The sequence below is a fragment of the Ursus americanus genome, chromosome 9 (assembly GCF_024610735.1).
Source record: "Ursus americanus isolate L20-20 chromosome 9, mUrsAme1.1.p, whole genome shotgun sequence".
Taxonomy (NCBI): Eukaryota; Metazoa; Chordata; class Mammalia; order Carnivora; family Ursidae; genus Ursus; species Ursus americanus.
The window spans coordinates 1,282,794-1,419,019 of NC_142135.1; the positions used below are offsets into that span (position 1 = coordinate 1,282,794).

A 136,226-nucleotide genomic window follows, 5' to 3' on the forward strand; every position below is an offset into this window, starting at 1 on the left:
TGCCACTACCGCTATCCTTCTGAGCTGTTTTGTAGTTCTCCATTAAGGAAATAATAATAATAATAATAATAATGCAGGAAAACAAAATCCTAGGGAAAGGAGACAAAATTATCTTTATATTCAGGTGATGTGATTGCATAATTTGAAATCCCAAGAATATCAGCCAAAAGAACTATCCGAACTGATTGGAGAATCTGGTGAGGTGGCTGGTTCTAAGCTAACTACGTGAGGGATGGAACTGCGCCCCCCCCCCCCATACGTTGAGGCCCTGCCCGCAATGTGACGGTGTTTGGAAGGAGGGCTGGGGGGTGGTTAGGCTTAGACGAGGCTGTGGGGGGTGGGGCCCTCGTAAGCAGACCCATCAGAGCTTGCAGCCCCCAGCAGGCAGCCCCCCCCCCCCGGCCGCGAGAAGGCAGCCGTCTGCAGAGCAGGGGGAGGACCGTCACCGGGAACTGAAGCCGTTGGCGTCTCGGTCTTGGACTTAGCCTCCAGACTGTGAGCAGACCAGTTTCTGTTGTAAGCTGCCCACCAGTTTCTGTTGTAAGCTGCCCAGCCCGTGGTATTGTGGCGGCAGCCTGAGCAGATTAGGGCACTGTATAAAGAACACTTGCTTAAAACATACATGCAGGACTAGAAATAGAAACATAGAAATCCGGAATATTTTCAGTCACAAGTGTGACAAGACCATCTGATGTCGAGGAGGAAATGTAATAAGAAGCGAACACGATCTATGAGGTGCATACAATTCTACTCAGCAACTTAAACCAGACCTGAACTGTGGCTGGACGTCCCTGCACCTTCATGAAATATGGACCTACTGTAAAAAACGTCAGCTCGCCCTGAGGGGGCTTAGAGATTTCCGTGTAAACAAGCAGACTGACAACCGCGTGAGAGGAAAAAGGAGATAATTTGAATAACCTCGGGATTGGAGGAAGATTTTATATCAAAACAGAAAATCCAGATACCATAGAGGAAAATTTGTACAAGATCAAGATTTAACATTTCTGCCTAACAAAAGACATCCGGAAAAAGTCAAAAGACAAAGAAGAGAGAGGGAAAAAGTGCAACCCATGTGATAAAGGAGGAGCGAGCCCCTCAAGTAACAGAGCCCTAAAACTGATTCCAAAATAGTCCAAGGTGAGCACAGACAAAGTGAGGGAAGGTTAGGTGTCAGTCTGCGTCCGGCCAGGAGAGCAGACACCAAACAGAGGAGACAGAACACAGCACCGGTGTGAGGGTATGGGACAGCGTGGAGGAGCGGAGGGGGCGGGGGGGCACCCCGGAGCCCCAGCCCCGGCCACGAAGTCCAGGACCCCACGGCCCGTGGCCTCCCTTCCCCCACCCTGAGCCTCACCCGACCTGCGGGGTGCAGTAGAGGTGGGTGGGGGATGGAGGTGTTGGGCCAGGGACCAAGAGGTGACATCCCACCCAGGATACAAACACGAAATAGACATGAAAATACGCTCTCCTGCACTGGCGGTCAGGGCAAGGCAAAGCTGGCAACAGTGGGACCGTCGGCTTTTGGGAGGCACAGCTCGCCAAACACTGGAGAGGGGTGGTCACGTGCCCAGGGGCGCAGGGTGAAGAGACAGCGCCTTCTCGGTAAGTCGTCTGGAGGGAGCTATGCAGATCTAAAATGTGCACGCTCTGGTTCCGTGAACCCGCTTTTAGAAACCACACCTTCTGAAGTAAAAATGTCAGAATTAATACAAAAATAAAGGTAAAAACCTGCCTACAACCCCAGGGCCTCCTGCCAAAGGTCCGGCAAAATCTAGCATGACTTCGAAGCAAGCCCACGTCGCATCAGCAAGTAAACAGAACGAACTGCAAAATAACATGTATGTGGGGAAAACCCACGTCAGTTTTTTAAACAGAAAGGAGGGAGACTCCAAACACGCCTGTTTGCGTAACCGGCAGCACCGCCAGCCGGGCTTGGCCACGCACGCTTCCGTTATTGGACTTGTCGCAGCAAGAATGCACTACTGTACTTTTCAGGTAAAAAAAAAAATGAGGGGAAAACGAGAGAATGGGAAATGTGGATGTGGAGAATTTGGAGTAGAAAAGACACACGGATGGCTGGTCGGTGCTGGAGGGGACGCAGGCCTCCCGGGGGTTTCCACAGACGGAGCTGGTGCGTGCTGGCGAGTCGGCCTCACACCTGCGTACACATCCACACTTTGCAAGTCCGAGCCCAACGGCTCTTGAGGTGGACACGAGCGTGCGGGCGGTCAAGCCGGGTGGAAACTCAGGTTCCTTTCCGAGCCTCCACATGTCCCACATGAGGACCTGGCTGGCCAGGAGTCCAGAGACGTGCCCACAGCCTTGCCCATAGCCCGGCGGTCACGCTGTCCAGCACCTTCTGACCACACCAGCCCATCTCCTGGCCGTGCCAGACGCCGTAGGAGAACTGTCATCATGCGGTACCGGTCTAGGGAGAGAAATAGGGTGAAAGCAGCCGACTCTAGAAAATCCTCCCTGAGTCTGGATTGGGCCACTTCGAGGTCTGTCCCCAGGAAGTGCTGAAAAATTCAATCTTAAATGTCAAGCAAGTGGTGGCACTTTGGTGACTTTCTTTCCCGTCCCAAGTCTCAGTTAGGTGCTGACCCTGTTTATTTACACGTGTGCTTCTTCAGACAGGGAGGCAGGGGGGTCAGGGTGTGAGGCGGAGGGTCGGGCGCCAGACCGTCTAACGACGCACGCATTTGCCCACAGTCGTGGCGTGCTAGGACGCTGGGGTTCCGGTACGCACCTGTGCTTAGAGGGTACACGACATCAATTGGAAAACAAATAACAGTGAAGCAGGGAGAGAACATGATGTACCGCGGCGTGCGAGCCACTTGTCTGTGACAAATGGAGAAGCGGGCTCCGCGGGACCACAGGAAGCCTTAATCAATGGCAGTAATCGCCCCCAATGCATCAGCGGTGGGGCTGTCACCCGGGGACGCGGAGGAGAGTCAACGGAACGTGAAAAATGAATTGTTTGTAAATACGATCAACAATTTTGTGTTTGTGAGAAAGCCATTCATCACTTGGAGATGCCTTTGGTGAAAGATGCACCTGGCTTCCTGGCGAAACCGCGCCATCAATCCCGCCCAAGTCAGGGGCCAGCGCGGCTGTCAAAGGCCCCAGAGGACAGACACACATATTTATTCTTATTTGAAGACAAGGTGAGAGTCATTAGGAGGAACGGCTTGCAGGGGCACAATATAAAACGCCATCTGGGAACAGCGAGAACTCCTTAGAGCTCCCTTCTTCAGGGGGCCTTGCGCAGGGGCCCTGGCAGGAGCGGGCGCCGCGGGCACTGAATGTCCACCGCACTCTAGACTCTTCCCAGGCCACGTTTATGCTCCTTCCCTCCTGGATATAAAGGTGCTGGGTGTGCACGTGGGGAGGGAGGGAGACGTCTTGCTCTGAGCGAGGCAGCTGGCCTGCCTGCTGGCTTCTGGGGAAATGATATTTTTCAGGAATGAGGTCCAAGGAAACAGGGGTGGGGCAAATCATCGTCTTTGTAAATATGATCGACTGGCCTGACCCCACAGGCTCTTTCCCGGCCACTGTGGGGAACTGGTTCTATCCTTGGAAGGGCCCTGGGGTGTCTCTGAGCATGGCCGTCAGGCACGTGTTCCACCACGGAGGCCGCCCCCAAACCCGCTGGCGTGCCTCCTCCTGTGGGGGGGTGTTCTGCGTCCTGGGGCTGAGGTCGGCAGGGAGCTCTGGTGGGGCAGCGGATGGGTGGGGGGCAGCCTGCTGAGCGGGAGCCTGGGCGAGGCTGCAGGCAGAGCCACGTGTGGGTGTCTGTGCTGTGCAGCCACAAGAGAACCCTCATGGACAGAGGGCCGGCTAGCTCACCATAGTGGTCTGGAAGAGGAGGGGCAGCCTGAAGCAGCAGGGACAGAACCAGACGGCACCCAGAAACCTGGGGAAAGAACAGCTGGTGACTGGTGACCGATGCCTTGTGTCATGCTGCCGACGGCTAGAGGGATGAGACCAGGGATGTGGTACGGACCGGTGCAGACCTTGCCAGGAGACTTCTCAGGGGGGTGTGGACAAAAGGCTGCTTGGATCCGAATCAAAAGTGAGCTGGAGAGGAAGTGGACGTATGAAGTGAACACATGTCTGGGGAGTTCTGCTCTGGATGGGGCACAGAACTGGTGTGACCCCTGGCCGTGGGGTCAGGGGAGGGCCACAGGGCCGGCTGGCCTTTGGCAAAAGTACTAACAGTCCAACCACAGAACAGAAGGGAGTGGAAAGGAGGACATCGGCACGGTGCCCGTGGGGCTGGGAAGCGGCAGAGGCTCCCCGTGGACTGTTTCTGTGTGTTGGTGACCGAGGAAGCAAGGTCCCCCACTGACCGTGGGTTGCCGAGGGACAGAGGTGGTGGCAGGGGGGTGGGGCTCCATGGGGGGGGATTGGTGGTTTGTAGGGGTGAGAGGGCACGGGCCAGCCAGATGAGACCTTGGATAATGATTGTGCCATCCTGATAGCTCGTGGTATGTGGGGGGAAAAAAACCCTTAATTCCAAAAACTATCATTCGTCACCTAAGCCAGAAAGATTCAGATTCTAGATGGAGGTAACTCTGACATGACCACCGAATAGCTTATTGTCAGACAGTTTGGGATATGATTTATAAAATGTTTTTGACATCTGCCCTGCCAGTCCCCTGAGAACAAGGCTTTTACCCCAAATCCGGAACCACCTAGACAGAGCTGCCCTCAAAAATATGGATCATCAGAAAATACGCATCATTCATATACCAAGCAAAAAAGGGGGCATTATTCAGTGGAACCACAGCTTCCTTCTCCCTGAAAACCTGTTTCTATTTTCCACGTATGACTAATTTTTAATCTTAGTGACTGAGCGGTAATGCCATCGTCACTGGCGCTGACAAGGGGTTTTTAAGAAGCATATGATGGATGTTGCCTTCATGGTTCCCCTTTTTGGTTATTGTTCCTGTGGCGTTCTGAATAGAATGAGCACAGCCTCCGTGGGGCTCGAGCAAATCCAGGCACCATTGTAGATTAGCTGCCATCTTCACGCAAAGCTCGGGCGGCACGCGCTCGCTGGCAGCGTGAGGCCCCGGCCCCGCAGAAGGCTGCCGTCGGGCCATGACTCACCGAGGCAGGAACACACCTATTTACTTACCGTCCGTTTGTTCAGAAGGCAGGAAAGCGGCATCTTTAATCATCTCACACAAAGGCACTCGAACTTATAAAATGATCAAACTGTAACGCCCCCTCTGCAGGTTTTCGGGTGGTTTTCCTGCGCCCGGGCCGGAGGAGAAGAGCCGACGCCGCAGGCAGCCGCGCGGACTGGAACCCTGCAGGCTCCTAGTTTCCACCTCCCTCCAGCCTCGATTCTGTCTCCCGTTGGCTGGAGGCGTTCGGCGTCCTGCAGGCCTCCCTGCCCCATGGCCGTCTGCCCACCAAGGCCCAGTCATCTCTACAGTGCCAGGGGAAGGATGTGGTTGCGTTAGCTGAGCCGGCGGTGCCCCCCGTCCCTGGCAGCTGCATCCGTGCCCCAACAGGCACACACTCTCGCTCACACTCTCACGCACGCTCAAACAGTTCGGCCAACAGGCTCCGCGGCCTGGCCAGGTGTCCTCTGCACTCCGATTCCTTCCACAGGCACCTGTGACCCTCAGGAGGGCCCTTCTCAGCCAGTGAGGCAGTGCTCCGGTCCCCCTCAGCTGGAGGAGCCCCACCTCACTCTGGAGGCGTCGTCTACCTTCTCCCAGCGGCCCCCAGCACGACGGAGCCACAGCGCGAGCTTGCGCTCCAGCACCCGTGGGCCTGGCCTCTCCCGCTTTTGGCCTTCGTCCGGCTCCCTTACCGGTGCTGCCCCGGCCGCCTTCCCAAATAAAGTATTTGCACAGAGGGTGTGCTGCTGGGGGAACCCAGCGTCGGACACTTGCATCCACAGTGCACCCACAACAGCTGTCGTGCCATTTGCAGCCACTGGCTGTGGCCTCGTCCACACGGCCCCCTGGCTGCCTGGAGTCCACTGTCCACGTTCCCGACTCAGCTCAGGCGTCTCCTGCCCCGACTGTCTCTGCAGACTCGGTCAGCCCTGCTGTGCTTTCAGGGTGACTGAAGAACACGGTCGTCTGCCCCACACCCCACACGCAGCCCAGCGCCCAGCACGCAGGGCTCCCCCGCACACCCGCGGCGCCCTGGCCATCCACCATGGTTCTGTGAGCTTCTCTCCAACAGTAACCCGTTCAGCGTTCAGACAGCAAAAGCAGCGTGATGTCTGCACTCCTCCAGGGCCCAAGTCCCAGCACAGCGTGCGAGGGTCCAGGAGGGACCGTGGTCAGCCTTGGCCTGGCCCTGGCCGCTCCTGTGCGGCCCGCCCCGCCCCTGCCCCGCCCCATCAGCTGCGCATGCGCCAGCCAGCTTTCCCAGAGGCCCCCGCGGCAGCCAGCAGCACGTGGGGGCAGCGACTGTGCGTCTGGGACTGCGGACCCTGGCCGGGGGCGCAGGTGCTCTGGGTTTGGGGGTTCCGGGGAGCCTGGCACACCCGCAGAGGGGATGAGACCCGGCCTGAGGGCGCAGGGGCTAGCGTGGGGCCCAGAGGAGGCCGTGCCCTGGGTGACTTGTTCCCGCCGCTGAGCTCATTCCTCTCGGTAACCTGGGCTGTGCCCTTGGTGACCCCTGCTATGCCTCGGTGCCCCCCTCGGGGTGCCTCCTGCTCATGTCCCCTTGCCCTCTCTGCAAGGCTGTCCCTGCTCCCTGCCCCCTGTTCCTGCGGAACGGAGTCAGGGGTGGGGGTGGGGTGGCCGGGACCACACCTGCTGCACAGGGAGAGCGCCTGCGCCAGTCCCAGGGCCCCAGGGTTTCCAGTCCTCAGGGGAGCTGACCCACCCCACGTCCCCTTCCTCTGCCCTAAAGGGCTTCCTGCCCTGGAGCCTGCCTGTCCAACTCCGGCTAAGCTTAGGGAGCCGGTCTTCCAGCTCCTCGCTCCTGACTCCGTGCAGCCCTCCTCCTTGTCACCTTGCTAGTAACGCCCTGTAATCTTGTAACACCTTGAGTTTACAGGGTTTTTTCCTTTTTCTTCTCGTCTGACACTTCTAAAGCCGTAAGTACTCAGCTAGAGTTGGCAAACGGGCTCTTTTCAGTGGAGTCTATGTGTGCATTCCCAATACTTGGTTGTAGTACTTAAAAGTATAGGCATGATGACGTATAAAACCCAGGAAAATGCTCAGGACCTGTTAGCGGAAGCTGTTTCTGGAGAGACTAATAAAAGAGTGACAACGGGGGTCAAGAACGAATACATCTGTGGACTGTCAGATCCAACACAGACCTCATGGACAGTGTGCCTTTGCTCTTCTCTTGGCTGCGGGCTGGGTTAGCTGTTGCTGTGTTTTAGGTGTGGACTCAGCTGGCTGCACCATCAGCTCCCGGCTCGACAGGTCATAGCACACGGGTGCCACGTGGGACGAGGCTCACCTTCAGAGCTGACCTGTTGCTTGCCCTGGGGTCTTCCACGATGCTTCCCCGGCCCCTGTGTTTTCTTACAGTCGGGGATATGCAGTTACAGATAAAGGAGGGGCCAGGGGAGGTGGTCAAGTGTCTGATTTGAAGCCATTCTTGGTGAAGGATAAAGTTGCCCTCATGAGATAATAGGATAGTTTTGGGAAGAAGTGGCCTTTGCTAGGTGGGTTGTGATTTTGTTCACCAGCTGGCTGGGCTCTTGTAATCGCTTAGTCTAATTGAGCCCTGCCTGCAGCTTGGAGAACCGGTTGGGAGGAGTGTGCGTCTGCAGACAGATACAGGTGTTGCGGAGCAAGGGCCTGGCTATCAGACTGGAGAAGGAGAGGGAGGCGGATACAGGTGGTGCGGAGCAAGGGCCTGGCTATCACACTGGAGAAGGAGAGGGAGGGGGTGATCTTATCACTTCTCTGTGCAGTTCCTGTTTCTTCCCATCAAAGACATTGTTTCAGTGTTGGCTTTGCGTTTTTCCCCTTGGGAGTCACGTTGAAACATTTCTTTGATTAAAGGAAGAAGAGAATACTGAACAGATGAAGCTAGAAACTCAAAGAAATACAAAGGGAAGGAACCAGACCAAAAGCAAATCAGGGAAGATGTGGGGAACACCAGGTTTGAGTCTTTTATTTGCTGTCAGTGTTTCACTTTTAAAGCCACAGCCTTCAGTATGTTGCATTCTTCATTTTTTTAGCCCCTGAGCCTTTCTTAATTTGCATGTCATCTTGTCAATTTGAAAATATGTACTTTGGGTTCACGTAAAGTACATTTATTTCAAATTTCAGAGGGAGTGCTGCTTTCTGTGTGGCGTGCGGGGACTGGAGTGGCCCTCAGGGGTGGGTGTGGTTGGTCACTAGTCAGAGCCCTTTTGGTGAGTTCCGCCAGCGGCAGCCACTAGCAGGTGTCAGAGTAACCTGGACCCCGTCTCACATCCCAGGGGCCCCGGTGGTGGTGGTCTTTTTAGTGCTTTAACAGAAGTTCTAACCGTCTATCATGACACCGAAATGCTCTCAGTGAAGGAAGGCTCCGTTGCTTGTGACTTGTAGCCGAGCTTGAAAGAAAGTATATTCTCCATTTCCAAAGAAAATCCAGGCCAGGATAATCTTGTTATCAGTAGGGTTTATTCTCAGTCCCTGTTCTCTGTGGAGGAGGGGAGGTAAGGGATGGGGAGGGAGTGAGGTGAGTGCCGTGCAAGGGGTCCTCAGTCTGGCCTTGGCCGTGGAGTTGGGGCCCTCATGTCTATGTTTAGCCAGTCTTTGCTTTGACGCAGGGAGAAGTAAGAATCCCGTCGAACTGGAACGGAGACAGAGGCTAACGGCCTGAGCGCGCCCTCTCTCAGCCACCATGGGTCTTTTTTTTTTTTTTTGGCTTTGTTTTTGTTTTAAATAAATGATTCTTGCGAGGAATAATTGTGAGCTTGGTAACAATCAACGTAACCACATGTCTTTCAAAGACTAAAAGCAAACATGGTTAACAAGGCATGAGGTAGGGGTGCCTGGGGGGCTCAGTCGGTGAAGCGTCTGCCTTCAGCTCAGGTCAGGATCCCAGGGTCCTGGGATGGAGCCCCACGTTGGGCTCCCTGCTCAGCAGGGAGCCTGCTTCTCCCTCTCCCTCCCCCTGCTCATGCTCTCTCTCTCGTTCAGTCTCTCTCTCAAATAAATAATAAGCAATATCTTTAAAAACAACAACAAAAGAACAAGGCATGAGGTACAGGGTTGTCGCTGGCCTGTCTTTCCCTCTCCCGTTCTCTACCCCGTTCCTGTATCAGATGATGTGTGAATAGCTCCCTTTGTCCCCGGCAACAAAGAAGACACCTGCTGGAAAAGATTGCGGTGGGGTCTGCTTCTGAGACGGTTGGCGCTGAGAGCAACCTGTGGCTCGACCATGGGATTCGCGTATCCCTTCCCGGTGAATGAGACGTGAGTTTTAGAATCAGGTAGTGTGACTTCTGTTCCGAATATATTTCCACTTTTCAATGACATGCCTGGCCCTGGAATATGTGCCTTGTAGCATTTGCTGTTTTCTCTGGGCAACACCCAGTGGTGTTTACTAGTTTTTTGTAGTCTTAGGGGAGACACTGGGGGGCTGGGCTGCTCCCTTCTGTGGCCAGCCGGGTGGCTTCCATGTCCCCGCTGTCCCTGCCGTGAGGTGTGTGCTCACGTCTAGGTGGGTATGTGCAGACCGAGGCCCACACGTTCCGGGTGGCTGATCCGTTCAGGTCGCAGAAATTGGGACTGTTAAGGATGACGTGACCCAAACGTTAGACGTTGCCCGCGGTGTGCAGAGCTGCTGGCCGGCCGGCTGGAAGCATGTGTGGCGCGGATTCAGCTCGCAGGCAACCGTGTTTGGCCACGTGCTCTGGGCCAGCAGGGTTTCTCTCTGTGCCTGACGTCCCGTTCCAAATCCTCTTTTTCTCTCCTGGAAAACATCAGAAAGTTACAGAAGCTTTTATTTTGTGTTTCTTTTAATTGTGATAAAACTTATATAATAGAAAAGCCAAGCCGTGACCTCTTCAAAGTGTGCAGTTCGGTGGCAAGAAGTACGTTTGCAGCCTTGTGCCACCACCACCTGTACCGGCTTCCAGAGCCCCGAACCACCCTAAAGGGAACCCCGTACTCCTCTTTCCCTCTCCCCCAGCTCCTGACCACCTCTGACCAGCCTTCTGTTTCTATAGGTGGGCCCGTTCTGGGTATTTCATGTGAGGGGATCGTGCGATATGTGTCCCTTTGTGTCCCTGGAGCCCGTGTCGGTACGTTTGGTTCGTTTTCATGGCTGAGAACATTCCACCGGGTGAATATTCGTCCTTCCGCTTGTCCGTGCACGTGCTGATGGACGTCTGGCTTGTTCCTGCTACTGCTGTGAACGGCGTCTTTACGCGAACGCTGGTGAGCGGGACCGTGGGCCGGGTGGGGACCGTCCGCGCTGTGGGGGACGGGCCCGCGCGTGGCCGGAGCGGGAATTCGTTTCTCGGCATCCTTGACGGCGCCGGCTGTTTTCGGCCTTCCTCACAGTCCTGGTGCGTGTGACGGGCGTCCTTGCGGGTGTGCAGTGAGCTGGGCGGCCAGCTGACCAGCCGGTTGCCTGGCTCTGCTCGCCCCGATCCTCGCGCCCGGGCCCAACCGCCAGAGCTGCGAGGGCCGCTCAGGTGCCACGACGTTGGGTCCTCTCTGTTCAGTTTGCGTTTTGTGTCTGTTTTCTCGCCCTGGTTATTTCTTCGGAAGCCGACGGGGGTGGTGAGCGAGCTGGCCGTGCCGCCCTGTCTTTCCGGGGGCAGCAGGGCGGCTGTGGGGCCACACCTGCTCCTGCGCCTGGCCGGAGCCGGGCCCCTTCGCCCCTGCTCGCAGTTCGCGGTCTCTCTACCAAGCACAGGCCTAAAAATGGGAAAAGGTCCCTCGGAAAGATCGGAGACTTGTACAGGATTTCGAATCTTTCCCTCCGTGTTCAGAGCGGCAGGCTCGTGAGTGGGCGGAGATTCACATGTTCCGTATGAATGTGTGGTTTGGACCTGCAGAGATGGCCAGGCCGCCAGGACGAGTGACCGCGGAAAGCCGTCGGAGAAAAAAGGCAGGAGAGCATCTTGGAAGCGTGGTTCTCAGGACGGACGCCCTCAGCGCCCTGGGGTTTATTCTTTCTTTTTTTTTTTTTTTTAAATTTTATTAGACAGAGATAGAGACAGCCAGCGAGAGAGGGAACACAAGCAGGGGGAGTGGGAGAGGAAGAAGCAGGCTCCTAGCGGAGGAGCCCGATGTGGGACTCAATCCCGTAACGCCGGATCACGCCCTGAACGCCGGGATCACGCCCTGAGCCGAAGGCAGACGTTTAACCGCTGTGCCACCCAGGCGCCCCCCTGGGGTTTATTCTTGCAGACAGACGGCAGCGCCTGAACCCAGGGCCTAACTTCCTAGCAGGGATTTTTTGTGAAGTGAACGGTGGGGCCCGGGTGGGGAAACCGGTGTTCGGGGCGGGGGCACGGAAGCCGGAGGTGGTCTGGCCCCGCGAGCGCGCCCGGTTCCGCTCCGAGAGCCGCACCCGACGGCTCGGACACAAGCCATTGCAGACGCCGCGGAGACCCCGGGCGTGGGGCGCGGCGGCAGGTGCTGCGGGGAGCGCGCGCTCGGGACCCTCGCCCGTCCCCGGGGGCTCCAGCGGGTGGCCCGCCGCCGCATCGTGCCCGCTCGCGGTGTGTTCGCTGTGTTCTGGGGACGAGGTGGAGACGGCCCTTGGTGGACGGGAGGTGGTCCCTGAGGACGCAGCCCGGCGCCCGCGGAGGGGAGACGCCAGCAAGTAGACGCTAGGCAGGGAAGAGACGCGGTGAAAATGAAAAGCAAGAGAGAAATAAAGGCAAAACTTCGGAAAGGAAAAGGCCGGAGGGCTCGAGGAGGAGGGCCGCGAGCCGCCGGCGCGGAGGGCGGCGTGGAGGAGGCGCGGCCCGGTCGGGGAGCCAGGAGCTGGCTGCCCCAGGGGCGGGAAGCGTTCGCGGACGGAGGCCGAGGCCGCACGGTCGGGAGGAGGGCGGAGGCGCGCGGATGGAAGGCACTAAGGAGAAGCTGCGGGCTTAGGAGCTGACGCCGAAGTCGGGGGGAAGGCACAGGGTAACGTGCCCCGATGGGAGACCGCGGTTTCCCCGAAAGCCCAGGAAAGGAGGGCGGACGCAGCAGGCGGGAAGGGGCCCTGGAGCCGGGGAGCCCAGACGCGCAGGGGGCCGCGCAGCGTGGGCACCAGGAGGCTCGGAACCTGGACTCGGGGGGGAGGTGAGGCAGGGCGGAGACGGGGGCGGAGGAGAAGCAGGGTGGGGAGGAGCGGAGGCAGGTCGGAGGTGGGGCGGTGGGAGGGGCGGAGAAGAGGAGGGGCGAAGCGGAGGCCGGGAAGGTCCGAGGGGCTGGGAAGGGGCAAGGCGGGTGGAGATGGGGGGGGGGGTGTCGCCCCCTCTCCGCCGTCTAGCCCCCCACCTCCAGTGTGTGGGTGCGGAGGGCTGGGTGCATTCAGTACAGGGAGTGCTACCTGCCCGCTGTAGGGCTGAGGGGAGGCCTGGGGGATAACTCCAGAAGGTTCTGGTGCAGGGGCAGCTTTTGAAATGTGGGTGTTTTGTTTTTTTTTTAAGATTGATTTATTTATTTTAGAGAGAAGGGGAGGGGCAGAGGAAGAGATAGAGCCTGAAGCCGACTCCGCGCTGAGCATGGAGCCCGGCAAGACTTGACGCCCCCAACCCTGAGATCACAACCTGAGCAGAAACCAAAAAGCAGACCCTCAACCGACTGAGTCACCCAGGTGCCCCAAATGTGGGTTTTGTGGGTACAGTGGGCCGTCAGTGTGGATGCGTGTGTTCTGTGGCTGCACGGCTTCTGGCCCGTCCTCGGTGAGGTGGGTGCTGTTAGCGTCTCTCAGATGAGCAGTCCAGGGTACGGAGAAGTTTAGTGACTTGCTAAAGATTTAGTTATTTTTTAGGGAGCGTGCTTGTGAGCGACTGGGGGTGGGGGGGAAGGGAGGCAGAGGGAGAGAGAATCGTAAGCAGGCTCCACGCTCAGCACAGAGTCCGAAGCCGGGCCACATCTTACCACTGAGATCTTGACCTGAGCTGAAATCAAGAGTTGGTTACTTAACCCACTGAGCCTGGCAGGCGCCCCGAGATGTTGATCTTTGCATGTGCTTGCTGACCATGTGTTCATCTTCTTCGGAGAAATGCCTGTGCAGGGTCTTTGCCCATTTTTCATTAGGTCATTTGTCATCATTGTTGATGTGGGATAGTATTTTATAGGTTCTGGACACTGGATTAATGCCAGATATATGATTTGCAAAGATTTTCTTCCTTCCTATGGGTTGTTTTCTCGTTTTCTTGATGGTATTCTGTGAAGCACCAAGTTTTCACGTTTTGACGAGTCTAATTTAGCTGTTAGATCTTTGGTTGCTCATACTTTCAATGCCATATTTGAAAACCATTCATGAAGACGTACAGCTGCATTTTCTTTTGCGAGTGTTCTTGTTTTCGATTTAGGACGTTGATCCCTTTTGAGTAAGTTTTATGAAGGGTGTGCTGCTGCTTTCTGCACACAGACAGTCCAGTAGCATGTGTTGAAGATGCCTTTTCCCTGTGGAGTGGCCCCACCGCCCTCGTGGGGAGCCAGCCTGCCGTAGCTGCGTGAGTTTATTTCTGGACGGTGAGCTTCGTTCCGTCCATCTGTACGCGTGCATTCTGGTGCCAGCAGCACGCCGTCTCGGTGACTAAAGCTTTACGATGCGTTTTTTAATCGGAATGTGGGATTCCTCCAACTTTGCTTTTCTCTTTCAAGACTCTTTTGGCTATCCTGGGTATCTTGTATTTTTGTGAGAATTTTAGAATTGGGTTGTCCATTTCCGCAAACATTTGGGGATCTGGGTGGGGACTGGGTTATATCTGCAGGTCACTTTGGGGAATATGTCCATCTTAGCGCACAAACACGGGATGAATTTCCATTTATGTAGCCTTCTTTCATTTCTTGCAGCTGCGTTTTGTCGCTGTCCTTGGCTAAATTCATTCCTAGATATTTTCCTTTTTGGTGGTTTTGCAAATGGAGCCGGCTCCTGACTTTCTGCTCGGACCTTGTACCCGCAGCCGGGTTGCGTTCTCTTACTAGCTCTAGATATCCTGTAGATGTTTTGGGGTTCTCGAGCTGCACAATCATGCCGTCTGCAAGGAGAGGCCGTTTGCTTCTCCCTCTCCAGTTCGGATGCCTCTTATGTCATCCCCTCGCGCCTGAGCTCTTGGGTTTGCTGATCGTGAGAGGTATGGGATTTTGTCAGGTGCCTTTTCTGCATCCGTGTAAAGATCCTACAGCTTTTACCTGCTACGCTGTCATTTATAAACCTGCGTAGTCTGAACTTGAAAACAGTGGCCTCGGGATTCTGGTGACAGAACGGGGGCCTGAGCTAGAAGGCACTTCCTGGTTTTAGAAGGACGTCGGGAGAGTCTGTGCAAACCGTAAACACAGCTGGCACTAGGTCATGTCTCGTGTACGTCCAGCCAGCGACGGCATGGCTCACCCTGGAGTGGTGACCCCCCACCCCCCGCGTGGGTGCCTGGGTGCTGGGATCCAGCCCCTGCAGCCACACCGCTGTGTGCCGGGCTTCCGGCTGCCAGGTGTCAGTGGGAGCTGGAGAACTAGTAGCAGGGGTGAGGGCTGTTGGGAGCGTGCAGGGGGGCTTCCTGTCCACGAGCCTGGGTGTGCTCTGTGCTCTCAGGGTGGACGCCGCACAGGCCCCCTGAGGTGTGCTGCTGCGGGGGCTGCCACATTTTATGGGAAATCACCAGGTCATGAATACACAACAAAAGAAGTTGTCGTGGGAAGCTTGGGGGGCTCCGTCAGTTGAGCGTCTGCCTTCGGCTCAGGTCATAACCTCAAGGTCTTGGGATGGAGTCCAGGTCGGTCAGGCTCCCAGCTCAGAGGGCAGTCTGCTGCTCCTTCTCCCTCTGCCCCTCCCCTGTTCATGCTCTCTCTCTCAAATAAATTTTAAAAATCTTTAAAAAAAAAAAAAAGTTTTCCAAAATAACTCTCCAGCGACTGGTGCAAGTAGGTGCCACGGGCGGCCGTGGCCTCCAGCTTGGACGCGCCACGCCAGGGCTGAGCTGCCGTCGGCTGGTTGCTGCCTCTCCTGGCCTTGTTGGGCCCTCAGAGGCTACACCGTTTGGTCAGGACGGCCAAATGCTCTGCAGACGTTTCCCTGCCTGGTCACTCGTGTCCAGGAGCGCCGGAGAGGCGGGCACAGGGTGTGGAGCCAGAGCTGCCCGGACCGTGCCTCGTGCACCCGTGAGGACCGTGTGGCTGCGGGGAGGGGTGCGGGAGGCCGGGAGGGGCCAGCGAAGGAGACAGCAACGCTTGGTGGGAAGGTCTTTGAAGATAAAGTGCTACTTTTTCATGTTGAACACTGAGTTCTGCGTGAGTCCGCGCTCACCTTGGCGGACAGCTCAGACCTTCCGTATGTGTACGTGCAGCCATGGCCTCTGCCCGAGAAGGAGCATCCCCAGGCCTCTTCCCCGGCCTTCTTCGGCGTGACACCGGTCGGTCTGTCCCCGGGTTGCTGGTCACTGCTGGTGTCCTGCGCTCTGGGGACACATGTTTGCTTCCCTGTCGGCTGGTGTTCAGATGGTCAGCCTCACCGAGCGCCCTCAGCACTTGATGGACGGCCTGGCCACCAAAGGGCTGTGCACGCGCCAGGCCAGCCTCACTCTGCGGGAGCAGACGAGAGCTGAGCGCGTCCCCACTTGTCAGATGGAGAAGATGCCCTGGTTATGCACTGGCTCACAGCTGCTTGGTTGGGGGAAGGATGCCGTGTGGCCAGTGTGCAGGGAAGGGGTGGAGCCTGCTGGCCCAAGGGGACCGTCAGGAAGAGGGTCCGGGGTCTCCACTGAGTGGCCTGAGGGACCCCAGGCATGGTCGCCGTGGCTTCCCTGCAGGGCCCGCTGCTCCTGGCTGTGGCCTGGGGCATCCTGGGCGCCTCTGCTCAGCACCCCTTTCCCGACGGTGTCAGCCTCGTGGCCACACAACCCCACCTCATGGCTCGTCCACCCCTGCCTCTCAGCACAGTTGGTCCACCTGCTGTATTTAAAGAAAAGAGCAGGGGCCGGGGGGCAATAAGTGAGGTGCCGGAGAGACGAGGAGCGCTAGCCTCGTGGGCGTGAGGCGCTATTTCACTGTGGGCTTGATTTGCATTTCCCCAACGGCTAACGGGCATCTTTTCTGTGCTTGTGTGTTTGTGTGTGTGTATGTGGTGTGAGGTAGGGGTCCGGCCTCCTTCTTCTGCGTGTGGACATGCAGCTGTCCCGCCCCATTTGCTGGAAAGCCCCTCCGCTCCCCATGGGGGGCCGTGGCCCCCATCGAAGGCCCCGTGGCTGCGGGTGGCTGGGTTACTTCTAGACTCCGCGTTCTGCTTGTGTTTATCTGTGTGTCTGTCCTTGTGCCAACGCTGCTCAGTCTTGATTCTTGCAAGTTTCGGAATCGGGAAGTGTGCGTTCTCCAGCTTTGCTTTTCTCTTTGAGGATTCTTGTGGCTCTTCAGGGTCCCTTGAAATTTGACCTGACGTTGAGGGTTCGGCCAGCGGGGATTCTGACCGGGCTTGCACTGAGTCTGTAGATCAGTTTGGGAAGCATTGTCTTCTTAACAAAGTCAAGCCTTCTATTTCTTCTTTAATTTCTTTCAACAAAGTTTTGGAGTACAAGTTTTGTACCTTTTTTGGGTTAGATTTATTTGTAAGTGTTTTATTTTTTGCTGCTGTTGTAAATGGAATTTTCTTGATTCATTTTTTGGGTTGTTCACTGCTTGCTCAGCTGGGGTCCCCAAAACCACCCCGGTTCAGTGATTCACTAGGAGGCCCCCCAGGACCTGGCACCGCTAAGGTTGGTTCCGGGGAAAGGGAAAAGGCCCGAAGCTCAGAGAAGCCAGGTGTGAACTTCAGAGGCCTCTCCTGGAGCGCCGGGGTCACAGGCCAGTGCAGATAACTCCGGTGCGACCGTGTGGTTTCAGAGCTCACTCCGCACCCCCCGCGCTCCGCCCCCTCCCACGGCCGGATCTCAGGGTTTTCTTCATTGTTAGAGATTTGGAGCTCACATTCGGCCATCATGACCTCACACTTCTTCACGTGTCCTCTTTCTCCCCCAGACCTTTCGTCTGGGTTTTGTGCCCTGGGGACGAAAGCATCTCCCCAGACATTTCCAGGGATGGGGCAGGACAGAGGGCCGCATCTCCACGAAGTTCTGAATGGCTTTATGTCTGAGTGTGTGGGTCTCCTTTCTCCTGAAGACCCAGCGAGTGGCGGAGACAGCTCGACAGTCACCTGCCCCCTGAGGGCTGCAGAGACGCGAGGCCGGTGCTCCCTCTACCCCTGCAGACAGCGCTGACCTGGGAAGTGTCAGGTCGAGGGCTGAGCCACGCGTGCACGCGTGGGGGAGGGGGTGATGCGCCCACCTGCAGACGTGCAAGGCTCACGCAGGAGTGCGCTCAGTGTCACACACACACACACACACACACACACACACACACACACACACACTTGGTTTCTGTCGGCCCCTCTGGAACGCGGCCTCTCCCCGTGGGCACCTGCAGGCACACTCGCTGGTCCAGCCGGCAGCCCTGACGGGGCTGTCCTAAAGCTGCGGCGTCCCAGGTCTGGGCCCGCCGGGGCCTCCATCAGCCCTGCTCTGCTGAGCAGACACCCCACAGCAGACGCGTCTGCTCTCTGCTCAGGGCCTGGTCCAGGATCTGTGCCTTCAGGGTTCCACACAGACCCGCGGCTTTCCTTCCGCAGCCGCACAGCGTCCCCGGCCCTGACCAGCGCCTCTGTGTGGAGGTCAGAACCCCACCGGCTCAGAGTCCCACGGAGGGCTCAGGAGCGGCTGCGGCAGCTTGTCGGACTCCAGAGCGCGTCTCTATCCGGGGGCAGGGCCTGCTTCCCCAGAGACTCTGGTAGGTGACATCACGGTAAAAAGCCATCACTTAGGGACTCTGGTGTTTCCAGGACTCAGTATAAATTCTGACCTCCCCGCGGGCTGCACAGAGCAAGGCCGTGTTGTCCCGCCGATGCGTTTTCCTGGCACCTTCCTGACTGGGACGACCCCTCTAGCGTTTATGGAATCATAAGCATTTAACATTCTGATTCCATGTTTTTTACTATACACGTGGATGCAGTAGACACAAAATAAATCATTTCAAAAACTCCGTGTTTTCTTGCCGCAAGTTTACTCTCAGCCCCGACAGTTACAGTCCTCCCAGGGCTAACGTTCCGGCTTCTGGGAAGATCCAGCTGCAATAGGAGGTGCGGGGTGCGGGTCAGCTGCCGAATCTGCCGCTTTGTTCCAGGCCGGGGAACTGCTCTGACAATCTTCTCTCCCACTGGGAGGGGAGAGCAATGCAAACACATCGCATTTTTGACCCATCCAAAGCTCACCCTTGGGAATTTGGGGAACTGCTTCTCCCACCTGGAGAAGAGAAGCCCAAAGCATCCTCTGTGCTGCGCTTCTCCGTCCCATGAGGCGGTGTGGCCAAAAGCAGCGCGAGGATCCAAGCCCACTCTCTTGGGATTGGATCTACCATTTCCAGATCCCCCAGGTAACTCTTGCCCCTCACAACGGACAGCACTTCCGCTGGTCTCACACCATGGACGACTCGGTGCCTGCCTCCACCCCCGGCACCAACGGTGTCACGCCCCACCCCACATCCTTCCTTTTCAGAGTAACGCTCTGGCCACCAGCCGGTGAGTCTGAGTGCAGGGGAATCCCGCTGTTACAGCAACCCCGTCAAAGGGCCCCAGGACCACCTCTAAGTTTGGTGATTCTGTGGGATCCCAGACTTGGCGCAGAATCACAGCTCTGACTTCGTACAGCGAAAGGGTACAGAGCAAAATTAGCGAAGGGAAAAGATGCACGGGCTTGCGGAGCCTTACAGGACATGCTGAATCCCCTCCCCAGCGATGTGTGACAGCCTGCGTGGAATGCCGTCCACAGGACGCTCCCTGGAGACTCGGGGTGGGGCGGTCACGGGGCTGGGCACCGTGGCGCTGTCTGGCACACACCCACCTTCTGGACGCCCAGAAGGAAAGCAGGTGTTCAGCACACACTCTGTGCTTTTTCCTCTTCTCTTGAGATGATTGTGTGCTTCTTTTTCCTGTTGATAGGGTGTGTTCCGTTAATTGTCGGGTGGGCCACCCTTGCGTCCCCAGGAAGCGTCCTCGGATCCCGGTGTGGGGTCTCTGCATATCGTGGGATTGTTTCACCAGCCGTGTGGGGGATTCCGGCTTCTGTGTTTGCAGTGGAGGCCAGCCTGTGGTTTTCTTGGATGCCTTTGGTTGTAGTATTGGTTGTAGTATCAGGGCAATGCTGCTCTCAGAGTTGGGGAGTGTTTCCTCCTTTTCTGTTTTGTGAAAACTTGTGAAGAATTGTTCATTCTTCTTTAAGCGTTTGTCGCGATTCTCCAGTGAAGTCCTTTGGGCTTTTCTTGTGGGGAGTTTTGAAGTTACTGGTTCATGTACCTTACTTGTTACAGGCCTATCCAGATTTTCCATTTTCCTGAGTCAGGGTGCTTGTCCATGTCACCTGGGTCACCTGACCTGCCGGCGCAGTCTCCCCGCCCTCCCGCCTCACCCTTCCTGCTTCTGCACTGGGGAGGGCCCTTACTCTTCGTTGCTGCGGCTGTGGGCCTGGAGACTTCCTCACCGTGACAGACGTCCGCGTCACCGTGACGGGTGTCCACAGGTGCAGAGGACAGTGGTTTTTTTTTTTCCCCAAGGTTTATTTGTTTATTTTGGGGGGGGCAGAGGGAGAGAATCTCAAGCAGATTCCCCGCTGAGTGTGGAGCCCCATGCGGGCTCGATCTCACACCCCTGAGATCACGACCTGAGCTGGAACCAAGAGTTGGAGCCTAACTGACGGAGCCCTCCGGCGGCCCCAGAGGGTAGTTTTTAGTAGTGGGGTGCCTGTGTGAGGAATGTCAAGCAATTAGATCAACGAATGTTCCTACTCAGTGAAGCTCAAGCCTGCACACCCGCCCCCCAATCTCTGGATCCCCAGAAGCAGCTGCTGGGAAGCTTCTGGTGTGTGCCCCCCCCCCCCGCCACGTTCCCCTCCCTCTTCTCCACGTAAGCACCGGCCCAGTGTCTTCTGTCCTCCCTTTGCCCTCAGGCCCCTGGAGTGTTCACTGCAGTCGTTCTGGAGCGGCCCCTGGACGTGGAGCCCACACCTCTTGACCGCTCGGGAGACTTGCCACCTTTCCGGCCGCGCTGCGGTGGCGGCTCTTGGGGCTGCTCTGGGCCTTGCGGCAGCACGTCCACTCGTACCCATGTCTGGGCGGAGGGGAGCGTGGGCTCCTGGAGGAGGCCTGGCGCCGGGGCCCATGTGCGCTGCTGTCATCTGCCCCATGCTGTCCCAGGGCCTCGGCCTGTCCAGCATCACCAAGGCCTGTGGAGCCAGGAAAGGAGGCCTCGGTTTGGATACATTTGATTTCCTTTGAAAGGTGAACAGAGGGCAACCTCTCGGTCCCTTCCCCCTTCGGGAGCTGTATATCCCTGTACCGTTGCTCAACAAACCTTGCTTTGCTGCCCACCAAAACAAAACCCAAACCAGACACGGTGGAACAGGGCTGAGCATCTGCTCGGGCACGGGAAGGCTCCTCTGCCTGCTCCCTTCCTCTCTGGCTAAGGCCTTTGCCTGTCACGTGTCAGACGTCCACACTTTCCCTCTCTGGGATGTCTGGGCCATGATGACTGCCCCCATCCTCTGAGAGCTCTTCGGTGGTGCAGGCACGGTCCCTGCCCCCCAGGGCTTCCCCTCTCCTCTCTGGGCAGTGGGCAGGCCAGGGGCCCGTTCGGGAAGTGTGGCCCCCCCATTTTTGCCAGACTGCTGGAGAAGCTGCTGGAGCGGCCATAAGACTGAGCGTGCAGGCTGCAGACAGGGCGGAGAGCAAGTCTGGGGCCCTGGCCACTCCCAGGCTCAGCTGCCGGGATCCCCAGATCAGTGTCACCTGCTTCATGGGCCCCAGCTTGGCCCCCTGTGCCCCTGTGGTCAGCATGGGTCCTTCCTAGGATGGTCACCCCCCTGACTGCCATGCGTCTGATGCCAAGTTCCCTGTCATGTGTCCTCCCTCCTGAGAGCTCTGGGACGCGGGCCCAGTTAGATATGGTGGCCCTGAGCGTCAGGCTGCCTGCATCGCCCCACCCAGGAGGCACTCAGCCCACTTGCTGGGTGTGAGCTTGGCCGGGTCTCCTGTGAGTGCCACATGGTGGCGGCCTGGGCTGCGCAGGGGAAGCTGGCCCCGGCAGGTCCCTCTGCAGCCCTGGCGGGGTGGCTGTGCTGAGGGGCAGGAGGAGGTGGTCCTGACGGCCCTGGTGGCCTGACCTGTGTCCTGGGCACTTCCCGAGAACCCTGGTCTTCTCTGCAGGTCTGAGAGGCTCTGCTGTCTGTGGAGAAGATCTATGAGGTGCGGAGGGAGAAGTTTGCGTGGGCTCCTGACCCAGCAAGCAAAGACCTTGAATTCTGAGTGCACGTCTCTGCCCTATTTCAACTTTGCGGTTTTTTCACTGTTAAAGCAATATTGGGGATTTTGTACAATGAAATGTTCGTGTGTTTGTTGCCGTTATACAGAAGGTGGCCGACACCCGCGGCCCGTCTTTCCAAGTGCGTCCCCCCTTTCCAAGTGCGTCCCCCCACCAGCTGGTGAGTCTTTGTTTTTTTTTTTAAGATTTTATTTATTTATTTGACAGAGACAGCCAGCGAGAGAGGGAACACAGCAGGGGGAGTGGGAGAGGAAGAAGCAGGCTCCCAGTCGAGGAGCCTAATGTGGGGCTCGATCCCAGGACTCCAGGATCACGACCTGAGCTGAAGGCAGACGCTTAACAGCTGGGCCATCCAGGCGCCCCTTCAGCTGGTGAGTCTTGAGCTGCCTCTCAGGCTTTCTTCACAGAGGGACGGACGGGAGGCGGTGGCCACTTGGCTGCCTGGCCAGGAGCCGTGTTCCCACCTGTGCCCACTGTGGAACCCGCGAAGGCTGTGCGGGGTGCTGGCACCGGCAGAGGGGCCCTAAAGAGGATGGACCCCAAGCCCTGACTCAGGGAAGAGTCTGATCGTCCCGTGAGAGGCCTGTGTGCCACCCCCACGCCCACACTCTGTCCCCGCTCTGGGCAGGGGCCCCGCAGACGTGCTGCATATCCTTCCCTGAACAGACAGGACAGCAGGGCCCCGACAGCCTGCCCGAGCCTGTCCGCTGGGGCGGGGCTGCCTAGTGCCCGTGGCCAGGCTCTCCTTCCAGGCTCTTCAGCTCAAGGGGGCCCTGGGATGGGAGGTGTCTTAAAATTCCGTTGCAGAGGGTGGGGTAATTTTTGTTTTTCGTTGCTAGGTCTCTGGCTCCAGAGGCATCTCCTCCACTTCCCGATCTGACGAAAAGGTGTTGCTCCCCCTTCGTGCTGGCCGTGGCGGCTGGACGAGACTCTGGGAGCCTTAAACGGGGCAAGTGTATTTCGCACGTGGAAGGGTAGTAAATGTTCGTGCCCGCAGGGTGCGCTGTGGGAAACCAGGCTGGCCGCGGAGCTCTGCCGTTCCTCCCGGACAGTCTGTCGGCCCATCCTGGGCGGGCCTTGGCTGCGCTGCTGTGGACCCGTCTACTGGAGCCTTCTTAGTCCTCTGTCTCACTACGCCCTTGTTTTGGAGACCTCCGCTTAGTGTCTCGTGAAGAACACTTTCACAAAAGTCAGGAAACAGTTTTGCTGAATTTGCGCATCTGAAAATGCTGTTCTACTACCATCACACTGGATGATTCGACTGCGTGCCAACTTTTAGGCTGCAAATTATTTTCTCGTGTAATTGTTAAAGCCTCACTCCGCTGTCTTCTATCTGTGACACGGCTGTGAAGGAGTTTCCCCCAAGCCTCCTCATCCCTTGTGGGGTCCGCCACGTGGGCGCTTGCCAGGCCTTCACGCGCGGCCGCCGGTGCCACACCGTGTTGTGCGCGCTGTCACCGGGGGAGCTGGCAGGGGCTTCCACTGCGGTGACGTGCGTCTGTCGGTCCTGGGGAAACTCAGAGGAGGTCTCCGGCCACCCCACTCCCAGCTCGTTCTGGTTTTTCCTGGAATTCCTGCTGGTCCTCATCTGTCTGCCTCCTCACCCGCCTCTTCGCCTTTTCCTTTTTGAAAAAGATCTCTTCACTTCACCTCTCAGCCGACTTACTAATTTGTTTTTAATTTTGGCTATCACATTTAACTTCTAAGGATTGTTTTGAATTTTTCCTTTTAAGATACTATTTGTTAGGGACGTCTGGGTGGCTCAGTGGGTTAAGCGTCTTCCTTCAGCTACGGTCATGATCAGGGTCCTGGGTTCGAGTCCCACATCGGGTTCCCTGCTCGGTGGGGAGCCTGCTTCTCCCTCTCCCTCTGCCGCTCCCCCTGCTGCGCTCTCGCTCTCTCTGAAGAATAAATAAAATCTTTAAAAAGAATTAGAATACTATTTATTCTTTTTTAATGGACGCAGTTCCTTTCCCATCTCAGGTCACTAGTCATCATTTTGTTCACCGTTTCTGCATTTCCTGCACCATCTCTTTTTCCTTTGGTTTGATTGCTCACTTGCACATCAGAAACATTCCTCAGATGCCTGGCGACGACCGGCTTCCCACCATGTAGGAGTGAAGAAGGCGGCCAGGAGTCCTGTGGGCACCGGCGAGGCTCACTGGTGCTCGAGCCCTTGAGCACTGGCTTTGGGGTTTGTAGAGCACATCAGCCCGTCCTGTCTCTGGGACAGCTCACTAGCCCGTGACGTCCCCTTGGCGGGCTCTCGCCTCCGTCTATCTCCGTCTTCATCTATGTTGTGGTTCTGAGTAACAGACCCCTCTTACCCATCTTAATTTTTTAACTGGAAGTTTCCTCCAGTTAGACCTACTGTGATTATGGACCTGTTCTGCCATCTTGCTCTGTGATTATCTGCCCAGTCCTTTTCTTATCTTTCTCTTTTCCAACTTATGTTTTTAACTGATAGTTGTTCACTTTAAATCATTGCATTTTTTTCTATCAGACTGGAAATATATACAGTTCATATTTACTAATTAACATTAAATTATACTACACGTATTCATCGAAGTCTAAACTTAAAGAGTCTTCTGCCCCTTCCCAGCTGTAGGAGGATCTTAGATCATTTACACCCCCTTCTAGCAGACATGCTATTGTCTGGTATTTCAGTCGACATTCTTCTTTTATACGGACAGTGTTTGGGCCTCACTATCATATTGGTCATTTTGTTTGCTCACCACTCCGTGTCATATCTAAGACCATCATTCTGCGATCATTTTCCTCCTCTTTGCAGTATAAACTTCAGAGGTCGTTTCAGTGAAAGTTCCTTACTGATAAATGATCTTATATTTTATATATCTATAAATGTTTACAACTTCTTTATGAAAAATAATTTTGCTGGGCATGCAATTCTAGGTTGACAGGTGTTTCCTCCCAGCACATCGAAGAGGCTAAGCCAACTGCCACCTGTGTTGCTTTGAGAAGTCTGCTGATAGGTGTGACGGTGGCTCTTTTTTGTGGGTGATCAAGCCTTTCAGATGTGAAGATCTCTCTTGCTGGTCTGTGCTTTTACTGTGTTGTGTCGAGGTGTGGATTTCTCTTTATTTATGCTGCTTCATATACATTATGCTTCCCAGATGTGTGAATTAAAGTTTTTTTATTAAATGAAGAAAAGCTTTTAGGAACACCATAAATGGAGGGGTCCAAAAAAATCCAGTCCTGTAAAGTGCAGAATCTCATCCTTCTGAAGAGTGAAATGAGCCTGCACCAATGCCAGGCCCCTCCACGCAGTCTCAGCTGTCAATTGGCACGACTTGTTAACAGTTGTCCTTTGTGGCTTACATGTTGAATGTGACGGTTCTGGGTCTTGAGGATGGCTGGAATTGCCAGTGTATTGGTAACAAGTTCAGTGTCCTCTCCTTTCATTGATTATTTTGTTGGCCTGATTATGGGGAGACTGGGCCAGTTAAAATTGGGGATGCAAACACTCATCTTCCCCAGGTGGGGTTGGCTGCTGTCTCCCTGCCTGACTTCACCTTCACCTCCATTCTGAACCCTGCACAATACGGAGCTTGAGCCTGGCTGGAGAATAGGGACTGGGTGGGCTGTGGCAGCCAGCTGCTGATAAAGTTGGAAATTGTGTAATCGTGGCGCATGTCATTGCGGGGCCTCACTGGGTGTCCTCTCCTTCACTCTCTCTTCTCCTGGGGCTTCTATCAGGTCCATGCCAGACCTTCTTATTCTGCTTTATAAATCCTTTCACATTTCCTGTAGATTTTTTATCTTGTCTCTGTGGTATCCGAGTTCCTTGGATGCATCTTCCACTACACTAATGCTCTCTTCAGCAGTGTCTAATCTGCTATTTAACCTACCCACTGAGTTCTATTTCAACAATTATATTTTTCATTTATAGAAGTTCTTTAAAAACCCTGCCTGTCCATGCCTGATAGTCCTTTATTGCTTTCTCCTTGCTGTGATTGCCCTCTTTATTTCTGTGCATACTTCATACATAACCATTCCCTTGCCTGCATTATCTGGCAATTTCATTATCTGCAGTTCTTTGAGGTTTATGACTACTGTTTGGTGTTTTTGTTGACCCCCATTCAGTGAGATCTTCAGTGTGGTTGGTGATCTCTAAGCTCATTGCTTGACCTCATAAACAGCAATACTATAGGTCTAAGTAGCAGAAGCTTTCCTCTAAAGAGTGATTGCTTTGGCTTCTACTGGTATCTGAGAGGGACCATGAGCCTGGACCCCTCAGCCTATCTGAGGATTTGGGCTCAGCATGGGAATCCCGGGCTCAGTTTTCCACCTCACCACTGGCCCAAGAGTCAGCAGCCCAGTAGCTGTGGTGCCACTGAATCCACTCTGAGGGCAACTGTATCCTACAGGCTGCACAACCCTTGGCCTAAGCTCACATTTGCAAAGAAATAGGTGCCCACAAGAGCCCTAGACTGGTACTGCTATTTTGGAGGTCCCAGCCAGTTACAGGACCCAAAATAACTCACAATCAGCAGTTAAGCTAGAGCAGATGATAACCATGAAGTGACATCAAAGCAGAGCCTGACCAGGACAGATTTGGATCATGAATGGACGTTAGGACTCATGGCCAGGGGGCTGCTTAGATTTATCTTAGTCATCACAGTAAACTTCCAACAAGATGACCTCACTCAGTTCATTATGGCAGAGTTCTAGGACATGCAACAAAGATACTTGGCCACTCCTACCTGGCAAATAACACGTATCTGTATCCATGGCGCTGCCATGGTGTGATGTAAAATGTTGAGTTATGAATAGTGAGTTCACTTAAATTTTACTGTCTGCCTTCTCTGACTGCAGATTCCAAGGTTCCGTGAGTGAGCACATTTCTCATCCCCTTTCACGCCCCCTCGTGCACCCTGGCCCCTGCTTTGTACACAACATTTAGCCCATCTGTTGATTAAATCTTTTGAAGAACTAGCTCAGGAACCCCCATTCCTGGGAGCTCCTCCCAGTTTCTTCCCTCGCCCCGATCATCTGTGTGCACCTCTCTCCTGGGCTTAGTTCCTTGGAGGTACTTCTGTTACCAGGCTTTGTATTGGGCACTACACAAATGACTTTCCTTGTCTGTCTCGCTCTCTAACCTGTGAAGTCCCTGAGTGCTCATGTCATGCTGGTTTTGTCTCCCAGAACAGTGGCAGGGAGCCTGGACAAGTAAGTGCTTAGGAAACATTTGTTGAAAGTACTTTTTGTTTGTTTGTTTGAGAGAAAGCACCCTAGTGGGGCAGGGGCAGAGGGAGAGAATCCCAAGCAGACTCCATGCTAAGCATGGAGCCCAACACGGGGCTCAATCTCATGACCCTGAGATTATGACCTGAGCCCAATCAGGAGTCAGATGCTCAACCGAGCCAGCCAGGTGCCCCGAAAGTACAAATATCTTGAATCACTGAATTCTACTCCAGAAACCAATACTGCACTGTATGTTAACTAAAACTTAAATTAAAAAAAAAGAAAGTACAAATATCTTAAACTTCCTTTTCTTGTACTGCCGTTATGAGGCTGAGCAGAGTTCTGCAAGCTGCATACTCTGAAATGGTGTGAAAACACAGCAGATCTGTGTTCTCTTCTCCTCTGGCCGAGCCTGTGGTCTCCTCTGTAAGCCATCTGTCACACACTCCCTACATATTTCACACTCTTTGGTGGAGTATATTCTGCTTTTCCATACTCTGTATGGAGGGCTGTGTTAAAACAATTCTGGCTCCAGGAGCTCCTACTTTGATGGAGAGATACAAACAAACACAGAGCTTTGATACAAAATAGAAAGTGACTCCTGCCTTTGAAAAAGTGCTATGGAACTAAGAAAACAACAACAACAACAAAAACCCAAAACAAAGTATGACTGATAGATAAACCTCAAAAACATGAAGCAGAAGGAAAGAAGTCAGACATAAAAAGTATATGTTAAATCAGTCTATTTGCATAAAGTTCTAGAATGAGCAAAACTCTAGTGACAGAAACGAGATCACTGGTTGCCTCTGAGGCTAAGGGGTTTGGCTTGAAGGGGTGATGGAGATAGTTTATTATCTTGATAGCATGGTGGTTCTAAAGGTCAAAACAGGTTATATCTGTCAAATCTCATAAAACCCAGCCCTTAGGATCTGTGCACTTCACCATATGTGAATTATAGGTCAGCAAAGTGTCACGAATGTGAAATTAGTTTCAGTGGACACACGTGTCCTCATCAGATCTCCACCATAAAGCCAGCCTTCCCTCAGACTCCTCCTTCTCTTCTGACTGGTGGGCAGGGGAGCAGCAGACACACCGGGGATTTCCCCATGGGCAAGAACTTAAAGCACCGGCAGCTCCCTCATCCTCCTCATGCAGGTGGGATGAAGTACATGGCCCTGCAGGTGCAGCCAGAGTTTCACGGGCGCTGCGCCCACCACATCCAGGTCAGTTCACCCACGGGAGGCTCAGTCTGCGCCATGGATGCGCTGGTGCTGGATCAGGTGTGAGCTCAGGCGGAAGGCGCGGCCACACTCGGTGCAGCGGAAAGGCTTTTCCCCGGTATGGACCCGCCGGTGCCGGAAGAAGCCCGACAGGGCCCTGAAGGCTCGGCCGCACTCCCCGCACGCGTAGGGCTTCTCCCCAGTGTGGATGCGCCGGTGTTCACTGAGGAAGGAGCTTCGGCTGAAGGCCCGGCCGCACTCTGGACAGGCATATGGCTTCTCGCCTGTGTGCACTCGCCGGTGCTGGAGGAGGTTGGAGCTCTGGCTGAAGGCCTGGCCGCACTCTTGACATTCGTAGGGGCTCTCCCCGTGGTGGGTGCGCTGGTGCCGGGCCACATTGGAGCTGTGGAGGAAGGCCTTCCCACACTCGCTGCACACGTACGGCCTCTCGCCCGTGTGCGTCCTCTGGTGCTTGGCGGCGTCTGACCGCTGACCAAAGGACTTGCCGCACTCAGCACATCCGTACGGCTTCTCCCCCGTGTGAATTCGCTGGTGCCTGACAAGGTTGAAGCTCTGGCTGAAGGCTCTCCCGCACTCCTTGCAGACGTAGGGCTTCTCCCCGTGGTGGATGCGCTGGTGCCGGACCACGTGCGAGCTGTGGATGAAAGCCTTCCCGCAGTCGCTGCACGCGTACGGCTTCTCCCCAGAGTGAATGCTCTGATGCTTCGCCATGTCCGAATAGCATTTGAAGCTCCGGTCACAGGTGCCACACTGATAAGGCCGCCCTTTTCGGGGGCCTCTTCCGCCCACGGCAGAGCGAGCATTCAGGGTGGCATCCAACTGGGACACACTGCTCTCTAGGCTGTTCTGCCCTCTAGGTTTCTCAGAAACAACTGGTACCCGAGGGGCATCTCTGGGCCTGTCTCCAGCCTCCTCATTCCTGCAGCTGTCCAGAAGCCCCAGTGCCCAGGGAGGCCCCTGTAACGGGCCCAGCACTCTCTCCCCATGGTGTGCCCCTTCTTCTTCCAAAGCCTCCTGCTTTGGCGTTGGCTCCGTGCTCTGAGCCCCTCGCTCTGCCACTGAAGCAGCACAGCCAGAAGTCTGGCCGCCGCCTGATGCCTGTGCCAGGGAAGCTGGAAAAGAGGGTCAGAGACGTGTGACCGGAAGCCTAAGGAAGCTCTGACAGCACACAGCTGCACGGGACTGGACGGGCTGGCCGTCTGGGTAACAGCAGAGCTGTGGTACCAGCGTGCAGCACACAGCTGTGCCATTGCTGCCCAGCCCGTTGCTGCCCAGCTCTCCCCAGCGCCTGGCCCCTGCGGTCCCTCAGCTGGGACTCCAGGGTATTCTGAGCCTCCACCCTCAGGCTCAGGAGGGCAGGAGACAGAAGCCCAGGCTCTGGGTGATCCTGGTTCTGCTGTACGGCCTGGAAGGCAAAGAACACTGGCAGCAAGCCAGCAGAGGTACCAGGAGGCACAGGGTAAGAGTGCCCCGGCGGCACACGTCCTGGTCCCAGCTCACTTCTCCAACCCTGGACTCTCCAAGACAACTCTGTCCTTGACGCCTCCCGACAACCCACCAAACGCAAAGGGCCTCTGGTCCAGGCAAGCAAGAGAATCCTTCCTCAGACAGAAATCAGTGCCAAGAGTAAGCAACAGCCAGCGACCAGCGCCAGCCGGCTGGACTGAGGGGCCTCCCAGGCCTGGCTGCTCGGTGGTGATGCTGCTGGTGGCCCCGGCCCTGCTGGCTCCTGGGCACAGGCACACAGCCATTTAGACAAATGGCTTCAGGGATGTGGTTGCAAAACAGATGCCAGGCAGTTCTTGCCACGTTCACAGGGCCTATGGGGGCACCTGGGAGGTGAGACAAGGACACTTCCTTGCAGGTGGCTTGGTAGGAGGGCAGCCCCAGGGCAAGCCCATCAGCCTCCAGAGTAGCTTTCCAAGGGGTCCATCCCTGCCTCGCTGCACTGGAACACCTCTCAAGAACTGAGCCAGCCCAGGTGATAAAGGCCCCTGTATGGTGGCGGAGGGCGGGAGGGGGGGGGGGAGGCGGGACAAGGCCAGTATTCCCTGGGGCGGGTTAGAGCAGGCAGGCATCCACAGCCACTTTCCATCAATTCCCTAACAAGGCGGCTGTTCAATTGAGCAACTGGAGATGGGGAGAGGCCCCAGGCACAGGGCTAAGAAACAGGAAGCCCTCTAGGGAGGCCCAGTCTGGTCTTGTGGTTTGGCAGACTTAGAGGTTCAAGAAAGCAACTCATAGGCACTGGTTTTGAAGCAAGAATTATTCAGAATTAAAATGGGGGGGGGCACATACACCCTTTCCAGTTCCAGTGGGTCAGGCTTTGGGTCCTGTGAACTGCTTGCTTCCCGAGGCCATCCCAGGCACCAGCAGGCAGCCCTGTGTGTGTGTGTTTGGAGGGGGGGTCCTCTCAGTGATCAGCTCCCAGGGCGCCCTGAGGAGCCCTAAACATGGAGCCCTTATTCTCGACTGGGCACATTTGGCTATGTGGGAAAACATCTTTGCCTGTCACAACTGGGAAGGGTGGTACTGGCATCCTGTGGGTAGAGTCCTGGGATGCTGAATATTCTAGAATGCCCAGGACACTCTTACAATGAGAACTCTTCCATCCCAGAATGTCCAGTGCCAAGGCTGAGAAACCCTGATGGAGGGAAGTCTTCCCAAAAGGTTAGAACTTGGTTTCTAACCAAGAAACTCAGTCTGTGGCAAAGATGCCGGTCTCCCGACTGACATACATGAGACCCATGAGACCCACCACTGGTCTCACGCTCGCCTGCATCCCGCTTTCAGGCCACAGATCCCATGGCATGTGCTCAGGACCAGCAACCAAGGGATGGTGCCCCTTAGTCCCTTTAAAAATGTGTGTTTTGTCGTGACCTGTTTCTCTTCCACCACTCTGTGTGTGTTGACATTTGCTAAAATCATTATTTAGCCCAAAACTGCGGGACTGTGAAGAACCCCAACTGGACCAGATCTGGCCAGGATTAAGGTCAGATGAGGGAGGGAGAGGCAAGTCCGGGACTTGAAGGGTGGCTTCATGGCAGGGCCCTAAGAAGGGATGAGTGTTTGTTCGTGGACTTGGAGTAGCTGAATCACCTGACACGGGTTCTCTGACTTCAAGGGAGAACAGGTACAGGTGGGGGGCGGGGGCACGCAGTATGTTCTAGCAGCCACGGCCATACTCCACCCGGGCTCCTGCTGCCGAACATGCCACTCAGAGTATGACGGTGGAAGAGCCTGAGGCAGTGCGTGCGTCCGTGCTGGGGGGAAGGCGGCGTTGTCCTGAGCACTGCTTGTCTCTCACTGTAGCAACAGCAACCATAGTAAGCTGGATGGGAGTCCTCAGCTTCGATAGCCTGCAAGCACGGCCTTAAATCTTCAGAATAGAGTGGGGCCCGGAGCCTGGGAGGGCAGTGGGCGGGAGGCTAGCCAGATTTTCACTCCTCATACTCTTCTGGGTCACCTAGTCTGAGCCCAGGCTAGCCGGGGTTCTGAGAAATAGGGCCAGAATTAATAGTCTCATTCTCAGGAGTCTCCAGGCAGGGGCGGGGGCAGAGAAAGAGACAGGGGTGCAGAGTTTGGCCATGAGAGCAAAGGGATGGAACAGGGAGTGGTGAGGACAGCAGGCAGTAGGGGTGGGAGCCGTGTTAGGCAAAGAAAGGGCAGGGCAGTGCTGCCTGAGCCCAGCGACATCCCCTAGTAGCCAGGCAGGTGGGCTCTGAGAGCCCTCCTAAGCTGTCCCCTCCTCCCTAACCCCACCTGGCTGTCCACCCCTCACCTGTGTGTGTGTCCATCAGGGTAGCCCTCTCCGTGGTGTTCTGGAGACCCAAGCCTGGGGGATCTCCTTGCTGTGCCTTGCAGAAGCACCAGGAGTGGGAACACCTGCTTGAGTAAGAAAGAAGACAAGGGGAGAAAGTGACAGGGAGAGTGGGGGTGAGCTCAGAGCCACTCCTGGGGACTCCACGGGCCTGTGTCTGCCGCTAGAAATCAAAGTCATGACTAAACAGACACCCCAGTAACTAGTGTTCCATAAGGTACCCTCTGGGAATGCTGTCTGGACCATGCTGGCCTCCCTGAGCCCCGCCGCCCCCACAGGCTGAGAGCACAGCTGGGGGTGGCAGCACCTGCTAGCTGCCTGCAGTGGTCTTGCTCCAGGATGAACAAGCCCAGCATCATTGGTCAGTCCTCAAATCTCTGGAGACACATCTAGGGAACCAAAATTTTTCTTGATAATGATAAAGATTTGAATATAAAAATATGAAACCAAAAAAATTAAAAAATTATTTGAGTGGTGCAGTTTTGGATTGAGGAATGATTTTGCTATGCTTAACACCAAAGGTAAAGTCTGACAGATTTAACTACACAAGGAAATTTAGAGTAAAAGAGAAGGAAATGAAAAGAAGAAGAAGCACCACCACCACCACCTGGGGGGGCGGGGTGGTGGTATCGTTATAACATAGATTCACATCCTTAATACATAAAGACCACTATATGTTAACGAGAAAACATGACAAACGTAACAGTCACCAAGTAACCCACAAAAGAACGCTGACGAGTAGCCAGTGTATTTTTTAATAAAAGTTCCTCATTTGTCCCACCTCATTTGCAATTAAGGAAGGTAAAGTAAAAGATCAGTTTTTACTCTTCAGGATGGTAACACCTTCGGGGCAAGGGACCCATCAGCCCGGGCAGCGGGACAACCCGCAGCCTCCAGGCACACCGCGGTCGCACCGGTGGGGGGCCACCCTGACACCGAGCTCGTGGTGCTGGCGGAGAGCCACCTGCACGGACACTGCATCCCCAGCTTGTTGAAGAGCAAGCCTTGGTAACCACGTCATCTCAACTAAAAAACAGGGCCGGTTAAAGTGTGCGAGCCGCGGGGAATGAAGTGACCCCGGCGACCGTCACAGTGACCAGGGGAGGCTGTCCCGAGGCCGTCACACCAGGGTCGGAGGGGGAGGACTGTCCCCAAGGCCATCTCACTGGTCAGGGGTCCCCAGAGCCGTCGCACGGGCTTGGGTGGGAGGCAGGGCTGTCCCGGGGCCGTCACAGCGGTCAGGAGGGCTGTTCCTGGGCTGTCACACCGGGGTCGGGGGAACTGCCCCCATGCCGTCACACTGGTCAGGGGGACACTACCCTGAGGCTGTCACTCCCCACGGCGCACGTGCAGCTCTTTCGAAGCGAGAGCCTCGCATAAGCACGTACCCGCGTCCGGGCCCCAGGTTCCCGCTCCCGCACGGCCCGCAGCAGATCACCACTCACCTGCAGCCCGCCGTTCGCCCGAGGCGCCGCGGTTCCCAGGGCTGCAGGGCGCCACTTCCGGTGACGCTCTAGGCTGCAGGAGGGCTATGCACCTGCTGCCTGGGCGGCCGCCGCGCGGGCACTTCCGGTGGCGCTCTAGGCCGCGGCAGGGCTGTGCACTCCGCTGCTCCCCGGGTCCTCAACCCCAGCTGGGCGCTCCAGCCGCTCGCTCCGGTCGTGGCATCCTCACGGACCACTCCCGCTCCGGCCCGCCAACCTCCCAGAGCCGCCACCCTCCCAAGTCTTAACTCCCTCGCCTCCAGCCAGGCCCGGGTGGGGTCAGGGGCGGCGGGATGAACGAACGAGTGGACGAAGGCCGTGCAGGTGGAGAAAGGTGGGGGCGCCCTGGGGGAGGAGGTGGGCCGAATCCGGGGGGGCGGGGGGAGGGATGTGGGGAAACCTCCTTCAGGGACAGGGGCCGCTAGCGTCCGCGGCGGGGAGGGAGCCCCGCAGCTGCCCGCTTCGCGCCTTCCTGGCCGGCCCTGCTGCCGCGCGCACCTCGCGGCTCTCCCTCCTGGCGCGCGGCCCCGGCTCGGCTGCACAGACGCTCCTGCGCCCGGTCTCCCTCACCGCTGGTTTTCAGTGCCCGCCCACCTAGGGGCGCGAGGACCCGGGGGAGGCCCCGCAGGACCAGCCGTGCGGGCTCTAGGCTTCGTGCAGGACCGAAATCACATGCGAGCCGGAGAAGGTGGGAACGGTTTACTGAGTGGTGTAAGTGACGGAGAATAGCAGGCCTAGCATCTGGGAGACTCCGGGGGGAAGTGAGCCCCCTCGTCGCTTGGGGTCCGGGTACTGCTCCTTCGTGAATCCAGGGTAAGGCCCTATCAAAGGCGAGTGTGGGGTGAACAACAGGTGCTATCCCATAAGTCATCAAAGGCAGGGGTTTGATGCCAGCGTCAGCCTAGGTTGGTTTGAAGCTCATTTCCTGGGTCATGGCTGGGATCTGGCTCTTCTCAGGTGTTACCAGATGTTTGGGGCCTGGGACAGAACTCAGAGAATGATTAACTTGCTTCTGGCTTGGAGTGGGAACTGAGCTTTGACTTACTCACAGGCAAAGATGGGTCATGGGCCTGGCAGCAAAACAGCAGAGTAGCCTTTCAAAAATGATGTCCCTTTAGCTTCCCTGCCTTTGTGATCTGTTTGCTTGGCTCAGGAGTCTGGGCACAGCCTAGCCACGTCTGTGTTTGGGTCTCTCCCAGGGTACCAGGAAGGCGTGGGTGGGAGCTGGGGTCTCTCCCCAGGCTCCAAGGGGGAGCATGTGCTCCCAGACTCGCTTGGTTGTTGGCAGGATTCAGTGCCTGAGGGTGGGAGGTGGGAGTTCTCTGGCGTCTCCAGACACATTAGCTGGGGATGCAGGCTTTCCCACAGGCCCTGCATTCTTGGGTTTCTCGATGGAATGGGTGCTCTCGTGTTTCATCGCTGCTGAGAAATCTTTACAGCGTCTGCCACAGGTCTGTGTCGTGGGGCTTGAACGGCATGTCCCCGAGGCACCATACAGTTGTCTTTCCGTGCCCCGGGTGCTTTCCTGTCAATGACTTCTTCTGTGGCTTCTCGTCAGCCTCATTCAGACATGCTTACAGAAACCCCAGAACTCGGAGGGCCCCTTGAAACGTTCACCTGCTCCCTGGCAATGATTCTTTCTACAAGATTCTCCTACAAAAGCCTCTTGCTCTGGTGTCTGCCGTGTGTCCTTAACCCCACACACCAAACAGAAGCACCGGTGATGAGTGACCCCTGATGCTGGGCAGGAAGAGGGGCATCATCACAGCTGGGCTGGGCCATCTGTGGTGGACATGGAGGACGCCGGCAATCCAGAAGCTAGGTAATCCATGCCATCTGCTGTGCCCAGTGCACCCTGACCTTGATCAGCCTGGCGCTGGCCTGCACCCCACCACCTCCAGCACCACCTCTCCAGCTCCCAACTGTGGGACCAGGCCTGCACCCCACCACCTCCAGCACCACCTCTCCAGCTCCCAACTGTGGGACCAGGCGTCATGCCCTGAACATGCCAGGCCTGCTTCAGCCTCCCTCTCAGCCTTCGCTCCTTCTGCTGCCCAGCCTGGAAAGCTCCCCCTGTGCTGTCCACAGCCTTGTTCCCTTTCCTCGTCACTGGACACGGGTCCTACATCTCCAGAGGGAATACTGCAGTGAGGTGTTCACTGTGTCCATCGGCTCGTCACTGGCTACGGATAATTCTGATCACGTAGTCAGAATGTCTGGGTTTTCCACGGTGTGGTTGCTCTTTTCCCTTTGCAACTAGTAAGCCGTCCTTGAGGAGAAAGGCACAGGAACTGATCACACTAAGGAACCGTGAGGACACATGGCAGCTGGAAGCAGGACATGGCTGCTGGAGGGGAGGGAAAGCCCTGCAATGACAGCAGTGGACACAGGCAGAGCTGGGGGCGGTGCTGTGTGCGGTGTTGCACCAGCGTGCCCGAATTTGGTGACTGTCCTGTGGCTTCGTAAGAGAACACCGAGTGTAGGAAGCACACACCAAAGCATCAGGAGACCAAGGGACTTGGTGTTTGCAAACCACCTAAAAAGGGTTGGAAGAAAAGATTTGTATAGATGTAAATAAATTTGAAGAGTACACTTCTGCCACGTGGTGAGAACTGTGACGTCTTTCTATTTGTCTCGTTTCCCAAATTTTCTACAAAATACTTTGCTTATGTAATAGAAAAAATGCGTCTGAGTCCCCTGTCTTGCATGAACTGCTCTGACAACCAGGAGCCAGAAGAGGGCTTTTTCATTGCCAGCTAGAGCGGTGACTCCATCCTGGGCTGCACATTATTTTTCTTTTCCAGCAGGTTCCAGGGCCTGTTGTTTGCTTCTGCTCAGGACCTCTCCCCTTATGCATTCTGGCAAGAGCACACCTTTACTTCTGGGGAGTGTTCCTCTCCCTGTGTTCCCCTAGATCATTTTGGAGCCCAAGGCCACACAGGGCCTTGCAGAGATGAGAGGTGGAAAGGTGACAGGGAGAGCTGGTCACAGCAAGGTTCCGGTCTCCACCAGGACACCTGGATTCCCTGGGTTGCTGAAGCAGCGCTTGACTCTCGGGGCTGCCCCTGGGCCTTCCAAGCCTGTGGGGCCCCAGATGGTGCCGAGCAGTTCCTGTCGCTCACACTGTTGCTTTGGCAGTGGTCCGCCTGCCTTCAAGGGTCCAGGCCCTGGGCCCCCAAGACCTGCCAGGTGCCTGCAGGAGCAGAGGGGCGTCATTTGGGCCAGGCAGGTGCTGAAGGGCTGAGGGCCAAAGTCACACGGACTGGCCTGCAGCCCCAACCGTGCATGTGGTCCGTCCCTCTACTGATGCAGCCTGTCTGTAGCCCCTCACTGTGTCTGTCGCCTCTTCTAGTAGTAAGGACCCTGAGAGAGAAAGAGACTACTTTGCAGAGGAGGAAGTGAGGATTTCCTGAGGAAGGAGCTGGCACCCGGAAAAAGGAAGTGACATACCTCACTGTTTCCGGAGAGTCCTGGCTACTTCTGTGCTGACAGACCAGCACCCAGTCTCTGCGGCCGGAAACCACAGAGCTCCAGTCATTGCCAGTTGGCCAGCTCTGCGTCCACGGATACCGAGTGGCCCCTCCAGCTGGGGTCACAGCTCCGGCGTCTCCTGCCTGTCCAGTCTAACTGGTGGATCACCAGGCTCACGGGGAGGCTGCTCTTGCCTCTGGGCTCGTGTTCGTGGTTCCTGTCCTCCCCGTGGGCAGCCCCACCAGCCCCTGGGCACCCCCACGGCTTCTGCAGGACCCAGCAGGTCCTTGGCCCGGTGGCCCCAGCCTTGGGAGCTCTGCCCCCCGCCAACACCTGGGGCTCTGTCTCCTCCAGGTTTCCTGCAGGAGTCTCTGCTCCTCGTTCTGGGGTGCGTGCAAATGTCACCAGACTGTGAGCCACCGCGTGGAGAGACTTTGGGCAGCAACATTGTCTCCTTAGAGCCAGTGGTGAGGGAAAAAGGAAGCAAGGACAGATGCCGGAGTAGGAAGGGGTGTGCATTGGGGGGTGTTAGGCAGGGGTTGCGGGGACACGGGAAAGGGCTGGCGATGGGCCCTGGGACCGTCCTCACCCCCATGTGTACATCAGTGCGGCTTTAGCACCAGGAGTCTGGTCTCCTGTTGGTCACGCCTCACCTGGGAGGCTTGGGAGCTGCAGGTGTGGGTCCCTGCGGGGCTGTGGTGAGGAGCACCCGCAAGGTGCAAGTTAGCACGTGTGGCGTTCTGGCGCCCAAACGGCTTCGCGAAGCACGACAGGGAACCGGCCCCCCCGACTGCGCGGCGCCCGCTCTGGGCGCTGGCGGGGCGCCGGGCTCCCTGCACAGGGGCAGCCTGTGTGGGACTGAAAACATGCACCTTGCCCCGCGTGTTTGCTCTGCCTCTTGCCGTCTCGGCGCTGGTGTGCCGCTGCAGAGTCACTGAGAACTCTAAGCTCTGCTTACTTTTCCGCAAAGGAAACCAGGCCTTCTGATCAAAGGTAACTGCGTAGAGGCCTTTACTTCTTTGCCTCAGGCTGCTGTGAATGGAACGGGAGCGGGGGAGGTGAGATGTGCGGCCCCCCGGGAGGCCCTGGCTGACAGGTCTGGCCGGACCACCGGAGCTGCGGGCCTCAGGGCAGGGGCCAGTGGGAGGGCGCATGGCCGCACCGCATGCTCAACCGAGGGGCCAAGGCCCCGTGCAGGACCGAGCTGAGGTCAGCAGGTCTGGCCCCGCCGCCTGCTTTCCCCCAGGGCAGTGCTAGCGCAGCCAGAGGCCCAGATGGCTCCTCCCAGGGCAGTGAAATTGCACGTGGCGCGACCGACCGACAAACACGAGGAGCTCGGACCAAGGGAACGAGTTGACGTCACGATAGAGGTCGAATCAGCAAAACGCAGAAAAGACACGGAAGGAAAGGCATTACGTGGAGGAAGACGCAGGAGAGCAGACGCTGAGGGATCACCCCACAGCCACGAGGACCCGATTCTTCCAGGGGCCGGGGGAGCTTGCAGCGGGGCTGCAGGTGAGGACGCGCCTAGCCAGCATGGGGACCGCTGCCAGTGAGGGGCCCCAGGCATGCCCACCCGGGCCTCCGCCCCCCGCAATCGGAGATGGCATGTGGGCTGAGAGAGGGCTTGAGGGGAGACACCCCGGTGGCCCTCCAGTGGAAAATGCCAGTTCAGCGGGTGTGGGGTGCGGAGTCGCAGCACAGTGAGACCCAGAGGCTGCCCAGGCTGGTCTCAACCCGCAGCGTGCGGTGGAATCTAGCAGAACCGGCCGAGGGCCTGCTCCTGCTGAGCTGGACGATGGGGATGCACACGCGGACCCCGCATCATAGTGCCTGCCCCTGGGGTGCTCCCAGAGGAGAAGGGAGACACTCAGAGGCTCGGCGGTGCGGGATGGCAGGTGCCCAGAGTGCCGACGGCTGCCTCAGCATCCGAGGCAGGAGCCGCCGACTCTGTTGGGACAGCGGCCGCGGGCACTGCCCGAGCGGCTTCTGAAGTGTGAGCAGGAGGGTGGGAGGGGCTCTGCGGCCAAAGACAGCGGGGAACCAGGGGGCCAGGAGCCCGGCTGCACTGACCACCCTGGAGCTGCCAGTGGTTCTAGCTAAGAAACAACCTCGAGAAGCAAAAATGGGGTCACACAAGTGTTCATGTTGAGAAGCTATTTAGAATTTTTAAAGTCCTCTTCGAAGCACAAGTTAGAACAGTTTACTAGGATTTCATTGTACATTGTTAATTTCTTGGTAATTCTTGTGAAAAAGGAAAATGCACTGGATTACTTAATGTTTATTCCCGTAAGACAAAAAGGTATTATCAGAAGTAAAAACGTTAGAAGCAACAGGAAGTTGAATTCACACAACAGAAAGCCAAGTCAGGGAGGTGGAAGGTGGGTCTACGGGAGCCTCACAGAGTGAAGTGGAAGACAACAGTTGGAAGAAGACGAGAAGATGTGAAAGGCAGAGGAAGACAAGCAGGATGCTTCCCGATGGCTCTTCTGCAGAAGATGACCGGTCCTTCGATTATGGAAAGGAGTAAAGCTGTCCGTCAGGAGCACAGAAGGGCGGGCCGCGGCACACAGGGCCATACGGGTGAGCCTCAGAAACACTCTGCTGAACGCAGAAGTCAGGCACAAAGCACTGCATAGGTCACGGTTCCACGTATCTGAAGTTAAGGCTCCAACAGTGGTCACCTTGGAAGTACTGACTGGGGGGGGGGAGGTTCTGGAAAGTTCTATGTCTTGAACTGGGTGGCTTTACAGGAGAGGAAACATATGTAAAAAGTCAAGCAGGACACTTAAGATGTGGGAGTTTTAAATATGTTAAATTATAACCGAATAAAAAAATTAAAAATATTAACCACTCCATCCCAGGAAAAATCAATATACAGTGTCCCACAGCAGCCATGTATAGTGGTGAAGCTATTCAAGTTCAGGGGCAAGAAAAGAGTGATGAGGCCCCACAGTGCCAACATGGGACAGACTCAGGAGAGACCTGCAAGGGAAAACCCCAAACCACAAACACACACCCCAAGAATTTTAGATACCTGAGCTGCTCTTCAAGTGTAAGGACCATGGAGAGTGTTCTAGAGCTTTCAGAGACGGAAGAAATGCAGCCCGCTCCATCACGGTGGTGCCCTCTCCCAGGCAGGAGCTGGTAGAGGGGTGCTGCTTGGGTGGACAAGTGGATTGGGGTCCCGGGAAGCAATCTGCCTTGTGCCTGCAGGTCACTAAATCTGTTCCCAGGTTTGGCTCACTGTCCACCATTCTCTGGCAGGTTGCTGCCCTGTGAACCAGGGGGTGCTCATCCCATGGGGCAGCCTGAGGGTCAGGTGCACTGAGAAGGACAGTGGCCTTGCAGTGGTGCTGCATACAGAATGCAGGGTGGCTGGACAGGAAGCCCTGAACCTGGGGTCAGGAACACCGTCAGATGCTGTCACTGGGAGGTACTAGCTGCATAATTTGGACAAATGAGTTCACCTGCTTGAGACCTAAGAAAGGGCTGCAAGTCCACCGGCACATGTGGACACCTGTCCCCTCCTAGCTCCCCTGGGCTGTGTAGCTCGTCCACGGGAGAGACCACAGCTTTCCATCTGGGCACCTGGGGCCTGGCACACAGTGCCGAGCAAGTGGATGGTGCGTCCACCAGTGGTTACAGCAAACTGTGTGTGGGTGGGGGGATCGGTCTGAGGGTCCCAAGTCTGCGTTCACACTGAGGCTGTGGTTAAGTCTTCTCCGCCTTGGTTTCCTGCCTCTAAGTCAGGGGTGCTGGGGCGCCGCTCCCGGCAAGCCTGAGCCCTGCGGGACAGGAATGTTATTTTAGGGCGCGGTTAAGCACGGAGTCCACTGTTTAAACAGCGGCAACAGTCAGCCCCAGAGCGTGGACGGTGGCTGAGAATGCCAACACCCCCTGCAGCCGCCGAGTGAGTTCTTTCGGGGCGGGGGCGTGCTCCATTCTCCCCCCACTTTCCAAACTGTCTTTAAAGAGCGCGACTGCCTCTCCCCGTGAAACTAAGAGTCTGTTAAAATCTGTTCTCCTTCAAGACCGGGCTTCAGTTTCTGCTCAGATGCGGGGTCCGAGGGACGACGACTGGGGCGGGAGAGGGCAGCGCGCCGTCCTCGGAGCCCAGGCTGCGCAGCGAGGGCCTGGCCCCTCAGAGGGCGCCGCGGACGCTGCGGACCGGGGCCCACGGGCGGCTCTGCGCCGACACCCGCCGGGCGGGCGCTCTCCCAGGGGCCGCCGCCTGCGGAGTTTCGAGACCGGGAACCGGCCCGCGCTGCAGCTGCGCCGGCTCCCTCCGCGGCTCCCTCCCGCAGCTCCAGCCGGGCGGACTCCGGCCGTACCGGGCGGGGCGGCGACGGCAGGTCGGAAGGCCCGAAGAGGTCGCGGAACCTGTCTTCGCGGAGCCGTAGGCGCGCGGCCCGCCCACAGGAAGTCCCGCCCCGCAGCGCCGGCACTTCCGGGCGCTCTAGGAAGCTCGGAGGACTCGCCCCAGGGGCCCACGCGGGGGCGCGGGAGAGTCTGAGAGCGGGTCCTGGAGCTGTCCGAGGTGCGGGGTTGCGCGGGCGGTGGGCATGAGATCTTTGGGGGCATGAGATCTGAGAAGTGCATGTAGGGCCCTGAAGGCCGTAGGAAGGGCTTTGGGAAGCAAGCGAGGGACCTACCCAGTGTCTGACTCGAGAAGACCCCCTGGTCTGTGGGTGGTTGGAGTGGTCCAGGGGAGGAATGGCGGAGGGCAGCGGGAAGGCCCGCGGAGGCTGCGCATCGCTGCAGCCTGGACTCGGACTGGGGCGAGGGCATCGCCGTCCACCGCTACGGCAAGTCCAAGAACGCTGCGGCCGGCCGAAGGCGCCGAGTGCTTAGGAAAGAGCCCGAGCCTGGGACAGCTGGGCGCGCCAGAGCTGTCCGTCCGGCAGTTCCAGGGCCTGGCCAGGTGGTGGCTGAGTTGAACCTGCCTGCGCAGGTGCTCCTCCTTTGAGGGCGGGTGAGACCAGAGGTTCCCATCCTGGAGCGCTGTCACTGTCACTGGGGGTGTTGGAAATAAACCAGAGCCCCTGCTTTAGCCCGGGCCTACTTCATCTGTCTCCCCGGGATGGGGCCTGGGAAGCTGTGTTGTCCAGCAGGCTCCCCAGGTGATGTGACCATGTGGCCCCTCAGTGGGTGCTCACACCCCGCGAAATAAGATCCTAGAAAATGCAAGGTAAGGGGACTTACAGGAGGCCAGAGCCTCCTACGAATTCGGTGAGCCCAGCATGAGACCTCCCACGCCAAGACAGGGGTGTATGGAGCCTCTCCAAGGAGGTCCAGCTTGACCAACAGGGAGGGCAAGGCTGGGAAAAATGGTTGAAATGTATCCACTGTCTGAAAAGACTGCGTAGAGAAGCCGCCTCTCTTGGACTTCTTGGTGGGGCCTGTAGCAGCGACAGGAGACGCTCTCTGCCTGTTGCAAGGGAGGGTAGCTGGGCTCAGCGTGTGGGGGAGGCACACAGGCCTCTGGAGGGAGCGCCCTGGCTGTGGCGTTGGCGGAACAGGAGGGAAGGAGAGCTTCACCTCCTGCTGCTTCCCTGGTGGCAGTGCTGGTGTCTGGGGGCACGAGATCCTTGCCTGAAGGCTTTGCTGTGGCCCCCTGCGGGGTGGGTGCGGGCTGTCTGGCTGGTATTCCTCAGATGCTGAAAGTGTTCAGCGATGGTTCCATCCTGCATGAGGACAGCGACGAGGCTCTCTAGTGCAGACTACGGATGCCCATCCGCGAGCCCTGCGTCCACGGTCCCGTCTCTGACTCCGCTGTGAGCCAGCACGCTTCTCCACATTCACTACATTCAGAGGCTCTCTCTCCTTGTGAACTCTGATCCCCGACAGCCGGACCCTCTGCCAAAGGCCTCGCCGTGTCTCGTCCACTCATTGGCTTCTTTCCGGTGTGAACTCTCTGATGTGGAACGTAGCCTGAGCTAGCGCTGAACGCCTCGCGCGTTCCCGACGTTCCTGAGGTCTTCGCCCCCCAAACTCTCCGGCGCGTTGTTGCATCTGACGGTCCGTCCCCTTCGGGTGCGTGTACAGGTGTCTCTGTACTGAGAAGTCTCTGGTGCTTCCTAACACCTGAGCTCCAGCCCGTGCCCCGCCCCGGCCACCACATCCACCTTGTCTCTCGAGCGCACTACGTTTCCAGCTCTGACTGGGGGCCGGTCCGCACCTGTGGCCCCATGTCTGAGGCTCTCGGACGCTGGCTGCATGTGGGTGAGGACTTCCTGCAAAATCTCGCTTGAGGCCATCTGTCTGAGCACTGACTAAATTCTGGCCTTTAGCATTTATCTTCTGAATAACACTCAAATGCAAGTGGCACCAGACATCAAATTTTGTCCCTCACCACCCGCGCTCCCGGGGCCGGCCTCCCTCCCGCCTGGCTCTGCAGACCCCGCTTCCCAGGCCGGTGCCGCCATGCGAGGCTCCGCCGCTAGGGGCGCCAGACGGAGCGGGCGGCGCAGCGGGGAGGGAGGGACGTGCTCCTTCCTCTGCGCTTCCAGCCTGGCGGCCCCGCGGGACTCTCCTCTCCGCCGCTGTCCACCCCGCTGCCGGTTTTTTCAGTGCAAAGCTTCGTCGCGCAGGGTGTGTGTCCAGCCTGTCCCTCCCCCAGCCCCGAGAACCCCCGCCCGGATTCACCCCTCCTCAGGGTCCGGGTCCAGCCCGTCCCTCCCCCAGCCCCGAGACCCCCTCCCGGATTCACCCCTCCGCAGGGTCCGGGTCCAGCTCAGAGAACCCAGTCAGAGACATTCCTACACAGGCATCTCTGGGAAGAGCAGTTTGCCTGGTTTTCACTAGCGTTGGAGAAACGCTGCCAGATCTGGTTTAGACGACGACCTTGGGTTTACAAGATAAAGCCGAGGGGATCCGATCACTGATGCACTTGGGTGACTCCTAGTGACTGTTGAGTCGTGCAGCAGACGCACAGACCCACACCCAGCTGCACCAAGGGCGCGGCTGGATGAGACTTGGTGCGCGGACCGCCATCTCCGAGGTGGGGACCGCCAGCACAGCGCAGGTGCCCAAGCAAGGTTTACTGCGGGCGCCTGGGTGGCTCAGTCTGTTAAGCATCTGACTTCCGCTCAGGTCATGATCTGGGGGTCCTGGGATGGAGTCCCGCAGCAGGCTTCCTGCTCAGTGGGGAGTCTGCTTCTCCCTCTGCCTCTGTCCTTCCCCCTGCTTGTGCGTTCTCTCTCTCTTCTCTGAAATAAATAAACAAAATTTTAAAAAGAGAGAGAGGGAGGTTTACTGGAGTGAATGCATAAATGTTATGAATTTTCATGGCAAAGGATGTAATTATTTTCCAGATGGTGGCTGTGTGGGTTAGGGCTCCTACTTGTTACCTTCTGACTCTGGCCCGTGCTGTGCTTGTTCCCCACACGATCTCAGCGCTCACACGAACCTTGTGGTACGGAGTCACATGCAGGATACCAGTGCAGCTCAAAGACCGGGTGTACCTTGCCCAAGATGGCACAGAAGGCCTCCCGAGTAGCCTGGGTGTCCTTAGAAGCTGGATGCTGGGAGCTAGCTACCCACCTGCTTAGGGGCACAGGGCGCACAGCAGGTGCTCCCCCCTCTGGGCTCGCTATTGTTCATCTAGGGTCTCGAAGCCTGAAACCCTGGGGTAGTGCAATACGGAATGTTGCGTATCAACGGAAAAAGACGTGTGTGAACACTTACAGTTCAGTCTGCGCACCCGGGCAAGCTGCCCGGGGAAGGTGGTGTGATTGAGAGGCTGAGAGCCATCTCTGAGCCCAGCTTCTTGGTCCCAGCCCCTGGCCCAGGGATGGATGGTGAATGGCTCGAGCCCCCCACAGAACCCAGCAGAGCCCTTCCCGGGGATGTGTCCAAGCTGCTGGGGCCCGAGAAGAGCCCTTGCCCCTCTTGTGGCTAAGAGAAGGAGGTGGACCTGCGGCTGCTTTGCGCTCTGCTCTGTCACGGTGAGAGCCTATCTGTAGCGGCAGGAATTAGGCCAACCCTATGGCATTAAGTACAGTTCTTATCTTTGCTGTGGTGGTTGGCTGTATGTGTCAACTTGACTAAGCCATGGGTGCTTAGATATTTGGTCAAACGTTATTCTGGGTTTGTCTGTAAAGCTGTTTCTGGATGAGATGAACATTTCAATTAGCAGAGTGAGTGAAACGGGCCGCTCTCTCCTCTGTGGGTGGGCCCCATTCAATCAGTTAAGGGGCTCAATAGAACAATAGAACAAAAGGGCCCAGTCGGCCCACCCAGTCCTTGTAGACAGGTGCATGGGGCACTGGCGTCTGTGGGACAGTCTAGGGCGGTGTGCAGGACCTCCAGTCTCTGCTCTTGGTGGCCGCCTACCAGGTCTAGTTGTGATGCTGGCATCCCAGGGCAGCCTCTGCACAGAGGTGGCAGGATGACCCTTCCAGAGCATGGGCTGCTGCCTCCGACCCCCGTGAAGCCCTAGGGGCTGTGCGTGCGGGCTCCTGGAGCACCAAGGCCCCACATTACCCTCGCGGTATTAGGGGGAGCAAAGAGTGGGCAGAAGGCAGCTTTCCCTCCTCTTTCAGGCTACAGCGCACCAGCAAAGGTGACTAAGGAGGTGCCTTGAGCCCTGAAGCTGATGCAGAGACTGCCTGACTTCTCCTTTCCCTTACAGCTGCTCTCACCGAGTGGGGGCACATGGCAAGGGAGTCTAAAGTGCTCGGTGGCCACGAGGCCGTGGGAGTGTGGCCCAGAGAGGTGAGGCAGCCCAGCTACAGGGCCCTCGGGCTTGGAACTGGGGAGGTAAGGCTCTGAGTTGCAGCCAGGGGACGGGCTGGGCAGCTGCTCAATGTGGGTAGGGGTTGGTCCGAAGTATTCAGGAGGGAGCAGGTGGGACAGGGGAAGTGCACACTCCCCCACCCAGCTGAGCTCTCCTGTCCCTCGGGCTGGAAGCCTGACAGCTACAGGAAAGGTCTGAGGAGGGCCAAAGCCAAGGCCTGGCCACAGCCGCAGAGGTCTCTGCCTATCAGGAGGTGAACACCCTGCGCCCCCCTCTCCTGGGGGCTGGAGGCAGCTGTGAAGCCTGGGACACTTGGCGTATGGCTCAGGGTAATGGACAGGAGGCACTCGCCTCGGGCAGCCACCACCGGACCTCGCCCGCCCCACTGCGGCTCTCTGCCCCCAGAAACACCTGGCTATGGGTCCAGGTTAAGTCAGGAGGCCTCCGGACCGCAGGCCCTGGGGGGACCACACGCCAGCCACTCCTCTCCAGAGACAGGCAGGAGTGACTCCCATTTCCATCAGTTAAAAAGAATTTATTTGGGCCACTGGGCGTGCGGGGCTGGCTGTGCGGCTCAGGAAGAGGGGGAAGCAGGAGCCCTCCCTCTGCAACCTCCCCCTGGTCCCCCGCTACTCCCGGTAGTGGACCCTCTGGTGCTGGATGAGCTGGGAGCTCTGGCCGAAGGCCTTGCCGCAGGCGCCGCAGGCAAAGGGCTTCTCGCCCGTGTGGGTCCGCAGGTGGCGGAAGAAGTGCGAGCGGCCGCGGAAGGCCTTCCCGCACTCGCCGCACTCGTAAGGCTTCTCGCCGGTGTGGATGCGCTGGTGCTCGATGAGCACTGAGCTCCAGATGAAGGCCTTGCCGCACTGGCTGCAGGCGTACGGCTTCTCGCCGGTGTGCAGCCGCTGGTGCCGCACCAGGTTGGAGCTCTGGCTGAACGCCTGGCCGCACTCGCCGCACTTGTAGGGCTTCTCGCCGTTGTGGGTGCGCAGGTGCTGCGTGAAGTGCGAGCTGTGGCTGAAGGCGCGGCCGCACTGGCCGCACTCGTACGGCTTCTCGCCCGTGTGCACGCGGTGGTGCTGGATGAAGCCCGACCAGCCGCGGAAGCGCTTCCCGCACTCGTGGCACGCGTACGGCTTCTCGCCCGTGTGGATGCGCTGGTGCTTCAGCAGCAGGGACTTGTACTTGAAGCTCTTGCCGCACGCCTCACAGCGGTGCGGCTTCCCGCCCCGCTGGCCCCCCGGCCCCGCCCCTCGGCCGCCCTCCGGCTCGCCGGCCCGCCCGGGCTCCCCCGCCGTCCCCGAGGCTCCCTGGGGCAGCAGCGTCATGCGCCAGGGGCCCCTCTTCTGGGAGCAGCGCGCGGTCCCCGGCGGCTGGCCCGTGGGCCGCTCCAAGCTGGACTCCTGCCCGAACCGGTCCGCACACTTGGGTCTACGGGGAAGGCTCCTCAGAAGGGTCCTCAGTGCCCCCCCGGCCTGGTCCACCTCGTCCTCGGGATGGCGCGGGCGGGGAGATGACGGAGGCTGCTCCGGCTCTGCCTCCGAGTCTGAAACGAGACAGGGAGGGCAGGTGGCACCCGCGCGGGCATCGGCCTCCCCCTCCGTGCCAGCGGAGGGGACCAGCAGGGGGCGCCGCGGTGAGGGCGGACCGAGGTGGACAACCCCCCCCCCCCAGACTTAGCCCCAGAGGCGAGCGGCAAAGCACCCTGCTCCAAAGGGTGCTGCCCAGGCTCCCCGCAGGGGTGCGGCCCCTCCCCTGACGCTCTGCAGGCCCGGGCCACTCCAGGAACTCCACAACCGTCTCCTGGTCTGGTCCCCCTGCTGCCCCGGGGATCTCCTGGCACTGTGGCAGGGAGGGTCTGCTCCAGGGAGGACCTCCTGGGGGGCGCAGAGACCCCAAAGGGGGCATCCCGAGGGCTTCCACGGGGGGGGGTGTGTGTGTGGCAAGGGGCTGAGGACCTGAATTAGTGCAGCCCAGCCAGGCTGTGGGGAGAAGGGGATGGGGACCAGAGCTTAATTTAAGGGACTCGTGGAGGCCCAGGGCACTACGTGGGGAAGGGGGACCCAGGATGACCCCCTGGCTGCTGGCCTGGGCGGGGAGTGCTGCTGTGCGGGAGATGCCGACTGGCGACAGCCCTGGGCTCGGGAAAGAGGTGTGGGCTGCACTCACAGCTTGGGGAAATGTCAGTGACAGACGGGAACTGAACGGGGCAGGGCCATCGAGGACAGAAGCCAGCACTAAGGCAGGGCCGGTGCCCGAGGCGGTGGGGTGCTGCAGAGCGCCTGGCACGTGGCAGCCATGGTGAGTGCCCTCGGCAGGGACGGGATGAAGGTTCTGCTCGCTCACCTGGCCGGCGGGTGTCTCTGCCAATCTGGGCCTCCTCCACATCTCGGAGATCCAGGCCGGACAGCTCCTCCTCCTGCAGTGGCTGGGAGAGCGCCTCAGGGCCGCCGCCAGTGGAGTCTGGGGGCACAGGGGGTGGGGGCTCATCTCCCCCTCCTCTCCAACCTAGCCCAGGCCTCGCTTGGCTGCTCCTCACGCAACACGCCTCCTTGCCCTCCTGGTGGCCCCGTGACAGTCCTTCCCTGAGAGGGACGGGCCCCAAGGCACTGCTTGGCTGCTCCGGAGGTGGGGGGCGGTCCTGGGAACATGGGCCTTTCTGGGCTGCAACCTCCACACATTCCCTTCCCCCATCACTCCCCACCACCTCTGAAGGCCCTGCCCGGGGCCCCAACACTGGGCACTCCTGGGGAGGCTGTGACCCTGAACCTGCCATGCCGGCGTGGAGGCCCCCAGGCCTGGGGCTCTCATGGACACCACACTGTGGGGGCCGGCCTTCCAGAGGAGGGAGAGCTGGGGCCAGAAGGGCGGGGGGCTTTTCTGGCTGGAAGGGGCGCTCCTTGTTTGTAAAATGGCACAGAGTCCATGCTTGGATGTGGACACGGGGAGGAGTGAGTTGGGGTGGGGTCAGAGTTCAGGTCTTGGGTGCCGAAGCCAGGCACCCTATCTGGAAGGCCTGCTCCTGGCTGGGGGATGGCGCTGCCCTGGCCCCACGGCTCCTCCCCACCTCCGGGCAGCTGGTACCTGCCCACCCTGGGGCTGCTCGTCCTTCTCTGTCACCTGCTCCTGCCCACAGGCTGCCCCTCCTACCACAGGGCTCCAGACCACACCTTCCAGAACGAGTTCTGGAAGCACAAGTCCTGGCAGGCACAGCCTTGTGCCGGGCCCCTTGGCCAGCCCAGCACAGTCCTGGCTCCCAATGTCTGTCCTGTTCCAGACCCCACCTGCCTAACTCCCTGCTCTGGAGGCTCGGGGAGGAGTGGATGCCAGCTCTTTGCTGCATGACCTCACCAGCTTCCCCCCCACCCCCAGGGACCAGGCCGAGTGCGTGGTGCCCATGCTGCTCCCCTTGCCCGCTAGAGCTGACAAATACCCCCCCCCCCAGCATTGTGCCCAGTCACAGAGATTTAAAAACTGGCTCTTTGCGTGAGGTGATGTGGGAGACTGGTGGGATCCAGCCCTGGGGTGGTCATGAGGGACCCCAGGTTTCGCAGGGCAGACCACACCCCTAACACTCTCTGTGGCCCACCTCACCCACTCTTGTCTGGGAGTTGGGAGGCTAGGGCTCCAGAAGTCCTGGCCTCACTGGCTGGAGGACCCTGGGCAGATTCCTGAGATGCTGGGGTATTTCCTCTGAGGGCACGTGTGGACCCCAGGGCACAGAGGAACTCACCAGCAAAGGCGATGAGGTCCAGAGACTGCGAGGAGCAGCTTCTGCCCTGGACAGCACCTTGGTCACGGGGCCCAGCTCTCCCTGCTGGGCTGGTCTCCATGAGGAGGGGTGGAAGGCATCCCCTGTCCTCCCTCTGGCCCCTTGGACCTCCCTGGGCTCCGTCACCCTCCAGCCACACCTCCTCCTTCAGAGCCTGCCAGAGGCCCCACCCCCTCTTCTTTAAGGTCCATCTTGGTTGTTTTCCTTGCGGGCAGCCCCCCCCCACACACTCTGTTTCTGAAAAGTACAGAGAGTGCCGAAGCTGTTGGCGGCAGCCCACGCTGTCCCTCACTGGGCAGGGCCCCTGGGCACTTGAGGGCACATGGCTGCAACTCGGGGGACCGAGCCCGGCCTTCAGGCTCTTGCTGGATCAGGGGCAGCCCCACTCTGCGTGGGCTGGAGGACCCGCACCCTGGGGGCCAGTCTTCTCGTCCAGCAGACCTGGCTGGGTCAGCATGTCTTCCAGGACAGCCCCTCCCCGGTCCTATGTCCTGCCAGTTAAGAACCACAAGCCACGGCTTGCTGGGCCGGGTGGGGGGAGGCGGGGTTGATGGCCCCGGGCTTGAGTCAGACTGATGTGTTCTGAATCCTACTGGCCTCCACTGGCTCACGTCTGGGCTTCCACATCCCTGTCAGAAACATGGGGACAGGAGGTCCTACCTTGCCAGGCTGTTGTGAAGGGTGGCATGAGAAACTGGAGGTGAAGAGTGGGCCCCAGAATCCTGACTGCATGGGGTCAGGGGGCACAGCCATGGGGAGGGTCTGGGAGAGGCCCTGAAACCTGCAGGGAGAGGCAGCTGTGCCGCAGAGTGTGTGCTCCTTCCCGGCAGCACCCAGCAACACCCCTCCCACCCCCAGCCTGGCCACCGCAGGGACGGGCAGGAGGCCGGGAGCAACCCCTGAGCCAGGTGCAGCCCAGGGCATGGCTACGAGCTGCTCCCGTTCTGAGCTGAACTGAGCTGGGAGAGAATCCCATGTTCCCTAGCTCCGTGTGACCTCTGTGGGCCTCACCGTCCTCATCTGTTCATGCCCCCAAGGGTGGTCACTGGGCTTTAAGACAGCCCGCGCGGCGCCCTCAGCACGGAGCTGGCACCTCTCCACCGTCATCACGTCACTCCCTGTATTGCCAGACTCGCCAGAGAGCCCCGGATGCAGAGCAAGGCCCTCCCCGACCCCAGGCTCAGGGCCAGCTCTTCAGGACACAGGTGGGATGAAGCATGCCCAGGCCCTCAACCTGGCAGTCATCAGCTCATTTGGGTCCTCAACTGCGAGGAGTGAGGCCAGGCCTCCTGTGGCACGTGGGGCACGGACAAAGCCCCTGGGACTTCCTGATGGCTGAGTGTGAGCAGGACCCAGGGGCACCCCATGTCATGGGGCTTGGACATCTTCTCCGCCCCCAATGCCCCGTCAGTCACTGGCTACTTCTATCCTTTGACAGCCTGAGACCCTGCCAGGAAGGTGGGACAGGCTGGCAGCTCCATCCCTGCAGGTCCCGGGGGGACCCCAACCCAAACCAGCCTGCCCAGAACTCCAGATGCTGTTTTCTTGGGGTGGCAGCAAAGGCCCATAAAAGTAGATGGGAGGACACAGGGACCTACCACTGAGGCTGCTCTTCCCCAATCCCCCAAAACACAGTCCCAGGGGACTATGGGGGCCATCGCTCACAAGGCCCAGTCTCCGGCCTTAACCACTGCTGCCCATCCCGACCCAAGTGTGAAGGTGCGGGAGCCCCAGCACCCAGTGAGCACCCAGTGAGCTGCCTTGTTTCCAGCCTGCAATGCCAGTGGTGTGGGGTGGGCAAATGGTGCAGGGAGGCGGAGGGAGCACAGCGCAGGGTGAGTACCGTGTTGATGACCTTGGAGGTGAAGCCGGGCCTCGCGGTGGTGGGTTCCAGGTGTCCCTGGTGATGCAAGATTGACAGGGGACGGGACACGAGGGGGCTCCTGACCATACCCCAGGGTCGCCATCTTCCCCAAGGCCTGCTGAAGGTATGCACACCTGGGACCTGGGGAAATGAAAACCATGGCAGGATGAGGGGGGTCAAAGGGAAGAGTGGAGGGCGGGGTCAATGCCAGCTGCCCGTCAGCCACAGGGAAGCTGGGGGCTCCACAGAGGGAGAGGAACAGGGATGCCAGGACGTGCCATGTGGGGCCTGGGGTGAGAGCAACTGGGCTCCTGGGATGTTTATCCTGCCATGTGAACAGCACCAGCATTCCCGCAGGGACCAGGCCCAAGCACCGGTCTGGATGGTTCTCCCCACCCAGAACCTAAAGCACGCACGGTCTCCCTGAAAAACTGCCCACAGCACAGCCGGGGGCTGCTGGCCTGCCGGAGCATGAACGCTCTAGCTCGAACCTTAACGCGACAATTCCTGAGAGGAACACTGCCTTCCTCAGACCCTGCGGAGCCCCGAGGGCTGCAGGCTGGAAACCACAGGGTGGCCCACAGTGCTCTGAGCCTCCTCTGGGATCGAAGGTACTTGGCTTTAATTCGGTTTGCAATAACGGTTTGGTCCAGTGTGAGAAGGGTTTTTCTTTGGTACTGTGGTGAAGCAGGATTCCTTATGAGGGTGTGAAGAGGGCGCAGGAAGGACAGAAGTTCATTAAGCAATGGCTGCTTCAAGGAGGTGGGGAGGCAGCCCCCACACGGCTCCTCGCCAGCGCCTGGGCCCTCTCAGCAGACCGCATTCCCTAATGATGGAAGGGTCACGGGCACTCAGAGAAGTGGACACAGGGGGACACGGGTAGGGCGACAGTCATGACATCTGGGTGCGGGCCCTCAGCCTCCTAAGTCTCAGCTCAAGTCACTGAGTTGGCTTCCTGGACTTAGCAGGGAAGGGGCACGCCCCCCACCCTGGCTGTCCGCGCGGGGGTGGCGCTCGCACAGGGCCGCCTGCACGAGCTCCAAGCGCAGGTTCCACGCCCACACTGCTGCGAACGGCGGCAGGAGGAGGGGACACTGACGCCACGGCCAGGAGCAGACCTTCCCGCCCCCTCTGCTCCCGGCCTGGAGCCTGAGCCCCGCGGGGAAGGGCCCGATCTCGGGGCGCTGGGCGGCAGGGCGGAGCCTGCCCGGCCGAGTCCGGCGCTCACGCCCCCGGCCGCGGACTTTTCTGAGCCTCCGCGTCCCACCTGCAAAGTGGGCACAGCGCCGGCTCCGTCCCCGCGGTTCCGGGGGCGTGGGGAGGCGCCCCGCACACGGACCCCCGCGCTCGTCGGGGGCCGGTGCGCCCTCTGCGGCCCGCCACCCCGCGGAGGCCTCCTCTGCGCCCCGGAGCGGCGGGGCGCTCACCCGCGCCCCCCGGGCGGGCCGGGGCCGAGGTCACGGCGACGCGGGGTGCGGCCGGGGCGGGGCCCGCGGGGACGACGCGCGAGCACGGGCGGGCCGAGCATCCCCGCAGCCGCCGCCGCCGCCCGGCGCCCACTCACCTTCCGAGCGGGAGGCGGCCGCCCGCGCGCCGGCCGGAAGTGCGCCCGCGCCCCGCCCCGGCCCGCCCGCGCGCACTTCCGGGACGCTCTGGGCGCCGGAGGACCGCCGCCTCCGTGGCGCGGGCGGGGCGGGGCGGGGCGGGGCTGGCGGTCCGCTGGAGTCCTCGGCAGGCGGCTGTGGCTTCAGTGCAAACGTCGCAGCCAGAGCGCTGTCAGTACCGCCGTGCTTCCCTCGCGGTGCTTCTGCTGGACGGCCACGTCGCTGGCCAGCTTGCTGAGAACAAATCTCTTCTTTTTGGGGTGTCTCAAACGCCCCTGCAAACTGTCCACCACCAAAATGTTCCCAAAGCCTAGGGCCTGAGAAGTGGCTGTTACAAAATTTCCCAGAGCCTCACCACGGAAATCCTCCGATGCGCACCCTGAGTCTCTTTTCCAGTCCTGCCCGCACGACCCCAGAGAGAGGAAAGTACGCGTCACTCCCGGTCCGGAAAGCAGACCGCCGAGCAGGCTTCTGCGAACCAGCCCAGCAGGGTGCACGCGCAGGGGCTTGCTCGCCCACATGGCCCTGAGCCCAGGCCGGCGGACGGCGCGAGGACAACCAGGGAGCCCCAGGCTGCAGGGATGCCCGGGGCCGGTGCCAGGCAGGAGGGAAGCTGGACGGTCAGGGGCAAGTGCAGGACTCCGCGACTGTGTGGGGAGGTGCGGTCCTCAGCTGGCGGCGAGACAGGATGAGAGCTGGGAACGGGCAGCCTGGAACCGCTGAGTGCAGAGTGCAGCCCCCCCACCGCAGGCTTCAGCCCTGCAGGCTCTGTAAGAATCGCCCGCTGCTCCCCTCTGCCGGACCTAATGCCAGGCCCTGGGCCAGTAGCTGGGGTATAGGGGGAAGAGGGCAGCTCGCTGACTCGATGGAGCTCCCATTCTAGTGTGTGGGAGAGAGCACCAACAAACTGGCAACACACCAGTATCACAGCGGGGTAAGAGCTTGGAGGGTGCACACGAGCGCCTACTGGTGCACGGAGGGCTCGCTAGGGCAGTGACATCAGAGGAGAGGGAGGAAGAGAGTAGGGCAAGCTAGTTGCACAAAGGCTAGAGGGAAGAGTCTTCAAAGCAGAAGGAAGAGCATGCGCCAAGGTCCTGAGGCATGAGCGTTGCCAAGGGTTTGGAAGAGACTAGGCAAGCTGGGAGTGTGGTGGGCCAAGAGCGAATGCAACTAGGTGGGCAAGCCGTCTCGCAGGTGTGATTAGGAGCCTGGATTTTAAGTGCACCAGGAGCCACCGAAGGTCCTGCGCAGGGCACTGAGATCTGATGTGCATTTTAAGATCAGTGTGGGACAGCAGGGAGGCAGGAGACAGGTGGTCTAGATAGAGAGTGGGCTGGGTAGGGCCCGTGTTGGGGACCAAACTGACAGCACCTGCCATTTGCGGGGATGTGGGGCACAAGGACTTGGGGTTCAGGCTGAAACATGACTGGCAGCCCACAATGCAGAGAGGTGGCTGGGGGCTGCCAGTCCCCTTCTCTGCCTGTCCCTCACCCTCTCCTTGCTGGCCTGTGTGTGGCCCCGCTGGCTTAGCTTCAGTGGCGTGGGGAGATGGGGGCGTATTTACTGCTGCGCAGACTTATAGCCCATCACGCGTCCCGCCTGCCTCTGCCCCACTTTCAGGGGATGCGGCCCCGCCCCGCGGTGCCGCCAGGCTCCTCAGCCTCCACAGGCCTCCTGTCAAGTGTTTGGGTTTCTGCTGAGAGCTGCCTGGCCTCCCCCTTGCTGACAGCTCTTCTCTTCTTTGTCCTCCCCGCCACCTGACTCCGGGGCTCAGCTGGAGTTCATCCTTGGCCGGGTCCTTTGCCACCAGGCATCCTGTGCTCTGCAGGGTGCCGAGCGGCTTCCCCGCTCCCACCCACCAGATGCCGGTGGCGCCTCCCCTCAGTTGGGACAAGCAAAATGTCTCCAGATATGATCATGCCCCCTTCTGGGGGTCAGGACTGCCCTCGGGAGAGCAGCTCTTCTGTGGAACGCAAAGTGAGCAAGGGCATGGGAGGGCAGCCCGAGCTGGGCTCCTCAGAACTCAGGGAAGCAGCCCCTCCAGGATTATGACTACGTAACACGAAGCAACCAAGGAACCCCTAGTTTCCCAGAATCTGGGGCCAGAAAGGCCATGTCTCTAGAGGGACATAGTATTTTGTCCCCTGAGGGCTCACTCTCACACTAAGACAGCAGATTCCTTTCTGGTTTATGTCCGTCTCTTACAAGTTTGGTTAATGTGAGGCAGCCCCCAAGAGATGCGTCTGGAGGCAGGGACCAGCTGGGTCTCTGGCTCCGCAGGCCTGAGCCAGACCCAGCACCTCTCTGGGGAGTCCCGACTGCACCCCCAGACTGCAGGGACATGAGCGGGACCCAGTGAACGGGTCAGAACAGATGTTTATTACGGGAGAAAACAGATTATCCACAAGCAGCAGGACAAGGACATGTTCCGGGGTGAATGCTGGGGAGGCGGCTGGAAAGTCCCGCGGACCCAGTGGGACATCCGTCGGGATGGAGACAGCCCCACGTGGAAGAAACCACAGAACCAGGATAAAACAAAACAGAATGTGTGCCCCACATGCAGAGCAGACTCGCTTTCTGAGGACGGAGGGAAGTGAAGAGACTAGAGTCCAAGTTCATCAGATGGACCTGTGCGGAAAGTCCCACTTCCCGCGCCCACGACCAGCAGCTGCGGAGAGCGCAGGTAGCCCGGGGACGTGCACTCCACCGGGGGCGTGAGGACAATCCCGTACGCGGAGTGCTCGAGCTCACCAGGAAACATGCACGTGTTAAAACCGGGATGCCGCGGGGTGGCTGCTGACACCGGGGGCACATGTGGAGTGATGGGGAGCTCGTGTGGACCCCGGTGCCGGCATCCATGTGTGCACCAGGGCCGAGGACCCCGGGTGCTCATGCTGCAGGCCTGGGGAGCCCATGTCTATGAGGACTGCAGATGACCACGGGCAGCAGCGTCCACGGGCCGCCATGGCCCCATCTGGGTCCTGGCAGGACGCTGGTCAAGGGGAGGACCCTGTGGTTCGTGGCACAGGCAGCTGGAGTTGGTAAGGAGGACACCAGGAGACCAGCAACTCTCCGCGCAGCGCGCACAGGTCGCTGGAGGCGTGGGCCACCGCTCGGAGCCCCGAGCTGTGTCCTTGGGCAGGAGACACGGAGTCTGCCCCATCATCTTTGCCGCCGCTCCCACCCTGAACTGGCCCTCAGCCCATTCCCTCTCTGGTCCCAACACTGCTTCCGTGGGCCTTGGGGATACCTCTTTACCCCTCTGTCCTGCTGAACACCCTGCCCTAGCCGGTCCTGCTCCAGAGCAAATGTCCAAGTGTCCCCCGTGCCACAGGCTTCTGCCTCGAACACCAGGACTTGGGAGCCCAGGCTTCGCGCCTGGAGCCACGGCTGCGGGGCACCTGCGGACCTGCATACTCTTCAGCCTGTCTCGGGGCCTTGCTCAATTTCAGGGGAAAGGAACGATCACAGCTTGGTGTCCGGATTGGGGAGGGACACAAGAGGTCACTGGAAATCAAGCCCAGGTAACACCCCGGTGCCTATAGCCTCCCCGGGGATGCAGTGGACCCGGTCACAAGTGAGCCCCCCAATCCGTGTGGGAGGAGGAAGCAGAGCCCCGCCTGCTGTGTGGCCCTCACGGCCCACTCCCCCACAGCGCTGGCTCCCACCTTCCCTCAGATCAAGGCCAGCGTGAGCCCCCTAGGGACAGATGCTGGCCGGGCTCCCAGGACGCCAAAGTGAAGGATGATCGAGGTCACCTCCTTGGGACATCGCAGGTGTCCTCCGTGCCCCCACCCAAGAGAACCGTGCTCAGCAGGGGGCACCCTGAAGGGTTCCCACTTGGAAAAGGCATTTCCCAGAGACATTCCCAGGACGCTGGGCTGGGAAAGTTGTTGGGTTGCCTGCGGGGTTTCCTCTGCCTGCAGTGCATTCCTAGAAGGCTGGGTGGCGTCAGCATTGCCCTCCTGGGGGGGGCGGGGCCAGAGGTGTGAATTTTATGGCTTTGGGAGAGGTTGGGGAACCAGCAAAGGCCCCACAGGGAGTCCGCAGCCTTCATGGGGCTCGGCAAGGGGACTGGAGACAAGCCGCTGCTCACCTGTGGCATCACTCAGCCCTGCCCCCCCAGCGTGGATTTCCTGCCTGGGCCCCGCGCCCCCACCGTCCCTCAGACGGTTCCTCGGGGCTCAGGACTGGGGCAATTTCATTAGTTGGGAGGTCCACGTTTATGCACAGTTCATCAGGAGCTTCTTGACTGGGGTGATCTGCTCTCACACCAGAAAAGGACAAGAATTACCTTTTGAACAAAGAAACGCAATTATTACCTGGCTGCTGGGAAGCAACGAGCACACAAGTGAGGCCGTGCTCCCTTCCCTCCCACGCTGTGGGAGCCGGACTGGCCAGCGCTGGCGGTCGGGGCTCCACCCACGCACCCCAGACCTGGACGGCAACAGAACCGGGAGGAAAGTGCTCATGTCTCAAAAAAGTTCAGAAAGTTAGCAAATGTAACATTTCAAACAAAGGTAAGCCTCAGGGGAATACGGTGTAATGCACAGCTGCTCACAGCTCTGCTCCCGGCCCACGCGGTTTAGGACCCAGTCTCCCCACCGACGCCGCGCCGGAGGGGGCCGGGCTCCTCTCTCCCTACCCCCACTTCACTGTTGATGCACATTTGGGTTATTTCCAATTTTTCTGACATTCCACATGCGCTATAAATATTACTGGGCATGTAGGAAAGTTCTCTACGGTGTTTTAATGAGTGAAATTCCTGGGCCGGCACCGTGTGGCACATCTGTAACTTGCTAGGAAATGCTATTTTTGTTGCTAAAGTGGATTGATAACTTTTTAAAACTGCATTTTGTTAATAGCACAGCAAATTCAATTGACTTTTTTTCACTGTGGGGAAATATACACGGTGTTTATTATTTTGTTTGTGTACAATCCGTGGCATTAAGTACACCCTTATCTTTCCCCAGCCTTCTTATCGCTCCCAACAGAAACCCTGCCCCCACCAGACTCCCCTGTGCTGGCCTCGGGGAACCTCCACCCTGCAGCTGTGTGTGGGGGACGCCGCCTCGGCCCCTCCGGAGAGCAGGCCACACCGCGGTGTCCCGGGCCGGCTTCCGAGGCTCAGGCTGGGGCAGGTCGCAGCCTGGGTCTGCGCTTCATTCCCGCACGGCTGACGGCTGTGCCTGGGTCTAGCACCACGTGTCGTGTGTCCGTTCGTCTGGTGAGGGACACTCGAGCTGCGTCCACTGACGGCCACCATGAGTGCCTGCTGCAAACCTTCCCGAGCCCGTCCCTGACGAGCCTGCTTCCCCTTCTGCCTCTGGGCCTCCGGGAATCCTGCTCCTGACCAACTTGCGACAAGCTTGCTGGGCCCTTAGTTTCAGTCCGTGGTGACGGTGTTCAGACTCCACGTAGACGGCAGGCTCACCTGCTGATAAACCCACTCAGGGTTTCCCACTGTAATCTGATGTGTGTCTTTTCCTCCTAGTCTGGCTCCGGGCACAGGGGGAGCCGTGAGGCCGGCCCTCGTGTGTTCTGTGCTCACAGGGGACGCCGGCTACACGGGACGAGGCTGCAGTGGGGCTCCAGGGGCTGGGAGACGCTCCGTACCAGGCTTAGATAATGCTGTTATATTCCTTATTTATGAAGGTAGATTATCATAAGGGATGGTGCATTTTGGCACATAGTTAACTATTAAGATGATAATATGCCCCTCCCCCAACGTGTTGATGGGAGAAATCACATCAGTTTTAAGCCAAACTGACCTTCCTGGAAGAGACCTCATCTGGCCGCGCTCCGCGCTCGCTGCTGGCCGGCTGGGCGTAGTCTGCCAGCACCGTGCTTGGGCCCCTGCGCCCGCGAGCACGCACGTCGTGGCTGTCCCAGCTCATAAAATAAGGTGACGTGTTTCCTCTTTTCAATCTTCGAGTCCGCAGAGGACTGGAATGGGTTCTTGAACTCACTTGTGTGCCTTCTGGACTTGCGTTCTTTGGGGAAGACTCTAGACTCCAGACACGCTCTGCGTGGCAGGCACGGGGTCTTTGGGCCGCTTGTCTTGGGCCGGCTTCCCTACCTCACCTGTGCTCACGTTCCCTGGCTCCGAGTTTGTCTTTTCTGATCTCTGACATACCCGCTGTCACGTCCCCTTTGCATTCGCGATGCTTCGTTGGCTCCTGCTCTCTTCCTGGGCCCTGCTGCGGGACCATGCCAGCCTGAACGGTCCTTGCAGACAAGCAGCGTCCACCGGCTTCCTGCCCACGACAGCCTCCGTTCCCACTGGTTGTGTGGTTCTGCTCTTTGTGGTTCCCTCTCTGCCACTTTGCATTTGTTCCGCGGTTCTTTTTATCGTTTTCAAAGTCAAAGGCTCAGCCTCTGATTTCTAGCTCGGGCCGCTGATGGAAGCGCTTAGGGCTATACGTCCGTGTGTGGCTTCAGTGGCTCCCAGAGAAGCTCTGGCGAGTCCTAGTCTCAGTGTCAGTGAGGTCTGAGTATTTTATAGGTTTCATGTTTTTTTAACTTGAGTCAGATTATTGAGAAAGCTTTCTTTTTCCTAGGACAGGAGTTTCATTTGAACAACAGAAAAATCCTCAAAACTCCCAGAACGACAGGAGGCAGAAAAGGCCACTCACTGAATGGAATTTGATTTTGTGATTTTTCTCCTGACTGTAAACTGTATTCAAAAAAAAAAAATTTCTAAGCCTTGCTTTTTAAAAAGTATTCTTCTGTTGCTCTTTTCCAGGCTGAAGCAGTTGAAGCTGCCGTCTTCCCGGGAGAGGCACTGAGGGCCATCGGCGTGCACGGCCACTCCCGTGCGCACGAGCAAATGTCCACCTCGCTAAAAACACAAACACATGGGGCGCCTGGGGGGCTCAGTCGTTAAGCGTCTGCCTTCGGCTCAGGACGTGATCCCAGGGTCCTGGGATCGAGCCCCACATCAGGCTCCTCCGCTGGGAGCCTGCTTCTTTCCTCTCCCACTCCCCCTGCTTGTGTTCCCTCTCTCGCTGGCTGTCTTTCTCTGTCAAATAAATAAATAAAATCTTAAAAAAAAATAAAAATAAAAACACAAACACAGAGCAAGAAGGCCCACACCCAACGCGGGGCTCGAACTCCCAACCTGGAGATCAAGAGTTGCAAGCTCCATCCCTGGAGTCGGCCAGGCGCCCTCAGAGCTGACATTCTTAGATCAGACTTGCACTTAAGACTTCACACGTCGACTCACTGAGTCAGGTTAAGCTCCGTCAGCGTCCCCATGTCACGACTGAGGAAACTGAGGCAGCATGAGGAGGTTAAGTACATGCCCCCGGTCCCACATCGCCAGACACAGCTCAAGTAGCTAACCCCTGGTGAGAGCCTGTGCCCTTCACCACCTACTTCCTCTCTAGAAATCAAAGCCTCAGGTCAGAGTACATTTCTTTCTCTTCTAACAAACTGGCAATGACGAAACCCACCTGCCTGCTGCTGGGGACGCCAGGGCAAGCCTGCTGTCTGTGTGCCGCCGGGGTGCCCACCCCGCACAGCCTGGATGGGGGTACTTGCCGCCACGATCTCCACCTGTTTCCGTGCCTGGGGACCCATCCTGTTGGCCCTAAATGCAGAAAAGTATTTATCTCAGCATTATTTCTAATGCCCGAAACCAGAAACAACCCACGTGCCCATTAGGAGACGGCCAACCCCTCTGTTCAGCGCCCCTCTAGGCAGCAGTCCAGACCATGGCCGCGGCCGTCCGCACAGGGAAATGCCACACAGCCCCACATTACACAGTAACACACGTGTCCTGCTATGTCATCAGGCCTAGTAAATACAGACCAAACCACTCTGAAGAGGACGCGGACACCCTGGATGTGCGCGCCGTGGCCGCCCACGCTCCGGCACCAGGGCTCACTGCTCTGAGCCCCTCCGTGGCCCTCGCAGGGTCTCCTGCCGCCTCCTGCGCCCGGCTTCCCCCCCAGCAGCCAGTCCTGCGGATGCCAGCGCACACGGGATGGTGTGACTCACATGCCCTTCACCCACGACAGGCCCAACCTGGCCGCCGCCTGTCTCTGTAAATAAAACACGGCACACTCACTCCCTTGTGTGTTGTCTGACTGCTGTCACATGTCACAGCACAGTTGAGCGGTGACAGAGGCCTTAGGGCCCCAAGGCCAAGAAGAGTTACTATCTGGCCCTTTGCAGAAAATGTCTGCCAGCCTCGCTCCAGGTTCAGGAATGACTGACACGCAAGCCATCTGCTTTGTCACTCTCAGAGCGTATACAGGTCTTGTTACTGTTTCTTTGCTGAACGTTTGAGAGTAAATTGCAGACATCATGACCCTGTGCCCCTGAAAACCTTAGTGAGTATCTTTCACAAGGATGAGGTCAGGACGGCCGCAGTCCAAGCAGGAACTTGGAAACTGGTGCAGCCCTGCCACCCAGTGGACAGTGTGGACACAAGGTTTGCCAAATGTCCCAGGAAGGTCCCTTACAGTTACCTTTCCAGTCCAGGACTATACCCTGTGTGTGTCCCCCCGGAACTCCTGCCACACCGGAGGCGAGCTGCGTCAGGTGTGGGAGGGCCCGCTGCGCCGGCGGGGGCGGGGTAGGTGCCCAGCTCAGGTGTCATAACATCACAGCTTCTAGAAAGAACAAGAACAACCTGGGGAAGCATTTCCACTGGGCGCATCTGTGACCTCCTAATGGGGAAATGGGTCTCCCCCTGATTCAGGACCTTCCTGCAGGACAGAATCCTCAAAGAGTAAGGCCATTTTGGGGGTCCGAATAGCTGAAAGTGTGGGCATCATTTTCCCAGTTACCCATTACCTCCTGGTTGACGGTCACCTCAGTCCGCTTACACTGTCAGAAATTCTGGGACACACTGCACCACCCCGAGAGCGTGGAGCCCCATCCAGACCACTCCAGGGGGAAACCAAGGATGGGAACAGCACATGGCTTTGCCCGGGGGATAAGATGGAACTTGGGGGCCAGGCATGAGGAAGTGGCACTAACCTGGAGAGCCGATCCTGGGGGGCAGGGTGCACCGCCTCATGTCTGAAGACCCCACGGCAGACGCAGGCTGGCTCACAGTTGCCCTCACATTCCTGGGGCCTCCACCGTGTGTCCAGGGCAGGGATCTCCCACGGCGGCAGCAGGTAGGTCCTAAGTGATCCACCTGGGTGAGTCAGGCCGCTCCCCTGGGACGGGGGCCAGGCCAGGGGGGCACACAAGGGGTCCAGTTCCTGGGGATGGGGTGGGGGATGGTGGTAATGGTGAGTTCCAGGACTGGCGCTGCAGCCCGAGGAGGGAAGTCAGAGCACAAACCGCTGTCACCATGGCCAGCTGAGTGGGGATAGCAGGCATCTGGTGCAGCGCCGTGGGCACCACCACAGAACATGGCTCTCAGCTCAGGGCCACAGGCCTACTGCCGGGCTGCACAGGGATGGCCCGGCAGGTCGAGTCTGCAGACTCAAGTCTTCAAAGGAGCAGGTGAGAGGGCTGAGACCACAGGGGATGCCACAGGCAGAGGGCGCCGTGGGAGGTGCTGGGCTGCCGGCAAGCAGCCGCTGACTCCCGCGCCCCACGGACAGCTGCTGATAGCCCCAGGGTCTCTGGTGCCGCTTCCGCGAGCCCTGCCCACGTTACCATGGGGTCTCGATCCGGAGATGCTCTGGACCAGGAAGGTGTCTCCCGCGCTCGAGCACTTGCTTACTCCACTGGCTTGATTTTCCTGATGATGAGGGGGACGCCTGGGCACAGGTGTGCTGAGCTCACGGACCCCCGGCACCGATCAGATGCTGCAGGAGGGACGGCTCCCATCAGCACAAGCACCGCATCTCGGCAGACAGCCTCCCCGCACTCAGTGCTTCTTCCGTGGGTGACGCTTCCGATGGCGAATGAGACATGAGCTGTAGGCAAAGGTTTTCCCACATTCCTTACACTCGTACGGCTTCTCTCCAGTGTGCGTTTTCTGATGTTTTAGGAGATTGGAGCCGCAGTTAAAGGCCTTCCCGCACTCGGTGCATTTAAAGGGCTTCTCTCCAGTGTGGATTCTCTGGTGTTTGGTGACATCGGAGCTGTGCCTGAATGTCTTCCCACACTGCTCACACTTGAAGGGCTTCTCTCCCGTGTGAACCCTCTGGTGGCGAAGGTGGTCTGTCTTGTGCTTGAAGACGCGTCCACACTCGCTGCACTCGTAGGGCTTCTTCCTCTGAAAAGGAATGAACACAGGAACCCCCTCAAAGTCATCTTTAAATGAAGCATCGAAAGCATCAAATATGTGTTCTTCATCTTCGGGACTCAGGCTGGCTTCCTTGTGCTTTTTTGCCAGAGTGGACCTCTTGCTCGCCCTTTTCTCCCCAGGGGCTTTCTCTCCTTTGGGAGTGCCCTGTAGCAAATCTCCTCCTTCCTTTGGGGTCTGTGCCTTCTTTTTGCCCGTGGGCTTTTCCATCTTTTTGTTCCCAGGAGAGAGGAAGGGCCACTGGAAGCCAAGAAGGGCTAAGGAGAAAGGCCAGGGGCCAGACCCTCCACTTCTGAAAGCTCTCGCTTTAGTCACAGCTCTTCATTTTTCTGAGCTTGTAACGAGAGCTCCGGAGCAGGAAGGCTGCGCCAGAGAGAGGACGCCACCGATCCTCGTGCTGCCGGAGAAGCCAGACCATGAAGGTTAGATCACGCGGGCGTGTGGGAAGAACAGAGCTGTGTGCTCCTGCGGTGGAAAGGCTACGGGATGGACGGGGGGCGCCGGGGAACTCGGCCCCTTCCCTGCTCGTGTGTTCCCTGGACACCTCATGAGCCTCTCACCAAACAGGACACTCGCTCTAACCCTCTCCCTGGGGATGGGGTCTCCAGGCCTGAGTCCAGCGGGGTCTGACATGGATCACAGACCAACAGCTCCGTGTGGTCCCCACGTTGGCGTTTTTTCCCCACCGTTTTCTCCCTCCTTCTCCACTTCCTGTATTCGGGACCAGACGACGTGCTTTTGGAGCCACAGGACCCACATGTGCCCCTTTGGGAGCTGCCCTCCTGTCACCTAGAGCCTGGGGTCTGAGTTGCATCAAACTTGGGGCTAGCTCCCCAAGGGGCGCCCCAGCCCTCCTCCCGTGGTCCATCTCTGCCAGCACCCCGTGTCATGCACCTGCCCCAACCGCCAGTGCCTCACACTTACAAGCCCCACACATGCCTAACCTGGCCTGTTCTCTGGCCCTGCCTCGTCCCTCGGCCCACTCCTCACTCCCCTCCAGCCACCCAGCTTTCTTTGCGTTCCTCAAACATACCCAGTCCTTCCTGCCTCCGTGCCTGGCTGATTCCAGAAACAGGCCAAGAGCAGATGTTCATGGGGCTGGCCCCTCACTTCATTCAGACCTCTGAATGGGCCCTTCTCAGAGAGGCCTCCTTGACTCAACCAAACACCGCCCCCACTCCCTGTTCCCTTACTGGGCTCTAGTCTTCCCCAGGGCACTTAACCAGAGCAACTCCTCCATCAACTAGGTCTTGCGTACTGTCTGAGACACCTGATGTTCCCTGTCCCCAACTCCGTCTAACAGCACCCAATTCCACCACAAATTCAAACAGGATCCAACAGCCCCCGGTGTCTGGAGGAGCGTCACCCACACAGCTCCTAGTGCCTTTGTTGAGATCCCTCTTCTATTTCGTTCCTGTATTATTCCAGAACTTCCTTGCCCTCGTCTCCCCTCAGTGCTAACTACGGAATTCCAGCATCGAGCCTGGACAAACTCCAGGCTCTTTAACTGCTAGTGAAAGAGATCTCCACAAGACTGAGAAAAAGGCTTTTTTTAAAAAAAAGCTCCAAAGGCAGGTCCTATTCTGATCTTCCAACATTCCCTGCAAACAGCGTTCTTAGCAAAGGTATCTTGTGGCCTGTGACGGCCACCCTGACCTACTAGGAGGCCTGTAACCCTGACAGGCTGTCTCACCCCAAACTGTGATGCCCTAGGTGGTAATACCCTCAGTGATGTGTTTTTCTTCGAATCTTCTTTTCCATCCCATTTATTTACCTGAACATTTTAATCTGTGTGACTATCCAACTCCTGTGTGTGAAAACACTGTACTTTTTTTTTTTTTTTTTAAATAAGCTCTATGCCCAACTTGGGGCTTGAACTCAAGACCCCAAGATCAAGAGTCGCAGGATCCACGGCCTGAGCCAGCCAGGCGCCCCCAAGTGGTTTTAAGGTATAAATACTTCGAACTCTTTTTAAAGTCAAAAGGGTACCTTGGGCTTTCCTCTCCTCCCCCGTGCAGAGGAAATGATAAAATGACTGGAGATTCTCCCTCGCGACAAGGAGTCTGAGAGTCCGGCTGTACACTTCGTTTGGATTCAGGCCTGTGTTGCCCCGAAGGCTCTACTGGAGGCAGGTTCTGGGAGGAGACTGCTCTCTGCATCAGGTGGGAGCCTGACCTGAGGTACAGGAAGCTCATCGGGGCTGCGGGAAGCATGCAGAAACGGGGGGCCCTCTGCTGGGGAGGGCAGAGGGCCACAGCACCAGGCAAGGATACTGGAGTCACAGGCTGCTGTCTAGTTTCAGTAGAAAACTGAGGAAAACCAAGAACTACTATGAAAGCGCCCTCAACCCTGTACCCACCCGCTGGAGGGCCTGCGTGGGGTTCCTCTGCGCTCGTTTCCTGCCGAGACTGGTAGGGAGGCCGCGGTTTCCCCAAGGGCAAGAACTACGGCTATTTCATCCCTGCATCCCTGGCTACGAGGCCACAGCCAGCACGTATCAGCGCTCAGGAATCATTCTAGATATTCGTCTCATCTGCCCAATTCAGGCTGGCAGGTGCCTGATGGCAAAGAGCACACCAAGTTATCCAAGAGCCAAAACCGGAGTAGAGCCGAGGTCGTGGTCCCCCACTTCCCAGGCCTGTACACGGGGGTGCCTGCCGCAGCCACACAGGCGCTCAATCCACCGGGCCCAAGGGCTGGGGTGCTGTGCCCGCTGTGCAACTTCAGAGTAGTTCCTTTCCTCTCTGGGCCAGGCCTCCTGAACTGCAAGCTTTGGGTCCCCCCGCCTTCAGAAGCCTGGGTCTCAGGGGAGCCTGGATTACGAGCTGCTTTGGGATACAAAGGCACACATGCACCCCAACAGTCCGCTGGGCCCCCCGCCTGCCAGCAGCCACGAGCTGGGTCGAGGCCGACGAAAGGGGCCCCGAGGGGCAGCACGATGCGCCCCCGCCAACGACAGGGCCTCGTCGGCCAAGCGTGCAGGGCCCCGGGGCGCCGCCTTCACCTCGATCCGCTCCTCGCTGCTCCTCGCCCTCCTCCCCGCGGCGCCCGGGAGGCGAAGGAGGAGAGGCCGCCGCCCTGGGCCGAAGGGGCGGGCCCAAGCGACGCCGGAGGGGACCGGCGAGTCCCTGGATGGAGGGCGGGGGCCCAGGAACGGACGTGCCCCTAGCCCAGCCCCGGCGCAGCCCGACCTCCCGCGGCAGCGCTCCCCAGCCCGCCCAGCCGAGCAGCCGGGCCGCCGCGCCCACCGGAAGGGCCCGCCCCTTCCGGCGCCGCTCTAGGAGGAGGGGCCCCGGGCCTCTCAGTGGTACGCCGGCGCCTGGCTCGGCCGGCTTGTCTTCTCTTTTTCATTTCTGCGACGGCTTCCTCGACCCCGGCCGCGCCCGCCGGAAGGCCCGCCCCTCAGGCCCCGCCCCTCAGCTCTGTCCCCGCCCCCTCTCTCTGTCCTCCCCTCCCTCGCAGCATCCTAGTCTCTTCATTCCTGCGCGCCCTCCCTCTCCCCGGCCCTCCCTCCCTCCTGCCTTTGCCCCTTCCCTCGCCCCTGCGCCCCCTTTCTCACCCCGCCCCCTCCGTCATTCCTCTCCCGCCCCTGACTGTGCTCCTCGCACACAGCAGGTGCACCCGGCCGGTGTTCCGTTGCGCTGGTGCTCCCTCTGCCTGGGACGCCCCTCCCCAGCTGTTGGCTTGGCGCACCCCACGTCCTTCCGGAGAGCTCGGCTCCTCCTTGGCGCCCACCCCGCCTCCCTGTGTGTATTCAGTTCCTGCTTCCCGCACACTTAGCTGCTTAAAACGACACTTGTTTGTTACCTGAGTTCCTGTGGGACAGGCATCCCGGAGTCCGGGCCTGCCTCGGATGGCCTCTGTGCGGTCGCGCCAGGCTGCAGGCACGGAGTCCTCTGGCTGCGTTCTCAGCTGGAGGCTCAACTGGGGAAGAATCTGCTTCCACACTCCCCTGCTTGTTGGCAGGATGCATTTCCTGGGGGCTGTGCCACTGAGGGCCTGCTTCTTACCAGCTGTTGGCTAGAGGACCTTGGGTCCTAGTGCCCCCCCACATTCCCTGCCATGGGGCCTTCCCAACATGGCTGTTTGCTTCTTCAGGGCCAGCAAGAGAGCCTCTCTCTCCGTTCTGCTCAGATGGAGTCTCATAGAATGCAGCCCAACCGTGGGAGTGACCTCCTGTCACCAACATACAGTGTGACCTAACCACAGGACTGACATTCTGTCACCTCTGCCATGTCATGGTTTTGTTTTGTTTTGTTTTAAAGATTTTATTTATTTATTTGACAGAGAGAGAGGGGGGGAACACAAGCAGGGGGGTGGGAGAGGAAGAAGCAGGCTCCCAGCGGAGGAGCCTGATGTGGGGCTCAATCCCAGGACTCTGGGATCACGCCCTGAGTCAAAGACAGCGGCTTAACGACTGAGCCACCCAGGCTCCTCCCATGTCGTGGTTTTGAAGCAAGTCACAGATGCCGCCTGCATTTGGGGAAGAGAGCAGTCTCTGTAATACCCTAGTTGGTCTCTTCCCCCACCTCCGGACTTCCCGGCCCTGCCATGCAATTTTTTTCACAGCATATTCCAGCGTCTGACATACTATGTCATCTCCTTATCAGTATGTTTGTCAGGCACAGGCACACCTCAGAGGGTGAGGGCAGTGGGGCTCTGACACCACCAGGAGGCAGATGGCGCAGTCCGGCGAGTCCCAAGCATGTTGCCTTCCCGGTGTCCATCAAGGTTATGTGGACGCCACGCTCTAGTCCATGAAGCCGGCAGCAGCCTTGTGTCTAAACTACATGTACGAGCCTTCGTTACCAAACATACCCTCTTGCTACAAATGCTAGCGGCGACCTGAGCTGTCAGTGAGTCCAACCTTCGGCCCCACGGTGGCAGCTGCGAACTCATCTGGTGGCGGCTGCTGAAGCTGGGGGCGGCGGGGGGGCTGGCCAGTTCTTCAAACAAGACAACAATGAAGTTTGCCACATCAACTGACCCTTCCTTTCACGAACAGTATCTCTGGAATGTGTGATGCTGTCTGACGGCATTTCATCCACAGACCTTCCTCCAAAACTGGCATCTGTCCTCTCAAACCCTGCTGCCGCCTTACCAACTAGGGCCATGGAATAGTCTAGATCCTCTGTTGTCATTTCCTGTCTTCACAGCACCCTCACCAGGAGCAGCTTCCATCTCCTGAAAGCACGTCCTCTGCTCCTCCGAGCGGCACCTCCTCATCCGTGAGTTTGAGCACAAGATCGCGGCAGTGTGGGCCACGTCCAGGCTCCACTCAGGATTCTGGTTCTCCTGCTGTTGGCACCACGTCTGCGGGGACGTCCTCCGCTGATGTCCTGAGCCCCTCAGTCGTTCAGGAGGGTTGGAGCCCCTTCCTTCCAAACTCCTGTTACTACTGACATTTTGACCTCTTCCCATGAATCAGGAATGCTCTTCATGGCATCTAGAATGGTGACTCTTTTCCAGAAGGTTTTCAGTTGGTTTTGCCCAGATCCATCAGAGGAATCCCTATGTATGACCGCTATTGCCTTCTTAAGTAAGACGATTTGACAGTCAAAACTACTCCTTGATCCACCGGCTACAGAACAGATGTTGTGTTAGCAGGCATGAAGACAACATAAATCTCCTTGTCCATCTCCATCAGAGCTCCTGGGTCACAGGGTGCATTGTCAGTGAGCAGTCCTATTCCGAAAGGAATCTTTTTTTCCGAGCGGTAGGTCTCAAGAGTGGGCTTAAAATATTCAGTACACCATGTTGTAAACAGGTGACGGTTGCCCAGGCTTTCTTGTTCTGTCGATGCAGCTCAGGGAGAGTGGATTTAGCATGATTCCTAAGGGCCCTAGGACTTCCAGAATATTCGGCCAGTGAGCACTGGCTTCATCTGACAGGCACCAGCTGCATGAGCCCCTAACACGGGAGTCAGCCTGTCCTTTGCAGCTTTAAAGCCAGGCACTGACTTCTCCTCTCCAGCTGCCAGAGCCCTAGATGGCGTCTCGTTCCAGTAGACGGCTGTTTCGTCTACACCGGAAGTCTGCTGGTTAGTGCAGCCACCCTCGTGAATGATCTGAGCGCAGTCTTCTGGAGAACTTGCGGCCGCTCCTACGTCAGCACTGCTGTTTCGTCTTGTGCTTGCGGTACAAGTCCTATGTGGTACTTGTACGGTATGGAGACGACGTCTTTGCTCCAAACTCACGAACCTGTGCTGGCCGACAGCTGGTCTCCTGCAGCTTCCCCACCTTTCCCAGCCTTCACGGAATTGAAGAGAGTGAGGGCCTTGCTCTGGGTGAGGCTTTGCTCTGAGAGAATGCTGTGGCTGGTGGGATCTTCCATCCAGACCAGTACAACGTTCTCCATGTCAGCAGTAAGGCTGTTTCGCTTTCTTACCATTCACGTGTTCCCCGGAGAAGCACGTGTGATTTCCTTCCAGAACTTCTCCTTTGTGCTCACGATGTGGCTGTGGGGTGCAAATGGGCTGGCTTTCCGCCTGTCTGGGCTTTCGATATGCCTTCCCACTACGCTCGATCGTTTCTAGCTTTCAATATAAAGAGATGCGTGACTTTTCCTTTTACCTGAGCCCCGACGGGTCACTGTAGGGTTATTAGCTGGCCTAATTTTAATATTGTTGTGTCTCAGGGAACAGGGCTCCCGGGGAGAGGGAGAGAGAGACGGGGAACGGCCGGTCACTGGAGCGGTCAGCACACAGACATTTATCCATTAAGTTTGCCATCTTTTACTAGTGTGGTTTGCGGCACCCCAAAACAATTACAATAGTAACGTCCGAGATCACCGATCACAGATCATGGTAACAAATTAGTAATAATTGAAATGTTTGAAATATTGCAAGAATTACCAAAACGTGACACAGGAGCACAAAATGAGCAAACACTGTTGGAGAGATGGTGTGGATAGACTTGTTTGTGGAATTGCCACAAACTCTCAGTTGTAAAAAGGAGTCTCTCCGAAGTCCGATAAAACGCGGTGTGCCTGTAGGTATTTCTCATCACAAATCCCGATGCCGCAGGGCTCTGCTACTGTGACCGCTTGGAAATGTTCATAATGAAATGTCTACATGTGGAGAGGGGCCAGAGCCTGTCCCCATGTGTCTCCTTGACTGCATGAGGATAATAAAAAAAAAGTTGCCCAAACTTCTGTCATTAATTGAGTTTGTCTTCTTTTTAAATTTTATTTTATTTATTTATTTGTGAGAGAGCATAAACAGAGGGAGCGGCAGGCAGAGGAAGAGGGAGAAGCAGACACCCTGCAGAGCAGGGAGCCCGATGCAGGCTTCAATCCCAGGACCCTGGGATCATGACCTGAGCCGAAGGCAGATGCTTAACTGACTGAGCCCCCAGGTGTCCTGAATTTGTCTTCTTTTAAGTTAGTGCAGAATCTAGAGTCCCAAACACCAGGAAGGGGAATGCTGGGACCAGTCAAGGGGAAACAGGAATTTGGGGCATGGAAGGGCTTAAGCCCAGGCCCCTGCTCTGCTGTCAAACAGTGTTGATTCTGTGGTCTTGACCCAGTGTGGGCTTTTTTTTTTTTTTAAGGTTTTATTTATTTATTTGACAGAGAGAGACAGCGAGAGAGGGAACACAAGCAGGGGGAGTGTGAGAGGGAGAAGCAGGCCTCCGGCCGAACAGCCTGATGTAGGGCTCAATCCCAGGACCCTGGGATCATGACCTGAGCCGAAGGCAGATGCTTAATGGATGAGCCGCCCAGGCACCCCGACCCAGTGTTGAGTCCTGGCTGAAGGCCAGTCAGTTCCCTCTTGTGGGCAGCCGGTGGCGTCTCTTATCCGACTTCCATACTCCAGACCCTGGCACACCTACCTTACCTGCCCCAGGGTTGGTACCAGACACCTAGAGATAGCCCCTGTGCCTAGAGATGCCAAAATTATTCAAATGAGCCAATCTCCAGGGAGCCTGTACATCTCAGCTACCCAGCCCTGCTGGCTGTCTGCTGCCGCTCCTGCAGACCCCCAGCGGGTGTAGCCCCCCGTGGTCCTGCCATGAGTCACAGAGTCTGACTTCCATCTTTCCCAGTGTCACCCTGCTGTGTCCCACCATCAGAAGAACCTTTACATTTTATAGAACTTCTGCAGAAGAACTGGTGTTCGGGTCTCAGCTGTGCTGCTTACCAGCTGTGTGATCTTGAGCAATTCCCTGCTCCCCTTGGTTTTCCCATGTGAAGTGGGGGTCAGTCCCTACACTAAGTGAGCAGGTGCAGGTAGAAATCTTGGTAAAACACCTGGCTTCATAGATGCTTCTGGGACTTCTCCTTACACCCCTGCCGCCTGACATAGAACTGTACCCCCAGCCTTGCCCTAGAGGTCTGGACACTAGCATCTTTCTGACTGGACATTGGCAATGAGCACCATACCACCCCCTTGTTTCCCTAACAGCTGACTTCCATCTCAGGGTAAAGTCGTTTGCAATGGCCTAATGCTCCCACTGACAGAAGCTGATACATAAGAGCTGATAAATCATAGAAACTGTCCTGTTTAAACTCTGGAGAGCTGGGGAAGCAACAACGACAAGAAGGACTAAAATTCCAGAGACGGGAAATGGGCAGACCTGCCCTGGAACCTACTTCTGGTCACCTGAGCACATGGCACCTTGTGGTTGCTGAGAGCCTGAGAATTTGACTGTGGTCAAGGCAGAGGCCACCCCTGGGAGAGAGAGAAATGAGAAAGCAGAATTGGAGAGTGGAGAGGACTCTAATGTACAGTTGGTCTCATACAGATTTTGGAATCCACTTATCAATTTCCACACACAAAATCTTAAAACCACAATGAGCACTACTACACCCACCGGAATGGTTACAATTTGAAAGGCTCACAATACCAAGTGTTGGTGAGGCTGTGGAGCAACTGGAACGCTCCTAAAACACTGGTGGAGACAGTGCGTGAGAACTGTTACAACACTGGTGGACACAGTGTGTGAGAACTGTTACAACGCCAGTGACACAGTGTGTGAGAACTCGTACAACACCGGTGGATACAGTGCGTGAGAGCTCGTACAACACTGGTGACACAGTGCATGAGAACTGTTACAACACTGGTGGACACAGTGTGTGAGAACTGTTACAACGCCAGTGACACAGTGCGTGAGAACTCGTACAACACCGGTGACACAGTGCATGAGAACTGTTATAACGCCAGTGACACAGTGTGTGAGAACTCATACAACACTGGTGGACACAGTGCGTGAGAGCTCGTACAACACCGGTGGACACAGTGCATGAGAGCTCGTACAACACCGGTGGACACAGTGCATGAGAGCTCGTACAACACCGGTGGACACAGTGCGTGAGAACTGTTACAACACCGGTGACACAGTGCGTGAGAACTGTTACAACGCCGGTGACACAGTGCGTGAGAACTCGTACAACACCGGTGGACACAGTGCGTGAGAACTGAACAATGCCAGTGACACAGTGTGTGAGAACTGGTACAACACCGATGACACAGTGCGTGAGAACTCGTACAACACCGGTGACACAGTGCGTGAGAACTGTTACAACACCGGTGGACACAGTGCGTGAGAACTGTTACAACACCGGTGGACACAGTGCGTGAGAACTGTTACAACACCGGTGGACACAGTGCGTGAGAACTGTTACAACACCGGTGGACACAGTGCGTGAGAACTGAACAATGCCAGTGACACAGTGCGTGAGAACTGGTACAACACCGATGACACAGTGCGTGAGAACTCGTACAACACCAGTGACACAGTGTGTGAGAACTCGTACAACACTGGTGGACACAGTGCGTGAGAACTCGTACAACACCGGTGACAGTGCGTGAGAGCTCGTACAACACCGGTGGACACAGTGTGTAAAAACTCTCTTCCAACATCGTGGAAAATGTTTGGCAGTACCTACCAGAGCTGAGCACACACAAGTCCCACCCCTGGTGCCCACCCAATGGACATGAGGTCTCATCTACGCCAAAATGGGTGTAAAGAATATGCAGAGCAGTATAAAAACCCAAAGTGGAACCCATCCAAACGCTACCCCCATTAGATGAGGCACCAGCTCTGGAATTCCCACGTAACACTACACGGCAGCAAAAATGCATGTGAATAAACCTCCAGCGCTCGTGGCCTGGGGCAGTGGTCACAGCAGTGTGGCAGGATAGAAGAAGTCAGACACAAGCAGCTGATGCTGCATGATGCCATTTACACAAAGTTTCACAACAGACAAAATCCACGTGCAGTATTAGAAGTCAGAATGGTGGTACCCTCAGGGGGTGGAGGCTGACTGAGAGGAACCCGAGAGAGCCTTCTGGGTTTCTAGAGCGCTCTGCATCTTGATTGATATGAGTGGTTTTTACTATATATATATGTTTTCATCAGTCTCTACACTTGAGATTTGCACTTAGCCGCACGTAAATTCTACTGCCGTCTTTTTCATGAAACAAAAAGACATGTACAAGAACGTTCACAGCCAAACACTGAAAACTGTCCACAGCTCATCAGCTGTGCGGTGGCTAAAACAACTGTGGGTGTGTTCCCGTGACACGCCACTGTGCAGCAACGAAGGAAACCAACGACATCTAACCCACAGTACAGAGGGACCTTATAGGCCCAGCGGGAGTCAAAGGGTCCAGACAGGAAAGAGTATGAAGGGCTGACTCTAATTACATAAACAGGTTTCAGATAAAACCTTATTTTTTAAGGTTAACAGCTTATAACTTTCTTCCCTCACCCTCCTTCCTACAAAAACCTTCCATCTTGCATAACTTCTCCAAGCTCCCCTCTACGTGCTGGATGGGGTGATGCCTGATTCACTTATCGTTTAGCAAAGTCACCTAGATCTTCACATTTACTCCATCAAATTTTGTTTTTAAACACTTAAAAATAAAACCGCCGGTTCTTTTACCAGCAAAAGTGGATTTATGAGAGAACAGCAGAGACAGTGATGTGGGACAAGCAGGTGGCGCCTCCACAGAAAAGAGGGGAGGCTCTTTTCTTTCTTTCTTCCTTCCTTCCTTCCTTCCTTCCTTTCTTTCTTTCTTTCTTTCTTTCTTTCTTTCTTTCTTTCTTTCTTTCTGTTTCTTTCTTTCTTTCTTTCTTTCTTTCTTTCTTTCTTTCTTTCTTTCTTTCTTTCTTTCTTTCTTTCTTTCTTTCTTTCTTTCTTTCTTTCTTTCTTTCTTTCTCTTTTTTAAGATTTTATTTATTTGACAGAGATAGACAGCCAGCGAGAGAGGGAACACAAGCAGGGGGAGTGGGAGAGGAAGAAGCAGGTTCATAGCGGAGGAGCCTGCCGTGGGGATGGATCCCATAACGCCGGGATCACGCCCTGGGCCAAAGGCAGACGCTTAACTACTGCGCCACCCAGGCGCCCCTTGGTGGTTCTTTCATAGAGAGATGGGTGGGGTGTGAGAAAGAGGGGATTGTAAACTGAAAGTTCATTGGAGTAAAGTGGGAGCTGGAAGTGTAGTGGCTTCTCATTGGCTGAGCTCTGACAGTCTCTCATCGGCTGGGGGAGGAGGAAACTTTCCTTCCTCCTTCCGCACTGAGTAAGGTAGTATCCACCTGCAAGGTGCACCTCTCCTTGTCGGGCCTACAGTGGGGAAGGAGTGGAGGGGTGAGAGCCACCCCTGCTGGCCTCCAGACTCCACCTAAGTGAGGTCTCCTTTTATTCCTGTCCACACGCTGCATCTGCCACCACACTGGCCAGGAATCCAGGGGGACCTCTCCGGGACACAGGTCCCCTGCTCCGATGGGTGGGAGACACAGTGCTGCCAGGAGGACCTCGGCCACCAGCAAGGCCCGGGGGCCAGACCCAGCCCATAACCCGGTGAGGGGGCTTATGCTCACTCTGGGGCTCCCCTGCCGTCCTGCTGGACTGAAGGAACCCTGACACCCCCCCCCCCGCACGCGTGGACCCCTGACAGCTCAGCCATCAGTGTCTTTCCGTCCAGGCCCCCAGGGCTTACACGCACGCACGCACGCACGCGCTCCTTCCTTTGCAGGGGGTGGGCTGTCCCAGGGGGGCAAACTTGAATGGAAGATGGTACTTTGGAGACCTCCCTATTCATTCAAAAATTGGCATGTGCGCATGCTCTGCAGCCCCCGCTTTATCCAGGTAATCTTGTTCTGATTCAGGACTCAGAGAGTTTCCTCATCCCTTTATACGGTTGCGGAGCACCCCTGCAGAATTATTTTCAGTTGTTCTACCACGTCAGCGTGCGGGAGAATGATTTCTAAAGAGACACAATAAATGACACGCACCACTTCGTACCCTCCCAGTGGATTTTCCCAAGGGGAGCCCCGGTGTAAAGCACCTGGCGGGCCAACCAAGGAAGCCCTCGTCAGGGGCACGGGGTGGGGAGTAGGTCTCTGGGAGGCAACGCCCCAGGCAGAGGGGCCGGGCCGGGTGGGCGGGGTGCGTGGCGGGGCTGGAGCCACAGCCTCCCGGATGCCCCGACCCGCGCGTGCGCGTGGAAGCCCGAGCTCAGCGGCAGTTTAATGAGACACACAGGTGTTGACGTGCAGAAGGAGGGGAACCAATTAGGCACAGACGCGCCACCTGCTCCAGCACCCCGCTCGTGAGTGCGCACCCGCAGGAAGTGGCAGCAGGGACACGTCACGGTCACACGGCACGCACCGCAGCCAGAACGTGCCCACCGTCCCAGCGTCCATCCACGGGCCCACGGAGAAACCAAATGTAGCCACACGAAGGAATAGTATTCCGCCTTTAAAAGGAGGGGAGGGGCACCTGGGCGGCACAGCGGTTAAGCGTCTGCCTTCGGCTCAGGGCACGATCCCAGCCTTATGGGATCGAGCCCCACATCAGGCTCCTCCGCTGTGAGCCTGCTTCTTCCTCTCCCACTCCCCCTGCTTGTGTTCCCTCTCTCGCTGGCTGTCTCTATCTCTGTCGAATAAATAAATAAAATCTTAAAAAAAAAATAAAAAATAAAAGGAGGGGAGATCCGGCCCCCCCTACAACATGGGTGTGCCCGAAGGCATTATGCTGAGAGAAATAAGCCAGTCACAAGAGGACACATCTGTGTTCCACTTCTGTGAGGTCCCCAGGGTCGTCAGGGTCAGAGACAGCAGGTGGAACGGTGCCTGGGGCTGGGGGAGGGGAGCTAGTGTTTCATGGGCAGAACGTCAGTCTGGAAAGACGAGAAAGTTCTGGAGGTGGATGGTAGGGAAGGTGGCACAACAGAGACGCGGACAGGAGCTGCAGAGGGGGGGGGTGTCTCTGCTAGAGCTGGTGCCAGATACCAGGGACCCTCAGTCACCCTCCACCATGGGGCTTCCGGGTAAAGCGAAGCAGAGACTCTCCAGTGTTGATGTGGATGGAGCCAAGGGTGTCCAAAGACTAGAAAAAATGAAGGCCAGGGCTTCCTGGGTGTGGATGAGTGTCAGGGAGGGTGTCGGGAGGGGGCGGGCTGACCGAATGAACGACACGTGCCTGCCAGCCTGAAGGGACTAACGGATGAACTTCTGAGACCCTGAGCTTCTCGCGGGTTCCTGGTGTGAGTGGGGGTGCAGAGCACTGTGCCCTCCAAGACCACCCGGAGACTGCTCCCAGTGGCCAGCAGCCCCCATGTCTGCTTGTTTCTCAGTACTGGATTCCAGGGAAGAAAGGGGCTTGTGCCCCCTTGCAAGCCCCAGGAACAGCCTGCCTGGGCGAGAGAGCAGCAGAGAGGGAGAGAGAGAGAGAGATTCTGGGAGAGACCCGTCATGGACTCCTGCCCATGGGGGTGACAGGGTCTGGACTCTAAGAAGGAAGCCCCTTCCTCTGCTCCCAGAGACCGAGAGGGTTCGCTGCAGAGGATGGGAAAGCACCTGGAGCAGGGAGGTGCACGTGAGGACCAGCACAGCTACAGCCCACATCTGCCCCCAAAAGCCCCAACCCCCGGGACCTGTGAGCTGCAGGTGGGGACAGATGCCCTTCCTGTCCCCACCGATGCTAGAACTTTGCCCCTCCATCGGAAACATTGTTCACCTCTCCCCAGGTCTGGATCTGATTCAACTTGGTGACCCCAGAGGCCCACATGGGGAGGGTGAGGAACCCAGTGCTCAGGACAGAGCAGTGCGGTTCCCCAGGGAGAGCAGGGCCGTGCCCTACCCCCACCATCTCCTCTGCCAGGGCAAGGGCAAATATGGATGGCCGGGATGCCCTGTCCATGACTGGCCTGAGGTCTGAGCCCAAGGCTGCTCCTGCCAGGAAGAGCAAGGTGACCCACTAGATTCGACCGGCTGGAGGGAGGCCAGGCCTGGGGGTGGGGAACAGCAGACCAACCAGGTTCACAGGGCCACCCACTGGAGCCAGCCGGGCCAAACAGGGCAGCACAGGCAAGGCCGGGCCCATGCTATGCGGGGGTCTGTGGGCCAGGAGTGGGGGGCCCCGGGGCTGCCTCTGGATATGGGCATGGCTAAGGGGGAGGGCTCTGAACCCGGGGTGCAGGCCGTTTAGCATGCAAGCTCTAACACGGGCCTCAGCTGCCCATGGGGCCGCCAGCCCTGAGCCCTGGCCCTGGGGGTGTCCAAGGGAGCCAAGTCCCTGCGCTGGGGTCTGCAGGAGGCACCCCCGTCCTGGAAGTCTGGGGTCAGAGAGCTGCCACTAACAAGCATGTTTTTGGACCAGAGCGTCTGAAAAGGTCTGGGTGGGGAGAGGGGTGGGCACACACACCCCCCAGCCCTCAGGCTGGGGTCCCAGGGATGCCAGGTGTCTGCCATCAAGATGTTGGGGCAGGGGGCCAAGCTCCCCCAGCCTCGACAGGCCTCATGCACACTCGTGGGCCACCCGCCCTGGCCTGGCTGTGCAGCGGCATTGCAGGGGCAGGGCTGGGCCCGCTCCTTCCCTGATGGGGCAGAGGACACAGTGCCTGCGGTGGAGGGGAGGGGCGGCGGCAGGGCTGAGGCCGGGCTCTAATACCTCCCCCCACGGCTGCATCAGCAAAGGAAATGCGACTGTTACTAACCCTGCAGGCTTCTCACCACAAGCTCTGGCCTGGCCTGCAGGGCGGGGGTTGAGGGGGCACAGGTGGCAAGAGAGACCCCTGTTCCCTAGTAGTTCTCTTGGGCCTTCCTGGGAGAAGCTCCGGGTCTGCTGGGGCGGCGGGGGAGGGGGGCCTCCAGGGCCGTGAGCACCCAACTGATGGGGCCTGGAATGAAAGTGACTTTGGCCCTGGTGTGGGGAAGGTCTGGGGGCAGCCTCCTCTGGAAACAGGGTGGCTCTGGGGGAGCCGGGGGTGCACAGCTCCCTAGGAGCTGAGGAGGGACAATGCCTCTTGGTGGCTGAGGCTTCAGAGAAGTGTTGTCGCAGCCAGCCCTGAGGGGTCCGAGGCCGGCGCCATCCTCAATGCTGGCAGGCACTGACTACTGATGACCAAGACATCCGGTGAGGACCCTGAGGCCCAGAGGCTCCAGGGGGCTGGTCCCAGATGTAGAGGGGGAAAGGAGCCGGGCCCCAGGCCCAGCTGGTCTCACCCCAGAGCCACCTCTCACCTCTGGGAGGCCCCAGAGAACGTCCCATGCACCTGCTGACAATCAAGGAAATGACCCCAGGCGCAAATAGCAGGTGGGCTTGCACCCCGGGCTCCAGGTTCAACCCAGCCACTTTCCCATTGCCCCCAGGAAGGGGGAAGGGGCTCTTAACACCCCTTCAGATCAGTGGCCCTCAGAGGAGGAGGGCTGCCCCCAGAGAGAGAGCTGGGGGGCTGCCAAGCTGGCTAGAGGGTAGAAGGAGCCAGGAAGGCAGGCTCAGTCACAGGAAGCTTCCCCGCCCCTCTACCGCCTGCTCCCCAGGGCAGGGGTATCCCCCAGGGCAGGGAAGGACAGGGCTGGGGGGGGGGGATGGGTGGAGGCTGGAAGGAGCCCTGAGGAGGGGAGGGGAGGAGCAGCACTGATGTAGGCCGGAATCGCAGCTCCTCCGGCACATCCAGGACAGCCATTGTGTTTTTATTCAAATACTCTTAAAGCAGCTCCGGAAGGCCCGTGAGGCTGACTCAGGGCTGCAGGTGACAGGTGAGTGATGGGCAGCTTCAGGGTCCAGGACGACAAGCTCCTGTGGCCTCCATGGTGGGAGGCTTGTCCGGTGTCGCCCCAGCCCAGAGCCAGGTTCGCTGGCCGCAGTGCTCACGTCAGCCAGCCGGGCCAGGGCCGAGCAGCGCAGGTGGACAGGACGCCCCCCGCAATGACTTCCTGGCCCCTCCGGCCCCTGAAGTCAGGGAGGGAAATGGCCATCCCTGGCCTGATGCCTGGCGCTGGAGCCGGTGTGAGGCCCATTGTTTGAGGCTGGAGCTGGGGGGGCCAGGACCCAGGGGCCTCCAGGAAGCCCCCGAAATGCCCTCTGTCCCACTTCCCACAGATCCAGAGCCCGAGCAAGAACCGGAGCGAGCAGACCCAGCGGCCCCCAGCAGGATGAAGGCGCTCGCGGCTCTCCTGCTGGCCCTGCTGCTGTGTGGGCAGCCAGGTACCACGGCAAGGGGCACCCCTGCAGCGAGAGGGGATAGCACGGTCTGGGCCCATGGGGACCCTTGGGACACCCAGCCTGGGGGCAGGACACAGCATGGGGAGCAGGGGGGTTAGGCTGGAGTCTGAGGCTAGAGGACGTGGACGTGGGCTGTCCTGGGCTCCCGCAGGTGCCCAAACCTGTCCGTCCCTAGCTCCGGACCCCACCTCTCTGAAATGCAGTCTTTGGGGTTACCTCGGCTGTCCCGGCCTCAGTGTCCTCTTCCGTCCAACAGGCGGGCCACCCTGAGGGTTTACTGGGGCGCGGGGAGGCAGCTGCTGCAAAGGACGGGCCCCACAGCAGCTGATGGTGCGGGGAAGGAAGCAGGGCCAGCAGCTGGGCCCACCGGAAGGACAGAGTGGGGAGGAAGAGGGCAGAGGAGTGGTGAAGGACAGATGGAGGGGGTGGGACACAGCACTGGGCCTCGAGCGTGTGCTCTGTGCCCGCGGAACTTGGGGGTTACAGGCATCCCTGTGTGACCAGGCACGGGGCGGGCACAGGACGAGGAGGAGGACGACGTGGACTTTGGGATGGACGGCTATGACGATGATGACGAAGAAGAGGAGGAGGAGGCCAGTGTGACTGCAGGTGGCAGGGGCAGAGGTGACTGTTCACCCCCACCCGAGGACGCAGGCACCCATTCCTCTTTTGCAACACTTTGTGTGGGCTCCGTTGTGTGCCGTGCTCGGCGAGGGCCTGGCATGATGCGGAATGATGGGCAAAGCCTTCCGGGGGCAGGGGAGGGGAGAGGAAGGGCCCTGACACTCAGCACCGCCCTTGCCTCTCACCCTTGCTGTGACCCTCAAGGGCCATCAGAGTAGGGAGCCTAGAGAAGGAGCCACTCCTGGGCAGGGAGGCTGAATAGGGGTTCACTAGGCAGAGAAGGGCACAGCGGAGTCCCTGCCTGGAGAGACCAGCGAGCATACAGGCCCTGGGCATGGAGTCCAGCTCAGCCAGACAGGACAGTTTGGTACTGGTGGGGCAGGGCAGCACTGGCCAGCCCTGAGGAGGGGTGCAGGAGGCTTGGGCAGAGGCTTTGAGAGGGATCAGCTGGGAACAGGGTACAGGCCTGCAGGGGTAGGCTCTGGGCCTGCAGGGGGAGGCTCTGGGCCTGCAGGGGGAGGCTCTGGGCCTGCAGGGGGAGGCTCTGGGCTGCAGGGGGAGGCTCTGGGCTGCAGGGGGAGGCTCTGGGCCTGCAAGGGGAGGCTCTGGGCTGCAGGGGGAGGCTCTGGGCTGCAGGGGGAGGCTCTGGGCCTGCAAGGGGAGGCTCTGGGCTGCAGGGGGAGGCTCTGGGCTGCAGGGGGAGGCTCTGGGCCTACAGGGGGAGGCTCTGGGCTGCAGGGGGAGGCTCTGGGCCTGCAGGGGGAGGCTCTGGGCCTGCAAGGGGAGGCTCTGGGCCTGCAGGGGGAGGCTCTGGGCCTGCAGGGGGAGGCTCTGGGCCTACAGGGGGAGGCTCTGGGCTGCAGGGGGAGGCTCTGGGCTGCAGGGGGAGGCTCTGGGCCTACAGGGGGAGGCTCTGGGCTGCAGGGGGAGGCTCTGGGCTGCAGCGGGAGGCTCTGGGCTGCAGGGGGAGGCTCTGGGCCTACAGGGGGAGGCTCTGGGCTGCAGGGGGAGGCTCTGGGCTGCAGGGGGAGGCTCTGGGCTGCAGCGGGAGGCTCTGGGCCTGCAGGGGGAAGCCCCTTGGCCTGAGCCTGCCTTGCCTCCCAGCGCTGCTGCAGTGCTATTCCTGCCAGTCCCTGTACAGGGGGGAGCGCTGCAAGCAAGTTCAGAACTGTGTCCGCAGCCACAGCTTCTGCAAAGCCGTCATCTCCCACGGGAACACGGGTGAGCAGGCCCCGGGGTGGCCAGGGCGGCAGGAGCGCCATCTCCCACGCAGAAAGGCGCGCACCCCTGTGAGGGGCCTCTTCCCTGCCCCAGCTGTCTAGCGTGACGAAGCCTTTCTCCACCACCCCTCCTTCCTCCCAGAGTCGGGTCCTCTGACCACCTACTCCGCATGGTGTGCAGACACGTGTCAGCCCTTCACCAAGACCCTGGAGGGGACCCTGATGACCCTGACCTGCTGCCAGTCCACCCTCTGCAACACCCCACCCTGGCAGGACCCACCGGGCAGCGGGGCCGTGGGTGCCCAGGGCGGCCCCGCCGTGATGGCCGTTGCGCTCCTGCTCGGTCTCCTGCCTGGCCTTCAGGCCACGGGGTCCTGAACGGCTGCTCCCGCCCCCACCCCAGCTCACAGCCCGGATGGCCAGCCCTCTGTCCGGTGCCTTACCCCCCGGCCCCCAGCCCCGGCTTTGCCGAATAAACGTGCAGCATCTTGAACGTCCGGCCAGCACGGGCTCGTCCCAGCCCCGTCCGCATTTCCTGCTTCCTGTCTGTCCGGCGTCTTTGGCATCCTCCTCTGCTCCCTGCCTGTGCCAGCATGTGCGCCCCAGGTCCGAGCCTCGACTGCTCACAGGGCGTGTCCACACAGCCTGGGGAGAGAAAACATGCGTCCTAGGCCAGGGGAGCCAGCCACATTTTCTCCCCACCTTCCCACCACGGAAACACCTCCCCCCACATGACTATTGCCTGGGTTCCTGGGAGGGGGGCGCTGGGGATGGGAACCCAAGGGTCCCCAGCACCTGCTCTGGCCAGGCTGGCACCACTGGCTGCTGGGGGCTCTCAGCCTTCCTGACTGGCGACAAGACAGAGCCCTGGGATAGGAGGGAGAGGCCTGGATCTGGGCCTCAGTTTCCCCATCAGAGCAGTGTGGAACAAGGCTTAGAGGACTCTTCAATCCCCACCAGCTTAACAGCCCCTGGGTAGGGAAGCCCAGAGTCCTACCCTGCCTGCCAAGTAGCTCCTGCCGGTGGAGTAGCTTCCCACTCTCTGCTTCCTTCTTTCCTTATTAAAGAAAACCTCAAGGCCTAGCTGGGGGGCAAATCCCTGGGGTAGAGGAGACAAGTCTTTCTTTTTCTCCTTCCTCCTTCCTGCTAGCTGAAGTGATGGCTGGGGCTCAGCAGCCACTTTGCACCATGAGGCAGCACACTGAGGATGGCAGAGCAGCATGGAGGAAGGGCAGAGATCACTGGTGACCAGAAGCCATTATACCAGCCCCACGCTGCCTACCTTGAGACCCCTTTCCTTAAGAGGGAAATAAATGGCTGCGGGGTTTCATTGCCTCTTCACATACTGTCACGACACACACGCTCTTGCAGGTGCATACGCTCTCATGTTACTCCCGCCAGTGCACACACTCGTGGTCACACACACTCACCCACGCAGCCCCGACTAAAGCTGCAGATAAAAGCAGAGCTCAGGGGTCACCCTGTCTGGGTTAAAGTGGTAGTTAAGCCCACGCCCCCCAGCTCCATGACCTGCGTGAATGCCATGCCCCAGAAGCTCCGTGACCCAGACGAACCCCTTCACCTCCCCCCCCATGCCCCAGATGGGTTTCCTTGTCTGCTACGTGGCCGGGTAGGGGAGCTCCTGGGAGGACCAGCCTCAGTGAAGACCGACGAGCGCTACACAGGGAAGCACACCAGGCTGAGGGCCAAGACCCCGCTGGAGCCCCAGGCCACGTCCCGTCTGATGTACCAGGGATGGTCACGGTCAGGATGTTCTGGGCCAGTCCCAGGAAGGAACTGCCGGAAGTCGGAAGGTGGTACCGCAGGACTGCCCCCTCTCGCAGCAGCCCGGGCAGCACCTTTGCTCCCACCCGCACAGCGGCCCGGAGCGTGTCCAGCTGGATCCCCGCCTCCATGTCTCGTGACTGCCATGCCACGTGACCACACACTCCGTGGCTCAGCACAGCTCGGACATATCGCCTTATGGCTCTAAAGCTCAGAAGTCTGCAGTGAAGGGCTATGCTCCTTCCGGAGCTTGTGATGGTGCGTTTTCTGTGTCAGCCTAACTGGTTGAGGGAGGCCCAGGTGATTTCTGGTTGTGTCTGGGTGTGTTTCCAGAAGACATTAGCGTTTGAGTACAAAGATGGCCCCTGCCAAGGTAGGGGGGCCTCATCCCATCCACTGAGGGCCCAAACGGAACAAAGAGGCGGAAAGGGCAAGTTCACTCTTCTGGAGCTGGACCTCCATCGTCTCCCGCCCTTGGACGCTCAAGCTCCTGGTTCTGAGGCCTTCAGGCTCCAGTGAATCCTGCCACCGGCCTTCCTGGGGCTCCAGCCTGTGGACGTCAGGCGCGGGACCTCTTGGCCTCCACAGTGACGTGAGTCAAGCCCTGTGATCTCTCTCACAGATACTGCTGGACATCTGACCGGCTCCGTGTCTCTGCAACTCTGTCCCCTCACCACCGTCTGCCTCCAGTCTTCCTCTACCTCCCTCTTATCAAGGCCTTTGTGGTGACATGGGGCCACCACCCAATCGAGGACAATCTCTCTTCCCAAGACCCTCAACCCCATGGTATTACCCCTTTGCCACATGAGGCCACACAGCCCAAGGTTCTGGGGATTAGGACTGATGTTAGCCAGTCATTACTGAGAATCGCCCAGCCCCCAACATCAGAGTCCCCGGCCATTGCCTGCCTGGCCGTGTGCCAGGCCTTGGACCAGAGGAGGATAAAGCTCAGGCCCAGGGCCCAGCAGAAGGGCTCATTGGTCACAGGAGCCACAGCCCAGAAGTCCGGCGTGGCTCTCAGCCCCCGCATGGCCTCTAGCAATGCTCCTGCCGTCCAGACACGGTCAGACACCCTTGCCTTTGCCGCTGCTAGATTCAGGCTCCTAGAGAGCTGGGGTTTTTAAGATTGAATCTATGACGGGCCAGTGGGGGACAGGGAAAAAGACAACCCATCCGGTGGATAGACAGGCTCCCCGAGAATGCCCCCATGGGGATGGCCTCCCCGTGCCCAGAGGCTGCGGTCACCTCAGCCTGAGGTGGCAGGGCTGCCTGGGCTGAAGAGCCTCGAGGCAGACAGTCCCCCAAGTGACACACAGCCTTCCCTCTACCCGATGCGCCAGCGCCCACGCACCACTGTGCCTGGCGCCCGTGCCCTGCTGCCTGGCGCCTGTGCCCCCGCTGCCTGGTGCAGAGCCAGGTGTGCTGCCTGACTCCACCTCATGGGACAAATGCTAACCACACCTCCCTCTGCCGAGCTCTGACCAGCGGGGGCACAGGCACACAGACACGTGGGGATCTAACGCCCCCCAAGGAAGATGCAACTGAGGATACGGGGCCCCAGGGTGGGGGGTGGGGGTGGGGGTGGGTGCCTGGTACGAGCAGATCCCAGGGGCTGCAGGAGAGACAGTGGCAGAGCCAGAGGGTGGCAGTCCTCCCCAGAAGCCACTCCCCCTGGGAAGGTTACACCTGCACTCACCCTCCCCTGGAAGCAGGTGTCTGGGGATGGGGCTCCTTTCTGGTACATGCGAGCTGGTTGTCTCTTAACCCGCTGAACTCAATGTGCCTGTCTAAGCACACTGGAGGGACAGGCCAAAGCCCCGCCCTCCCGAGCCCCCCAGGGTCCAGTGACTCTGCCTGGCAGACTAGGTCTGTGCTGGAGGACGTTCTGCTGGCCCCACCACGCTCTGTGTGGGCTCCATCTACTCGGCAAGCTTGGTCTCCCTGGACACTGTAAAGGCAAACTCCAGCCCAGCCTGGAGCCTGGGAACCTGGGGCTCGGAGCCATTGCTTCAGGCCCTGGCTATTCCTGGGGCCAGCTTCCAGGTCTGAGGATTCACCACAGGGCTGATGCCCGGGTCCTCACTCCTTCAGAACACGTGGAGCCAGCTGTTCCCTGGAGCTTGGCCCGACACCCTTGCCCTGAGTTGCAGCTGCCCTCCACCAACCAGACCATAGGCTCCGGCTTGCCCGGATGGGGGGCAGTCCCCGGGGGACCGCGCCCCCCCAGCTGGCCCGGATTCAGACCACACCTCTCCCTAGTGTGTAGGACATCACTACTGTGTCACAGGAGTATCTGCTGACACCCTGCCCCTGCCAGAGCCCAGAGAAAGAGACTCCAGGGTTAAGGGGGACACTAGCCAGCTCTGGTTGCTGTGACCAAGCAGCACGGCCTGGGGGCTGAAATGACAGAAACGTGCCGTCTCACAGCTCTGGAGGCTGGAAGGCTAAGGTCGAGGTGTCAGCAGTATTGGTTCCTCCTGAGGGCTCTCTCCTTGGTGCGTAGATGGCGTCCTGTCCCCGTGTCCCCACGTGGTCGTCCCCTGGTGCGTGTCTGCGCCCTGCTCTCCTCTTCTTGTAAGGGCACCAGTCAGCGTGGACCTCCTCTATCCCAGTCCCCTCCGCCAAGACCCATCTCCAAGCACGGTCACCCTCTGAAGTCCTGAGACCAGGACTAGGTGTGTGGATTTTGGGGACACCGTCCAGCCCATAACGAGGGGCTGAGACAGAGCTCCGTGAGGGCAGAGAATGGCGTCAGCCCGGGGCTGAGTTTAGGGAGGTGTTTGCCAGGATGGGGGAGATGGGGCTTGGTGGCGACAGCCTGGCCCGGGGGGGCAGCTGCACATAGATGGGGGTGCTGGAGCACGCGCCCAAGAAGCCAAGAGTCCATCTCACAAGCGCCAGGCCGCTGCCTGCGTCTCTTACGAGCGCATCAGGTTGCAGCTCCTGCTGGCTTCCTCACACTCTGTCCGTCTGTCCGTCTGGGCGCTCAATGACCCGTCAGGGCTGCTTGTCATGCCTGTGTCCCCATGCGGTTTGCAGCAGCAGCAGCTAGCCAGCCCAGGAGCCCTGACCTCTGTAAATGGAGACGGGCCTCTCTCTGCCCACTGCAAACCCTGAGCAAACCCTCTCCCCGGATTCCCCCGGGTGTCCCCTGCCCGCAGAGTGGGCGGTTTCCGTGGCGATTTGGCTTGAGCGAGCCGAGCCTCGGGAGCATGTGCGCCAGGCGTGGGCGGATCCCACCTGCACGCCCCACGAGGGCCCTCCCCACGAGAAGGTCTGGGGGCCAGACGGGGGTCTTTCCTACCGCAGCCTGCCGGTAGGTGCGCAGCCCAGGCCCACCCACCTGAGAAAATCAATCAAAGGAAACCTCACTAAACCCGAATCGGAGCCTGGGCAGTGGGAGTTCTCAGCCCTCCTGCTCTCGCCAGCGACAAATCCACAGGGGAGGGGCGAAAGCTGAACGGAGAAGGCGAAAAGGGAGAACCAAACTGAGGGTTTCAGAAGGGAGGGGGCTGTGCACGGGAGAGCGGCTGAGGGGCACTGAGCAGGGCAGCGTGGTGAGGACAGCGGGTGTTACCCACAACTACGGAATCGTTGAACACTGCATCAAACACTAATGTTCCATATGCCGGCTAATTGTAATATATAAATAAAATAAAATTTAAAAAAATTAAAAAAAATAAAAAACACAAGAAATCCACCCAGAAGAGATGGGCCGGGCCCTGAGCAGCCGCTACGCTTCCAGCTTCCCGTTTAGCGCCCCCCTCCCCCACCCGAAGGAACTTTGCTCTCCTCCGTCCTACCAGTGTTTTGCTTGCCCCAGCTTGCAACTCTCGGCCATTCCTCAATAAACCCATTTCTGCTGGTAAAATAACTGGAAGGTTTATTTTCAAGGTCAATACGTGCAGAGGACTCGTGCACTGGAATCAAGATCCTGGCACCCCCACCCCCACGATTGCACCCCACCCCCACCCCGCCATGGCCCTTGGGCGGCTGTGGCATTTGTGGGTGCTGGAGCCTGGCACAGCTTTCCATCATCAAAGCAGCAAAGATGTTCAGGAATCTTGAAGTGGGCATACACATCAGCATGGCCTTCGGGAGGGGCTGTTAGCAGGGGGCGGGGTGGGGGGGGCGCTAAGCCAGCACACCCTTTTTTTTTTTTTTTTTGAAGATTTTATTTATTTGACAGACAGAGAGCCAGTGAGAGAGGGAACACAGGCAGGGGGAGTGGGAGAGGAAGAAGCAGCCTCCCAGCAGAGGAGCCTGATGTGGGGCTCGATCCCAGGACTCTGGGATCACAGCCGAAGGCAGATGCTTAACAACTGAGCCACCCAGGCGCCCCAGCCAGCACACCCTTTGACCCCGTGGTTCCCCCCAAGAAGTCTGTCCTACAGATGCCAGAGCCGCCATGTGTCAGCTCTGCTGGTGCCCCCAGTGGATGACAGTAAGCACTTGGGTGAGGCCCCCTCTTCCACACTGGAAGCAGGGGGCATGAGGCACCAAGAGCCGGGCTCACCCAGGGACACGGAAGGACACGGAAGGACACGTCTGTCCCAGAGGCCAGTAGCACAAGACGGGGAGAGGCTGCCACTGGTAGACCGGCCTCTGGGCGTTGGTCAGACTTCAGCGGCCCTCACCCCAGGGCATGTGCTGGTGCTCGACCCCCCAGGGGGTGCCCCTCAAGAGCCGAATGCTGGAAACTTCTGGAGCGGCGGCCCCGCAGCTTGGATTCTGTCAAGCGCCTCCCTGGCCTTGGTCAGTGTGCGTGGGAGCTGCTAAGACGACAGGGATCCCATGCAGCCCGGGGCTGACATGCTGGCCAGGCCTCAAGTCTGAACGGGCCGCTTCCGAGCTGTGTGATCTTGGCAAGCCACATGGCCTCTCTGCGCGCAGTTCCCTGGCCCACAGAGCCGGAGAAAAGCAGGTACTGGCCACCAGTCCTGATGCTCCGTCGCCAGGGGTGATGGTGGTCGTCCCTGCTCTGACCCCTAGAGCCGTTCCTGGGGCTGGGGGTGGGGGGGAGGTCCAGGCTCTCTCACACTCTGTCCCTGCTCCAGCATTGAGTTTGCCCACTCACCCCACTCCCTCTGCTCCCCCACAGCTGGCCCCTGACATGGAGAGGACAGTCAAGCTCACTGGGCTAAGGGACCCCTACCCGAGCTGTCTTACCACCCCCACCTTGAAACCAGCCCCTGGGGCCACCTCAGGGCCCTGTGTGCCCCACCCAGGCCTGTCCCTGGGAGCAAGTTCAGGACGAACGCTCTGCTCCCTCCTCTGGGCCCACAGGACCTGCCAGCTGGAACAAGGGGCTGGGGGAGGGCACGCACAGCGCTCCCTGGGCGCCCCGCCCCTGCAGCCTCCATCCTTCCCACGGTGCTGGGCCTCCTCCCCTCTCCTGCCCACCCATGGCCCCCTTGGGTCAGCTGTCATTGTCCACTCAAGCCTCCCCAGGATTGAGTCCTGGAGTGGTCTCAGGACTTCCTTGCTCCCAAACAGGAAGCAGGTGGCTATGGTGCATTTCCTGTCCTTGTTCTCTCTGCGGGAACCAAGGATGAGGCATTGGCCCAAAAGCAGGACGTTCCTGAGGACGGAGCTTGCTGAACACTGGCCCTCTGGTGACCCCCAGGTTTGCAGAAGCTGATGGACCCAGGGCCCACCTGGAGCCTCCCAGAAGGAGAGGAGTCATGGGCTCAACCTGAGAGCTGGTGAGGGGTCCATGTGGTTCAGCATCGCCTGACGCTCAGGCCTTTCAGCCTCCAAGGAGGCTCCTGGCACAGGCGTGTCTCGCCTCAGGGTGCCCCCACCAGGGAGGGGGGCGGGCTCTGTGGCGGGGCTGCTGAGGGGAGGGGGCTGGTGCCTGGCCGCAGGGTCTCAGAGAATGGGGGCAGGGGGCGGGAATGGAGAAACAGGGGAACGCCTCTACATGGCTCCCCCTCACCCCGCGTCCTCATTCCTCCCAGAAAGAGCCGGGGGAAGGCGCGCAGTCGCCCCACAGCCTCTGAACCCAGGCCGGGCCTGCCCGTGCATTTACTACGCTGGAGGGAAGCTGGGGAACGCCACCTGGGGGTTGGGCTTCCCTGGCCTGTTGCCACCCACGCGACCCCTGATAATTCACCTCCCCGTAAGCCTGTCAGTGGGGCCCCTGTGTGGGGCAGGCAGGTGGACGTCTGACTCCTTTTTTTTTTTTTAAAGATTTTATTTATTTATTTGACAGAGAGAGAGACAGCCAGCGAGAGAGGGAACACAAGCAGGGGGAGTGGGAGAGGAAGAAGCAGGCTCATAGCGGAGGAGCCTGACGTGGGGCTCGATCCCATAACGCCAGGATCACGCCCTGAGCCCAAGGCAGACGCTTAATGACTGCGCTACCCAGGCGCCCCTGGACGTCTGACTCCTGATCTCTGCTGGGGTGTTGATCTCAGGGTCGTGAGTTCAGGCCCCAGGCTGGGCTCAGAGCCGGCTGTGGAGCCCAGTTAAAAGTAAACACATACATTGAGCCTGTCAGCAGATGACCACGGGGAAGGAGTGGGCTCGAGGGGCCAGAGGTTAGCTTTTCCGGGTAGATGGGCGTGACCCATCATCGAGGAACACACCCACATGTAAGGCATCGACGGTTCTCGGAAGAATACGAAACCTGATGGCCTGACTCGGGTCTCCTCCTTGCTCCACGTCCAAGGCTTCGCTGAGCCCCTGCGTCAGTCCCTGCGCCTGGAGCAGTGGCTCTGGACCCTGGCTGCCCAGAAGAATCATCTGCAGCACTTTTAAGTCATACCAGTGTTAGGTGTCCGGTCCCCCTGCCACGAGGTGGGCTCCGGGCGGCAGTTTCTTAGGCTCTGCGGGTGTTTCAGATGACCCGCTTGGGCTGAGCGCCACGGCACCGAGGGGGCCTGCCTTCTGATGCCGCTGAGACCTGAGTGGCCATTAGGATCGCAGAGAAGCCTCTGCGAGTGTGCATCACGAGGCTCAGCCCCACGGCATTGCTTCATCAGCTCTTGGGTGGCACCTGAAAAAGAATTTTTTTAAGGATTCTAAGGCTATTCAAATTGACTGTTTTACGGTGGTTCCATAAAATACTATCAAACAGCATCGCACGCTCCAGAGATACTGTTCGTGAAAGGAAGAGTCTGTCGATGTGACCAACTTCATTGTTGTCTTCTTAGAAGAACTGGCCAGGCCCCCCTCTCCCCCAGCTTCAGCAGCCGCCACCATGGGGCCAAAAGATGGACTCCCTGACAGCTCAGGGGGCTGCTAGCATTTGTAGCAAGAGGGTATTTTTGGTAACGAAGGCGCGTACATGTAGTTTAGACACAAGGCTGCTGCCGGCTTCATGGACTAGAGTGTGGTGTCCACATAACCTTGATGGCCACTGGGAAGCCAACACGCATGGGACTCTCCAGACCGTGCCATCTCCTCCCGGCAGCGAAGCCCCGCCCACGGTGCTCCTAGATGGACCTGTGTTTTTACCAGCAGTTGTTTGCAAGGGGGCCCGGCCCCCAGAATCCTGGTGTAAAGAGTAAAGGATGCAGTGTTTGGGGGACCCCAGCTCCCAGCTAGTGTGCTCACCCCTCTCACGGGTGGGGGAACAAATTCCACAGCTGACCCTCCTGCTCTCAAGGGGCTTTGCTTACAATAGACATCAGAGTCATGGCACTGACAAGGAAAGGATTTGTTCTATTCTTGTTTTTGTTAGGGCGTCAGTCCTGGTCAGGGTGTGGTCTGGGTCGGTCTTCGTCTGTTCGGGTGCTGGGGCTTGATGGGGTGTGGTCTGGGTCAGTCTTCATCTGTTCGGGGTGCTGGGGCTTGACGGGGTGTGGTCTGGGTCGGTTTTTGTCTGTTCGGGGTGCTGGGGCTTGATGGGGTGTGGTCTGGGTCGGTCTTCATCTCTTCCGGTGCTGGTGCTTGACAAGTTGGTATAACACTTTATTTGTGGTTCATCTCAGGATTCAGTGTGTTTTCCTGAGTCTGATGCTTGGTCATGTTGGCCGCTGGGCAAGCGGTCCGGGGTTCCCTGGGCTGGCCGCCGTGGACAATGTCTCCTGAATGCACACGTAAGAACAGACCACCTAAAAGGGGAGACGGGTGCATAGGATACCCAAGAGTGTCCTGTGTGGTGGACCCCCTGTGACTTGGGGTGTTTGCCCACGAGGGTGAGCTGAAGGGCTCACCCTCCCCGGCATGAGTTAGATCCCAGGGTGAGGCTGGAGTGTGGACAGCAGAGGGGGTGGGCTGGGCCCTGGTCCAGGCCAGGCTGTTGGGCTGGAGCCCGATCTCAGAGTCGATACCACCATCCACATGTTCCCTTTCTGGGGCCTGGGACCTGAGTGCAGGAAGTCTCCTAGATGCCCCTGAACCCTGAGGTCCGGCCCCAGCAAAGACTGCACTCAGGGAGCACTGGACCAGGGGCTACCTAGGGAGAGGGTTGGATGAGGAGTGGGGGGGCCTTGCTGTCCAGAAACTCAGGTGTGGTTTGGGGGGTATGGGGGAAGATGCACACATAAATGTTCTCTGGAACCTGCTGTGTGGGACCTTGAGCTGGGAACTGCAGACAGAGAAATGGAGGGTAGGTGGAGATCACAAAGGAGGGAAGACTGTATTAAGGGCTTCTCATGAGGTGGGAGTAGTTGGTGGGGATCTACCTGGGAGGACTTCCTGGAGGAGGTGGCTTTTGAGCTTCATCAAGAAAAGACCCTCAGGTGGAGTGAATGAAAGACAGAGAAGGCTGGGCTGGGTGTGACAGAGCCATCCAAGGTTGGGGAGGAGTCAGTCTAAATAAGTAAGGGCTACTGGTTTAAATGTCTCAAACCCCCAGTTATGGACCCCAGGGTGTCTCCCACCCATGCTTCATAAACACTGGCTGCTGTGCCCCAGTCCCTGACATAAGCACACACACCTCACCCAGGGATGAGAGATCTGAGCCCTGACAGCCGGGTGTGGGGAGCACAGTGTGAACAAGGCAGATGCACTTGGGGGGTGAGATCTAACGGAGACTGCTACCAAGTCAGCAAGTCTGCAAGCAGTCATTTGATACGGTGGTGTGGTGGTTGGTTCTACAGAAAACAAACCCGTGTAAGTGCTGTGAGAGCTCACAGCTTGCGGAGCAGTGTGGGAGGGCTTCCCGGGGCAAGTGACGTTTAAGATGGGACCTCAGAGTGGCACAGGAGTTGGCTGGCCGCAGGAGAAGGGGTGAAATGGTTCCAGCCTCAGTGAGCAGCAGGAGCAAATGTCCTGAGGCAGGAGGAGTCTGGCAAGTACAAGGAGCTGAAAGAAGGACAATGACTGGAGCTGAGGCAGTGGGAGAAGAGGTGGGAGGGGGCGGGGTCAGACCTGCAGCCGTGTGGGCCCCGCAGGGGACTTTGGACTTTATTTTGAGAACTATCAGGAGCCCCTGAAACGTTTAAACAGGGATGTTTGCTGAAGCCACTCTGGCCTCCTCTGGAGAATGGGCCGGGGTGGGTGGGAGTGGGTACGAGGAGCCCAGGTGAGGCTCTGGTGGGGGTCCAGGTGAGAGGTGGCTGGGTCCGGACCAGGTGGGGCCTGGGGAGGACGACAGATGGACAGAGAGCTCCCAGAATACCACTGGCCCTGCAGACAGATGGACCTGGCTTGGTGTCCTCTCTGGGGCTTGACCCTTGCTCTCCTGTCTCTCTCTTTCAGTGGGGCCACCCTCGGGCCCTCCCACACCTGGGGGCTCTTCCCCAAAGATGCTGTCTTTTCTAGTCTTTGCTGGACAACCGGCTGGACTCCTGTGTGTGTGTGTGTGTGTGTGTGTGTGTGTGTGTGTGTGTGTTTGTCAGGGGGTCTACTGATGGTCTCCTAGGCATCTCACGCCCCCACAGGCACGAGATATCCCCTGGGCTCCCTCCTTCAGGAAACAGGAACCCTCCACATCAGGTGTCCCCCCACAGACAGGGACCCCCCACAGGAGCCTCCGGGGGGCCTCAGGCCTCAAAACATGTGTCCTTGCACTGGGGTCCTGCATGGTGCACAGGGCAGTGGAGAGGAGGGGACATGGTTCTCTTCCCAGGCCTCCCCCTTGGCTCCCAACCCAGGTGGGAGGGGCCGCCATATCCCCCAGGAGGTTCAGGAGTGGGGGAGGGGAAGCTCAGCCCCAGGCTCCTCCCAGGCGGGCGGGTGGCGAGGGGCAGGAAAAGGTCAGGTCTGGTAGGCCCAGTGGGAAAGTCACGGGCAGTAAAGCTGGGGCAGGGTGGGGGCAGCCTGAGCCCCCGAGTGGGGCGGCGGGGGTCTGAGAGCCGCCCCACCCTCTCCCTCGGATGCTGAGGTGGGTGCTTGTTTTGCAGAAGACGGGAGGTGGTGTTAGCCCCCGCAGAGCTGATCTGGTGCGGTCTTGCCCTCGGGGTGTGTCCAGCGTGAGGGTGAGTCGTAGCCCTGCACCGGGGCCCTCCATCCTGTCCGGGTCCCGCGGGGCCTGGGGGAGGGCCTGGGGAGCCCCTCCCCTGCGCGCTCCGCCCCGAGGCTGGACCCCGGCTCCTGTCCAACGCGGAGGCTCCGCTGCCACGTGACCTTCGCCGGCCTGTGTGCTTCAAATCTCTCCTTTCCTGCTCAGGACGCCAGATGGTGGGGGTAGGGCCCACCCTAAATCCAGGATGACCTCATCTCCAGATCCTTAATCTCCAAATAAGGTCACATTCTGGGGGTCAGGACTTGGACATCTTTTGGGAGGCCACCATTAAGCCCATCACACACCCTGCCTCCACTGTTCTGAGGGGCGCCCATGGGGGTCAGAAACTTTCTCCGAGTTTGGCAGCCCTTCAGGAAATGTCTGCCATGTGAGTGACAGTGTCCCTGTCCACCCCTGGCTGAGAGGCTGGCCCTCTAGGAGGCAGGGGTCTTTGGGGAAGAACTCCTTTGCAGCCCTGGCCTGCAGCCACATCTACGGTCTTGGATGGCTTGGAGGGGTTCTGACAGTGTTGGCCAAAAAACAAGGCAGGAAGCTCTGGGAGCGGATCTCAGGCAGGACCCCAACCTCGGCCCCCTCCTGCTAGGGCCTGGCCCACGGCCTGTCCTCTCCGTTTCTGTGGTTCTGTGGGCAGAGGGGCTCAGGACCCTCAGCAGCCAAGTGCAAGGACCCTTGACGCTGTCCCTGGTTCTGACCACCCACGCCGGCTCTACTGTGGGCATGGCCCACCCGCCAATCATCCTGCGCCCTGAGCATAACATGGGATTTGGGCAGCCATAGAGCCGCTCTGGCTGCCGAGTGCCCCTGGGCAGGGCGAGATCCCCGTGCTCCCTCACCAGGATCTGGGCATCTGGGCCAGGGCAGGCTGGGAGGATGGAGAGCAAGGCCAGCGTTTACCGGCTCGGTGCAGGAGCTGGTCCGACTGCAAGGGCCCGGGACACACATGGACTTGTTCTGCTCTCACTGCTTTAAAGAAAGCCCTTTCTTCTGCTAATCATGACTGATTGTTATTCTTTGTTTGCAAAAATTCTGATAGGGTGAAACTGACCCACATGCTTTGGGAGGAGACAGAGTGGCTTGGAAACTGGGTTAGGAATCACCATCTCCCTGGCAACCAAGCCCACCCAGCACGGGAGAGCGCAGTCTTTGCTCTCGGAGGAGCGGACCCAGGAGGAGCGGGCCCAGAACCGCACGCCCCAGGGGTTGGCACCAGACTCCTAGGACATTACTCTTCAGACACCTGACATCTGTTCCCTCACAGCATGCCCAAGTCAAGCCTGACCCACGCGTGTTCTCTTTTACTACGTAACAAATTACCCCAAAATTTAGGGGCATAAAACACGGTTTATGCTCTCCCGGAGTCCACGGGCCAGAATTCCAGGTGCGGCCTCGCTGGGGCCCCTCAGGAGGTTGCTGTCAGCTCTGGTCGAGGGCTGTGGTCTCATCCGAGGGGCACCTGGGTGGGGCGGTCAGCATCCAAGCTCCCTTGTGTGGTCCTTGGCAAGCCTCGCTCCCCCAGCAGGGCAGCTGGCTTCCCCAGGATGAGCGGTCTGGGAGTGGGAGGGAGCCTGCATCAAAAGCCACTGTCTTTTTATAACCTTGTCTCAGAGTGACATCTCATCCCTCTGTCCTTCCTCCCCCCTGTAGTCACTAGAAACAAATGACTAAGTCCAGCCCATGACCAAGGGGAGCGCTCCACAAGACCAGACCAGTGGGGGGGGGGGGCGCGGCCCTGGGCGCTCTGACAGCCCACCCACCACGCCACCAGGTCCAGATGTTGGGGCTTGGCTGCCTGGCCCTAGGCCTGGCAGGGACCTTCTGCGTCTCAAGACAGAGATTTGGCCGAGATTCCTATTGCTGGAGTGGACTGACTGCGGTCAGCAGGGACCCCCATCAAGTGCACCCTGCAACCACCCCATGACTGGGCAGGACATCTGGAATCCAGCTGGCCAGAAGGGACCCAGGAACATCTGTCTACCCCACGCCCCCAGGCCCATGGGGAAGGCAGTGTGAATCTGAAATGGGTGTGTCGGTTCTGAGGATGACGGGGTCTGGGCACAACCCAGCCTCAAAACCAGCCTCAAAACCACCCTGGGCCCCACGGCTTTAGGACAAACTCCAACCTTTGTCTGCATACAGCCATCCTACACCCTCCCCCTCTCTCCTCCCCCTCCTTCCTTCTTCCCCTTTCCATCTTCCCCCCTTCCATTTTCCCCTTTCCCGCTGCCCCTCCCCTTCCCCCTCCCCTTCCCCCTCTCTCCTCCCTCCTCCCCCTCCCTCTTCCTGCTCCTCCCTCCTCCTCCCTCCCCTTACATCTTGGCTCCTCTCCCAAACACTCCTGCTCTCTCCCATCTCTGGGACTTGGAGCTTCTGGCAGCCTCATCCTCCAGGCCTTGGCTCAGTGTCCCCTTCCAAGAGGCCTTGTCCCCCCCGCCCCCAGAGCCCCCCGACTGCTCTCAGAGCCGCTCACATCACTGCACAGCCATCTTTCTGTTAGCCCAGTCATCCCTGCCTGCCTGCCTTCACGGGACAGGGGCCCAACTGTCTCTCTGGCGCGGCGGGAACGGAGGACCGAGTTGTGACGGTGCTCTCCCAGTAGCCCGGGCTCGATGCCCAGCGAGCACATCACTGGTGGCATCACGTGTGATCCCCACGGTGCTTTCACAAGGTGACTAGTACTGCCCCATTCTACAGACGAGGGACTGAGGCTCAGGAGGTCCCACAGCACGCCCAGAGCCACGCACCCTGGGCGGGACTCATGCTGTCTGCGCCCAGAGCCCGGATCTCACCACTGTGCTGCTCTGCCCCGGACCAGGCCAGCTATGGGGACACGCGAAACGCCACGAGAGCAGGAACTGAGCCCTGTGCAGTGTTGGGAGCCATAGGGCTGACCCACTGGGCCTGAGGTCTCAGTGAGTGTGCGAGTGAGCGTGTCAGTGTGTGCAGGGTGGCAGTGGAAATGCATTGATACCTATGCGAGGTAGCTGGGGGGTGGGGGGTGAGGAGCCCTGAGTGCACCCGCCCTCCCTGACACAGCCTGGCTGGGCTGGGAGCTGTTCTCCTCCTGCTCCTGGACGTGGGGCAAACATGGTTCCCAGGCCCGAGGGTTTCTTCCAGAGGTTCCCTCAATGCGGCCGCTCCCGGGAGCTTCTCACGCTGGGGTGGGAAGGGGTTCTTTGGAGCAGACCTGAGCATCCAGTAAGGTCAGGTGTCTTTAAGGAGACCCTGCATGTTGAGATTTGGTCTTGGGCAAAGGCAGATGTGGGCACACTGGCCACGGAGTCCTGGCGTGACGGGTGGGGTCACAGCTGCTCGGTGCCAGGTGCGGGGCCGTGGCGGGTTCCCAGAGACAGTGCCTTCCGGGGAGGGGATGGGAAGGCCCAGGGCCACCAGAGGGTCCGTTTACTGCAAAAAGAAAGTGCAGGGTGGGAGGGTTTCCGTGTGCCTGGTGTGAGGTGTGGGATGGGTGCTTCAGGCCCGCGAGGGTGCGAGCAAAGGCTGAGAGGAAGGAAAGCGCAGGGAGCACGGTGCATCTGAGGCTTGACCTGGTGCGACTTCCTCTGCAGGGACCTTCCTTTGATCACCTGGACCTTTGGCACAGGGAGGGTGGAGAGGAAGGTGGCAGGTGGGAGGGGTGCGGGCGCTGACGGCTGGTGGCAGAAATGCCCTTAGGATGCCAGCCTGGAAGGAGCTGAATGTCCCATGTGAGACGGGGATGACCACCGCTGTACCTGACACAGACTCAGACCTGGGCAGGGCGGGGGGTCTTGGGGGAGCATTTCGGCCGAGAGGAATTGGGGGGGTGGGGCAGAGGACGAGTCTCCCAGAGCTGGGAGAACACCGGGGCTTTGCCGGGGAGTCCTGTGGGCACAGCTGGGCACAGGCGGCTCTGGGAGACTTGGACGCGGTGGGTGTAGCCTGGGGAGGGGGGGCTCCGCAGAACAGCAGGACCAGAGAGGGGAAGGGGTCTCTGTGCGAACCCTCGCTGGCACCTGAGCCAAGTGGGCCCAGTGGCCTCGAGAGGAGGACAGATGGACAGACAGCTCCTGGACTCAGGGTTGCGGGGGGGGGGGGCGGGCGATAGTGACATCCGCGAGGGACTCATGTGCCTGAGGAATGCCAAGTGCCCATGCCAGGATTCGGTTTGTAGCTTAGCTGCTTGGGCCGGGCCCCACAGCTGGGCCTTGTGCTCTCTCCACCTTCTCACCTGGTGACCCCATCTGTTCCCTGTGCCAACCAGGACCACACTTACATCTCCACCCCAGATGCTCTTCTGAGCCCCACAGGGACTTGAGATCTCTTGTTGGGGCTGTTCAGGCATCTCCATTGAATGAAAAGGCTTTAACACCTCTCACGTCCAGTGTGCTCGCTGTCCTGCCCTGGACCCATCTGCTTCCCGAGCCAGGGCCCTGGAGGTGAGCCTTCGGACACACAGCACCAAGTCTTGTGAGCCGCACCTCCTGCCGCCCCTGCGTCTGAGCCACCATCCTCCGCGCTGGCACAGGGGAAAGGGACAGAGCCCCACTGGCCCTGACTCACCAGGTGTAAGCCACTCCCTGTCACGGTCAGGGTTCTCCTGAGAAGCAGAACCAATGGGATGTGTATATTTATACAGAGATTTATGTTAAGGTATTGGCTCATGTGATTTCCAGAGCCTGGCAGGAGGGTCGATAAGACCAGGGCTCCAGTTCAAGTTCAAAGGCCAGCTGCGTGCTGGCGGGATTCCCTCTTGCTCGGAGCAAGTCAGTCTTTTGTTGTTTGTAGGCCTTCAACTGATTGGATGAGGCCCACCCACACCACGGAGAGCAACTTGCTTCACTCAAAGTCTATTGATAGAAATGTTACAGGAACACCCAGCACAATGTTTCACTAAATACTGGCGCTTTGAACCAGCCAGGTTGACGCACAAAATTAGCCATCACACTCATGCTTGGGTCTTTTGTGACTTGTAGTTCAGAGACTTCCCAACTATACACTAAAGCGCTTGGAACACAGTCCGTGATCTGTCATATGACCTCAAAGCCACAGGGGATCTGATATTTGCCCTCTTTTTTCACCTCCCTCCAACCCCCAGGTCACTGGCTGCCAGACGCACAGACCTTATTTCCATTCCCAGCCTTTGCGCAGGTAGGATTCCCCCACGAGGTGCTGCTCGCTTCTGCTGGTTACCTCAAAACCTTCCCTGCCCCCTGCACGTCTGAACACAGTGTAAAGTTGATGGGGAGCGGGCCTGCCTGTCAGTGCAAGGGTCTGGGGACCCGCTGACTCATCACCCCCACCTGTTCCCCATGGTGCAGCTGGAACTTCACGGATCACGCGTCCGTACCGTCTTAGACGACATCGCTCACTGCGACGTCCCTCTCGTGAGCCAGTCTCCGCATAGTTCCTGCTTGCGTCTAGCCCTTCCCTCCCGAAGAGCACTCTTTAAAGTGCCTGCTAGTGCTAAACTCTCTGAACATCTCCCAGGTTTTATCTGAAAAAGTCTGTCTAAACTTTTAATTATCTGAAATATTTATTTTGCACTGATTTTTGGAAAACAGTGTGTGAAATTCTCAGCTGACAGTTCCTTTTGTCTGAGCGCACTTCATGGGTCCTCACTCCCTGTCTTGGTGCCCACGGCTGCTGCTGAAGCTGCCAGCCTCATGGCCGTTTCTTGGGAGCTCGGGTCCCTTTCTTGTCGGCGACTGAAACATCTTTCGTCTTCGGTGGTCTGCAGCTTCACGATGCTGTACGGGGCACAAATTTTCTGTGCATCGATTCTTAGTACACATTGTGCTTCTGTGTAAATGCTTATTTTTCATCAGTTCTTTTTTTTTAAGAGAGAGAGCGTGAGCAGGAGGGGGCGCAGGAGAGAGAGAATCACTGGATCTGGAGCTGAAATCAAGAGTCGGTCACTTAACCGACGGAGCCCCACGGGCGCCCCTCCGTCTGCAGTTCTGAGGCATGATGTCTTCAAACACTGGCTCTCTTTCGTTTGGGACTCTGCCCAGACTTCCCTCAGCGCTCAGCGCACGACCCGTTGTGTGTCCCGACCTCTCCTCCTGTCTTCCATCTCCCTACCCCTTGCACGCATCCTTCGTCATTTCTGGAGACTCAAATTCCAGGTCCCACACTCCTTCTGCAGCAGTGTCTGTTGTGCGACAGCTTGGCTGAGCTGGAACTGGCGTACTGTAAAGTCCGCCCTTTTAAAGTTCTAATTCAGCGGGTTTTAGTACATTCACAGTGTTGTGCAACTATCATCACTATCTTTTTAAAACATTTTCATCCCACGAAAAGAAACTCCTTGACCTTTAGCAGAAACTCCCCATTCTTCCCTCCTCCCAGCCCCAGGCAACCGCGAATCTCCGTTTCCTCCTTTTTGGATTTTTCCATTCTGGATATCTCACAGAAGTGAAACCATACCATGTATGCTTTTAAGTGACTTTTATTTTCATTTGGCATAAATCTTTCCATGTTTCTGATGACCTTTTAATTTCAGTGGAAAGTATTTCATTGCTAGAGGCTCTCCTTTATTTCAGCTAAGCACGGTCAGTTTTGATAGTGCCTCGTTCTTTCCTTTAAATATATCTTAAACCCACAAGACAGGTTAATTTCATATTCTATACCTACCATTTTCAGTTTAGAAAGTTTGTGGAGATTTGAACCTGTTCCTCTTCATTGCTTCTGTTGTCTTTGCAGGCCTGTTTTCTTTGGATGTGTGCTGATGTTTTCCTACTTGAATTGAATCTGGGAACCCCAGTCCGAGCTGGGCTTTCTTGTCTGTCTGCTCAAGGTCAGCAGGTGTACAGGTCCTGCGGACGATCTGCTTTTGTTCCAATACTGGCTGTGTCACCTGGTCACCGTGTGACCTTGGGCAGGGAGCTCAAGCTGTCTGTGCTTGGGCTTCCTCATTCTAAGTGGGGATGTCAAGAATACTTCCAAGGCAGGGTGGTGGTGAAGCTGTAATGACATAGTGCCTGGAACAGAATACAGACTAGGTGCTCAGTCCAAGCTAACTGTGATGGGCTCATCCCACAGGGCATACCAGTGATGATCCCTCGTCTGATGCAAGACTGGGTGCACCTTCTCATTGTGTTGTCCCAGGCCCAGGGCAGCCCAGGCCAACGGGATATTCCATGAATATCTGTTGGCCAAACGAAGGCAGGGCAGAAAGGAACGACCCCCAACACTCGCGAAGTAGCTGGGGCTTACTTAGTGCTCAGCAGAGATGGATTCCAGGCACAGCGGGCAGCAAGAGCGAAGGCACAGCACTCGAAAGCTTTGTGGGGCAGGAAGCAGAGAGACAAAGCTGAGAAACTGGCCAAGCAGGCGGCGGACAGCCTTGAATGCTGCGACCAGCACTTGGGACTCGGCCCTCGGACGGGGGCGTGGTTAGAGCCAGAAGTCCTTGGGGCATTGGTGGCTGGCGGGGGTCGTCGCGGGTGCTCTGGGTCGGGGCGGGGTGGGGGAGCGCCGCCTCAAACCATCGAAGCCGGGGCGACGGGGCTGGGGAGGGGAGGGCTCCAGGTACGGGAGCCTGCGAACGAGGACCTGCGCGAATCACCTTCGCTGTTACCTCCCCCGCCCCGCGTCTTTGTGCGTTTCGCTCGCTTCCTTTCGCAGTAAACGTTCTTCCGAGAAATTCCGAGGGGATCTCGGCTAAGGAGAGGGGGAAGGGATCTTGCCCACGCCCGGGGAGGGGTGCGCGGAGCGGCCGCGGCGGGAGCCGGCACCGGAGGGGGCGGACGCGCGAGCCGGGCGCTGGCTGTCGAGGTGCGCGGACCGCCCAGGACCGAGACCCGCCGCGGCCCGGAGCCCCGGCGCCCCGCCCGCGCTTCTCCCGCCGCCCCCGCCCCCCGCGCGCCCCCGCCCCGGCTCCGCTCCGCCCCTCGCGCGGGGTCCGCGTCTGCGGCTGCGTTCCCCGAAAGGCAAGGCTGCGCCCGGGTTCCGGTCCGCAGGGAGACCGAAGGGCACCTCTCCCCGCGCCTCCTGGAGTCCCGGAGTGCCGACCCCCCAGGGATGTGAGTGAGTCCCCGACCCGAGGCCCGCGCTCCACGCCCCGACCTGCGGTGAGCGCCCGGGCGCGCGCAGGAAGCGACTGGAGGGGGCTCGGCGCGGGGTTCCCGGGCCCCCAGCCCAGGGGTGGGGGTGGGGACGTGGCGCGAGCCCCTCCCCCACCGGCAGGTACCGCCTGCTCGCACCTTGTCTTGCCCTTTTCTCTCCGGACGCACCTACCGCTCCCCGGGGAGAAGACGCTCTCCCCCCGACCTCCCACCCCACAGGTGACAGGAGCGGGTTGGGGCGCTTCGAGCTGTCACCCTGCCCGAGACGGCAGACCTATTCTCCCTGGAGGGGATGCTATGATGGTGGACGCTCTGGGGGCTGGGCTGGGGGTGGGGCTTTGCAAGCTTGCGAACGACCCCCCCGGCCTGGGATTCCGAGGAGGGGGTGTTGCGCTCCGGTGCCGGAAAAGGGGAGGGGGCTTCGGGCTCGGCAGGAGGGTGGGGCTCCTGACCGAGGCTTCTCCTTGCCAGGCCCGCGCCCCGGAGGACCTCCATCCACAAACCCCGCGCCTTCCCGAGGCCCGCCTGGAGCATGCTACCCGCAGCCATGAATGGCCTCGGCCTGGTGCTGCTGGCCGCCCTGCTGTGCTCTGCGCCCGGTGAGTCGGGGGCGGCCCGCGGGGCTGGGCCAGGTCGCCGGAAGAGCCCGAGGCGCCTCCGGAGACAGCCGGGCTGCGGCGCCGCCATCCTCCGACGGTGCCCGGCACATCCACACCCTCTCCCGGACCCTGGCGACACCAGCCGGGCCTCGCGCCTGTCGCCTTCGCCCACCGTGCTCCAGCTCCAGCCCCAGCCCCAGCCCCAGCCACGAGCGGTCCTCCTGGCTCTTGAGGGCACTGAGCGATTTTCCTCCCGGGCGGCTCGCTCCGGAGGCTAGTCCTCCACGGACGCCCCTCGATGAGGGCGGGGGTCCTTGCGCTCCATCACTTCTCAGAGCCCCACCTGGCCTCCCATCAAGTCTGTGTGGTCCTTCCTTCCCTGGAACCCATTGAAGTCCGCGGGGAGGTGTGGGAGGGGGTAGGAGTGTGCAGGAGAGCACCAGAGGGGTGAGAGATGTGTGGCTGGCTTGTGTGCACGCCTGCGCGTGGGGCCACGGAGGGTGCCCAGGGACTGCCAGAGGTCCAGTGGTGGGACCCTCCCCCCAAATGCCGGCAAGGCACAGAGGTTCTCCCAGGGCCTGACCTCCAGGTGCCGCTCACTCCTGGCAGGGGGCACTCGGCCTCTTACAGCGGCCTGGTTCTCCTAGCAGTGCCCCAAGCAGGCGGGTGGGCGGGGGCAGAGGGACGGCTGGCTTGGCTTCCGGTTCCTCTGGTCATGCACATCCTTGTGCCCTGCCCAGCTCATGGCCTGTGGTGCCAGGACTGCACCCTGACCACCAATTCGAGCCATTGCACCCCAAAGCAGTGCCAGCCTTCGGATACAGTGTGCGCCAGCGTCCGGATCACCGACCCCAGTAGCAGTGAGTCAGGACCGGGGCCTGGGTGGGGAGCGGTTGGGGGTGTCATCTGAGCCTCTCTGTGCTGGGCTAAGGGCACAGGGCTGGGGGCCGGACACCACCCTGCCATGTGAAACTGACCGGGTACCTGTCCAGCCCCGGGCCCTGAGTGGCCCTCTCCATATCGCTGAGACAGTGTGGGTGGGTTGGGAAGCTCAGCTCTGCTGTCTGGGGGTCCCGAGCTGGGTCCCGGGCTGGGTCCTGGGCATGAGGCAGAGAGGGCCCAGGTGCGGCCCCCGTCCCAGGCTGTCCTACCTCCCCCCCAGGCAGGAAGGATCACTCCGTGAACAAGATGTGCGCGTCATCCTGTGACTTCGTGAAGCGACACTTCTTCTCAGACTATCTGATGGGCTTCATTAACTCTGGGATCTTAAAAGTGGACGTGGACTGTTGCGGGGGAGACCTGTGCAACGGAGGGCCGGGGGCGGGGGGCAGCCCCTGGGCTCTGGCTGGGGGGCTCCTGCTCAGCCTGGGGCCCACCCTCCTTGGGGCTGGGCCCTGAGGTCCTCTCCCTCCTGCAGGGCTCTGGGCTTCCTCCCTGGAGCCTGGCCCTCGCCCCTCCCTGAGCCGTGAGGCCTCCCTCTCTCCACTAGCTCTGAGTCCCGGCCAGCAGGAAACGTGGTGTCTGCAGGAGGCCCCGGGGGGTTGCGGGCTGGGGGCTGGGACCCCCAGGTCTCCGAGAGGAAGCCAGGCAGAGCCAGGCCCAGCCCAACAGCCTGGCTGCAAGGGCATCTTCCGCGGAGAAATAAACTCACTTCTGGTCCAGAGACCTGGGTCTGAGCCTGGGTGTGGGGGTGGGGCTGGCAGAGCAGGGAGACGGGCTCCGAGGATGCACAGGCCAAGGGCTGGAGGTGGTGTGGGGCACTGGGACTGGGGGTTTGTGGGTGTGCTGGGCTGCCTGGGGGGCCGGGGGCCTGGTAGCGGATGGGAAGGGAGGTTAGACTGGACGGAATCATGGGCCGGGACACGAGCGTAAGGCCTTGTAAGCATGTGTGCGTGCACGTGGACACCAGACGTGCAGACCTGCACTGTGGGACACGTGCATCTGTGCCTGCAGAGGTGCGCTCCACGTCCACGCCCGTGGGCACAGGTCCACAGGTGTGCACGCTGAAACGTGGATGTCACACCAGCGCCTGGACTGCTGTGCCCCAGCCCACCCAGCACACGTCTGTGCACACGCTACTCTCGGCCCTCGGTGTCAAGCACACAGGGACGCGCAGACAGACACACGCCCTGTGTGTCTGTTCCTCTTGCTCTTACTCTCACTTGCTCTTTCATAGAGCCTTGGGGTGATCAGACTCGGGGGCCCGCTCCCCAGAGTAGCAGTTTTGTGCTCGGGCTCTGCCTTTCAACCAGGGACCCCCTACCCCCATCAAGGACGCCTCCTTGGGCAGGGTCGTGCAGGCCAGGCCCTGAGCCGGGGCGGAGCTGCCCCTGTGGGACGGCGCAGCTGGACTGGGTGCTTCCGGCAGGAGGAGGCGGGGGAGCACCTACAGGTAAATCTTAGGGACCGCTTCTGGCCTTCCCTGCTCTAGTGGTGGGTCTCTGGTTTTGTCCCTGCAGCCCTGGGTTCAGCCCAATCTCCCACACTCCCAGGCCGTGTGGGTCACCCTGCAGCCCAGGCTCACCAGGTGATGTCAGCAGTCACTCCAGGCTTCTCTGGGGTCTGGCCTTTAGTCAGTTCTTCCTCATCCTGTGGCCGACCCAGGCGGTGGTCACCCCCGGATCCCGGACCTCTTGGCAAGAACCGTGGTTTCACAAAGAGCTGGCGGTGGTATTCCCCTGGGGCTCCTGTGTGCGAGCGAGGGAGAGGGACCTGGGAGTCCGGGGTGAACCAGACAGGAGACAGGTCTCTGGAGACCGTGTCCACTTCCTGCTGGTGGGAACGGCCAGGGACGTGTCTCCCACTCCCTTTGAAGTTTGCTCTGCAGTGCGTCCCATTCCCACCCCGCCCAACCTCAGTAAAGTGTGTGCCCACCGCTTCTGTCTGGTGTTTGGGGGCGTGTGGGGACCGGGCACTGTCACTCAGGGCAAGTGCGAAGAGCGGCTTGAGGATTCAGAGGCCGGAAGCTGGTGCCGGCGAGGGCGTGGCACCGTGGGCGTCCCGGAGGTTCCCAGAGGACGAGGTGCTGCCCCGTGGGCACCGGGTTCGAACCAACTTTCAGGTCAATCTTCGTGTGCTGAATTTATTATCTGAGGGAAGTATTTAAAACACAAAAAGTGGGGATATCCTTCGTTCTTCAAGATTGCCGTGCGATTTGAGGCATGTGGGGGCTCGGGGGCAGCGTGGCCGGAGAGCCTGCTCTGACCTCTCCGCTCTTCGCTTCCGAGTGGCCCCATCTAAGTCTGGGTCCCCACCGTGACGAGCTGTCATTGCAGGGTTGAACCCCACCGTCTGTGTGGTGTGCTGGGTCCGGCTGGGCACATGGACGGCACTCATGAACCCATGTGCCACTTGATTATTTTTCTTGAGTCCACCAAGGTCATCGTTTGGGATCTACGCGGGCCTTGTTTTCAGTCTGCTTAGTATTCTCCTACACGAGCCAGCCGTGCTTTTCTTAACCACCCCTCACCTGAGGACAGAGGGATCCGCTCTCAGTCTCTGATCAGCCGCCACCGGGACCACCCTTGTCCTCGTGTCCTTATGGGGCCGAGGGACTCTCCGTCTCAGGGGGATTGGCAAAGTGTGCGCTGAGCCAGAAAAACATCCACTTGGAAGGAGCAGACGTCCCCCTAGGAATGCTGCAGCTGTCCCCCCTCCCCAGCTCCTTCCACCCTTCCCCTGACATCACCGGGGAGCTTCCGTTGGCCTGGGGGACGAAGAGTACCCTCTTACCCTGATTTCCATGGGACTTATTAGTGCTCGACCGTCTTAGGAGTTTGTCTGGACTTGCGAGCGTTGCCTTGGTACTTGCTGGTCGCCCTTGGTCCGCTTTTCCGCCGTGGCTTTTGTCTCTTCTCACAGAAGCATCAGACCCTTTTGTGAGTGAGGCACCATCTTTCCCGTACCTCACTCTTCGTTTTTGGCGTTTTCCCGGTACGTACGTGCACATCCGTGAGTTCCGTGTGTTTGAATCTAATTGTTCTTCTGTCGTTTCTGGCTTTCAGATCTTAGAAGTTCCTCCGTCCTCATCTTAGGAAAGCAGTCTTTCTAGGCTGCTGTTGTACTGATTTGGCTACTCCCTTCGGAGATCCGATGCACCGGGGCATGTTCCCCCGGCGCAGGAGCCAGGACTCCTCAGAAATACACGGCCTGTGTCTGTCCATGGCGTTCATGAACACACCCGTCTTTCCCCGGTGACTCCAAGGGCCGCTGTGGTCCCAGCGCGCATCGCACACGTGGTGCGGGCTCCGGGCGCCGCGTGGGCCCCACCGGGAGCCTCGCTTCCGAGAACTTTGCGGCTCGTTCACCAGCTGGTGAGGCGAGTGCCCCTCCGTGCCCCTCTTTTGAAAAGGTGACTGCCGCTTCCTGCGATTTCTTCTTCCAGGTGAGCGCTGGAACCCATTTGGCCGGGTTCAGGACCACACTCAGGACGCTGACTGTGGTCTTCCCCGTCCGCGGACGCCGCTGGGGCCGGAGGCCGCCTCTGCTGTGTGAGGGCTTCCCACGCGGGAGCGCGGCGCTCCTCCCCGTCCAGAGGCCCCCCGATCGTGCCCCTGTTCCGGCTCGTTCCCCCCTGTGGGTGTACCTCCCTTGGCGTCTATGCTAGGTAACCCGTAGTTTTGCTGGTTGTAATTGGGACTGCCCCCTTTTCTTTAAACCAAAGTGGTCATTTTCGGTGTGGTGAGCTGATGTTTTTCATTTTCTTCATGCCGTTCTTTCCAAAGTACCCACTCCCCACCTGGCCTTCATTTGAGCAGGAAGGCTGGGGGGCCTGGGGATCAATAGGGCCTGAGGTCTTGGTCTCTTCCCTCCCAGGGCTCCTCAGGCTTCTGCCACCTGGTGAGATGGGTCTGGGGAGAAGAACTCAGCCCTCTTCGGCGGTGTGGTCTACACGCATGTTCCCAGCAGAGCCAAAGTCATGTAGAGACGCCCTAGGGGCTGGGAGGCTGCTGCGTGCATTCCTGAATTCCAGAAACATGGGGCTCACGTGCAGGGGTGCCCGCAAGGTGCAGAGGGTGGGGGCGACGTGGGGTGGCCACCGACAGCGCTGAGCCCGCGCAAGGAAAAGCTACGTATTTTCCACCACCGAGCTCTGCACGTTCCAGCGTTGGCGTCGTCTCCTATATTTTCAAGGTCTACCACCAGCCAGTGAACAAGTGAAGACACGACTCTGCTTTCCTTATATTTTTATTGCTCATTCAATTTTTGTTTCTGTTGCGTTAGCGGGGCCTGCGAAGCTGCCTGAATGATGACACCGGCCCAGCGTCTGTGTTCCCCGAAGGTCTTCCCTGTGGCACCTTGAATCGATGTTTGCCTTTGGAGTTGAGAATCAGTCTTTATTCAGCTTACACTCTATTTTTTCATATTTCAATTAGATTTTTTATGAGGAATGGCTGATGAGTAAGAGAAATCCCGTTCACCGTTTATTGCTACGACGACGCATGCCCGTGTTTAATCAGTAGTTACTGCAGGGGCCTCTGGTGCTCGGTGTCCTGGCGGTGAGGCGCCTTGGCATTCGCAGCAGATACACCCCGGGGCTCACGGCGGTGCGTCCATCGCCGCGGCCAGATGCCCGTCGCCAGCGCTCGGTTAGGACCACGGCACCAGAGGGCTGTGGGTCGGGTCCAGGACTGAGATGGGTCTCTTGTCCTGCCGGTGTCCTCACCAGAGGTGAGCTCGGGAGTTTGGCAGCCTCACAGAGGAGATGGGCACCCCATGCCCTGGTCAGGCTGGCTCTTGGAGGGGGCTGGAGGGCCTCAGCTGCAGGACCGGTGGGTGCTGGGCCCTCACGTGGAGCTGGGCCTGTCCCTCTCAGAGCAGTTGTCCATCTCCTCATTTGCACCTGACCTCGGCCCAGTTAGGGGTCTTCTTATGCCCAGGTGACACCTAGGAAACAGACCTGGAAGAGGTAAGACCCTGACACTGAAATCTTCACCGAGTTTGCAGGAAGTGCCTGGACTCAGATGCCTCTTGCTCTTTGGTCTTGACCAAGTCCTGCGTCCTCTCTAAGCTGAGCCTCGCTTCTGTCTGTGAGGTGGGGACACACCCAGCTCACGGGGCACCTGTGCGGGTGCAGGCAGAGGAACCCTGTTCCAGCTGGAAAGGTGGATGGCAAGGGGCGGAGCAGGGGGTGGGAGAGTGGGTACCCTTCCTTTCTTGGGTCTTGAGGCTTGCCCTTGACCCCTCCCCTATTCTGCCAAGCCCCCCCCCCCCGCCCCCGACTTGAGGCCTCCTCTGAAGCACATCTCCTCCCGCTGCGCCTTCCCTGGCGGTCTGTCTCCCAGCCGTCCCCCTGCCTGTGTCCCCAGTCCCCCACGGATGCCTCCGCCTTGTCCGATCCAGTCTGTATCTCCTGGATCTCATGTCTCTCCACACCGCCAGCCCCTGGCCCGGCGCCCCACCCGCCTGGCTGCTTCCGTCTCCTCCTGGGGTCCCAGGGCACTGCTGGCGGCTCAGCCCTGCACATGGCGCTGGTGGGACCAAATTCCCCCCAGGCACCCCGCTTCTTCACGTCCTATACAGAGACAGTTACGTGGGACGTCTCCGGGTATCTCCCACCTTCACCCAGCATCTGTACACTGGAGACCCGAAGGTCCTTGAGTTTTGCATGAAAGTGGACCTTTCCGAGGCAGGTAAGGAAGTCAGTCCTCCCTGTAAGCTCCCCAGTGGCCGTGAGATCCCAGCGGATGAGGGCGTGAATGCACACGCCTGGGCCCAGCACCCAGATCCTGACTTAAAGTGCCCGTTTGCCTCCAGAAATCTGCACAGCCCACAGCCCACAGCAAGCAGAGGGCGCCCCCCAGAAGAGATGGGAAGAGCAAGCTAACAGTTTTATGTGTTTATGGATTCATCTCCATTTTTTGGGAGCCAAGCGCTAGGCTCTAGGGCCTGGGGACAGAGCAGTGGGCAGACAGGTGAAACGGTCCTGGTCGCACCGCTGTGGGGGGTACCAGGAGGGGCCAGACCTCCTTCCCCCGTGGGCTCTGGACAGTGAGGCTCGGGGGCTTCCTTACCCTTCTTGAAGGGGCTGCTGGGGGGGGGAGCATGGTGCAGGGGGTGCAGGGACCCCAGTCCTGGGAAGTAGCCGAGGACCGTCTCCATTTTCTTTTAACGTAGGTTTTTGAATCGGGGCCATGTGCCCGTCAGCGAGGTGAGAAGTGTGTCACCCCGGCCCCCACTGCTGTCTGCGCAGGGCCCTGTGTGTTCGGGGCGTCTCTGCGCAGGAACAGGGAAATGCGGGGTGCGCAGGGGGTCCTGTACTGATGGTGTGTCTGTACGATGGAGCAGAGGGCCTTCGCCCTTCCCTCCCTTTCCAGGGGTGCTCTCAGAGTCCGCCTCACGTGGGGTGCGCTGCCTCACTGCCATGCGTCCCTTGGCGGGTGTATCTCGGGATGGCATCCCCTGCGCTGGCCTTGCTGAGCCGGAGGGTCCCTGGCTTGTCCCTTTGGCAGGTCTGGCTGTCTCAGAGGCCTGGGGGGCTGTGCCCATCCCAGTCCCTGCAGGGATGTGCGAGACAACAGAGCGTTCTCCCCTTCAACGAGGATTTGCACTTGGAGGGTGCTACGGTTTTGCTCTATGTTTTAAAGAGTCATGCTCTCATCCTTCTCTCCGTCAGTGATTGATGCACAGGTCTGTGCTGGCTGACACTGAGATCCCTAAGACATTCAAGGAGGAACATTAACCATAAAGTGACTCCGAGTGAGAGAGGGGGCGGGGTGGGCTGCAGAACCGGGGCGTGGATCTGCCTTGGCTCACCGCTGAGTTGGCACTGTGAGAGCCTGGGCAGACAGGGTGAGGCTGTGCGGGCCACAGCCCTCCGCATGCGGGCGAGGGGTCTGCTCCTTCTGGGGAGACCACGTGCAGCTGGCCCTGAGCTTCAGGAGGGCTGGATAGGTGGGCCTTTCTGCCAGCAAGCTTATTAGGGGACAGGATGGACAGTGATTGACAAAGTTCGAGCCTGAGGAGCCCGAATTTCAGGGAACCAGGCTGGCCTGGACACCGTTGAAGTCCAGCTTGCAGTCAATGACGAGCTGACCATGTGCTGGAGTCATGGGCTCACATCCAGGTTCTCAGAAGGACAGTGGGTCACTACGTGGAGGTGGGGGAGGGCCTGGACAGCTGGGGACCAGGGCATGTGACAGGGTGGGTGGTGCCTGTCTAGGGCAGTAGGTTTCAGAATGCTGGGAGGGGACCTCTTGGTGGCGGGGAGAGTGAGGGCTGATGGAAGGACGGCCCGTGCCTGGCCTGGGGGACGGTCACCCCAGGTGGGCACAGGCGGAGCTGGGGACAAGCTCAGGGTCGTGTAGGCTGAGCTGGGGCGCCACGGGACACCTGGGGGCCGTCCTGGAGGATGGAGAGACAGAGGCTGGGGCCCTTGTGTAGAGGAGGAGGGTCTGTGGGTGAGGTGGGTGTCATAACACCTGCCTTTGCTGAAGTTCCGGTATCCCCCACTGTGCCCACGTCCCCCCGACCTCACACTTCTTTTGGCTCTGGTCAGAGCGCTGGGAGCAGCCAAGAAACGTTGGCTGGATGAAGGCCAGGGAGGAGTTTGGGGAAACTAGTCAGGAGACTCAGGGACCCTGTGGGAGGGTCTGGAGGCAGAAGCGAGGCTGGGAGTTTGGTCTGCACGAGCTGCTTTGCCCAGGGAGCACTCAGCAGGTTGTGTGGCTTGGGGGAGTGTTTGAGGTGGGCAGGGTGTCAGTGTCAGGCTCCATCCTGTCCTCCCCTACACCACCCTCCTAGGTGGGCTGGTTGTTGGGAGGTTGCTCATTTGGAGCCAGGACCCTTGGCTTCCCTGGACAGAGACCCCCCAGAACTCATCTCCCAGGCCAGCCTCCCGGCACGCAGCTGACAATTTTACTGAATGAATGAACAAGTAGAATAAAAGATCAATGAGTGAGGGGTAGAGAACAATAGTTGGATAAGTCATGAGTCACGGGTTACAGAGAAGGGGGTTGACGGGGTGGCGAGTGTCGGGCAGCTGTGAAGGTGTGCAGGTGGTGGGGGGCCCTCCTATAGGCTGGAGCCTCCCAGCCTCTTGACCCCAGTTCTTGACCCCAGTTCTCTCCACCTGCCCCCTTCCCAAGTCTTCCTGTTTGGAAGGGAAAATTGGGGCCCCTGCTCCAATCTCTCTAGAACACTGGCCCTTTGTCCCCTAACTTGGAGACTAAGCAACGTGTGGGCCCAGCCGGGCAAGGAGACACACAGATGGTCAGAAAGACCAGTTTTCATCTTCCTGAGGCAACATGGTTGGAGGTCTTGATCCAGGGGAGGTCTTGCAGCGGAGAGCTGGTCTACCTGGTGAGCATAGCTGGGAAGACTTAAAGATTAGCTGATCAGAAATTAAGTCATTCTTTGTTGAGTGTCTGCCAGCGTCCCATGCAGTGATCACCATGGTTACCATGCCTTCAAATCCTCTGGGTTTTCTCACAGAGCCCTCCTGCTTATTTCTACTCTACAGAGATTTAGCAGAGCCACGGAGAGCCCTCGGTAACCTGCGGGGGACACACACAGGTGAGTCACAGAGCGTGCACACAGCAGAGACATGTCCAGCTTCACTAGTCACCAGGGAAATGCCAACCACGAACAGAGCCAGTCGTGCCCCTCGGTTAGCAAATGTGCACAAGTCTGATGAGGCCACATGATGGAGACCCCATGCAAAGCCACATTGTCTTGCACCCTGCACATCAGTGATACTCTGGTGTGGCCGCCTGGGGAAACAGCGTGATGTATTCTCTGAATATTCCGTTCCCCATAATCAGGCAATCTCTTCCTGGCACATCACCCAGTGAGACGTCTCACATGGGTATACAGGAGACGTGTGCGAGAATGCGTATGGCTGCACTGGTCACGAAGGCAACTGTCCGAAAGCAGCCAAACGGCCATCGAGGGGATCTGGGTTAATGCGGGGTGATGCAGGCATGTGACGGAATGCTCTGTAGCTGTTGCAGTGAGGGAGCTACTCACAAAACAGTACGGAGGAAGGCTAGCAGCATGAAATGGAGCAGGTGAGTCCCGACAAATTACATAAAGCTGATGTTCATACATGCAGTACTTTACACTGTGGTTTTATGTAAGTTTGATGGGACAAGTATAGCTTCATAGACAATAAAGGTATAGGTCATCTATCTGTGTATCTGTCGTCTATCTAACATCCATCTGTTTGTCCATCCGTCCATCCATCCATCCACCCATCTGTCCATCTGTCCACCCATCCATCCACCCATCCATCCACCCACCCGTCTGTCCATCCATCCTTCCATCATTCATCCATCCATCTGTCCATCCACCCATCTGTTTGTCCGTCCATCCATCCATCCATCTCCATCAATCATCTATCTGGGGAGAATGAGAACAATCAACTCAAGATTCCAGAATGTGGTGTCCCTCCCCTAGGACAGGGAGGCAGGGGTGTGTAGGGGCACAAGGGGAACGGAGAAGGGTCTCATGGGGAGCAGTAAGCTTGTGTCAAAGTGTTAGTCTTTCTGTTGATTGCTGAGATCACAGAATGTTGTTATATTATTAAAAAGAAAGAAAGAAATCAGGGCTGTATAGGGACCAATGAGGAGTGGGTGTTACAGACCAAAGACCGTGAGTAAAATTTGGTTTTATGTCCCTGAAGTATCAGAAGTACCCACAGAAACAAAACAGAGCAAACCCCTCAACACTCATGGCTGTGCCACACACCTCACATTTTGAACACGTCACTTGTCTGCTCTGGGCCGGTGAGCGGGAGGCCTCCCAGATGCCTCTTCTGTCCCTTCACTCAGATGGGAGTCCGGGGGAACAGGCCTCTGTTTGTGCTGTAAATACCGTCCCCTGGGGCAGGGAGGCCTACCTCTGTCCCAGCGAATGGCAAGGCTGACTTTCAAGGGGCCTATAAACCTTGGTGAGGGAATGAATGCATCTCTCTCTCTCTCTCTCTCTCTCTTTCTTTCTTTCTTTTTTTTTTTAAGATTTTATTTATTTATTTGACAGAGAGAGACAGCCAGCGAGAGAGGGAACACAAGCCGGGGGGGGGGGGCGGGGGGAGAGGAAGAAGCAGGCTCCTAGCGGAGGAGCCTGACACGGGGCTCGATCCCAGAACACCAGGATCACGCCCTGAGCCAAAGGCAGACGCTTAAGGACTGAGCCACCCAGGCGCCCCCCTTCCTTCCTTCCTTCCTTCCTTCCTTCCTTCCTTCCTTCCTTCCTTCCTTTCCTTCCTTCCTTCCTTCCTTCCTTCCTTCCTTCCTTCCTTCCTTCCTTCCCTTTTCCTTCCTTTCCCTCCCTCCCTTCTTCCTTCCTTTCTTTCTTTCTTTCTTTCTTTCTTTCTTTCTTTCTTTCTTTCTTTCTTTCTTTCTTTCTAGAGAGAGCAGCAGGGTGGGAGGGGCAGAGGGAGAGAAAGAATCTTAAGCAGGCTCCACACCCAGCTCAGAGCCCAATGTGGGCTTGATTCTACGACCCTGAGATGATGACCTGAGCCAAAATCAAGAGTCGGATGCTTAACAGACTGAGCCACCCAGTCTCCCTCAAAAGGAGTTTTCTTGGGGAGGAGAACGGGGTTTTGAGGGGCCTCGGACCTGCAGAGGACAGGGGCAGAGCTGGGGGCGGGAGAAGGGTGCGGAAGGCTGCTGGCCTCAGGACGGGCTCTGGAGACGGCGATGTCTTAGCCGCAGCCATAGGGGATGCTGTTGGTGTCCTGAGCTGTTGGAACAAAGCACCGCCCCCACAGTCTGGGGACCAGACACTGAAATCGGGGTGTGGGAGGGCCATGCTCCCTTGGAGGCTCTGGGAGAGGATGTTTCTTGCCTCTTCCAGCTGCTGGGGCTCCCGGTGTCCCTGGCTTGTGGCCACGTCCCTCGGTCTCTGCTCGGTCTCTTCCCCGTGTCTCTGTGGGTCCTTTTCTGTCTCCGACAAGGAGATCCCATTGGATCTGGGATCCACCCCAGTCCGGGATGGTCTCACTGCAGTCCTCACTGTAATCACACCCGCAAAGACCCTGTTTCCAAATAAGGTCACATGCTGAGGTTCCCCGTGGGCATGAGTTTTGGGGGACGCCATTCACCCGGTACCCGGGTCCGGGGCTGCATTCTCCTCCACTCCCAGGGGGACTTAGAATCGAGCTCCGGGGAGCCTTCTGTAGTTCGTAAGCATGGTGATTGGGCCTTCACACCATTGACACGTGCCTCCCTCAAACCTTGTTACGACCTCGGCACAGTGGTTGTCTGGACAACAGAAAGAAAGAATGGGGCTCCCGGACGCCAGGTCGCGTGGACAGAGTGCAGACTGGAGCACACTGTGGCCTGAAGGTGAGGCTGCAGGGGGACCTCAGCCACGGTCTGTCTTCTGTGGCTGTCACATGGCAGCAGCAGGAAATGTGCTCAGGAGGCTGGTGGAGCAGGGGCACGCTGGCCGTGAGTTTGGAGAGCGGTCTGGACGCCCCCCCAGTCACGTCGTCCTTACAGCCAGTCTGGGGGGCCTGATGTTTGGAGCTGCCGCCGTCAGCCTCACACCACCTGCCCTGCGCTCTGCCCTCGGCGTCCTGCCAGAGTAAGCAAATGGACTTTCCTTCCTGGCAGTAAGAATCCTTTGTTTAAATCTAAAAGCCACCTTCATTACCCCAGTAACTCTGAGCTTGAATGGCCTCCATTCCTCTCCTTCTCAGACCTCCCATCCAGCTGCGGCCCGATCCTAGAGGTTCCAGAACCTCCCGGCCCCTTCTTCCCACTGCTACCACCCTCGTCCAGGTCTTGATCACTTTTTTTAAAAAAAAAAAAGATAAACAGGGACACCTGGGTGGCTCCGTCGGTGAAGCATCTGCCTTCAGCTCAGGTCATGATCTCAGGGTCCTGGAATCAAGTCCCGCATCGGGCTCCCTGCTCAGTGGGGGGTCTGCAGCTCCCTCTGCCTGCTGCTCCCCCTGCTTGTGCTCTCTCTCTCTGACAAATAAATAAATAAAATCTTTAAAAAAAAAGATAAACAATTTATTTAAGCTAAAATAAACCCAACAAAAACAGTGCAGCCATTTCTCCCATCCTGTACCCACCCTGCCTCTGGCAACCATCAATCTGTTCTCTGTATCTATGAACTTGGTTTTTTAAAAAGTTATGTTTATATTCCACCTATAAGAAAATCATACAGTATTTGTTTTTCTTTGTCTGACTTACTTCAATTAGCATAATGTCTTCTACGTTCATCCATGTTGTTGCACATGGCATGATTTCCTTTCTTTTTATGGCTGAGTAATATTCCATTGTGTATACACACCACATCTTCTCCATCCACCATCCATCCACCATCCACCCATCAACATCCATCCATCCATCCACCATCCACCCATCCACCCATCCATCCATCCACCCATCCATCCATCCATCCATCCATCCACCATCCACCCATCCATCCATCCATCCACCATCCATCCATCCATCCACCATCCACCCATCCACCCATCCATCCATCCATCCACCATCCATCCATCCACCATCCATCCATCCACCCATCCATCCATCCACCCATCCATCCATCCATCCATCCATCCACCATCCATCCATCCATCCATCCACCCATCAACATCCATCCATCCATCCACCATCCACCCATCCACCCATCCATCCATCCATCCACCCATCCATCCATCCATCCACCCATCCATCCATCCACCCATCCATCCATCCATCCATCCACCATCCATCCATCCATCCATCCATCCATCCACCATCCATCCATCCATCCATCCATCCAACCATCCAAGGACAGCTGGCCTGTCTCCATGTCTTGGCTATTGTCAATACTGCTGCAATGTCCATGGGTGCAGACATCGCTTCAAGATCCTCTTTTCATTTCCTGTGGATCTATACCCAGATGGAATTGCTGGATCATATGGTAGTTCTATATTTAATTTTTTTAGGGAACCTCCATACTGTTCTCCAGAGAGGCTGCACCAGTCTGCATTCCCACCAATAGTGCCAGAGCTTCCACCTTCTCCACATACTCACCAACACTTGTTATCTCTTGTCTTCTTGATACTAGCCAACCTGCGAGGTGGGATCTCATGGTGGTTTTGATTTGCATTTCTCTCCTGACGAGCCCCTTTTCCTGTAGCTGTTAGCTATTTGCATAGCTTTGGGGAAATGTCTGTAATTGGATTATTTGGGGGGTTTTTTGCTTTTGAGTTGTGTGAGTTCTTTATGTATTTTGGATATTAACCCCTTACTAGATGTGTGGTTTGCAAATATTTACATATTGATTGGTTGATGAACACATGTGGCTGGAGGCTTGCAGGGAGCCTAACCCTGGTTTCCTCTCAGGGCAATGTCTAGTGTTCACTAATTCAGCTTTTGCAGTGACTTCATAGAACAAAACTATCTCGAATAGTGAGAATTGACAATATTTGCAGCCAAGAAGGGTCCTTGGAAACATCTGCCTTAAATGATTGGGGCTCAAGAACTGGGCTGGAGTGTTTGGGGTTGGTTTGCAGGGCTCCCGTTCCCTGCCCCGGGTTGGGGTGTCAAGCAGCTAAAGGTTGCTTTCGTCTGTGGCCAGGAGGGGGATACTTCCTTAGAGGCCTGTTTTGTAACAGTTGCCCAAAGATGATCAGAGTTTCCGGTGAGAAATGGAGTATTTAGTAGGGATGAGCTCCAGCCACGTCACGGGTGGTGTGACGCGGGTGTGCCTGGTCTGTTCCAGCCTGGGTTCTGTGGGAGGCGGCTGAGTCCCTGAGAAGCCAGCTGGGAGCAGAGGACTTGTTCCTGCTGGCACAGGGGAGGGAGTGGGGCCGGGGCTCGCGGGTCGGCTCCCGGCTCCATCACACCGTATCCGCAGCCTCAGCGATAATTTCAGGATTTTATTTGTGTCGGTGGAAGCATGTAATAGTGTGTGGGATTTTTCAAAGGCCAGATGCTCCTTGCTTCCTGTCTGTTTTCAGAGGTGCTGCATTGACACAGGTTCCAAATAGCCTCCCTAAACATTTTGTCCTCCTGGCATCATTGCTGGCACCAGCCTGCTTTTTTTTCCCTTAATTTAATCTTATCAGTAAATTTATAAGCCCTTTGTCATACCATACACCTGTGGCAGAGAGACTAAAATGATGTCTGCCACATGACACTTGAAGTTACAGCATCATGTCCCTTCCTTTGGGGCAGAAGTGACCTTCACTCATGTTCCAGCTCCCAGGAAGTGGGGTGCTGCCGGGAGCTGGTCCTTCAGCCAGAGCCGTGCCCCTTTGGCTTGTGGATGTGCCCCCCAGCAGGTGCGGCACGGATATCGCCAGGTTCAGGCTCCCGGCTGTCCTTATGCAACTCTGGACAGTGACACCGGCCCTTCCGGAGGGACCGGTCAGCCCAGCCAGCTGCAGGGTCGCGGGGTCCAGCTTCTGTTTATGTTGTGGTCCTCGGGTCCTGGGAGGCCATACTGGCCAGCAAGGTCCTTCCGTAGCTCAGACTCTCTGGAGTCTCTAATGCCTCCCGCCCCAACCCCTGGCTGGCCACCGACCTTGAGCGGCAGCAAACACCACAGGGGTCCAAGGCCCTGCACAGCCTCCCGGTGAGGAAGGAGGCAAGCCCTCTCCCACCTCATGTTGCTGATGGGGTGGCCATTTGCTAATGGCTTCTGTAGGTTCCCAAGCTCCTTTCCAGCCAAAGTCATCTTGGCCCTGACCAGCTGCCTCTCTCCTGCCTCAGCATGGGGGGGGGGGGGGACAGGAACCACAGGATGACCGTCTTGCTTGGCGATGGGGCCGCATTCACTGGCCTAGTTTGGTGTCACCGGCTCAAGCGATGACCCAGACTAAAGTCCCTTCAGGCGCGTGTGCTGCCGAGGTCCGCGGTCATTGGCGGCCTGGGACCTGGGCCCGGGACTCGGAGAGGTGGAAAGGTAGGAGGCGCGTACTGCCTCCCTCCCACCCCTCCAATCCCAGAAGGCTGCCCGGCGGCTCCCTGCCTGCCTTGTCCTCGCGCTCCATCAGAGGACACACCGGGTAAAGGACTCAGCCCCCCCTCACCTGTCCGCACCTGTTCTGACACGCTGGTGTTCCTTCTGACCCTTGCTGCCCTCAGCGGGACCGCTGCAGGGCGCGGGACGAGGAGCATGGCGAGCCGGCCTGCAGCTTGCTCCTGGGGCCGCCTGGGTGCCCTGGAGGCGGTGAGGGCGCGTGCCCACGTCAGGAGAGGTGTGTCTCGGGGTCGGCTGGACCGGTGGAGAATCGTGTTCTGTACGAGCGCTTCTGCCGCCCACGAGCAACATCAGACCAGCACCAGCTCCTGGTCGGCTCACCCAGCTCTGGGGCTCCTGCTGGGCTGGCCGTGGCCTCGCCCACCGTGGCCTCGCCTGCTGTGGCCCAGCTTCACCCGAGCCGCCCTTTCTTGGCAGCCTCGCGGGGTGTGGGCAGAATGTGCAGCCTGCACGCGGGGGGCACTGGGTCTGTGCGCCCACATGCCAGCACATTCTGGGGCCCACGGGGCTCGGCCTGGGGTCTGACCAAGGTGCCAGCCTAGCCTCTGAGTTGGCGCTGGGAGTTTTGGGGGCGTCAGTGAGAGGTGCTTGGGCTCTTCCTCTGCGTGCCTCTGGGGACTTAGATGGCGGAGTGGCCCGGGTTCGGGTGACCCATCCGCCGGACTGCCCTGTGGGGCTAACGGCTATGGCCAGAGTCTGTAAAAACCCACACATTCCCGAGCAGACGCACCTCCCTATTTTTCAATGAGAAACCCGCAGACCTCAGAGTCACCCTGAGGAGGTCCACCGCCCTCTGTGTCCCCTGGGGTTCACCCCCCCCAGCTGACTTTCTGACGGCAGAATGGCCTCTATCTGGGACCTGCCTCCGTGGGGAGGAAACTGCAGGATCTGGCCACACAGCACGGGGGGGCTCCTCAGAGGTTGCTACCGTCAGGCAGCCTGGGTGCCCCCCCCCCGGGCCCTGACTGTCACCTGCGGAACCACGCACAGCCTGGGGGGAAGCTGGCACATCCGCTCCCTCTCTGGTCTCCGGTCACAGGCTTCTTTTCATTACCAAGACATGGTCAGCACTTCCGGGCTCAGAATTACCCGATGCCTCCCATGGCCGGGGTGGTGGTGTGCAAAATTCAACTCCCCCGGCCCCCGAGATTCTTTTTTTGAGAGATTTTGAGTCATCTCTGCACCCAACGTGGGGTTCGAACTTACAACCCCGAGATCAAGAGTCACATGCTCCACCAACTGAGCCTGCCAGGCCCCCCAAGTCTCCCCAAGATTCCTGTCCTGGTTCCTGAGTTCAACACTGACCTGGGTTGCAGGGGTTTGCAGATGAGCGGACAGCCAAGTTCACGGCTCTCCAATTCCCAGGTGTGCGTGAACAGAAGAGGAGGTCAGGGCGACAGAGGCTGGAGGGAGGACTCACTCAGGAGAAGGAATGAGGCGCCTTTAGGGGCGGAGAGTGACCCCAGCTGACCCCACCCTCCTGCAAAGACGAGCCCTCAGCCCTACAAGAACCATTCTACCACCAATCCCAGGAGCCCCAGGGCCCTGGGGGGAAGCCCAGCCTGGCCGGCATCTCTCTGCAGTCTGTGGGAGCAGGCCTGAGAGCTCGGCGAGTCCTCCCAGACTTCCAACGGGCAGACTGGGAGGCAGCTCGAGGAGCTGAGTCGGTGGCTGTGCGCAGGGCAGCTGCGGGGGACAGCGTGGGCAGCCCCACGGGTCTAGCTGGCACGGTCTGCCCGGGCGCTGCCAGCAGTGCGGCAGGCCGCCTCTGAGTCCCAGACCTGGTTTGGATTTCTGCCAGGGGCCCCACCTCTCATGTCCCAAGTGCAGACTCTCTGGTGTTACCGGCGGGCTCTGTCATCTGATCAAGGGGACGACTGGGGCCCGTCCCCTGTGAATCCTCACACTTGCGCGTAGGGCTCCTCTAGGCTCAGCTTTCTTCCTGCTGACTCCGCCCAGAAGTCACAGCTTCGAGGATGAGGGTTGTGATTTCCCCCAAACCCAACAGCTCTAGAGTCTTCTGTGTTGCAGTGAGGTTGGTGTCAGCGGGGAGACAGAAGTCACAGCGGCAGATGGGTCAAAGTGGGCCCTGCAGGGCCTGGAAGTAGCTAGAAACAGGCCCTGCTACCTCCAGGCTGAGGAGAGTGGGCGCTGAGGGGCTGGGGACCGGGGGAGCCCCCACCCGGGCCCGGGGAGCCACCACTGGGGGGACAGTGAGAGGGCAGGCAGGTGCACACGGAGCCACGTCTGCCCGATTTCTAAGTCCCCTCCCCATAACTGGATTTGAGTTCCTCCAGAGTGAGGAACAGATGGGGGCAGATGGGGGACCCGGAGAGGGACGACGGGCCCCCGTAGTCCCCTGACGACCAGGACAGTGATGATAACTGAGCGGCTCCCTAGTGCCAGCCTGGCCTGTGTCTGCACGTTCCATCAGGTTCCTTAGCAGTTAGCTAACAATTCGACCTGGTTTTCGTCCCCGCCCTCACGTTCCATTCTCTTCTCCCAGTCACCCCCCCGTTTGGTTACACAGACCTCTTCCCTACCACGTCTCGCGGCCCCCAGGAGTAGGGTCATGCCAGTTCCCAAGATTGGGAGGCCCCTGAGCCCAGCATCTGTCTCATCCGCCCAAGAGGCCGCGTGCACTCAGAACCTTCCCGCTGCTTTGGAAGGGACCCGTCATTTGTGGGTTGGGGAGCAGTTACTTCTCCAGGGGTAAGCGCCCCCCCTCACCCATTGCAGCAAGCAGGTTGTCGAATGTCTGGAAGTGTTTGCTCACGACAGCTTGTAGCCGCTTGGGGATCCTCCGGGGATCGGCAGCCACGTGACCGCTTCCAGTCAGCAGGATCTAGAAGGAGGGTGCCCCCGCCTCTCAGTGTTGGGCTAAGAAGCCACGCCAGAAACAAGCCATCAGACTCCTGCCACTGCCCCCGCCCCCGTGAGCACCTCTGGGGCTCCGTGGCTGGGCCCCGACAGCCGGCGTAGGTTTCTGAGTGATCAGTGTTCTTTTTTTTTTTTTTTTTAAGATTTTATTTATTCATTTGACAGAGAGACAGACAGCGAGAGAGGGAACACAAGCAGGGGGAGTGGGAGAGGAAGAAGCAGGCTCCCAGTGGAGGAGCCTGACATGGGGCTCAATCCCAGAACGCCGGGATCACGCCCTGAGCCAAAGGCAGACGCTTAACCACTGAGCCACCCAGGCGCCCCGTGATCAGTGTTCTTAATAGAGCTACTTTCCAAGTGAGTGTGACGTCTGTTTAATTGGTCACAGGAGAAAGAAGAGTTTCCACTGAGCAGAGCAACTGGCTTTTCCTCGTTATCCCAGCAGCTCCCGAGGCTCCAGCTTCTTCCTGGGCCTCGCCAGCACCAGCCTGTTTCCTAGAACCACCCCCCATCTGGCCACCTGGCCAGGTCCGCGGGATCCAGGTCTACCCCTCCTGAAGACTTCCACCGTCGGGTGTCGAGGGCGGGGAGACAGGTGTCCTGGCGCCCCACCGCCGCGGTTTGCCTTTCCCTCTTTTTCTTGCCCCGCAGAGTCATAGTCATTATACAGAAAGCAATGCTCCTCACGGCTGAGAAAGCACGGGGAGCCGCGTCGTCAGGTTGGCCCGTGAGAGCCCCAGCCATGCACCCCCGTGGTCCCCTTCCTCTGACACATCACACACACCGGGGCCACGGTTAGAGAGAAGTCCCAGTGGGTGCACAAGGCCATCCCTTCCACAAAGAGGTGCTTCCGTTATACAACATTTTCCTTTTAAACTCCAATAATGACATGGGAGATGCCGATATTTCCCAGGGGCCTGTGGATCCAGATGTGTTTGTGATGAGCCCAGACAGGTCGAGACAGGGGCACTTCTTTATTTGCCTGCTAGTAAGTACCCAGCTCTGATTACAAACTTATAAGGAAATGAGGCTGGTCCCCTTTTTTTTCTTCTTACTTTTCTCTCTCCAAGGGCATCCCCGGGGGAGGAGGAAGAGCGGCAACCGGCTGCTAATCTGTCCTTCCAGGTGGATAGGAGTGTGTGTGGGTGTGAACGTACTCCCATGTTGTGTTTCTGGACATGGGTCGTGGTCGTGAAATGACCCCTGGCTTAAAGGACTGAACTCAACTCATTTTCCTGAAGTTACTTCTGGATCAATCCAGACCACCGAGGCGGGCATGCCGTGAGCCCACTGTTGCCAATTGCCGGTCCACAGCCGAAACATGCACAGAAGACACAGTGGGACTCCTGTCACTGACGTGGCCACGTCTGATGTCAAGGGGCCTGTACCATGTGCACTGATGAGGGAGCCCCTGCTTCTTGTCCCTGTCTCCTCTGTGAGGACATTGCATTGGAACTGGACGTCTAGGGGCCTTGCTCTGCTTTGGCTTGTGGGCAGGAGAAAGGGGCACCTGCCCTGTTTTTCCGCGTTGGATTCCAATCTCCCCCCACCCCTGCGCACCCCCACGGCGTCCGAAGCCTGTGGGGCTCAGCCTCGTGTTCGCTCCTTTGTGACTGATCCAGGTCGCACCTGTGGCTTTCTCCCCATCCCCTGCAACCCCTGAAGGCTCTGATTATCAGCTGCTGTGGTCCTTCACTCTTCGGCCATAAAAGCGTGCGTGCCTCAGTTCCTCTGATCCTCCCGTTTCGTGATTCCTGGGCAGGGCAAGTCCGGCAAGTTCTGCCCTCGCTCTGCACCGAGTGTCTCTCTCAGGCTCCTCGTAGCTCTCTGGAGACGAAACAAGGAATGGAGTTAAGTCCAGATGGGTCTCAGGGTTGATCCACAGGCAGACGCAAGCAGGCTCCGGCGCTGTGGGAACATCACCCTTGCTCCCGCAGGCACAGCCTCGGCAGGGAACCACCGTCCGGGGCTCTGGGGCTCTCAGGTGTCTTCCCCGACTCGTGACGGACACACTTTAGTATCTCCACTTCTACCTCACAGATGACCGATCGCGTTCCCTTCCCTGCCCCCCACCTTACTCTGCAAAATTAATGCATCTCACGAGAGGAATAGGTGGGCATTTGCTGCAAAGCCTTACGTGGCACGTTCAAGAACCTTAATTTCATTCTTAAGGCCCAGATTTCATAAGTGTCTTATCTATCACAACAGCCACACTCTCCAGTCACCACCCACCTGAGCTAAATGTTAATACAAACAAGTAAAAATTTATTTGTACTAGTAAGTTACAAATATTCTTCTGATATATTTATGGATTAAGAATGAAATCACAGGATGCCTGGGTGGCTCAGTCTTTAAGCGTCTGCCTTCGGCTCAGGTCATGATCCCAGGGTCCTGGGATCGAGCCCCGCATCGGGCCCCCTGCTCCACTGGCAGCCTGCTTCTCCCTCTCCCACTCCCCCGGCTGGTGTTCCCTCTTTTGCTATGTCTCTCTCTCTGTTCAATAAATAAATAAAAATCTTAAAAAAAAAAAAAGAACAACAGATTAGATCTCCAAAAAAAGATAACAAAGTAAAAGTGGAAATGAATGAAAAAGAAGAGTGATGTGGGAGTGATCAAGCCAGAATTCATCATCCCAAGACCAAAAGAAGAAATTCCTGACATGATTAAGCACGGAAGCAAAAGAAGTAAGGCGTACATGGACGGTACAAGATAAAAAGAGGACATATCTACCCATAGAGCACACATGAAATAGCAAGCAATTCGAAAAATTAGATGAAGTGGGAAAATTCATACGAAAAATAATTCGGAAAAATGGTTTCAAATGAGATAACATGAATTGTACTGTAAGTATGAGGTAGACTGAAGCAAAGCTTCTTAAAGGAAACATTAGGCCCAGATGATTTAACAGGTGGATTTAATCGCACGTTGGAACGCCCCAACCGTGAGAATAAGGAGAGAGAATGCTCACCAGCTCATCCAAACTCAAGAGGCCAACACAACACAAAGACCTGAAAAATCACGGCAAGAAATATTACGGGACCATTTACTCAAAACCAAAGAAACAAGACCATAAGCAACATTCCAGAAAATCAAATCCAAAAAGGTGTATGGAAATATGTATGTGTAGGGGCGTCTGGGGGGCTCAGTCGGTTGAGCGTCTGTCTTCAGCTCAGGTTGTGGCCCCGGGGTCCTGGGATCGAGTCCCACTTCTCCCTCTGCCTGCTGCTCCTTCTGCTTGTGCTCTCTCTCTCTCAAATAAATAAATAAATTCTTCAAAAAATCTGTATGTGTAAAAAAATAATTCAAGACGACCAAGGTAGGTTTAATCCAGGAGTGAAAGGAATGCTTGAAATCAGAAAATCTATTAAAGAGTATCACTTCAGGACCAGATTAAATGAGAAAAAGGCACCTTGTCATTTCAAGAAAAAAGCTTTTGAAAAAAATGCTAACACAAATTCATGAAAAACTGGAAGAGTGTGAACTTAACTTGATCAAGGCTGTCTGTAAAAACTTACCACCAATTTGAAATAGGGAAGCAGCGGCATATTGCCTGTAACGTCAGGAATGACACACAGATTTGTACTTTTCCCGTTTTTATTCAATGATGGAATAAGACAGCGTAATGCTTAATGTGGAGGGGGAGGCTGCTGTGGTCTGTTCGCTGAGGTGAGCGAGGACCGCTCCTCGGGTGATGAAACACTTGGTCCGACGGGCTCCCTCAGGCTCTGCTCCGGGAAAGGAATTAAACGCCCATGCACCTGGCACTCAGGCGTTCAACTGAAACTTGAGCAGGACCTTCCAGGACTTTGCTTTTGTTCAAGGGGCCCGGATTTTATCATTTCTCAGCGGTCCTCTTTATCTCAATCTCAGGACCATCTCTGACCTAGGTACAGGTAAGCTAGAAATCAATCACAAACAAGAGAAACACCATCTTTTCACGTGTAAAAGTGGAAAAAACACCACATCTCAAATTAACACAGTCTTTGGGGAAAATAGTTAAGACGGCGGATGAGGAGGGAACCCTAGTTTCCTCTGGTCCCTGGACTTAACTTCGATAGCTGGGAAGACACTCTGAACACCTGCGAAATCAACCAGAGACCCGAGAAAAGAATTGCTGCAATCCCACAAACAGAAAAGTGACCATTTTTGTGAGGCGGGAGGTGCGGGGATGTGAACCGGGTGCCACGTCGGAGGATAACCTGGGAGGGGGAGGCTCCGGCAGCTGGGAAGTGACAGAGTCAGAACTTGTGGATGTCTGCTCCGGTGAGGGATGTGCCCGCCAAAGGGCTCAGGTGGCAACTGGGGCAGAATCCTAGTGGGACAGCATGGGGTCAGGATCCCCTCAGGGGCACCCGAGGGCGGCAGAGTCCCCAGGCGTAGGAGTGGGGCCCCCGTGGCAATCCGTGAGCCCAGGAGTGTATTCTCAGCTCCGTGGTGCCACTAACTGCGAGCCGGGCTGTCAGGTGACCACTGTCCAAGCAGCGGCCCAGCGAGCAGCAGAACCGTGGGGAGACCCCCTCCCTCCCCCGGGAAGAGCAGCGTGGGGGCCGTGGGGGGTGTGGGCAGTCTTCAGGGTTTGGAGACTCCAGGCGCGGTTGCATGTGCCTGAAATAGAAACGCTCAGTCCCAGGCCGTGAGCACGGAGTGCGGCCGGAGACCAGGGAGACTGGAGTGATGGACTGCTTTCCGTGAGGGCTCACTGAGGAGTGGGCCCGGCGTTCCGCTCCAGGGCTGCAGATCAGGACGCCGCCATTTTCATCCCCCACATGGGCTCTGGAGCCGCTTACACTGAGTGCGGCCCCTAGCAAGGCGGGGTGCAAGTCCACCCCGGCAGAGACCCCTGAGCATCGGCACAACAGGCCCCTCCCCCAGACCAGTGGGAACTCTGCAAACACCAAGTTTACCCATCCTACGGAACTGCAGAACTCCAGCTCGCGGGGAAGAAGTATATAGTGTTCACGGTTATTTCTTATTATTCTTTAGTCTTTTGGTTTTATATATTTTTTCCTTTTCAGCTATTTTCTTATTTTATCAATTCTTTTTTTTAAAGATTTTATTTATTTATTTGGGAGAGAGAGAGAGAGATAAAGAGAGCGTGAGCATGGGGTGGGGGGCAGAGCGAGAAGCAGACTCCCTTCTGAGCAGAGGACCCAATTCTGGGCTTGATCCCGGGGCCGAAGGCAGATGCTTAACCACCTGAGCCACCCAGGGGTCCCTTATCAATTCCTTTTAAAAGTCTTTTTTAATTTTCATTTTTACATTTATATTTTATATATATACATATTTTTCATTTTTGGTTTCCTTTCATTGAATTCAATTTTATTTTTGTGTATATATATGTTTTTCTTTCTTTCTTATTTTGGGATTTAGTTTCTTCTAACAAGCAGACCAAAATATACCCAGGATCTAGTTTATTGTTCTGTTCTGTTCTACTTCTTCTTCTTTTTTTTTTTTTTTAAGATTTTATTTATGTATTTGTCAGAGAGCAAGAGACCACAAGCAGGGGGAGCAGCAGGCAGAGGGAGAAGCAGGCTCCCCGCTGAGCAGGGAGCCTGATGCAGGACTCGATCCCAGGATCCTGGGATCATGACCTGAGCCGAAGGCAGACACTTAACTGACTGAGCCACCCAGGTGCCCCAAGTTCTGTTCTACTTCTTGTTGGGTTTTATTCTCGATCTCTCTCTTTTTTTTGTTTCTTCTCTTCTGATTTGTTTATAGTATCCTTTTTTTGTATTTTCTCTCTCTTTCATCTATTCTTTTCTGGACATGACAAGAGAGAAAAATTCACTCCAAAAGAGAGAACAGGAGGCAGTACTCAATGCCAGGGATTTGATCAATATGGATATAAGTAAGATGTTGGAACTAGAATTCAAGACAACGATTATAAAGATACTAGCTGGGCTTGATAAAAGCATAGAAGACACTAGAGAATCCCTTTCTGGAGAAAAGAACTAAAATCTAATCATGTCAAAATAAAAAAGTCTATTAATGAGATGCAGTCAAAAATAAATGTTTTAACTGCTAAGATAAATGAGGCAGATGAGAGAGTCAGTGAAATAGAAGACAAAATGGTGGAGAATAAAGAAGCTGAGAAAAAGGGAGATAAACCACGGATCACGAGGGGGAGGAGTTGAGAGATCAGCAATACCATAAAGTAAAACAATATTAGAATAATTGGGGTCCCAGGGGAAGAGGAAAGAGAGAGAGGGGCAGATGGTTTGAACAAATTATGACTGAGAACTTCCCCAATCTGGGGAAAGAAACAGGCATTCAAGTTCAAGGGGCACAGAGAACCCCCCTCAAAATCAATAAAAGTAGGTCAACACCTGGACATATAATAGTGAAGCTTGCAAAGTTCAGAGACAAAGAGAAAATCCTGAAAGCAGCTCTAGACAAGAGGTCCATAACCTACAAGGGTAGACACATTAGATTGGCAACAGACCTGTCCACAGAGACCTAGCAGGCCAGAAAGGAGTGGCATGATATAGTCAGGGTACTAGATGAGAAAAATATGCAGCCAAGAATACTTTATCCAGCAAGGCCATCATTCAGAATAGAAGGGGAGATAAAGAGCTTCCAGGACAAACAGAAACTAAAACAATTTGTGACCATAAACCAGCCCTGCAAGTAATATTAACAGGGATCCTTTGAGTGAAGAGAGAGCCCAAAAGTAACAAAGACCAGAAAGGAACAGAGGCAATATACAGAAACAGTGACTTTACAGGTAATACAATGGCACTAAATCCATATCTTTCAATAGTTACTCTGAATTTAAGTGGACTAAACACTCCAATCAAAAGACACAAGGTATCAGATAGGTTTTAAAAAAAAAACACAACAAAAAACAAGACCCATTGATATGCTGTCTATAAGAGACTCATTTTAGACCCAAAGACACCCCCAGATTGAAAGTGAGGGGGTGGAGAACAATTTATCACACTAATGGACAGCAAAAGAAAGCTGGCATAGCCATCCTTATATCAGACAAATTAGATTTCAAACCAAAGACTGTAATAAGAGATAAAGAAGGACATTATATCATAATAGAAGTGTCTATCCAATGAAAAGATCCAACAATTGTAAATATTTGTGCCCCTAACATGGGAGCAGTCAATTATATAAGCCAATAATTAACAAAATTAAAGAAACACATTGAAAATAATACAATAATAGTAGGGGACTTTAACACCCCACTCACAGCAATGGATATATCATCTATGAAGAAGATCAACAAGGAAATAAGGGCTTTGAACGACATGCTGGACCAGATGGACTTCACAGATACATTCAGAACATTCTATCCCAAAGCAGCAGAATACACATTCCTCTCTAGTGCACACGGAACATTCTCCAGAATAAATCACATGCTGGGTCACAAATCAGGTCTCCACTGGTACCAAAAGATTGGGATTATTCCCTGCATATTTTCAGAGCACAATGCTTGAAACTTAAACTCAATCACAAGAGAAAATTCGGAAGGAACACCAATACATGGAGGTGAAAGAGCATCCTACTAAAGGATGAATGGGTCAGCCAAGAAATTAAAGAAGAATTTAAAAATTCATGGAAACAAATGAAAATGAAAACACAACTTTTCAGAACCACTGGGATGCAGTAAAGGTGGCTAAGAGGGGAGTATAGAGCAATTCAAGCTTTGCTCAAGAAACAAGAAAATTCTCAAATACACAACCTAACGTAACACCTAAAGGAGATGGAGAAAGAGCAGCAAATAAAACCTAAAGCCAGCAGGAGAAGAGAAATGATAAAAATCGGAGCAGAAATCAATGAAATAGAAATCAAAAGAAGAGTAGAATAGATCAATGAAACTAGGAGCTGGTTCTTTGAAAGAAATAGTAAGATCAATAAACCCCTAACCAGACTTATCAAAAAGAAAAGAGAAGGACACCTGGGTGGCTTGTCTGTTAAGTGTCTGCCTTTGGCTCACAGTCCTGGGATTGAGCCCTGCGTAGGACTCCTTGCTCAGAGGGACTCTGCTTCTCCCCCTCCCTCTGTGCTCACACTATCTCTCTCTCTCAACGAAATAAATAAATAAATAAATAAATAAATAAATAAATAAATAAATAAATAAAATCTTTAAAAAAAGAATACAAACCTTAAAAAAAAAAAAGAAAAGAGAAAGGACCCAAATAAATAAAATCATGAATGAAAGAGGAGAGATCACAACCAACACCGAAGAAATACAAACAATTGTAAGAATATATGAGTAACTATATGACAACAAATTAGGCAATCTGGAAGAAATGGATGCATTCCTAGAAATGTATAAACTACCAAAATTGAAACAGGAAGAAACAGGTTTTACCTGAACAGACCCATAACCAGCAAAGAAATTGAAGCAGTAATCAAAAATCTCCCAACAAACAAGAGTCCAGGACGAGATGCCCTCCCAGTGGAATTCTACCAAACATTTAAAGAAGAATTAATACCTATTCTTCTGAAGCTGTTTCAAAAAATAGAAATGGAAGGAAAACTTCCAAATTCATTCCATGAGGTCAGCATTATCTTGATCCCAAAACCAGACAAAGACCCCACCAAAAAGGAGAATTACAGACCAATATCCCTGATGAATATGGACACAAAAATTCTTAACAAGATACTAGCCAACAGGATCCAACAGTACATTAAAAGGATTATTGACCATGACCAAGTGGGATTTATTCCTGGGCTGCAAGCGTGTTTCAACATCTGCAAATCTGTCAGTGTGATACACCACATTAATAAAAGAAAGGACAAGAACCATATGATCCTCTCAATAGATGCAGAAAAAGCATTTGACAAAATATAGCATCCTTTCTTGATTAACACTTCAGGAAATGACAGATGTTGGTGAGGATGTGGAGAAAGGGGAACCCTCTTACACTGCTTGTGGGAATGCAAGCTGGTACAGCCACTCTGGAAAGCAGTATGGAGGTCAACTAATCTTGACCAAATTAAAAATACAGCTATCCTGTGACCCCCCATCTGTACTACTAGGTATTTACCTCAAAGATACAAATGTAATGATCCAAAGGGGCACCTGCCCCCCAATGTTTATAGCAGCAATGTCCACCATAGCCAAACTAGGGAAAGAGCCCAGATGTCCATCACCAGATGAATGGATAAAGAAGATGTGGTCTATATATACAATGGAATATTACTCAGCCATCAAAAAAAAGAAAAAAAGAAAAAAAATCTTGCCATTTGCAATGACGTGGATAGAACTAGAAGGTATTACGCTAAGTGAAATAAGTCAATCAGAGAAAGACAATTACCATATGAACTCACTCATATGCAGAATTTAAGAAACAAAACGAGGGGCGCCTGGGTGGCACAGCGATTGAGCGTCTGCCTTTGGCTCAGGGCGTGATCCCGGCGTTACAGGATCGAGCCCCACAACAGGCTCCTCCGCTATGAGCCTGCTTCTTCCTCTCCCACTCCCCCTGCTTGTGTTCCCTCTCTTGCTGACTGTCTCTATCTCTGTCGAATAAATAAATAAAATCTTAAAAAAAAAAAAAAGAAACAAAACGGGATCATAGGGGAAGGGAGGGAAAAATAAAATAAGACAAACTCAGAGAGAGAGAGGGAAAAACCATAAGAGACTCTTAACTCCAGGAAACAAACTGAGGGTTGCTGGAGGGAAGGTAGGTAGGGGGCGGGGTAACTGGGTGATGGGCATTAGGAGGGCACTGATGTGATGAGCACTGGGTGTTCTACGCAACTGATGAATCACTAAACTCTACTTCTGAAATTAATAATACACTGTATGTTAATTAATTGAATTTAAATAAAATAAAAAAATTTTAAAAGACAGCAAATGCAAAACAGCCACCACACAGTTGTTAGAAAGAGAGCATCTTCAATATTTGTTTAAATACGTAGAACAGGGGCGCTTGGGTGGCACAGCGGTTAGGCGTCTGCCTTCGGCTCAGGGCGTGATCCCGGCGTTACGGGATCGAGCCCCACATCAGACTCCTCCGGTAGGAGCCTGCTTCTTCCTCTCCCACTCCCCCTGCTTGTGTTCCCTCTTTCGCTGGCTGCCTCTATCTCTGTCAAATAAAATTTAAAAAAAAAAAAAACAAAAAAAATGTAGAACAGATGAATGAGGAACACACCTCTTCTCAAAGTGCTTGCAATGCAGTGAGGTGTGGTAGTTCGAGTGAAATGTTTCTCCTGTACTTACATGAAGGAAGAAGAGAGACTGCCATTCTATTGAGAGGCTCATGGTTTATTTTTTAAAGATTTTATTTATTTATTTGAGAGGGAGAGTGGCAAGAGAGAGAAAGGGAGAGAGAGCGAGCACACCAGCGTGGGAGATGGGCAGAGGGGGAGAAGGAGAAGCAGACCCCTCTGCTGAGCAGGGAGCCCGATGCTGTGGGGCTCGATTTGGGGACTCCGGGATCATGACCTGAGCTGAAGGCAGATGCTTAATGGACTGAGCCACCCAGGTGCCCCAGAGAGGCTCATAGTTTAAAACTTACATTTGGGAATAACTTCAGATTTATAAAAAAGTTGCAACCAAGTACAAGAATTATTCTATATAACCCTTTACACAGATTTTCCCAATGTCACCGTCATATACAACTATAGGACAGTTACCAAACCCACGACATCTGTGCTGACACATTATCATCCGATCCACAGGTCTCGTTTGGATGTCACCAGTTGTGTTCCCTGGACCCTTCTCCAGTCCACCATCCAATCTGAGACCACACATGTCACTTGCTGGCCTCATCTCCTGGGACAGGTCCCCAGTCCTGATTTCTTTCAGGACCTTGACACTTTTGGAAGAGTAATTGTGTAGAGAGCCTTTCCATTTGGCCTAGTTGTTTACTCACGATTAAATTCAGCTTGAGCATTTTGACAAAGTGGGAACCACGGGAACATGGCTGTGCTCTTCTCGATGCTTCAGGAGGCCCGTGAAGCTGACTTGCCCTGGCCCCAGCAGGGTTCGCTTTGGTTACTTGGCTAAGGTGATGCCCGCCAGGTTTTTCCGCTGGGAAGTTCCACCTGTCCCGTAGCGTTTACTGCACATCTTATGAGACACTATTTCTCATCATTCTTTTGCCCACATGCTTAGTATGTGTTGATGATTCTCGCCTGGAACAATTAGTATTGTGCATTTTTATCAACGGTCATTATAGGTGTCCATCATTTCCTCTGCACTGATTGGGATCAGACTGCCCTTCACTCTCTCTTTCCTCTCCATACCTGGCATTAGCTTTCTCTCTCTCTCTTTTTCTTTTAAAGTTCAGATTCCTTTGAGAAGGAAATGTTCCATTATAGTATTTGAAAACCCACATCTGGGCCAGTGCATGCTTATTGCTGGTGGGTGTCTCACAGGGTGTGTAGTCACACTCAGACCTCTTCCCACTCCTCAGCATATTCTATACTTCCTTCCCCCTTCTGTACTTTTTATCTCTTTCTCCCACAGTGAGAACCCTGACTTGTGACATCAATGTATTCAAATAGTTTGAGTATGATATGTCTGCACGTGCATTTCTTTGGAGTTTTCATGTTTGGGATTCATTGGGCTTCTCAAATCTGTAATTTTATGTCTTTTTCCAAAATCAGAAAATTATCAGTCGTTATTTCTTCAAACATTTTTTCCTGTACCCCATTTTTTGTCCTCTTCCTCCAGGATGTCATTTACACAGATGTTAGACTTTTTGGTATTGTCCCTGCGGCTCTGTTCATTTTTCCAATGCCTTTTCTTTGTGTTCTTCAGACTGGATAATTACTATGATTCGTCCTCAAGTTGTCTGAGGCTTTCTTTTCTCATCTCCAACCTGTCACTGAGCCCAGCTGGTGAGTATTTTATTTTGGTTATTGTACTTTTCAACCCTACAGTTCCCACTTTGCTGTTCCTCACATGTTTTACTTCCTTGCTGAGACTTATCTTCCTATTCATCTCAAGAGTGTTTGCCCTTAGTTTTTGGAGCATTTTTACAATAACTGCTTTAAAGATTTTGTGTGGTAATTCCTAGTTGAGATTGTCCTGATCTTCTGTGCAAAGAGTAATTTTGAGGGGTGCCTGGGCAGCTCAGTCAGTTAAGCATCTGAGTTTGGCTAAAGTCATGAACTTGGAGTCCTGGGACGGAGCCCCGCATCAGGCTCCCCACTTGGCAGGGAGTCTGCTCCTCCCTCTGCCCCTCCCCCTGCTCATGCTCTCTCTCTCAATTAAATAAATAAAATCTTTTTTAAAAAGAGTAATTTTGAATGCTATTATGCACTGCTGAATCTTATTTCCACGTTCTGGACAATGTTGGTATTTTTGTTTTGGCAGGCAGTCAACCCAGTCGGGCTTATGCTGCAAGTGCAGATCAACGTTTGATGGGTTCTGGTGTCTACGTTAGTTCAGTTTTCAAAGACTTTGCAGTGTTTGGACACCCAGTGGCCAGTCTGATACATTGGTGGCGGTCAGTCCCATAGTTTGGTTTTCATGGTCTCTGCTGTTCAGGGCCAAACCCATGCATGCACAGCTCAGAAGTAAGCCTGGGTTTTCATAAGCACCTTTATGGAATTTCGTTTCCAAGCTTCTCCCTCCCTGCAGTCTCTCTGGCACTTTCTAGTTATGTGGGGTTCCTCTTCAGTCATCTGGTCAGAGAGCTGGAGCTTCCTTATCCCACAGTGCTGTATACGTCCCACTCCTGCACGTCCCACGTCTGCGGTCATTAGTGGGGTGATGTAAAGAGAAAAAAGTCAGTGGATTTTACACCACCGTCTGGGAATCACAGCTCCGCTGATGGGAGGCGAGTTTCCTTCCCTCTGAATGTTAGGTACCTGCAGGATCTCCTGGCGGCTCTGCACCTGCTGCCCTTCCCGCCTGTCGAGTGAGGTCTAGCGGGATTCTCTGCGAGATCCTCTGTTTGTACTCTGGTACCACATCCAGGCTGTGGACTGTCTTGAGTCAAGTCCAGGGAACATCACAGGAAATGAAAAAGGGAAACTTACCACTAGCTGGTGGCACTTCACATTTTTGTCTTATCCCCAATCTTTCTGCTACTTTCTGTTCAGTCCTCACCCAGCTCCTCTCCATGGGCTTCATCTGGGATCCTAGCTGCGTTCAGTGGGAGAGGGGTGGGGGGCTGCCGACTCCCTCCTCCCCTGAGGCAGAACAGCTTTGAGAGCGCCGCCCTTGGCGCTCTGCGCACGACCCTCCCCAGCAGGTGCCGCACCACCTCCCCGCGCTAATTCGAGTTTCTTTCACAAGTGCGGGCAAATGTATTTTCTTACATTTAAGTGGTATTTCATATCATCTTTGTTACATTTTAAAAATATTTTGCTCTATTTGCTATCAAACTTTTGGCCTTCCCCTCTTCCTCAATTTTTAAAGAGGTCTTTATAGCCCCTGGTGTGTGTGTGTGTGTCCCATGGAAAATCTTTATATATTTTTGGGGGGGGGAGGGGCGGGGGGGGAGGGGCAGAGGGAGAGAAACAGATTCTCTGCTGCACGCGGAGCCCCACACAGGGCTCGATCCCACAACCCCGAGATCACGACCTGAACCAGAATCAAGTGTCCAATACTGGGGCGCCTGGGTGTGTCAGCTGTTAAACGTCTGCCTTCGGCTCAGGTCATGATCCCAGGGTCCTGGGATCGAGTCCCGCAGCGGGCTCCCTGCTTGGCGGGGAGCCTGCTTCTTCCTCTCACACTCCCCCTGCTGGCGTTCCCTCTCTCACTGTCTCTTTCTGTCAAATAAATAAATAAAATCTTAAAAAAAAAAAAAAAAGAGTCCGATGCTTAACCAACCGAGCCACCCAGGAGCCCCACTTTGTATTTTTATATAGTCAAATTAATCCATCTTTTTATTTCTTGCATTTGGAACTTGATTTGTACTTCAGAAGCCTTTCTCCACACCCAGGTTAGAAGATATTCACGTATCGCTTCTTCTGGTGTTGTATGGTGCTGGTTGTTCACCGTTTCGTTTGTTCTTACATGTGATGCATGGATGTCGACACAGCTGTGGCTTTTCCCAAATAGCCACACATTTGTTCCCATACCAATAATTTTTAAAGTTCATCTTTGGTCCAGTCATTTGAGATTCCTCCTTTATCATACACAAAATTTCCATATGTTTTGGGTCTATTTTTGGTCTTTATGATCTTTTTCACTTGATTATCCATTCACGTGACAATAACACACTGTTTAGATTATTTATTTATTTATTTATTTATTTATTTATTTATTTATTTTTTAGTGTGTTTTAACCGCTGGTGACATGAATTCCCCCAAAACTCTGCTTTTTTCTCGAGTATTTCTAACAGATCTTGAGAATGTTTTTGTTTACTTATATTTTGACTTGTCTAGTTCAAGAAGAAACCAGTTATTATTTTTGTGGAAATCACATTAAATTTAAAAATCTGTAAGTTAGAACTGACATTTTAATGCTATTTACAGTCAAAATCTCCAGGAACAAGGAGCGTCTTTGCAATTGTTCGGGGTTACTGTTGTGTCTTTCGGAAGTGTACTAAGTTTTCCTCCTTTAGATTTTGCACATTTGGGGTCAGATTTAATTCTAAATATAAACGTTCTTCCCCCCCCCCCCCCCCGTGCTGAGTGAGGTTTTCTGTGTTACGCCCTCTAGGTGGCTCTCGCTTGAGTATAAATGGCTATCGGTTTCCATGTTAATGTTTTAGCAGGCAGTGAACCTCGTTTTCATTTCATATTCTACTCCCTTATTCAACGTTTTTATTGATTTTGAGGGTTTTAGCCCTGATCCTTTAGGGTCTCTGGAATATACCGTGACGTCGGCTGCACAGAGAGATTGCATTTCCGTTAATTCTCACGCCTCCAATTGTTTTCTCTCATTTACATTCAACTGCTTGCGCCTCCAGTTGGAGGCTAGGGAGCGGTGATGGCGGCTCATGTCCGTTGTCTGTGCGGTCGAAGGATCGCGGCCAGTCCCTCCCGGAGCAGCCCCGGCTTCAGGGCCCACACATACCGCATGTTACTGTGTAACATGCTGCAACCTTGCGTTTGCAAGTATTTTGTTGTTGTGACGAGGGAGCAGAAGGAGAGCTGAAGACAAAGCATAAGCTGACCCCCTGTGACCTCCCCCCACCCCCCCTCTCCTGGGTGGGATGTGCGTGACATTCTTCCAGGAAGCCCCCAACCACCTCAAAGCTAAGGCCTTGCTAGAGGGTAAAGCAACCTTAATTTGACAATGGTGAGGCCTCCGGTATCCTGTGCGTCGTCTTTAACATATGAAAGTATTTTCTCAACCTCCCTGTTTCCTGACCTCCCCCAACCCCGTAGCCTAGAATCAGCCACCCTCACAACCTGGGGCAGCAGCTCTTCCTGCCCCCGGGCCCTGTCCCCCTGCTTTAAATAAACCACTATTTTGCACCAAAGACTCTCAAGAATT

At 57.1% G+C, this 136,226-nt stretch overlaps 5 protein-coding genes, 3 long non-coding RNA genes and 1 other non-coding gene across 25 annotated transcripts; 5 read left to right on the forward strand and 4 right to left on the reverse strand.

Moving 5' to 3' along the window:
- The first annotated feature begins 6,409 nt into the window (after positions 1-6,409).
- LOC148109396 (uncharacterized) lies at positions 6,410-26,966 on the forward strand. Of its 2 annotated transcripts, XR_015725677.1 has the most exons (6): positions 6,410-6,479; positions 7,998-8,097; positions 9,251-9,401; positions 10,157-10,367; positions 21,703-21,866; positions 22,335-26,966. It is a non-coding gene; the product is annotated as an uncharacterized LOC148109396 (long non-coding RNA). The 2 variants fall into 2 exon arrangements; XR_015725676.1 differs by lacking the exon at positions 6,410-6,479 and having other exon boundaries at positions 6,507-9,401.
- Positions 26,967-27,426: 460 nt separating this feature from the next.
- ZNF696 (zinc finger protein 696) lies at positions 27,427-33,261 on the reverse strand. 3 transcript variants are annotated; one of them, XM_045777218.2, is made up of 3 exons: positions 33,207-33,261; positions 31,723-31,826; positions 27,427-29,053 (listed from the first exon to the last, which is right to left on the reverse strand). In XM_045777218.2, exons 2-3 carry the CDS (start codon positions 31,736-31,738, stop codon positions 27,945-27,947), a joined length of 1,125 nt encoding a protein of 374 aa, XP_045633174.2. In that variant the 5' UTR covers positions 31,739-31,826; positions 33,207-33,261; the 3' UTR covers positions 27,427-27,944. The 3 variants fall into 3 exon arrangements, 2 of the variants coding, with proteins under 2 accessions (XP_045633174.2, XP_087720665.1); XM_087864539.1 differs by having other exon boundaries at positions 31,723-31,829; XR_015725675.1 differs by lacking the exon at positions 27,427-29,053 and adding an exon at positions 30,189-31,435 and having other exon boundaries at positions 33,207-33,243.
- Positions 33,262-33,340: 79 nt separating this feature from the next.
- Positions 33,341-35,843, forward strand: LOC123779280 (uncharacterized). Its single transcript, XR_006776156.2, has 2 exons — positions 33,341-33,579; positions 34,804-35,843. It is a non-coding gene; the product is annotated as an uncharacterized LOC123779280 (long non-coding RNA).
- A 3,134-nt stretch (positions 35,844-38,977) lies between these two features.
- Positions 38,978-41,122, reverse strand: LOC148109397 (uncharacterized). The gene is made up of 2 exons (XR_015725678.1): positions 39,754-41,122; positions 38,978-39,461 (listed from the first exon to the last, which is right to left on the reverse strand). It is a non-coding gene; the product is annotated as an uncharacterized LOC148109397 (long non-coding RNA).
- A 4,821-nt stretch (positions 41,123-45,943) lies between these two features.
- On the reverse strand, positions 45,944-52,728 carry GLI4 (GLI family zinc finger 4). 3 transcript variants are annotated; one of them, XM_087864537.1, is made up of 5 exons: positions 52,654-52,728; positions 51,069-51,230; positions 49,187-49,462; positions 47,800-47,916; positions 45,944-46,999 (listed from the first exon to the last, which is right to left on the reverse strand). In XM_087864537.1, exons 2-5 carry the CDS (start codon positions 51,190-51,192, stop codon positions 46,086-46,088), a joined length of 1,431 nt encoding a protein of 476 aa, XP_087720663.1. In that variant the 5' UTR covers positions 51,193-51,230; positions 52,654-52,728; the 3' UTR covers positions 45,944-46,085. The 3 variants fall into 3 exon arrangements, with proteins under 3 accessions (XP_087720663.1, XP_087720664.1, XP_045633168.2); XM_087864538.1 differs by lacking the exon at positions 49,187-49,462 and having other exon boundaries at positions 45,951-46,999; positions 51,081-51,230; XM_045777212.2 differs by lacking the exon at positions 49,187-49,462 and having other exon boundaries at positions 45,953-46,999.
- Positions 52,729-55,061: 2,333 nt separating this feature from the next.
- On the reverse strand, positions 55,062-66,163 carry ZFP41 (ZFP41 zinc finger protein). 6 transcript variants are annotated; one of them, XM_045777220.2, is made up of 6 exons: positions 64,899-66,163; positions 61,682-63,306; positions 61,168-61,311; positions 60,148-60,284; positions 59,814-59,966; positions 55,062-59,714 (listed from the first exon to the last, which is right to left on the reverse strand). In XM_045777220.2, the coding sequence occupies exon 2, from the start codon at positions 63,117-63,119 to the stop codon at positions 62,529-62,531; it is 591 nt and encodes a 196-aa protein (XP_045633176.1). In that variant the 5' UTR covers positions 63,120-63,306; positions 64,899-66,163; the 3' UTR covers positions 55,062-59,714; positions 59,814-59,966; positions 60,148-60,284; positions 61,168-61,311; positions 61,682-62,528. The 6 variants fall into 6 exon arrangements, with proteins under 6 accessions (XP_045633176.1, XP_087720666.1, XP_045633175.1 ...); XM_087864540.1 differs by having other exon boundaries at positions 59,814-59,957; positions 61,682-66,163; XM_045777219.2 differs by having other exon boundaries at positions 61,682-66,163.
- A 10,960-nt stretch (positions 66,164-77,123) lies between these two features.
- Positions 77,124-81,709, forward strand: GPIHBP1 (glycosylphosphatidylinositol anchored high density lipoprotein binding protein 1). 6 transcript variants are annotated; one of them, XM_087864544.1, is made up of 6 exons: positions 77,154-77,227; positions 78,201-78,455; positions 79,245-79,349; positions 79,872-79,991; positions 81,096-81,212; positions 81,354-81,709. In XM_087864544.1, exons 3-6 carry the CDS (start codon positions 79,298-79,300, stop codon positions 81,587-81,589), a joined length of 525 nt encoding a protein of 174 aa, XP_087720670.1. In that variant the 5' UTR covers positions 77,154-77,227; positions 78,201-78,455; positions 79,245-79,297; the 3' UTR covers positions 81,590-81,709. The 6 variants fall into 6 exon arrangements, with proteins under 6 accessions (XP_045633212.2, XP_087720670.1, XP_087720671.1 ...); XM_045777256.2 differs by lacking the exon at positions 78,201-78,455 and having other exon boundaries at positions 77,124-77,227; XM_087864543.1 differs by lacking the exon at positions 77,154-77,227 and having other exon boundaries at positions 78,223-78,275.
- A 19,581-nt stretch (positions 81,710-101,290) lies between these two features.
- Positions 101,291-103,714, forward strand: LOC123779289 (lymphocyte antigen 6H). Of its 2 annotated transcripts, none has more exons than XM_045777243.2 (4): positions 101,291-101,458; positions 101,924-102,051; positions 102,792-102,911; positions 103,214-103,714. In XM_045777243.2, the coding sequence occupies exons 2-4, from the start codon at positions 101,985-101,987 to the stop codon at positions 103,447-103,449; spliced, it is 423 nt and encodes a 140-aa protein (XP_045633199.1). In that variant the 5' UTR covers positions 101,291-101,458; positions 101,924-101,984; the 3' UTR covers positions 103,450-103,714. The 2 variants fall into 2 exon arrangements, with proteins under 2 accessions (XP_045633199.1, XP_045633198.1); XM_045777242.2 differs by having other exon boundaries at positions 101,293-101,410.
- Positions 103,715-114,163: 10,449 nt separating this feature from the next.
- Positions 114,164-114,263, forward strand: LOC123779303 (small nucleolar RNA U13). Its single transcript, XR_006776160.1, has one exon. It is a non-coding gene; the product is annotated as a small nucleolar RNA U13 (small nucleolar RNA).
- Positions 114,264-136,226: the final 21,963 nt, after the last annotated feature.

Bases quoted from the DNA above. Each gene is read 5' to 3' on its own strand.
- ZFP41 (XM_045777220.2), bottom strand. From the start codon at position 63,119: ATGGAAAAGCCCACGGGCAAAAAGAAGGCACAGACCCCAAAGGAAGGA.
- GPIHBP1 (XM_087864542.1), top strand. From the start codon at position 79,220: ATGCCCTCTGTCCCACTTCCCACAGATCCAGAGCCCGAGCAAGAACCG. The intron at 79,350-79,871 runs GTACCACGGCAA...CTGTGTGACCAG, and splicing joins GCTGCTGTGTGGGCAGCCAG to GCACGGGGCGGGCACAGGAC. The intron at 79,992-81,095 runs GTGACTGTTCAC...CTTGCCTCCCAG, and splicing joins TGCAGGTGGCAGGGGCAGAG to CGCTGCTGCAGTGCTATTCC.
- LOC123779289 (XM_045777242.2), top strand. The intron at 102,052-102,791 runs GTGAGTCGGGGG...TGCCCTGCCCAG, and splicing joins CCTGCTGTGCTCTGCGCCCG to CTCATGGCCTGTGGTGCCAG. The intron at 102,912-103,213 runs GTGAGTCAGGAC...CCTCCCCCCCAG, and splicing joins GATCACCGACCCCAGTAGCA to GCAGGAAGGATCACTCCGTG.
- GLI4 (XM_087864537.1), bottom strand. From the start codon at position 51,192: ATGGCGACCCTGGGGTATGGTCAGGAGCCCCCTCGTGTCCCGTCCCCT. The intron at 49,463-51,068 runs GTACTCACCCTG...TGTACTTTTCAG, and splicing joins CCTCCAAGGTCATCAACACG to AAACAGAGTGTGTGGGGGGG. The intron at 47,000-47,799 runs GTGAGCGAGCAG...GTCTCGTTTCAG, and splicing joins CAGAGACACCCGCCGGCCAG to ACTCGGAGGCAGAGCCGGAG.